The sequence below is a fragment of the Dipodomys spectabilis genome, unplaced genomic scaffold (genome assembly GCF_019054845.1).
Source record: "Dipodomys spectabilis isolate Male_0828 unplaced genomic scaffold, ASM1905484v1 ptg000158l, whole genome shotgun sequence".
In the NCBI taxonomy this organism is placed as follows: Eukaryota; Metazoa; Chordata; class Mammalia; order Rodentia; family Heteromyidae; genus Dipodomys; species Dipodomys spectabilis.
In genome coordinates, this window is record NW_024870835.1 from 1,810,556 (window position 1) to 1,954,734 (window position 144,179).

Genomic DNA, 144,179 nt, shown 5'->3' on the forward strand with positions numbered 1-144,179 from the left:
ACCTAGCCTCATCACTGCATCCCCCTCTTTTATGATTCTCAAAGCAGATCACCCTCCCAGTAAACTAACCTGGGAGGGGGACCTCAAAATCTTGGGTAAAGCAGAGCATTTTTCTGCCTGTTCCAACAAACTGACTTAAGAAACCAATCAAGCCACAGGACCTCAAGCTGACCAGAGACTCCAACCAGACTCTGGTTACAGACAAAAGGGAGATACAGGACTCTTCCCACCCCTCCCAAAAAAAAAAAAAAAATCAAAGAACTTTTTTTTTCTTCTTCTTCTTTTCTTTTTTCTTTTCTTGTTTTGTTTTTTTTTTTGTCTTTTGTTACCTTATATATATAAAAAAATTTTTTTTGCTTTTCTAAAACTTTTATTAATCTTTAATTTTTGCCTCTTCTGAAAAAATAATTGTTTTCCATTAACTTTTTTTTTTTCTTTCTCCTCATAATTTTTATTTTAGGAATACGTGAATGTGTGTTTTCCTTTCTTTTCTTGTCTTCTTTCTCTTTTTCTTTTATTCTTAATTATGTTTTTGTTTTTTGTCTAGCTCTACTGAATTTCTGATCTTTTCTTCTCACTCTCCTATCCTTTCCATCTTTTCCTCTTTGTTCTTCTTTATATGACTTAACTCTTGTCCTGCACATCCTCAGATAAACCCGTAGTTAACCAGTAGACCCTATCCCCCATTGTGTACACACTTAATCCACAAACTTATTACTCAATTCAAAACCTCTGAGACTTAAATTCATTAATAGCAGTACTACCTCTTTATACCTATATAATATTTTAAGCATTTTTTTAAAGTTTTTCACATCTCCTCTATGTCCCTCCCTATCTCTCAACATATTCATATTCCTCTATAAATAGATGGTCCTTTAATCTATAAAATAACATTAATTTTTACGTTTCTTTTTTTTTTCTGGTCTCTTTTCATTCCCCTTTCCCTTTCTTCTTTTTCTCTCTCTCTCTACTTGCATCCTACCCAACCTATTTCCTGCATTGTGATTAGGACATAGTTAACTCTCCTTGTGCCTCCCCACACCAATCTATTCCTATTTTTTACCCACATCTCTCCCTAACCCTAATAATTTCTGGTTTTCCAAATTCTTCTCTGTGGTTCGAAGCCCTTTAACATATAGTTGTTTGATGTCGAATAGATGTATCTGTTGAACTAGATTGTATCTGTAGATGATTGACTGTACAAATGCAAACTTTGGTTGATGGTTGCCTTAAGATAGTGTTCTAGCACAAAACTGGTGCTATCTTCATCTCAAATGGGCAGAGTAAGCCGGAAAAACACAAGAAAAATGGCAAATTCGGGAATCTCAATTCCCAATCCTGATAATCAGGGGTTAGAACAGATAATGAATAATCCAGAGGAGAGTTCCCAAACAGCTCTACAAACACTGCTGGCAAACATGATAAATGAAAAGTTTGACAACGTACAAAGGACTCTGTATGAGCGTGATAGGGAGAGAGAGGAGGCATCCCAGAAGTTTATACAGGAATATCATAAGCGTGAGGAAGCTACTCAAAAACTGATACAGGATTTGCGTGAACAACTTGAGAATACTCAAAGAGAAAGGGAGGAATGGCGTGAGCAGGCTGAGAACACTCAAAGAGATCTGCAGGAATCCCACGAACGGGAGGAAGCTAATCAAAGAGTAATACAGGAATTGAGAGACCAGGTAGAGAACACACAAAGATCACTAAAGGCATTCATGGAATCCATTAACAAAGAGCTGAAGGAAGTCAGGGAGACCACAAAGGGAATGCTGAATGGAACCCAACAGAAGGAATGGGAGCCCAAAGAAACCATAACCAATCAACTAAGTGATTTGAGGACAAACACTGAACACCAAATTAAGGAAGTAAAGAAATTCATACAAGACCTAAAACAGAGCTTCAACAAAGAACTTGAAGCCATCAAAGCTGACCTATTAGAAGGAAAAGAGATAAAAAACAAAGTAGAGAGTCTTGACAGCAGGTTAGACCATGCAGAAGATCGAATCTCAGGGATTGAAGACAGCCTAGATATTATAGAGAAAGAACATACAACCATCCAAGACAAGTCCAAGAAATATGATAGATCTATCCAACACCTGGAAGACACCATCAGAAGGCCTAATCTAAGGATAATGGGTGTAGAGGAGCACCTAGAAACAGAAGTTAATGGTCTAGGAAATTTGTTTAACAGGATCCTAGCAGAGAACTTCCCAAACATGCAAAAAGATAGGCCTGTCCAGATACAAGAAGCCTTTAGAACCCCAAATAGACCAGACCAGAATAGGACATCCCACCGCCACATTATAATCCACACAGGATCAACTCAGAACAAGGAAAAGATCCTTAAAGCTGTCAGAGAGAAAAGGGTAATCACTTATAAAGGGAAACCAATTAGAATCACCTCAGATTTCTCAGCAGAGACAATCAAAGCAAGAAGAGCCTGGAATGATGTATGCCATGCCCTAAAAACAAACAACTGTCAACCAAGAATACTGTACCCAGCTAAACTCTCCTTCATAACTGAAGGCCAAATAAAAACCTTCCATAGCAAAGAAAAATTGAAACAATACATCTCCACCAAACCAGCCCTACAAAAGATTCTTAAAGATGTCCTACACATAGAAAACCAACAAGACCGCAATAAAGGCCAAGAAACTGCACCCAAACTGAGAATCCAAGAACCATAGGAAGAACCCAGTTTTCGCAGCCCTCAAGAAGGTAGATAACATGGCAGGAACTCCCAAATACCTCTCAGTCCTATCTCTTAATGTTAACGGACTGAACTCTCCAATTAAGCGACATAGACCATCTAGTTGGATTAAAAAACAAGACCCTTCTATCTGCTGCCTGCAGGAGTCACATCTTGCCCGTAAAAACAAACACATTTTCAATGTTAAAGGCTGGAACAAAATCTACCAAGCAAACGGACCGCATAAACAGGCGGGAGTTGCAATCCTAATATCAGATAAAATAGACGTCAAATTAAAATTCGTGAGAAGAGATAAAGAAGGTCGCTACATACTAATTAAAGGATCTCTCCTTCAGGAGGATATTACAATTCTAAATATCTATTCGCCAAACCATGGAGCACCCAAATTTATCAAAGAAACACTACTTTCCCTCAAATCCCATATAGATCCAAAGACATTAATTGTTGGGGATTTTAACACACCACTCTCCCCACTAGATAGATCAACTCGGCAAAAACTCAACAGAGAAACCGCAGATCTAAACAGCTGCATAGATCAACTAGACTTAACAGACATTTACCGAACATTTCACCCAGCAGCATCAGAATACACGTTTTTCTCAGCAGCACATGGAACGTTTTCTAAAATAGACCACATTTTAGGCCACAAAGCAAACTTGTCTTAATTCAGAAACATTGAAGTTATACCTTGCATTCTCTCTGACCACAAGGGAATAAAATTAGAACTCAACACCAAAAGCCACCAAAGAAAGTCCGGTATCACATGGAGGCTGAACAACACACTGCTGAATCATGAATGGGTCATGGAAGAGATTAGAAAGGAAATTCAAATGTTCATGCTATTCAACAAAAATGAACACACAAAATACCAGCTCCTCTGGGACACAGCAAAGGCAGTACTCAGAGGCAAGTTTATAGCTCTGAGCTCCTACATCAACAAATTGGAGAGATCTGAAACTAACAATTTAATGACACATCTAAACCTCCTTGAAAAAGAGCAGCAAGATAAACCCCAATCCAGTAGACGGAAAGAAATAATCAAAATTAAATCAGAATTAAATGAATTAGAATCCAAAAAAACTATAGAAAGAATCAACAAAACAAAGAGTTGGTTCTTCGAAAAACTTAACAAAATTGACAGACCCTTAGCAAATCTTATCAGAAAAAGAAGAGAACACACCCAAATTAATAAACTCAGAGATGAGAATGGAAACATCACCACGGAGACAACCAAGATTCAGAACATTATAACGGAATACTTCTCAAAACTTTATGCTAATAAGTTTGAGAACTTGACAGAAATGGACCTCTTCCTAGCAAATATTGACATGCCAAAACTAAACCAAGATGAGTTAAACTATCTTAACAGGCCCATATCAAGCATTGAAATAGAAACAGCAATAAGAGACCTCCCAGCTAAGAAAAGTCCAGGACCAGATGGTTTTACAGCGGAATTTTACAAGGCCTTCAAAGCAGAGCTCACACCAATTCTCCTCCAACTCTTCAATGAAATTGGAAGAGAAAGCTCACTACCGAACACATTCTATGAAGCCATCATAACCCTCATCCCAAAACCAGGCAGGGACTCATCAAAGAAAGAGAACTATAGACCCATTTCTTTGATGAACATTGATGCAAAACTTCTCAACAAAATTTTGGCCAATCGACTTCAACAATTCATCCAAAAAATCATACACCACGATCAAACAGTATTCATTTCAGGGATGCAAAGCTGGTTCAATATACGCAAATCAATTAATATTATTCATCACATCAACAGGAGCAAGAATAAGAACCACATGGTTATCTCAATAGACGCAGAAAAAGCATTCGACAAGATCCAACACCCCTTTATGATGAAGGTTTTGGAAAAATTAGGAATCCATGGACCATTCCTCAATACAATAAAGGCTGTATATGACAAACCTACAGCCAGCATTATACTCAATGGTGAAAAACTAAAGCCATTTCCTCTTAACTCAGGAACAAGACAAGGATGCCCACTCTCTCCACTTCTCTTCAATCTAGTATTAGAATGCCTAGCTACAGCAATAAGACAAGATGCAGACATAAAGGGGATCCAAATAGGGAAAGAAGAAATAAAACTCTCCCTCTTTGCAGATGACATGATCTTGTATTTAAAGAATCCCATAGACTCCACTCCCAAATTACTCAAGCTGATTCAAAACTTTGGCAAAGTAGTAGATTATAAAATTAACCCCCCAAAATCAATGGCTTTTCTGTATGCCAACAATGAGAAAAGTGTGGCTGAAATTAGGAAAGCAACTCCATTTGTAATAGCCCCACAAAAAATAAAATACCTAGGAATTAACTTAACTAAAGAAGTGAAGGACCTCTATGATGAAAACTTTAAAATCTTGAAAAAGGAAATCAACATAGAACTTAAAAAATGGCAAAACCTCCCATGCTCCTGGATTGGAAAGATTAACATCGTGAAAATGGCAATACTTCCCAAGGCTATCTACAAATTCAACGCAATACCTATCAAAATTCCACCCTCATTCTTCAAGGAAATAGAAGAGGCAATCCAAAAATTCATATGGAACAATAAAAGACCCCGAATAGCAAAAAACGCTCCTCAATGGAAAGAACACTGCTGGAGGAATATCAATACCAAATTTCAAACTCTACTATAAAGCCATAGTAATCAAAACAGCTTGGTATTGGCATAAGAACAGACCTCAGGACCAATGGAATAGAATTGAAAACCCAGAAATGAACCTACAGACCTATAGCCATCTAATCTTCGATAAGGGAGCTAAAACAATAGAATGGAAGACAGACAGTCTCTTCAGTAAATGGTGCTGGCAAAACTGATTAACTACATGTAGAAAACTAAAGCTAGATCCTTATATATCACCCTGCACCAGAATCAACTCCAAATGGATCAAAGACCTTGAACTCAAAGCAGACACTCTGAAAACATTACAGGATGGAATAGGAGAAACCCTGGGTCTCCTTGGCTCAGGCCGAAATTTTCTGAATAGAGACCCGGAAACACAACAAATCAAAGAAAGGTTGGACAAATGGGATTGTATAAGGTTGCAGAGCTTCTGCAGGGCAAATGACATAGCTAGCAAGATCAATAGAAAGCCCACGGATTGGGAGAAGATCTTTACTAGCCATACAACGGACAAGGGTCTCATATCTAAAATATACTTGGAACTCAAAAAATTAAACCACCCAACAACAAATCCTCAAAGAAGCAACTGCCCAATAAGTAAGTGGGCGAAAGACTTAAAGAGAAGCTTCTCTGAAGAAGAAAGAAGGATGGCCAATAGACACATGAAGAAATGCTCAACCTCCCTAGCCATAAAAGAAATGCAAATCAAAACAACATTGAGATATCACCTCACTCCAGTTAGAACAGCAAAAATCAAGAACTCTAACAACAACAGATGCTGGAGGGGATGTGGACAGAAAGGAACCTTACTTCATTGTTGGTGGGAATGTAAACTTGTTCAACCACTTTGGAAAGCAGTATGGAGGTTCCTCAAAAGACTTCACATAGAACTCCCCTATGACCCAGCAATCCCACTTTTGGGCATTTACCCTAATGTTTACAAAAAAGACCACACTAAAGCTACCAGCACAACTATGTTTATTGCAGCATTATTTACCATAGTTAAGATATGGAACCAACCCAGATGCCCCTCAGTAGATGAATGGATCAAGAAAATGTGGTATATATACACAATGGAATTCTATGCCTCCATCAGAAAGAATGACATTGCCCCATTTGTTAGGAAATGGAAAGGCTTGGAAAAAATTATATTAAGTGAAGTAAGCCAGGCCCAAAGAAACATAGGTCCCATGGTTTCCCTTATTTGCAATATCTAGTATAGGTATGAGTCAAGCGGAAAAAGTCAGAGAATGTGATGTTAGGAAAACGAACCCTCAAATATGTATTTTAATGTTTTTGTTTCTTTCAGGCATGTGTTTCTAACGCATTTATAAGATTATTTCTTGGTTGCTTTGTATGTCCCTCCCCCACAGTGTAACCCCTGCTTTCACTATATTTGATGTCAGTATAACATGTGGAGGAGATGGGGACAAACAAGTCGTTTAAGGATTCAGGTGGACCTGTTGCAACAATGAGAAGTACAAAATGTCATGTCAAAACCAGCTTTACAATGTCGGAGGGGGGGGGGAGGGGGGTATGATTGGGTGGGGGGGAGGGGGGAGGCTGGGAAGGGAGGTGAAGGGTAAACAAAGGAGGAGGCTGCAATGCTTGGTAAGAAATGTATGCATTATCCTGACCATGTAATTGTAACCCCTTTGTACAGTATGTTCTCAAATAAAATAAAATAAAATTTAAAAAGAAATAAAAAATAAAGGTGATAATTTAAGGTGCTATACGCACCTTAATATACTTCCGATATATATATACTTAATATACTTCCGATGAGTGAAATTTTGTACTCATATGTCTAGACTTTTATGACATACTAGACATTATGAATTTACATTATTGGTTGCTGGAAGATGGGTAATCCTTTAAATACTGTTGAGCATGTTTGGGGTTGACATACAAAATGAGACTGAAACCACGTGAGTCATAGATCCAAATCCCTGATTGAGTTAAGCTTATGCTTCCTCTAGACCCACAGTAATGAAGGAAAAATTCAAACTTTCTGAATGACAACTTATTGCAGCTACATCTCTCTGGGTTTTCATCCCAATAAATTCCACCAGACTTGTTTTTCCCAAATTCCACTTTGTTTCTTAAACTTAGCAAGTTCCTAGGATTTACTGTGAGCTCACACTAGGTTTTGACTCTCCAGAGGTTCCAAAAAAAATGTCTACCCAAATTTTATTTCAAATTTGATGAATATTACATTACGTATAAAGTTTAAGGAACTATAATGATAACATTGAATCTTCAGAATTAAGAATATAGTATTCTTCAACATTTTTGGGGGTGTTGAAACTTTAACAGTTTAGAAATACTGTGTATAAGTTTTTATACATATATATATGCCAAATTGGTTCAAAATATTCTTGATTTTACTATAATGGGATTATTAATTAATTTTTATTTCCTTCCATAATTAGTGCATGGAAATACAATATATTTTTATATCTGAAACTTGCATTTAACAACATGCAAATGCAATTTTTTAATTTTTTTATACTTTTTTTGTAAAAATACTGTACTGTTACAGTTACATGAGCAAGGTAATGAGTATATTTCCTATCAAGCATTGTATTTAAACTCATACTTTTCAACTTAAAATGGAAGCTATTTTCTTTCAAATTCACATTCACAGGGGAGAGAATGGCAAAAAAAAAAACAGGAGTGCTATCACTTCCATTGAAATTTTTAAATTAATGCCCCAGATTCTTTTGCCTTGGTTATTGTACAAATGCAATTTATTGGTTTTAGTTTTAGTAGGATCCTTAGGATTTTTTATGTAGACTATTTTATCATTTTCTTTTTTGGGGGGGGGGTCTGGTTGTGGGGCCTGAACTCCGGGCCTGGGTGTCCCTCAGCTCTTCAGCTCACGGCTAGCATTCTACCACTTGAGCCACAGCACTTATGTGGTGCTGAGGAATCGAACCCAGGACCTCATGCATGCAAGGCAAATGCTCTACCACTGAGCCACCTTCCCAGCCCATATTTTATCATATTTTTATGGTTAACTTCTGGCTTTTTGTTCCCTTGTCTTGTCTTATTAATTTGTACAGCACGTATAGTAAAATACAAAATAAAAGTGGAGAGATATCATTGTTCTTTTTCTACAATTATGGAAATGTATTAGCCCACTTGCAATTAAAAATTTTTTTTTTTTTTTTTTTTTTTCTTTTTTTTTTTTTTTTTTTTTTAATTTAATTTAATTTTATTTGTGAACATACTGTACAGAGGAGTTACAGTTACATGGGCAGGATAATGTGTACATTTCTTACCAAGCATTGCAGCCTCCTCCTTTGTTTATCCTTCACATCCCTTCCCAGCCTCCCCCCTCCCCCCCTAATCCCAATCCTTCTCCTTCCTCCCTCCCCCCAGCCCCCCCCCCCCCCCCCACCAACATTGTAAAGTTCGTTTTGGACATGACAACTTGTACTTCTCATTGTTGCAACAGGTCCACCTGTATCCTTAAACAACTGGTTTTTCCCCATCTCCTCCACAAGTTATACTGACATCAAATATAGTGAAAGCAAGGGTTATACTGAGGGGGAGGGACATACAAAGCAACAAAGAGATAATCTTATAAATGTGTTAGAAACACATGCATGAAAGAAAAAAACATTAAAATACACATCTAAGGGTTCATTTTCCTGACATCACATTATCTGACCTTTTCCGCTTGACTCATACATATACTAGATATTACAAATAAGGGAAACCATGGGACCTACGTTTCTTTGGGCCTGGCTTACTTCACTTAATATAATTTTTTCCAAGTTTTTCCATTTCCTAACAAATGGGGCAATGTCATTCTTTCTGATGGAGGCATAGAATTCCATTGTGTATATATACCACATTTTCTTGATCCATTCATCTACTGAGGGGCATCTGGGTTGGTTCCATATCTTAGCTATGGTAAATAATGCTGCAATAAACATAGTTGTGCTGGTAGCTTTAGTGTGGTCTTGTTTGTAAACATTAGGGTAAATGCCCAAAAGTGGGGCAATTAAAAATTTTTTGCCTAAAGAAGTCATTAGATTTTTCTTCCTCTATTATTCCATCTAGAAACAAAGGCAAAGCAAATGGAGCAGTGACTTTCAGAAATTGTATTGAACAGCACACAGCAGTGACCCTCAAAGAATGAAAGATGATCCTTAACAGCATCCTGGCCTACTTCTAGGAAGGACAGTGAAAATCACACGAGATCTTAGAAATTTATTGACTTTTGGAAACAAAGAATTTGAGGAAAATAAGTTTGATGGAACTTATTGGGAAGAAAACCAGACAGATGTAGCTCTAAAGAGGAAACATATCCAGCTTGAGTCAGAGGAGACCCTTGAGCTGCTAACAGAGCACCAAAGTATACCAATATTTCAGAGCTAGGAAAAGGAACAAAAAAGAACAGGCAAAGGATCTCTGGAATGATATCAGCACTATAAACAGATTGCATTCACAAAAGCAAAAGAGAAAAGATTTCCTAATACAAAAATTTTCAGAAGACAGCTTTAGATTTAAACCAAGTTATCCTTAGAATAAATACTCCTATCCTTAAAAGCAAAGTCTTTCAAGCAAATTCTAATTCATTAGCCACATTCCAAGTCAAGTAGTCACCTGCTCATTAATTCAGTTAGGCCACCATGAATATTTGGCTTCTACTTTCCTGAATTGGCATATGGAAAGATCATTCAGGCTTAATCCAGGGAAATCATGAGGACCACCTTCTTCTTAGGAATGAATCTCAGTCCTCCACTACCTTATGTAAAACTGCTAAACCTGTGGGTTCATATCACTCGTCTAGTTTTATACCACAGTTTAATACAAGCTATATAAATTGGAAACTAGAGAAGTCTCCATAATTCCAGCATGGCAAAAGCAGCAATCCACCATATAGCAGTATCAAATTATGTGATATATGTCTTACTGTCTTCTCACACCCAAGCTGAACTGTGGCCTAATCTTCAGTGATTTCTTTTGTAAGCAAAGAAGAGTTTTAAAATATTACTTCAGAAATTGGAAGCATGGCTCCATTGGTAGTGTGTTAGCCAGTGAATGAGAATAGCAGATACTGAGTTTGAGTCTCTGTCCCAGAGTTAAAAAGATAAAATAAAACATTACTTCAAAGAAGGCTTATAAGCAAACCCCTCATTTCCCATTTCTTTGCAACTATGATTTCTGATGTTAACTTGGGTTGGATAATTTTGATCTTCCCAATCGCTATTATTTAAATTAGCCTCTCAGACAGTGTAGATTTCAAGCTGCTTATGGAAAAGACTACAGTTAGAAATGCCTTTATTGACTTCTATTTTTTACTTTCATATATTTGTTACTTCAAAGAAAGTTGATTTCCTGAAGTACTGAAAGTATAGAGAAAGAAGAAGCTTGACTCATGTTTGAACAAGGCTGTGGATCTATGAATTCTCATGGCTTCAATTTTCTTCTGTATGTCAGCTTCATTGCCTAGTTGACCTTCCTTACGTTAGAAACATGATTTCTTATACTGGAAGCACTCTAAGCTTTGCATATATGTCCCACACCATACCAGAAATAGAAATGTCATTTGTGTGACAGAATTGTCATGAAGTAGGACAATGACTGATTAATCTAGATCACATTCTCCATGATCCTCCACAGATGCTCAAAGAACAAAAGGGGTTATGGGAAAAGGAAGAAAAAATGCATTGGAGGGGGCACTGTGGGGTGTGTTATAGTTGTACGTTGATTGTATTGTTTTAATATTACATCACAAGCAGTTTTCCAGTTCTTAAAATTCTTTGCTACAATTGCATTGACCCAATAAACTGTTCTTGAAACCTCAGAAAAGTAAAAATATATTCTAAAGAAGACCAAAGTAGTCCCAAAGGCAACTACATTTGAGTTTAAGGTTGTTTTATATTATTACTTTATTACTATTATTATTATTTCTTTATAAAATACAGCAAAGAAAAATATTATTAACCTACTTCCAATCTACAGAAAAATAATTACATCATACTATATTTAAATGATTAATTCAAGTTCCCAAAGAAACTCAATTAGTACAATGTGAATTACCATACCAAAATTTCTCTCATCAGACTTACATACCTTAAATCTTCAGCTGTGTTATAAAAAAGATAGATCAAGCCATAATTTTCCAGCTGTATATTTAAATTCCAAATAAGTAAACTTTTAGTATTTTTAAATATTTAAGATGGGACATTATTAAATAAGTCAAAGGATATAGAATGGATATTTATTTGCAAATGTTAATTTATAGTACATAGTGAAGATATAAGATCCTTTGTTATAGTGTTACCTATAAATTATTATGTTCTCCACAGACATGCATCACTCATTATTCTGAAATCTTATCTTACCAAATTAGTATCAAATCTTTCCTTCTTATGATGTTTCTTCACCCCTTTCTATTCTTTCTTTGTTTTTTCTTATCTTCTCATCTCTGACTATGTAACTAAAAGACAAAATTGTTAAAATGGAACATATTTGACATTAATAATTCTACTCTTTTTGTAAGGAAAATTCTTCTTCTCTTTCTTTTTTTTAAGTATTTTTATTGTGAAAATACTGTACAGAGGGGTTACAATTAGATGAGCAAGGCAGTGAGTACATTTCTTGTTAAGCATTGTTGCCTCCTCCTTTGTTTCCCCTTACCATCCCTTCCCATCTCCCCCCCCATCTCCCCCGCTACGCCAAAGTTGTAAAGTGTGATACAAAAATTATAATTACTATAATTATATACCAACTACACATGAGCTAACATTATGTCAAGAGCACTATACAACATACTATGATATTGTACTCTAGTTGCATGCATATCACTTTCATTGGTTTCATCACATTTTCTCTATACCTAACAGTCAAAGGGGAATAAAGCAATTAATTTGTAGAACATTCTTAGCAAAACACCTGGATAAATTCCTGATGAGGAGCTAGGAAGGTGGCTCAGTGGTAGAGCAGTTGCCTTGCATGCATGAGGCCCTGGGTTTGCTTCCTCAGTACCACATAAACAAAAAGAAAAAAAGCCGGAAGTGGTGCTGTGGCTCAACTGGTAGAGTGCTAGCTTTGAGCTGAAGAGCTGAGGGACAGCGCCCAGGCCCAGAGTTCAGACCCCAAAACTGGACCAAAATAAATAAATAAAAATAAAATTCCTGATGAACAGCCATGTTGCTTCCTAGTCCTAAGTGCTATGTGGCCAGTTTGGTTTATGGATGACACTTTTTCCTACAGAAAACTAGTTTTCCAAGCATTTCCTTTGGGAATAACGGCTGAAATTTCCAAACAGAGAGAAAAAAATTCAGAGTCCTATAATAGGAGCTATAAGAAATACAATAGGGAAACTAACTTGTAAAAGAAAAAGATTTCACAATTAGAAGAGCCTGTAAATTGATATTCTTAGCCTATAATCAGCACTTTAAAAGAGTGAAATTCTACTGGTCTTTTAAACTGCTTGATTCATCTTATTACTTTATTCAAATGATAAGAACAGCTGAAAATTGCAGGAGATGAGATGTTTTGCATGAGGCCAAAGACTTTGTAACCTTAAGTAAGATTAAAGAGCTTTTTTCCAGAGGGTCAACTCAGACAGATCCTGAAGTGTTTTCCTGGTCCTCTGACCTCAGACACAGCTCTGTAGCTCAGCCTCCCACTGGGTTACTGTTCCCACCCCTCACTGTGGGGAAGAATTAATTAGTGTCTGAAGCTTTTCCAAACTACTGTCCAAAGGACATACATAGCAGTGGCCTCCTCCAGCATAATCATCCCGTCGTCTTTTACCACCAGTGGCCCATTTACACGGCGGATGTTTTAACACATAGTCCTGCAGTAAATTTAGCACCGCAACATGGACAGTGTTAATATTCTCCAGGGTGAGCATATTTCATCTTTTCTTTTGCAGATTAGCAGCACTAGATTTACTCTTCTTGCTTTTCAGGATTGCCTTTTATTTTGGCATGTGACCTGAATAGAAATGTTTCCCTAAGCCTTTGAAACACAAACAGCATCAGAACAATTTGCAGACCAGGGCACCAAATGGGTGTCAGTCAGAATAGTAGATCACGGCTGTAAGGGGATGGAAGACTACCACCCACACACCATCCATCACGTTTTCCTGTCTGCAACACAGAGTGGGGAGTTTGTCACCTCTGCTGCTCGTGGGAGTGTGGAAGCTATCAATCTAGCCATTCCGGCTCCATCCACTCTGCCTTTCCCTCTCCACATTGCAGAGGCGCCGTCTTTCTGCAGATGATCCCTGCCCTTCCATCTGCTGTGACATCTGTGTGAGGAGCAGGAGACGAGCTTCACAGCTGTGGTTTCCCTGGCCCAAGCCTTCAGGACACACCCTGCAGATGCTCTAAGCGCAATATAATTGGGATCGTCTTTGAACTGCTGCTCGCATGTTCTTTTGGAGTTATGCAGAGAAGAAAATAAAATCCATCAGATGTCATTCCCGAAAAGTAAATGTTCTTCTCTCTACTCAAAGACTTACAAGGAATTATCAAGACAAACCAATTACTAAGATTTGTACTGAGGATGATTCAAATCACTCATGAACTGGTTTGGAATGATTGGGAACAAACGCCATGTGGTACTGAGGAAAATATATATAAATCAAGGCAACTTGATTTCCACATTTTTCACTTTATAATGTGTGGAAGTGTGTGTGTGTGTGTGTGTGTGTGTGTGTGTGTGTGTGTGTGTGTGAAAGAGAATGTGGGGTGTGTGTGTGTGTGTGTGTGTGTGTGTGTGTGTGTAAGAGAGAGAGGAGAGATTCAGAGAGAGAGAGAGCTACTAAACTTGTGTCCCTGGAATAGAACACACAGGCTAGAGAACAGAAATTTATTTCTCTTGCATCTGGAGGCTAGAAAGTCAAAGATCAAGGAGCTAGGATCTGGTGAGGACCCTATTGTTCTATCTTCTCATGGTGGAATTTAGAAGAATAAGAACCAACAAATCCAGGTCTGGCCTACAGACACTTTTTATTAAGACAATCTATTCATGGGACAAAGTGCTCATAACACAAACACTTTATAATACATTTGGGGATCAAGCTCCAAACACATGAAGTTTACAAGAGACAAAATATTCAGATCACAGCAATGGATTTATGGAAAAAAAAAACAGTGTAGTCTAAATTTGTGGGAACTATCGACAGTTATTTAGAACAGTGTTGGAAATGTATAGCTTGGGAGACAAATAGAACTCAATGCTTATTTTTATAAACAAAATTTTCTTGGGACACATTTTTTCATCTTCTGCCTATTTCTACTTTTAGCTACAAAAGGAGAATTGATTGTTTGGGGTAGAAACATGATGGCCATCAAATCCTATAATATTACCTGACCCTTTAAGAAGAAGCTTACTGACTTCAGATTTAGAAGAAAACAAAACATATTCATTATCTGAGCACTTAGACCTAAACACAGCCATAGTTTTTATGTAGTGATTTCCCTTTCAGCTCTTAAGGAAGGAAAAAATAACTACCTCAGAGATCTTATTTTCTTTTCTCTTTAAGAGGAAGAAACTCAGAGATGCTATTAAACATACCTGTGTTTCTCAATATAGGAAAGAACAATAAATCTTTCTTCAAGTAGATGATCTTCTGTTTACTGATTCTTGTATTCCTCAAAAGGTTACCATTGGTCAAGTCAAGGTTTTGTTTTGTTTTGTTTTTCTGCTTTGTTATTCTTTTTTATTGTGAAAATACCGTACAGAGGGGTTACAATTACATGGGCAAGATAATGAGTACATTTCTTATCAAGCATTGTTGCCTCCTCCTTTGTTTCCCCTTACCATCCCTTCCCGTCTCCCCCCACTCCCCACTCTTTCCTCCCCGCCCCTCGCCAAAGTTGTAAAGTTCATTTTCAACATAACCTCTGGATGTTAAGCGAAATGAACCCCAAGATAAGGATTCAAATGGTTTTTCATAAGGAGCCTGTACTACATACTATTTTCTGTTGGCTTGTGTTGCTGGTCTAACTCAAAGTACATAGAATTAGTGTATCATCCAGTGTTTCATTGCTCTTAAAAATAATTGAGACTGCACATATTAGGAGAAGATCTTCACTAGCTATAAAACAGATAAGAGCTTCATATCAAAAATATACTTAAAACTCAAAAAATTAAACCCTCCAAAACAAATCCTCAAGGAAACAACTACCCCATTAATAAGTGGGCCAAAGAATTAAAAAGAGACTCCTCTGAAGAGGAAATGAGAATGGCCAATAGACACATGATGAAATGTTCAACTTCTCTGACCACAAAAGAAATGCAAGTAAAACAACATTGAGAATCTACCTCACCCCAGTTAGAATGACCATTATCAATAAAACTAACAATAACAGATGCTGGCAGGGATGTGGCCAAAAGGGAATGCTGCTACTTTTTTGGTGGAAATGTAAACTTGTTCAACCACTCTTGAGAGCAATATGCAAGTTGATCAAAAGTATAAACATAGACCTCCTTTATAACCCAACAACCTCACTCCTGGGCATTTATCAAATGAACACAAACAAGGCCACACTAAAGCTACTAGCACAACTCTGTTCATTGTAGCATTGTTTACCATAGCTAAGATGTGGAATCAACCCAATTACCCCTCCAAAGATGAATGGATCAAGAAAATGTGGTGGGGCTGGGAAGGTGGCTCAGTGGTAAAGTGCTTGCCTTCCATTCATGAGGCCTTCGGTTCTATTCCTCAGCAACACATAAGCAGAAAAAGCCAGAAGTGGGCTAAGGCTCAAGTGGTAGAGCACTAGTTTACAGCTTAAGAGCTGAGGGACAGCGGCCAGGCCCAGAGTTCAGGCCCCATGACTGACAAAAATAAAAAAAATTAAAAACTTTAAAAAAAAAAGAAAATGTGGTGTAGCCATAAAAGAAATGCAAATTGAAACAACATTGAGATTCCACCTCACCCCAGATAGAATGGCTATAATCAAGAAATCTAATAATTACAGATGCTGGAAGGGATGTGGCCAAAGGGAACCCTACTGCATTGTTGGTAAGAGTATGGAGGTTTCTCAAAAGACTACACATACAGCTCCCCTATGACCCAGCAATCCCACTTTTAGGCATTTACCCAAATGATCACAAACAAGGCCATACTAAAGCTACCTGTAAGCTGGGCACTGGTGGCTCACACCTGTAATCCTAGCTACTCAGGAGGCTGAGATCTGAGGATCACGTTTCAAAGCCAGCCCAGGCAGAAAAGTCTGTGAGACTCTTATCTCCAATAAACCACTAGAGAACCTGAAGTGGTGCTGTGGCTCAAGCAGTAGAGCACTCACCTTGAGCTGAAGAGAGCAAGGACAGCGCCCAAGCCCGGAGTTCAAGCCCTACAACTGACCCCAAAAAAAAAAAAAGCTACCAGTACAACTATGTTTATCACAGCATTATTTACCATAGCTAAGATATGGAACCAGATGTCCCTCAGTAGATGAATGTATCAAGAAAATGTGGTGTGTAAGATCAAACAGGGATTAATTTCAGGGATGCAAAGCTGGTTCAATATATGTAAATCAGTTGATATAATTCATCACATTGACATGAGCAAGGATAAGAACCACATAGTTATCTCAATAGATGTAGAAAAAGCAATTGACAAGATCAAACATCCATTTATGATGAAGGCTCTGGAAAAATTAGGAGTCCACGGAACATTCCTCAATACAATAAAGGTTGTATATGACAAACCTGCAGCCATCATTATACTTAATGGCGAAAACCTAAAGCCATTTCCTCTTAACTCAGGAATGAGACAAGAATGTACACTCTCTCCACTTCTCTTTAATTTAGTATTAGAATGCCTAGCTACAGCAATAAGAAAAGAGGCAAATATAAAGGGGTTACAAATAGGGAAAGATGAAGTAAAACTCTCCCTCTGCAGATGACATGATCTTGTATTTAAAGAATCCCATGGACTCCATTCCCAAATTACTCAAACTGATTCAAAACTTTGGCAAAGTAGCAGGGTATAAAATTAACCCTCAAAAATCAATGGTTTCCTGTATGCCAACAATGAGAAGAGCAGGGCTGAAATCAGTAAGCATCTCCATTTGTAATAGCCCCACAAAAAATAAAATACCTAGGAATTAACTTAACCAAAGAAGAGAAGGGCCTCTATGATGAAAACTTTAAAAACCTGAAAAAGGAAATCAAAACAGAACTTAGAAAGTGGAAAAACTTCTCATGTTCCTGGATTAGAAGGATCAACATTGTGAAAATGTCAATACTTGTCAAGTCTATCTATAAATTCAATGAGGTACCTATCAATATTCCAAACTCATTCTTCAAGGAAATAGAAGAGCCAATCCAAAAATTCATATGGAACAATAAAAGACCCCAAATAGCAGAAACAATCCTTAACAGAAAGAACAGTGCTGGAGGAATATCAATAAAAAATTTCAAACTTGGGGCTGGGAAGGTGGCTCAGTTGTAGAGCACTTGCCTTGCATGCCTGCGTTTGATTCCCCAGCACCACATAAGCAAAAAGAAAAAAAAAAGCCAGAAGTGGCACTATGGCTCAAGTGGTAGAGCGCTAGCCTTGAGTTGAAGAGCTGAGGGACAGCGCCCAGGCCCAGAGTTCAGGCCCCACGACTGGACCCCCCCACCCAAAAAAAATTTCAAACGCTACTACAAAGCCATAGTAATCAAAGCAGCTTGGTACTAGCACAAGAACAGACCTTAGGACCAATGGAATAAAATTGAAAACCCAGAAATGAACTCACAGACCTATAGCCATCTAATCTTTAATAAGGGAGCTAAAAAATAGAATGGAAAAAAAGACAACCTCTCCAGTAAATGGTGATGGCAAAATTGGTTAATCACTTATAGAAAACTAAAGCTAGATCCTTATATATCACCCTGCACCAGAATCAACTCCAAATGGATCAAAGACCTTGGAGTCAAAGCAGACACCCTGAAAACATAACAGGAAGGAATAGGAGAAACTCTAGGTCTTCTTGGCACAGGCCAAAATTTTTTTAATAGAGACCCAGAAAACACAACAAATCGAAGAAAGGTTCAACAAATGGGATTGCATGAAACTGCAGAGCTTTTGCCTGGCAAAGGACATAGCTAGCAAGATCAATAGAAAGCCCACAGATTGGGAGATCTTCACTTGCCATACAACAGACAAGAGTCTCATATCTAAAATATACTTGGAACTCAAAAAATTAAATACCCCAACAACAAATCCCCAAGCAAACAACTGCCTGATAAATAAGTGGGCTAAAGATTTGAGAAACTTCTCTGAAGAGGAAATAAGAATGGCCAATAGACACATGAAGAAATGCTCAACCTCCCTAGCCATAAAAGTAATGCAAATCAAAACAACATTGAGATACCACCTCACCCCAGTAAGAATGGCTATAATCAAGAACTCTAATAACAACATATGCTGGAGGGGATGTGAACGGAAGGGAACCCTATTTCATTGTTGGTGGGAGTGTAAACTTGTTCAACCACTTTGGAAAGTAGTATGGAGATTCCTCAAAAGACTCCACATAGAGCTCCCCTATCACCCAGCAATCCCACTTTTGGGCATTTACCCAAATGTTTACAAACAAGACCACACTAAAGCTACCAGCACAACTATGTTTATTGCAGCATTATTTACCATAGCTAAGATATGGAACCAACCCAGATACCCCTCAGTAGATGAATGGATCAAGAAACTGTGGTATATATACATAATGGAATTCTATGCCTCCATCAGAAAGAATGACATTGCCCCATTTGTTAGGAAATGGAAAGACTTGGAAAATATTATATTAAGTGAAGTAAGCCAGGCCCAAAGAAACACAGGTCCCATGGTTTCCCTTATTTGCAATATCTAGTGTATGTCTGAGACAAGCAGAAAAGCTCAGATAAGATGATGTTAAGTGAAATGAACCCCAAGGTAGGGACACAAGTGGTTTTCTTCTTTCTTGCTATTGTTTCTAACATATTTATAAGGTACCATGTGATTTTTTTGTTGCTTTGTATGTCCCTCCCCCATGGCATAACCCCCATTTTCACTGTATTTGATGTTGGTATAAATTGGGGAGGGGAAAGGAAAAAATAAAAGGTTTAAATAGGGATACAGATTGACCCATTGCAACAATGAGATTTACAAGACGCTATGTCAAAAAAAACGAACTTTACAGTTTAGGTAGGGGGGGGTCAGGGTGGGAGGGGTGTAGTTGAGGAGGTGGGAGGGAAGGGATGGTAGGGGAAATACAAATGTGGCAACAATGCTAGATAAGAAATGTACTCATTACTTTGCTTATGTTACTGTAACCCTTTTGTACACTATTTTTGCAATAAAAAACTTAATTAAAAAAGGAAACTGTGGTGTGTATATATACATATATATCAATTCTATATATACATATATATTTATATATTAATTCTATGCCTCCATCAGAAAGAATGATACCACCCCAGTTGTTAAGAATTGAAAAGACTTGAAAAAAAATTATATTAAGTGAAGTAAGCCAGACTCAAAGAAAAATAGGTCCCATGGTTTCCCTTATCTGCAATAACTAGTATACATCTAGGACAAGCACAAGAGGTCAAAAGCTATGTACATATGACCATATAACCTGATGCTAAGCGAAATGAACCCCAAGATAGGGACACAAGTGGATTTTATCTTTCTTGTTGTTCTTTTTAATGTACTTATAATGTACTATGTGATTTTTTTTTTTGTTTCTTTTGTATGTTCTTCCCCCATGGTACAACTCCTGTTTTCACTGTATTTGATTCTGGTATCCTGCATCTTCTATATACATTTTTCTAATTTGGAGAGGGGAAGGGAAATAACAAAATTCTGAAACGGGTATACAGGATGACCTGTTGTAACATGAGGTGCAAGACTCTATGTTGAAAACGAACTTTACAACTTTGCAGGGGGGGAGGAGTTGAGGAGGCGAGTTGAGGAGGTAAGGAGGAAAAGGATGTGGGGGAAAAATAAAGGAGGGGTAACTAACAATGCTCAATAGGAAATGGACTCATTAACTTGCTCATGTAACTATAACCCCTCTGTACTGCATCTTTACAATAAAAATATATATTAAGAACAACAAAAAAGAAAATGTGGTATATATACACAATAGAATTCTATGCTTCCATCAGAAAGAATGGCATCGTCTCATTTGTATGGAATAGAAAAAATTGGAAAAAATCATGTGAAGTAAGCCAGACCCAAAGAAACATCTGCTCCATGTTTTCCCTTATCTGTAATAATTAGAATATATGTAACATAGTCCTAGAAGAGGGTCACAATAGCCCAATAGCTATGTACATACGACCATACAAAATGAAGGCAATCAAAATGATCTCAGCGTTGTGGAAACAAGGATTTTGTTTTTTGTTGTTGTTGATTTTTGCTGTTATTTTTTCTTTTTTTTTGGGGGGGAGGGGGGGGTCCGGTTATGAGGCCTGAACTCTGGGCCTGGGCGTTGTCCCTCAGCTTTTCAGCTCAAGGCTAGTGCTCTACCACTTGAGCCACAATGCCTCTTCCGGCTTTTTTCTTTTTGCTTATGTGGGGTGCTGGGGAGTCGAACCCAGGGCCCCATGCATGCAAGGCAAGCGCTCTACACTGAGCCACCTTCCCAGCTCCATTTTTCTATTTTTTAGTGTACTATTTGCAGTTGTTTCTTTTGTCTTTCTTTTTTTTTCTCCTCTGGTTTATTCCCGTGGTCACTGTTTCTGATTTTGGTATCCTTTGTCCAGTGTATAAGGTTATCTGGTTGGGGAGGAGAAGGGGAGTCACAGAAACAGTGGGACAAAGGGTGAACCAATGCAACAACGATACTCACTATACACTATGTTGGAAATGAACTTTACAACTTGGGAGAAGGGGATTCAGGAGGGAGGGAAAGCAGAAGAAATCAAGGGAGAGGGTAACATTGTTTGAAAAGAAATGTACTCACTACTTACTTATGTAACTATAACCCCTCTATACAGCAACTTGACAATCAAATTAAATTTTAAAAAAATAACAGGCTAGGCAACTTAAAACAGTTTTATTCTGCTCATAGTTCTAAAGGTTCAGAGTCAACTCAGCACTGATAAGGACTGCATGAAGGATGACATGACAATGGATGGTGTCACACCATCCATTGGAGAGGAGGCAACAACAAGGAAACAGGAAGCTGCAACACTTTTCAGGGGCCAGATTCAATCATGATTTGAATGGCCTTTTGATAAAAAATGAATGCAATTCTTTCCTGGGGAAATTCCCCCAATAATCTAAAGAACTCCCAGTAATCTGTGCCTATTAAAAGTCTCATCATGAGCCAGGCACTAGCCTGTAATCCTAGCTACTCAAGAGGTTGAGATCTGAGGATCACAGTTCAAAGCCAGACGGGGCAGAAAAGCCCTTGAGACTCTTATCTCCAATTAACCACTAGAAAAACGGAAGTGGAGCTATGGCTCAAGCAGTTGAACGCTTGCCTTGAGCTGAAGAGCTCAGAGATAGCGCCCAAGCCCAGAGTTCAAGCCCCACGACCTACAAAAAAAAAGGTCTCATCATGTCTTACTGGTATTACGTTGGCAAGCAAATATCCCAAACATGAATCTTGAGAGAGCAACTACATCCACATCAGACAATTGACTTGGGAAGAAGTCAGCAGTTCTACATAAAGCAGTTTCATTCTATGCAATACCCAAGACTTAAGAAATCCATGTGTGACACTATCAGTTGCTGCCTCTCGTATGGGGTGCTTCATATGTACATTCTTTGATTGGCCCCTCAATGATACAGACTCTGATAAACTTACTATTTACAGTACCAGAGGTAAATATGCAAAGATTTGTGGTATTTTTCTTTATCTTTTTCTATCACATAGGAATTTAACAGAATGGGGAAGAGAGGTGGAGGAAGAAAAGTCTTATTTTTCCCTTCCCATTTTCTGTGTCCCTACCTTTTCCTACATAATCTTAGATATTCTAAAGGGAGCTGTATCTCCTGATGGAAAATTCTAACAAGGAAATAGTCCTCTTGTCTTGGATATAACTCCAACCTTTAACAAAAGGTAAAAACATCTATTTCTCAGCAAGAAAGGAAAAAGAAAGGAGTAAAAAGCACTATTTCTCCACAATACTCTCCTGTCTCAACCTTTCCTCTTCAAAAATAAGAACACACACATCTTATGTTTTATTGAAAGACAGAGGGAAATTGCATGGGTTCCACTGAGCTATTGTCAATTTCTCTGTTGAGTACTATGGAATTTCTGTCTTCAAATTACAAACACTTAAATATTGTCACTCTCCAAGCACATTTTTCCCATGATCTGTTATTTGGAAAATGTTATTTAAAGTTGAATTTTTTAGTCTTCCCTGAATGACAAACATGGTGTTCCCAAAGTTGTGATTTATTAATGTGGAAATGAATCTCTTCATGCACCACAACAAAATAATGTCTGTGTTGCTATTACTATGACTCTTGTCTTAGTTAATCAGTCAAATATTTTAGCATAATAATCTGAGTAGCTGAAATAATGAGTATAACTAAACAAAGATCACACATCTAATATTGAAATACATATTTGTTCCTAACTATCTATGAAACTGGTAAAATGTTAAGTCTGACAAGGAATTATTGTTTCATTTGTTTCTGAGAAAATAATGCTTGTGGAATTGAGAAAGTGCTCAATAAGTAATGACAGATCAAGCTTACAATATTGTTGCAACCCTGAATATTAGGCATAGAATCAGGAGAAAATACATTCTTTTTCTATTGCTTTTATGATCTTGTAATTTTCTTTGTTTGTTAATAAGAATCTATCACAGCAAAGTGTAGCCTAACAGAATCTTATAAGCCATTAATTTGTTAAACTATTGTTTCATAAGAACTTTATGAGACTTTTTCATTAAAGCTCTGAATTGTAGAGAGGTAAATGGAAGGAAGGCTCAAAGAACATTTACAAAAGTACCTAAAATAATAAAATTTAAAAGGCAGCCTTCATTATTACAACATTTATCTTTAGAGGAACAAATAAAATATTAGGCAGGATTTCATGCATGGTAGGAGTGGGAAGAGAAATAAACTGCTTCTCAGACCAGCAGCCTTTGTGCTTCCCAATTCTCTTAAAAAATTGTCCACACAGCAAAATAGTAACATGGGACTATAATAAATCATGGTGCTATTTGAACATTGAGAAGTGGTCTTCTTGTAAATGTGGTCCAGGTCTTGCTCATAAACCAAGACAGTTTTCTTAAAATTATCTGGTTGCATGGAAAAGAAAGACAGCCATGTTATGTTTTACGCAGGGAGAGGAAGTGTTTTGGAAAAACTGCAGGAAAATATCATTGAACTTCATGAAAAACAAGTGAGAAAGAACTCTAAAGCCAGCCCAAACCAATGTAGCAACTCCCCTGGGGGTCCGGGGAGTTTTTTCCCTATTTTTCTCTAAGTGTCTATTATATTTTTCCTTTACAAACCAGCTTCATCTGATACAGTTTCGTGTGAGTCACCACTGGTTGTAGAGGCCACAGCTTGTTTAAGTGCCCTAGAAAGAATGAGCTCCAGTAACTGTGCCTCAAATCCTAATTCCTGGGAGAGAGAATCTAATTGGCTGCTTGTAAGCCAAAGGGTAACCTCCTGCTGAATTAGCTGTGGTCAGGAAATCTAAGTCATTTTGTACCAATGTTGTCCTTCCTAGGGCTATCATAAAAATTTGAGCTGGGCAGAAAACGTGACCTAGTTTCCAGAATAGAGCAGAACTATTAGAACACCACAGACTCCATGTTAACCAGTAGCCTTCCAAGCTCAGCGCCAAATATATAGATCCTTATTCAGCTTTATCTATGCACAAATTAAGATATAGATTCTTCTTTATTTAAAAAAAAACCATGTTGAGCACAATTTAAAGAACTTGTAGAGTTCAAAATAACTAATTTCTTAAAGAATATTCTAACTCTAAATTTTTAAAGAAGTATTAATTTTTTCCAGATTTTGTAATGATACTTAAGTATCCTACAAAAGAGTTTCAATTTGACATGACAATCTATGAATTTGATGCATCATGATCAATATTTGATGTCTTTGGCATGCAGTTAGAGGTCTATCTATCCAGATAACCATTTAGTTAACAGGCCCTAATTTTAGCTGCCAGATTATGTCCCCCAATATGCCAATTCACTCAACTAACTCCATGAAAAGTAAGTTAAAAAGAAAATGTAAAATAAACAGAAAAGAAAGAATATTACCATCTCTCATATTCTAATCCTGATACAAAGTGTCTTATACAGGTATAGATATCGGTCTTTCTCTTCTTTCCCCCTTTCTTTGCATTTTTTTGTGTTACTGAAATTTCAAACACTGTGTCAAAAACAACTGAGATAATAAGTTTAAAGGGAGGAAAGGTTTACTTTGAACCATGGCTTCCAAGTAAATCACAGCAGCCTGGTGTAAGATTCTTAGACCCAAAACGATGGCTGTGGTTTCAAGTTATGAGTGTACCAAGGATCCAAGAAAAGTTGGAGAGTGACCACACAAATAGGCAAACAAGGGTCTACAACAGTGGACTATCTTTTCAAAGAGTAATGAAAGTGGCTTGCCATTCAGAGCATCAATCAGGTAAGGAGAATGTCTAAACAGACTTAGGAAAACTAAGTATCTTGTGAAAAGATTCATTGTTTCTGGCCTGCTTTCACTATTGAAGCTTCCTATTATTGGTACTGCTGTTAGCTACATGAACCTTTTTAGCCTGTGGGCCAGAAACTGTACAAGTCACTGCACAAGTCCCAAGGTTTTGTCACCAAGGTTCACAAGTTTCTAAGCTCAGGAATGTCTAACAAGTGCATTAGAAAGTTGAGGAGTAAACAGCTCACAGCAATAGGCAGTGACAATTGAATAACTGAATCACAAAAGTACTCTACCAGTTGCACTCAGACCTTTTCAGATCACACCTGGCAGTTCACTTCCTGGTGAGAGGGAGGATGCTTTGAAAGGCTGGAAATCTTTTTTTTTTTTTTTATTTGTGAACACACTGTACAGAGGGATTACAATTACATGGGCAGGATAATGAGTACATTTCTTACCAAGCATTGCAGCCTCCTCCTTTGTTTACCCTTCACATCCCTTCCCAGGGTCCCCCCTCCCCCCCCCCAGTCCCAATCCTTCTCCCCCCCCCCCCCCCCACCCGACGTTGTAAAGCTCGTTTTGGACATGACAACTTGTACTTCTCATTGTTGCAACAGGTCCACCTGTATCCTTAAACGACTTGTTTTTCCCCAGCTCCTCCACAAGTTATATTGACATCAAATATAGTGAAAGCAGGGGTTATACTGTGGGGGAGGGACATACAAAGCAACAAAGAAATAATCTTATAAATGCGTTAGAAACACATGCATGAAAGAAAGAAATATTAAAATACATATCTAAGGGTTCATTTTCCTAACATCACATTATCTGACCTTTTCCACTTGACTCATACCTATACTAGATATTGCAAATAAGGGAAACCATGGGACCTATGTTTCTTTGGGCCTGGCTTACTTCGCTTAATATAATATTTTCCAAGTCTTTCCATTTCCTAACAAATGGGGCAATGTCATTCTTTCTGATGGAGGCATAGAACTCCATTGTGTATATATACCACATTTTCTTGATCCATTCATCTACTGAGGGGCATCTGGGTTGGTTCCATATCTTAGCTATGGTAAATAATGCTGCAATAAACATAGTTGTGCTGGTAGCTTTAGTGTGGTCTTGTTTGTAAACATTTGGGTAAATGCCCAAAAGTGGGATTGCTGGGTCATAGGGGAGCTCTATGTGGAGTCTTTTGAGGAACCTCCATACTGCTTTCTAAAGTGATTGAACAAGTTTACATTCCCACCAACAATGAAGTAAGGTTCCCTTCTGTCCACATCCCCTCCAGCATCTGTTGTTGTTAGAGTTCTTGATTTTTGCCATTCTAACTGGGGTGAGGTGGTATCTCAATGTTGTTTTGATTTGCATTTCTTTTATGGCTAGGGAGGTTGAGCATTTCTTCATGTGTCTATTGGCCATCCTTCTTTCTTCTTCAGAGAAGTTTCTCTTTATGTCTTTAGCCCACTTATTTATTGGGCAGTTGTTTCTTTGAGGATTTGTTGTTGCGGGATTTAATTTTTTGAGTTCCAAGTATATTTTAGATATGAGACCCTTGTCCGTTGTATGGCTAGTAAAGACCTTCTCCCAATCCGTGGGCTTTCTATTGATCTTGCTAGCTATGTCCTTTGCCATGCAGAAGCTCTGCAACTTTATGCAATCTCATTTGTCCAACCTTTCTTTGATTTGTTGTGTTTCCGGGTCTCTATTCAGAAAATTTCAGCCTGAGCCAAGGAGATCTAGGGTTTCTCTTATTCCATCCTGTAATGTTTTCAGTGTCTGCTTTGACTTTGAGGTCTTTGATCCATTTGGAGTTGATTCTGGTACAGGGTGATATATAAGGATCTAGCTTTAGTTTTCTACAGGTAGTTAACCAATTTTGCCAGCACCATTTACTGAAGAGGCTGTCTTTGTTCCATTCTATTGTTTTAGCTCCCTTATCGAAGATTAGATGGCTATAGGTCTGTAGGTTCATTTCTGGGTTTTCAATTCTATTCCATTGGTCCTGAGGTCTGTTCTTACGCCAATACCAAGCTGTTTTGATTACTATGGCTTTATAGTAGAGTTTGAAATTTGGTATTGATATTCCTCCAGCAGTGTTCTTTCCGTTGAGGAGCGTTTTTGCTATTCGGGGTCTTTTATTGTTCCATCTGAATTTTTGGATTGCCTCTTCTATTTCCTTGAAGAATGAGGTTGGAATTTTGATAGGTATCGCGTTGAATTTGTAGATAGCCTTGGGAAGTATTGGAAAGGCTGGAAATCTTGAAAGGGATAGATGCACTCCTCAAAGTTCCCATCACCTCAGCCTCCAATGCATGAGCTCCTCACTGCTCAGACTTTTCAGTGGGTTCATGTCATGCCTTCTCCCTTTATGTTACCAGCCCTCACAGCTGTCCTCCACCCAGACATGGCAGCATGGTGTCCTAAGACTAATAAGCAAAAGGTAAAAGAATAAATTTCAATGGAAACACCTGTCATAACATACTTGCTTCTACTGATGAAAATAAATGTCACTTGTAATGGAATAAATAAAAATTATTGTCTACAGGTTGGGCTGAGAAAATATAGCAAATGGTATTATTTGGGGGATTTTTAAAAAACAGTAATAAATGATATAAATCTACTTCATGAGGACTACAAATCCAATTGTGACATATTCTAAAAAACAAATGACTTGTAATCTTTAAAAGTACAAAGGGGAGGGTCAGTTGTTGGTGGCTCATGCCTGTAAATCCTAGCTACTCAGGAGGCTGAGATCTGAGGATTGTAGTTCAAAGACACTGTGGGCAGGAAAGTCTGTGAGACTCTTATCTCCAACTAACCTCCAGAAAAGTAGAAGTTGTGCTGTGGCTCAAAGTGGTAGAGTGCAAAGAGCTAAAATGCTCTAGGCCAGCACCAAGGCCTAGAGTTCAAGCCCCACAACCAGAAAACAAAAAAACAAACAAACAAAATACCTCTGTCTTGAAAATCAGAGTCTTATTTGTGATCAAAGCATTAACTATGAATTGATTTTAAAGTTAAGGCTTCAACTAGTCTAAGCTGATATCAGACCTTGCACACTTGAATTTTTCTAGATACTGAACCATATGATCTCAGCCCTGTAGACTCATCCTAATTATCTCTGGGATCCTGCCTGTAATTGTTCTTTTTTTTTTAGGTAAACAGAGGAAAATGAAAATAATGAAAGGAAAGTATCAAGACTCTCCAATTAGTAATCTTTTACTTTTGTTTTGCATGTATTGGTTCCTCTCTACCATTTAGTCCCTTTACTGTCTTCGAAAGTGGTTAATATTAATTTGTCTTCTTAATTAGCAATATCTAGAGTAGATTCTGACACAAGTTAACAAATGAGCAAATTGAGGCTAAGATACATAGACCAGGAAGATTGGGAGAGCTAGGTTTACCATTCTTAATTTGAAGAATAGGTCTGAGTCATCTAATTCTAATTTGAGGACAAGAAAAGAGAATCATTTATTGTCATATAAGAATTTATAGTAATCTCAATAATACAGCCTCAAGGCAATGTTTCTCCACATACTTGAGAAATGAAAAAAGTTTCAAACAATTTAGTATCTTTACTTTCAGTTGGCCAATTGAATAGAAGGGGTTTGCAAACCAAAGTGAGGCTTTTAAAAAATGTCTCTGTTTCTGATTAAATTCCATTCCATGCTACTGTTTCTTTTATGCACCAGAGCCCTCAAAATTTATTCTTTACCTTAACTCATACCTTCTTTTTCTTTTCAATTAATTTTCAGGCTCTGAAAATCTCTGCATAAGTTATATTATTTCATCTTAACAATATTACAAGATAAATATTAGTCTTATAAAGATCAGGGTCTCTTAATACCTTATTTCCAGAAATTGCCTGGAAAAAATTCTAGAGATTTTTTTAATAGAAAATCTGAATTGTTTTTATTTTCATGTACTTTCTAATCTCCATACATGTGTTACATACATGTGTTAATCTAAACTGAAGTTAAAAGTCTTCAATGTCACCAAAACATGCTGATGGCTTCATGAAGATCACTCATAGTCATACTGATGCTTCATATGAATTGAGCTTCATACAATCCATATAGCAAACATAAATCTCTGCATGTATGAATAACTATGAATGAAGCTTTGGAGGCTTAATGTTAAGGTCATTAATTATGTAGCATCCTAAGGGTCTTCCAGTCTTGCACTGTGGAAAAGGCTTATGTACTGGGGGGTAAACAGAGTACGCTTATTTTCCTATCCTTTATTAACCTTTAGAACCTGTTTCTGGCTTATTTCTAAAAGAGTGTTTTACAAAAGAAAGAAAAACTAACTGTATGTATCTATTGCCTGAACCCAAGTTGAGCATGTCATATTGTAGTCTTGGTCTAAGTTAAACAAAATGGTTTGGGGATTTAGATGATTCTTAGTGCTCTGACAATTGCACTTAATGGAGCTGAAGTGCTGCCACATTATTGGCAATCATCCTGGAACTAATAACAGTAGCTATTGGGCCTAGAAACTCCTAGGAATTAACAGCCAACCTCTTTTTTCTCAATTTACAGAATCTCATGATCATTAAAAGGTAGTTAAGATGATAATCTGGCACTGTAATTCATACAGTGGGTAGTGAAGGGTTATAAATGAAAGTGCTGAGGCTACAGTCCTGGCGTGGCCTGTGGTCTTGGATGTTCTTCCTCTTGGGTGACAGCTTGGGAAATGCTTGAAGTGACAGAAAATACATGATTTTAGATCTTAACTCATTTCTTAGGGTTGACCCCTTCCTAGTGGCTCTAAGGAAAGTCCTTTCCCACCACAATAACAATTTACAGTAATTCCATTTATGCACAAAGAAATACAGTCCTTTCTGGAACAAAGAAATACAGTTATCATAGTCAAAGAGATTAGGAGAAGCAGAAAGGAAGAAAACCCATGAATACACCACTCAAGGTAATTCAAGGTCAATGATATGCAAAAGGCAGAGCATAAGAAAAACAATGTGAAATATTATTCAAACCAATACGCATTTTCTGAATCCCTGCTGTGCTGCAAGCTTTATGCTATGTGTAGGAAAAAATATATAGAAGAATACAGAAGACATGATTCTTTTCCTCTCAGAGTGACATTTGTCTGAAAAGATAACACATAGCATGCGTAATAAAAATGCATGATACATGCTTATAAAATATAACAAAGTGAAAAGTGTAGAATTTCACGGAGTATATAACAAATAATTTTAAACAAATCAAAAAGTTCAGAATGGAGAAGCACAAGAAGACAGAAAAATTGAAAGAAAAATGAAACTGGTTTAATTAAAAATAAAGCAAAAGTAAAGGCTTTAAGAATCAAATGTTGGAAATCATCAAAATAAGTGGAGTACAAGAATCTGAAGAAGAGGCAGCTACATCAGAACACAATGAATTATAATTGTAGCATTAACGCTAATGACTACTATTTATTTTGCTCTGGTTTTATGCAGTGCTAAGGGGTATTATATTATTTACATGTCAATTTCATTAAATATTACAGATTATATTTATAGATATATAAACTAAAATTAAGATCATTTCTCCAGCATTACATATCTGGAAAATATGAAATCCAGAAATGTAATGTAAATCAAACACTCGTCAGAGTTTGGTGTTTTTTTAGCCAACATACTATATTGCAATGCCAAAAATAAATGAAAAATAGTACTTGAGATTAAATAGCTGGAGAACTTTCTTTGGGGGGGAGGGAAGAAAAGAAACATATACATTATTCTAGTTTGTTTATGAATTGTCCTTGCTTCTATTAATATGTTGTATTATACATATTGATTTACATATGTTGAACCAGCTGTAACCCCCCCATGTGATCAGAGTTTATGATTCTTTGATTAGTGATTGAATTGGATTGACCAGATTTTATTGAGAAGTTTTGTATTTATGTCCAAAAAAAGATAGGTCTGTAGTTTTTTGTTGTTGTTGTTGTTGTTTTTTAGATGGGTCCCTATCTGGCTTTGGGATGAGTATTATGCTAACTTTGTGGAATGATTTTGGTAGTGATCCCTCTCTTTCTATCTCATTGAAGAGTTTGACAAGTACTGATGTTAGTTCTCTTTTGGAGAGAATTTGGCTATAAATCTATCAAGTCAAGAGTCCAGAGGAAGATGGCAGAGGAGGAACTGGGGGCTAAACAAGCTCTTGCTTAGAAACAAGTTTTAATGTTCCAGTGAAAAGTCCAAGACTAGGGAGTCACACCAAATGTGCCATCATAGTACAGAGAGTTTTGTCAGAGAGGAAAAATTCAGGCAGTTTGGTTAAGGAGACAGATTCAAGCACTCACTGTTGTCCATGGAAGCAGCAGCAGCAGAACCAGCTGCTACTGACATGCCATAACAAGAGAAACCCCAGGACAAATGCACCAGAGGTGGTGTGTAAGCAGGTTCTACTCACTGCCAGCAAGAACTGACAAGGGTCAGAAAGCTTCATCCTGCTGGCCACAGACAGTTGCAGCCATGGACAGCCCACAAACCAAGAGAAAGGCATGAGTACCCCACAAGACATCCTTACTCCCTTTCACAGAGCAGTGGGAAGGTAGCCCCACCCCCACCACCTGAGCAGGACTTCATCATTGTTACTGACAAGGACGGGGCCAGAGCAGCTAGCAGTTAACTCAGCCTTGGAAGAAGACAATAGCCAATCAACAGGTCAAAGAAGACTGACCTGAGGGCTCAGCTACACCCTCAGGGAAAGTTGCCCTTCCCAAGAAAAGGAAGTTCTGCCCTGGGAAGCATGACTTTCTTCACTGGGTAAACAGAGCCAGAAGCTGCCTCACCCCACTGTACACAGGCAGCAGACCCAGCCTAAGGGTAAAAGAAAAACAATTAGAAACTCAGTAAACATAAATCCTGAGAATGGCTCTATGCTGGGCTGTGTAGATATCTCAGGAGGTATCTGAAGGAAAAGCTATTGATCGCTGACAGGTCTCAATCTTACCCACAATCTAGCCCAATCACAGCAACTCAAAGCTAGAGGAAACAGCCATCTCCCTCTTTTGTGATACTCAAAGCAGATCGCTCTCCCACTGAACTAGCCTGGAAGGAGGGTCATAAAGCCTCTGATGATGTAGAGCTTCTTTCTGCCTGCTGAAACAAACTGATTTAAGAAACCAATCAAACCACAGGAAAACCAAACATCATAAGCAAACCAGAGACTCCACTAAGAGACTGGTTACAGACACAGGGGGGACACAAGATCCGCCCCTCTCCCTCCAAAAAATCAAAGAACTCTTTGTTCTATCCAATTTTTTTTAAATTATTTTTTGTTTTTATCATTTTCATTTTAGTTTTTTTAAAAAAAATTCTCTTTTTACTCTTTTCCCTTTTGGTCTTTTTGTTTTTTTGCTTTACTTAAATGCTCTTCTGTCATCCCCAGATAAATACTCATCTTTAATTATTAGACATCATTCATTATGTATATGCTTAATTTAGATATTTATTACTCATTTCACAAACTCTCAGCCTTAACTACCTTAATTGTAGTATTATTCCTGCATACTTATATATTTTTAAGTGTTTAATTTTTTTTAAATTTTTTTTGGGTCCGGTCGTGGGGCTTGAACTCTGGGCCTGGGCGCTGTCCCTCAGCTCTTCAGCTCAAGGCTAGCACTCTACCACTTGAGCCACAGCACCACTTCCGGCTTTTTTCTTTTTGCTTATGTGGTGCTGAGGAATCGAACCCAGGGCTTCATGCATGCAAGGCAAGCGCTCTGCCACTGAGCCACCTTCCCAGCCTAAGTGTTTAATTTTCCTTTTTCTTTATCTCTCTTCTCCTTTCCTTCTATCCTTTACCTCTCTCTGAATTTAGGTCTTGGTTTTATTCCCTTTCCCTTACCACTTTCCTCTAATCTTATTTTCTCCTCACAATTCTCCCTAAACCTATTAATTTCTTATTTGATTTTCCTAGTCCATTGATCCCTAGTTGTTGCTGCTGAGCTAGATTGTATCTGTTGAACTAGATTGTACATATACTCATTTTGACTGTGTCAAACACTGTGCAACTACAGAGCTCTAGTTGATGGCTGCCTTAAAAGAGTGTTCTAGCACAGAATTGGTTTTGTTTTCATTCCCAAATGCGCAGAACAAGCTGGACAAACACAAGAAAAGTGGCAAGTCCAGGTATCTCAACTCCTGCTCATGATAATCCAGCAGCAGAACAGTAAGTGAATAATCCAGAGGATAATTCCCAAATGCTCTACAGACATTCCTGGTAAACCTGCTGAATGACAAAATGGAAAGCCTGCAAAGGATTGTGTGTGAGCATGATAGGAAATTCATGAGCATGATGAAGCTAACCAAAGATTGATACAGGAATTTCATTAGCATGAGGAGGCTAATCAAAGATTAATAGAGGAATTGCATGACTGGGATGAGAATAAACAAAGATTAATAGTGGCACTCATGGAATCTAAAAACAGATAGCTGGAAGAATCCATGGAGTCCACAAAAGAAATGCTGAATGAAGCCCAACAGAAGGAAAGGGAGTCCAATGAAGCTATAACCAAACAATTAAAGGATTTGAGAATGAACACTGAAAGCCAAATTAAGGTATAGAAGTCCATGCATGCTCTAAAATAAAGCTCAAACAAAGAATTTGAAGCCAAAAAATTTGACTAATTAGAAGGAAAGGAAATAAAAAACAAAATAGAAAGCTTTTACCATAGGTTAGACCATCCAGAGGATTGAATCTCTGGGATTGAAGACAATCTAGACATTACAGAGAAAGAGACAAGTATTCAAGACAGATCCAAGAAATGTGATAGATCTAGTCAACATTTAGAAGACATCATCAGAAGGCCTAATTTAGTTCACTAGTGTAGAGGACAACCTAGGGACAGAAGTAAAAGGTCTAGGACATTTATTTAACAGAATCCTAGCAGAGTGTTTCCCAAACATGCAAAAAGAAAGACCAATTCAGATACCAGAAACTTTTAGAAGCCCAAATAGACCAGACCAGAATGGAACATCACACTGTCACATTGTTCAATACTCCTTTAAGATGAAAACTCTTGAAAAACTAGGAATCTATGGAACATTCCTCAAAGCAGTAAAGGCTGTGTATGACAAACCTACAGCCAACATTATACTTAATGGCAAAAAGCTAAAGCCATTTCCTCTAAATTCAGGAATGAGACAAGGATGTCTACTTTCTCTGTACCTCTTAAATTTAGTATTAGAATGCCTAGCTAGAGCAATAAGAAAAGATGCAAACATAAAGTAGTTCCAAATAGGGAAAGGTTAAGTAAAACACTCCCTCTTTGCAGATGACATGATCTTGTATTTAAAGAACCTCTGGACTCTATTCCCAAATTATTCAAGCTGATCTGAAACTTTGGCAGAGTAGCAGGGTATAAAATTAACTCTCAAAAAACAATGGCTTTTCCATATGCCAATAATGAGAAAGAAGAGCACAGCTGAAATCAGGAATGTGACTCCTTTTGTAATAGCCCCACAAAAAATAAAATACCTATGAGTTAACTAAAGTTAAGGACCTCTATGATGAAAACTTTAAAAACCTGAAAAAGGAAATTAAAGCAAGACTAAGAAAGTGGTAAAACTTTCCATGCTCCTGGATTAGGAGGATCAACATCGTGAAAATGGCAATACTGACAAAGGCTGCCTACAAATTCATTGTGAGACGTATCAATATCTCAATCTCATTCTTCAGTGAAATAGAAGAAGCAACCCAAAAATTTGTATGGAACAATAAAAGACCCCGAATAGAAAAACAATCCTTAGTGGAAAGAAAAGTGGTGAAGGAATATCAATGACAAATTTCAAACTCTTCTACAAAGCTATAGTAATCAAAACAGCTTGGTACTGGTACAATACCAGACCTGAGGACCAATGGAATAGAACTGAAGACTGAGAAATGAACCCACAGACCTATAGCTACCTAATCTTTGATAAAGGAGATAAAAAATACAATGGAAGAAAGCCTTTTCAGTAAATGGGGCTGTCAAAATTGGATAAGCACCTGTAGAAAACTAAAGCTATATCCGTATTTATCACCTTGCACCAGAATCAACTCCACATGGATCAAAGACCTCAAAGTCAAAGCAGACATCCTGAAAACATTACAGGAAAGAATAGGAGAAACTCTAGGGTTCCTTAGCACAGGATGAAATTTTCTTAATAGAGACCCAGAAACACAACAAATCAAAGAAAGGTTGGACAAATGGGACTGCATGAAACTGCAGAGCTTCTGCATGGCAAAGGACATAACAAGCAAGATCAATAGAAAGCCCACAGATTGGTTGAAGATCTTCACTAATCACACAATGGACAAGGGTCTCATATCTAAAATATACTTGGAACTCAAAAAACTAAATCCCCCAACAACAAATTCTCAAAGAAACAACTGCTTGATAAATAAGTGGGTTAAAAGCTTACAGAGAAACCTCTCTGAAGAAGAAATAAGAATGCCCAATAGACACATGAAGAAATGCTCAACTCCTTTAGCCATAAAAGAAATAACATATTTATAAAGTGATTTTTTGTTGCTTTATATGTACCTCCCCCACTGTATAACCCCTGTTTTCACTGTATTTGATGTTGGTATAATTTGGGGAGGAGAAGGGAAAAAACAAATTGCTTAAATAGGGATACAGGTAGACCCCATTATAACAATGAAATGTACAAGATGCTATGTCAAAAAAAGAACTTTACAACTTTGGGGGGGGGGGGTGGTAAGGGAATGGTAAGGGGAAACAAAGGAGGAGGCAACAATGCTTGATAAGAAATGTACTCATTACCTTGCTCGTGTAATTGTAACCTCTCTTTATGATACTTTCACAATAAAAAATTATTAATGAATAAAATTATAAAAGAAATACAAATCAAAACAACATTGAGATTCCACCTCACCCCAGTTAAATGGCTATAATCAAGAAATCTAATAACAACAGATGTTGGAGGAGATGTAGCCAAAAGGGAACCCTACTGCACTGTTGGTAGGAGTGTAAACTTGTTTAACTGCTCTAGAAAGCCATATGGAGGTTCCTCAAAAGACTATATCTAGAGCTCCCCTTTGACCCAGCAGTCCTACTTTTGGACATTTACCCAAATGATCACAAACAAGGCCACACTAAAGCTACCAGCATAACTATGTTTATCACAGTATTATTCACCATAGCTAAGATATGGACCCAACCCAGATGTACCCCTCAGTAGATGAATGGATCAAGAAAATGTGATATCTATCTATCTATCTATCTATCTATCTATCTATCTATCTATCTATCTATCTATCTATCTATCTATCTATCTATCTATCTATCTATCTATCTATCTATCTATCTATCTATCTATTTATCTATCTATCTATCTATCTATCTATCTATCTCTCTCTTTATCTATCTATCTATCTATCTGTCTGTCTGTCTGTCTGTCTATCTATCCCACAGTGACCTATTTGTTAAAAAACTATGTACATATGACCTTATAAAATGATGCTAAGCGAAATGAACCCCAAGATAGGGACACAAGAGATTTTATCTTTGTTGCTGTTGTTTATAATGTACTTATGATGTACTATGTGATTTTTTTGTTTCTTTTGTGTGTTCTTCCCCCTTGGTATAACCCCTGTTGTCACTGTATTTGATTCTAGTGTCCTGCATCTTCTATATACATTTTTCTGATTTGGAGAGGGGAAGAGAAATAACAAAATGCTGAAATAAGAATACAGGTTGACCCGTTGTAACAATGAGATGTACAAGACACTATGTTGAAAACGAACTTTACAGCTTCGGGGGGGCGGGGAAAAGTTGGGAAGGTGGGGAGGGAAGGGATGGTAGGGATAAACAAAGGAGGGGGTAACAATGCTTGATAGGAAATATACTCATTACCTTACTCATGTAACTGTAACCCATCTGTACAGAATCTTTACTATAAAAAAAATATATTAAAAAAGAAAAAAGAAAAAAAGAAAATAAATCCATCAAGTCCCAAAAGTGCATGTGTTGGGGAGTTTGGGTCCTTAGCAGATAGTACCATTGATGGTAATGAGGTTTTTTTTTTTAATTGTGAAAAAACTGTACAGAGGGGTTACAATTACATGGGCAAGATAATGAGTACATTTCTTATCAAGCATTGCAGCCTCCTCCTTTGCTTACCCTTCACATCCCTTCCAAGCCTCTTCCCCCCCCCCCCCACCCTTACCTCCCCCACCCCCCCCACCAAAGTTGTAAAGTTCGTTTTCCACATGACAACTTGTACTTGGTAATGAGAATTTTTAAGAGGTGAAATTTAGTGGGAGATCGTCTGTTCTTTGGGGGTCATTTGGAAGCATGCTTTAAAAGGTTAGAACAATATCCTAGACTCCCTTTTTTTGCTTTCTGACCATGTAATATGCCTAGCCACAGACTCTAAAGCAACACAACCAACCGATCATGAAAAAAATCGCTAAAATTATTGGCTAAAGCAAACTTTTGCTTTCTATAAGGTAATTGTTTCAGATATTTGTTACAGTAATGCCAACATCTAACACAGACATCACATGTGTTCTCATTGTACTAGGAAAACAATTCATTTAATCAGTGGACATAATTTTCTTCAACCTGTGATTAAGAGACATTTTCTACTAGATCTTAATATAAAACAAAGAGCACAATCAAATGAATCCATTAGTAATGTCTTCCATAATTTTAATCATGTTATTTTCAAATAATGCCTTTCTTTTAAAATAGGTCTTACAAACCACTTTTGAAATGCCTGCCTAACTTAAAATCTACAATGCCATGCTATTATTGTCTATATATCTACTGATTCTTGTCAGATATTTGATCCGAGATTCACAAAAGAGAATTTGACCTGACAAAATGACTAGAAAGGTACAGTGGAATAAAGTATGGCAGAGCTTTAAATCCAAGTTGACCTGTTCCTTCAACTCTTTTACCCACAATCCCCACTTCCAGTGGCCTGGTTCTCCAAGTTTTTCTTGAATTTCATGAACTATTCCAGGAGCTTTATAAAATGCTTCCATTTTGTGAAAGCTATTGTAAGTCTAATCCATTGATATATTCATATTTTGACAGCATTATGGAAAAATGACAGAATTAGAAAATAGGGTCTTGTTAGAGGAAGTAGTTCACTAAAGGCCTGGTACTGATGTACCTTGTCTTGGCTCATCCTATTTCCCTGTTCCCTGATTACTATGAAGTGAACAATTTTTCTTTCTCTCCTTGGACAATGGACCACAGGACCAAAAATAATGGAGTCAACCATATGGATTGATACCTCTGAACCAGAGGGCAAATAAATTTTTCCTTCTTTTAATTTGTTTCTCTTGAGTATTCATTACAGTGATTAAAACTAACACAGAAAAACGATAAGTAGAATCTTTACTGTGGTTATTCCTGATCTTGTTTCAGAGGCTTGGCAACTGGTTCATGAGAAGCATTTGGAAAAATATTTGGAAATATGACTAGAAAAGTCCTCACCGTAGAGATTTATGGGTAATTTAGAAGGAAACACAAAGGCTAGAATTCTAATAAATATATAAAGGGTAAAGACTGTGCTAATTATGTTTCACTATACAATGAGGGCTCTATTGTATCTTTGACTAGAGGCCACACATGTTACATTATGGCAAAGAACTTGTCTGTATTTTGTCTATCCCTTAACATTTGGTATGAGGTTTAGTTGAAAGATAATAGGAAAATTAATCAGGAAAAGGACTTTTCCAGGCAGCCCGGCAGTCAGATATTGCCCTGGGTATTGTTAGTTCCTTTTAGCCATATTTATAGTAAGAATGCAGAACAAAAACTAATTGGAGAAAAAAATTCAAAAGTTTTCAGTTTGGTCAGAAAAATTGAAGCTAAGTAAAACATGGTATCTGAATAGATCAACACCATTTAAACGAAACCAGGTACTTGGCACCAGGGAAAAGAGGAAGATGTCTGAAGCTTCCCTTCAATGGCAAGACTCTTCATTGCTAGCTCCAGGATATAAAAGGACAAATTCACTTAAAAGTCTTTCCATTGAGAAGAAAGGACTACCAGGGCAACCTACTTTCAAAGGACAATCAAGGATATTGTTTACCCTAGCATTTTTCACAGTATTCGGTTTTCTAGATGCGCAGAGGCCAAATACGTCTAGTTAACACTCAAGTTGGGGTAGACTTTGATGGCATCCACATGACACTGTATTTTAGGCAAGCAGAATAAGAGGCTTCCTTTCAGATATGGCAGGATCAGAATCCCTGTAGGAAGGGGCAGAAGTTAGGACACTGAAAATGGAGGTGCAATGGAGACATCAGAAAATCATAGATGCCAAGAACATGGAATCCCTGTTGAGAAAAGCTGCTGACAGTGAACAGAGTCAGCACAGGAGAGATTATTTAGAGTGCAAACCACCATGGCTAAAATGGGGTCAAAGGAGTGGCTAAAGCCACTGGTGCTCATACTACATGCCCTAGATGCTGGAGATGGAGCCACTGAATTAAATATTTTCTCTGTTGGGTGTCAACCTTGTTTTTGTTGGATTCTTTCTTCCTCTTCTCCTATTAGAAATGTTTACTCTATGCTATTTTATCCTGAAAGATTATTGCTTGTTTTTTGAATTTTAAGAGGACCACAGCTAAGAGTTTGCTTTGAGGCTTGGAAACTTTTGAAGATGGACTAAATGCATTTTGAATTATAGGATGAATTTTTGGGGGGATGGGGCATGGGCAAAATGTTATGATTTGGTTATGAAGCATTCTCCCAAATGGTTCATGAGTTAATGGCTTGGTTGCCAGTTGATGGGGCTTAAGGAAAGTGACTGAATCATGATTGCTTTGAATTCCTCACTGATGAATTCATAATGTGAATTCCTAATGTGCCATTAGGAAGTCATAGGAATGGGAGATAGACTTTGATTGGAAGTGATATACTTTGCCCTCACTCTTTCTGTCTGTATCTTGGACAATAGGTGATGAGTTCTATCCTTCTGCCATGAGGTATCAGACCATAAATGATGAAGAAACCAGGATAGACTTAAACATCTGAAACAGGAGTCAAATAAACTCTTCTTTTTAAAATAGTTTCTCTCAAGTATCTTTCCTAGTGATGAAGTCTGTCTAACACATTTGAAAATTCTTCATTAGTCCAATTGTGCAGCTCCAGGTCCAAGAATCACATATAGGCATCATGTGCAGACTAATTGAATCAATATTCTTTGTGTTATAATTAAAATATAATGATTCAGAGGCATTAATGGCTAGTTCCATTTATCAACACAGAAAAAGTAAAAAGTTTTGGCAATACTACTTAAACAGGAGTCTACATAGTATGTAATGAACTAATCAAAGTTTAATAAATGTCTTCTACCTTTTCCTCATGATTTCTATTAAAGGAACCAAACAGTATTAATATTAGCTTTCTGCTAATGTCATACAAAAACACTAATGTTGAAGATTATATATTTATAAATATATTTTATGTATATATTTATGCATACACACATATAATTTATTGAATTCCAGTTCCAAACCAAGCTTAGTATTATATGCTCTGCATTTCATAAAAGCAAATTTGAGGTTAAATTTTTTTTGGACTTAATATTCCTCGGTACCTTAGACTCTGTACCCTTTGAGACATGAGAATCAAATAAGAATCAAAATGTGAATTGGAGAGCTATCAGAAAACCCTGGCCAGACTGGGCCCAAGGATACTATGGTTTTTCTATTTCTTCCCTCTGTCCATTTATCCTCTGGGCTCAAGTTTCTCCCTATTTTTCTCTTCATTTTTTCACTTTATGGGTACACACCAGACTTTCTTTTGACTTAGTCAACTTAGGACAATCTGCATACAAAGATCAAATCAAATGACTAATAGGAAGAAGAACTTGTTTTGAATACTCTCCCTTTACAAACAAAAGAGTGAAAAAAATTCTTACCAAATCTTGCATCTTGCACCTGTTTCCAATCATTGTATAAGATATGGAAAAAGGAAGCAGAAGTTACTCCCATTCTACTGATCCCTCAACACTAGAATCTTTTCCCTTCTGTGAAACTAGTCCGTGCTGGCCAACATGGTTGCCTCTACCTGAAGTGTCAAAATGCATCAGAAATTATGCATAAACACCTCGCACAAAATGTGTTTGTTTACAAAACCCATAACAGAATATTTTTAAGCTATGTCATTGTAAAGGACATTTCAAAGTAATAAGTAGGATACAAACATGGGGATGATGAGTTCAGACAGAAGGAGCAAGAGCAAAACAAGAACATATGTGCATTTAATTAAAATTGGGAGAGGCAGCACAGTAGGAGGATATGCTTTGCTGGCAGGCAGGAGAGTCAGGCATATCGTCTTCTACATGATGTGACCTGCCTGGAACAAAACACTGAAACCCATGGGGCTCAAGTCCCTTATATTGAAAATAATTTGAAATTTTCTAGAGGAGTTAAACAAAGTAATCATTTCTATCTTGCCTTCTCATTGACTGTCTTCTCTCTTTTAAAAGCCTGACATACGAGAAAGTACCCAAGCTAAATTATAGACATAAAAGCAGGCTTTTCTCCTTTTATCTCATTCACTCTATATAAACTAAGGCAAATCACTGCCAGTTCACAAATTCTGCCATTCTCTGCTTTTGCTAGAAGGTACAGACTTACATTGTATAAAAGCATTGAGACCTGGATGTTGATCCTGATAGAAAAATAACACAGTCTTATAGGTTCATTTTTATAAGTTCCTTAGAAACATTGAACTGCTTATGGAATCTTTGAAATTTGCCCACACCAATGACCACCCAGGCAAATTATGTCCTATGCAGCTGCTGCTTAAGGATGCTCAAAAACCCCAGTCTGGTGTGTCTTTACTGGGAAGAAATTATGGGGAGTGGCTAGAAGCCTTTCTATATTTGATTCTAGTGTGAGGAGTCTCTACTAATACAAAAGCCTTGCTACTGGTGGACTCCAACTGACACAGTTTGAGCTCTAAATATCTTCTTGGCCTTTTTTTTTTTCTTTTAGTGGCAATTGGATTAAAACTCAGAGCCTCATGTTTACTAGACATGTGTTCTACAATTTGAGCCATGTTCCAGGCTCTCTTCGTTTATCTCTTGCCTTTTTCCCATTAGACAAGCTACAAATCATGTCTATTTCTCTACGTTTACTAATACTGTAGCATTCACCTGCCTGGAAGGTTATAATAGACAAATACTCTGATGACCTATCCTTTCTACTATATTTGACTTCCCTGCTTCCTGTCTCCAGAGTGATATAAACCTGTCCCCACTGTTGACTTCTTCTAGTGTGTGCTATACTAAAGCTGTGATATATATCAAATCTAGGTCATTCCTTGAGCTTCTTTTCTCCCCTTCCCCTTGGACCTATTCCTGCTATGCCAACAAATTACAGAGCAAAGCAATCTATCACACAACAACTTTAGACTTTGAACTCTGTGTTCTCTACCTATTTAATTAGAAAGGTTTGCAAAGCACTGAAAACTACTTTTAACTGAAATTAATTTAAACTCATATATTACATTTATATAATAAATGATTCTAACAGTTCTTTAGTATTTTATAATTCTTTGCCTAAGCCTCATGCTTTCTACCTATTGCTATAAAATATGTGAAGTTAAGTTATGGGGTTTTTGTACACCTTGCCTTCTCTCCTTTTTCTAACCTTAATCTTCTCCCCAGTAGCTAGAATAATACTCTGGCTCTAAGAAGCACTCAAGGTTTATCCAATTAAATTGAAAGGATTTTTTTAGCCAGAGAAATTATGTAACAATGTTTTGGAGAGAAGTCAGGAGAACACTGGAATTGTATGGAACCAGAATTATTGAGACAAAGGTGATAACGACTAGACAAATTATTGATATCTTTAAGATAAAAAAATTCAATAAGATTTGCTGAGAGATTAGATTTGAGATATGAGAGAGAAGTTATGATTTTATTAGAATATGCTCCAAATAGTTTCTGTGGTCTACTCTGCTGAACACATGGCAAACTTTTCATTATGATCAGATGCTCTTTAAGTGAAAGTCCATCCTGGGCTAATCGTTTAATTATAGGTAGGTTTTGAGAGCTCCAGTTTCTCCCCACTTAGCATGAGATAATGTTTGAGATAGTAACTATTAATCTAATGAGAAAAGACCCTCTATGACTCATAATTAACATGTAATGAGTGTGTTTGTGTGTGTGTGTGTGTGTGTGTGTGTGTGTGTGTGTGAGGTGGGGGGAGAGAAAGGAAGAGATTAGAGAGAAAAGAGATTGACTCTGCTATTTAAGGCACTATGATTCTGGAGAATAAATCATATAGCAAAATAGCATAGCCCTATTCATTGATGCAAAATGTTCCTTAGAAATACAATGCTATTCTAATAAAACTTAAAATGAATGAGTGTTATATGAGTTAATACTAAATCAGTATACAATATAAATAGGACATCAGCATGTGGTAGCTACCCTGGGCAACATGTGACAGGGTAATATAAGAATGGAATTGAAAGAATCTTCCAGGTCACAAACAGATGTGAGAAGGAATAGAGAGGTCCAAATATTCAAGAATCTACACTAGAAAGAAAGGCTGTGAAAGAAAGCAGTAAATGAACATTTATAAAACATACTGAGTGACAAAGCCCATTAATTCCCAGCTTATGGGTGGCATCACACCAAGTGCATGGTCAACACAGCCACTTTTTAAAACCTTGGAATCAACTACCAGGTTGAAAGAATCAATGCACTATTATGGAAATCCTAGCAGTTTTACAAGTGGGATGAGAAATAGATTTCTTCCACCAAAGTCTTGTCAGCTCCAGATTCCTGATGAAGTTGAGAAGAGAATAAAAATGCTACAAGGAGGACCATGGGTTTCACTTTGGCACATCATTCTGATGAGAATCAAACAGACAAAAAGCTAAATTAATCTCTGAATGGCTCTTTCCATTATAAAGGATCAAAGACTTAAACAAAAAGAGGCTTGAACTGCTTACATTCCCTTAAATGGCTGAAGAGTTCCTAAACGTGTAGTAACAGGAAGCTGTAATGTCTGCCCAGTCTCCAGCAAGTGCATATTCTCCATTACACTTGCCAAAAGGGATAAATAAGAAAAAGGAGATCCCAAGAGTATGGAAACTGGAGTCATTATGAACTTGAATAATTGAACAGCATTCTTCATTTCTAAGTTAAGACATTTTATTTTAATTTCTGGGGGAGGAAAGCTTTATTTTCATTTGGACCCAGGCTTAGGAGGGCTCCAACATGATTGGTTAGGAAGCTTCGCAGTTACTAGAGGGAGAAGTTCAAGTGGAAGCCTTGATGCCAGGCAACCTAGAGATGCCCCCCAAAGGCTGCTAGGCTCTAGGGCCTTCTAGTCATGCTTAAGGCTGAGACCAGGCAATGGACCACAGCCTCCACTTCAATGGAATAATTCTAATGAATCATAGTCATTGGTACACAGCTAACCACCAAAATGGGGAGGAGGAGAGAGATTGGCTGATCCTGGAAGCAGAAGGGCAAGAAGATAAGGATCAGGGGTTGTGAATTGGAGAGGAGCACTCACTGCCCCAGATCTTAAATTTTTGGATGAATGGAATTTTATACTCAGCAGAGTTGTAACATTTCTGTGTGACTCCCAACCTTTCTCTTTCTCTGTGCTTTTTTCAACTGTGTCTTCAGAAGAGAAACATTTCCCTATAGATAATAGGAAGCTAGATCTAGAGGAGCCACATTTAGAGCCCACTGTGAATCGATTAGTGAGTGTAGACTTTGAACTGGGGGAACAACTGGAGATACCTTTAATGGAGAAGAATTAGTCAATTCCATGTGTAAGAATGAAAAGGAATCAAATATTTGGTGAAAGCTGTGTGTGTTAATCATTGGTTTCACATCTATACTTGTTTTTTTTTTTTTGTTGTTGTTGTTTTTTTCTCCCAGGTCATTTGTATATTTTTCTCCCACTTTCCTTATTAGTCTTAGAAAGGAGAGAATAATGATGAATTCTCACTAATGAGTCATGAGGAGAAGTAAGGTTATAATTTTAGAGCAATGATATAATCACTAGTGTTAGACCATCTCTTTTTCCTTTGGCCTGGAACCAGCAATTTTCAAGGAGGATGCATTCTATCAGCCTAGATCCCTGAGTGAATACCATGACAGAGACCCTCACTAACCCATAATAAAAACTAGAGGGAGTAAAACATGTAACCTGCATTATGTAAACCACTAATGCTGAGGTTGTTTAGCATAATACCTGTTCTGATTGAGATAGGGAGAAATCTTCCCATCAAACTATTCCTTGTGAACAAGCAGTTTGTACTCATATAATTATAGAAAAACTATGTTTACTTTTTAAACCATTTTTCAAGTGTATAATTCATTAAATCAAGGTTAATGGAAGACCCTAATTATTTAAAAAATTGCTGTGTTTTTAATGTTATTGAAATTTGTAATTCAAACATACTTTAAATTAAGCATTCTTTTCTTTCAAAAGTAAAATGAGTAAAGAAGTAAGGTGGCATAGCACCACTGATAAATGTTAATCAGACAGGTTTCTGTGTGCTTTATATTAGGAAATAAACTTTCTTTCAAGTAACTCAACAATGTTTCAGTATTCTAGTTGGAATAGTCATAGGTTTAGATTGACATGTAATCTATTTTTCTTTTATGATATTGTACATCAAGACCTTAAATGTAATAAGAAACTAGTGAAATCAGAGAAAGATCAACATAATCACAGGTTGCAGATATTCTTTGGACTTAAGATCATGAATTTATTTCAATAAATATCATTACTGGGAAGAAAATGAATGCAAATACAAAGACTGAAGTCCTTTAGGAAAGCTGAATTATTTGATTCCCTTAAGAACAACATTGCCAATGCTATTTCTTTTATGCTAGTAGAAAGTGACAGTTTCTTCTCATTCCCAAGGGCCTATAACAGATTCTGTGTTTGGATACTTAACTCCTAAAGCCCAAATCATCAAAGAGTCAGAAGTCAGAAACATGGGGTAAAACAATCCAGTTTACGGCATAAAGGTAGACAAATGAATTTTACAGAACCGGTTGTTTGTCCAGATCATAATGTTTATTCTCAAGTGAGCCAGTGAAGGTGATTTACATAAAGATTTAGATAAAAGCAAAGTTCTTTTACTTTTTTGGGTTACTTACACAGCCATTATCAAGTGGTCAGGATTCTTAAAAAAGATTAACTATTTCAGCAAAAAATCAATTTTAATATAGACTGAAGCCATCCCATGGCATTGGATTGTTCATTTAAAAAATTCTAAACACAGCAATTATTTTAAAAAAAATTTTCTAAATACTGGATGGATTTTATACCTGATGAATTCTTAGTCTTTTTCTCTAGGGGTCTAAAAAGCTATAATGTTCTATATAATATATAAAAATCTTCTGGGTCTCTGTCTATATTTATAATCTTAGCTTAGGTTCAAAGTTCACTTGGGTAGACAAATCTAAAAGACTAGTTCCAATTCAGCAACAAAAAACAGGAAGTAGATGTGTAAATCAAGTGATAGACTGCCAACTGTAAGCATAAAAGTTAAGCCACAAAGATGCCCTGAATTTAAGCCCCAATACCATCTCTCTGTCTCTGTCTCTCTCTCTAAAACACACACACATACATACACAGATGATGTTTAAATATGTCCTCTTTGTTCTCCAATTTTGGCCTCACACTTAACAATATGTTATTTAATTCAACCACTTAAAAGAGAACAATAATGAGTTATGACAGACCTTGAAAAAGCTCATAGATTTCTCACTGTTCCCTTTGGCCTTAATATTATATGTATATATAATATATAATATGTATGTAAGATATACATCTTATGATTTATATGTGTGTGTGTGTGTGTGTGTGTGTGTGTGAGTGAGTGTTTCACAAATGGTAGCCCTATGACTTTGAATGAGATAAGACTAATACCGTCATTTAGCTCTGTGCCTCGTAATGAAAAAAGGTGAAGTAAGGTCAATCATCATTCACTCTTAACAGGAATAATGAAAACAACACAGGAGAATTTGGGATGATAACTTGTATTAGTATATAATAGGTAAGCCTTTTTAGGTCTCAAACGGTAAGTTTTTTAAAAGCAAGAATAGTATAAGTTTATATGTGTTAGAATAACTACAATGTCTTGTAAAAAGTAAGCATGCTTGTTAACTGACTAAAATTCCTTAAATGTGAAGCTGAAAAGTAGTTTCCATGTGACCTGATTTTCTATAAGTGTTAGTGTTTTCCCTGTGAGTTTACCAGTTTCATAAAGGTCAGTTTCCTCTGCATGCAGATAGCATCTTGTCAATGTGAGGAAAAGACGTAACTGCTTACATCACTGCTCTGGTTTTATTTGTGTCTGTTACCATTAGACAGCATAAAATAACTTTCCATATTTAGAAACTAATGAGATACAACCCAAACTTTGGGTTTTCTAAATTTATTCTCAACTAGCAAAAAAAAAAAAAAAAAAAAAAAGAGTATTTTCCTATCTCGACAGGACTTAAAAATGCTCAAATCTTTGCAAACAACTCTTGAAAGGAACATTTTAATGAGTCAAATGTAAATACATGTGAATAAATTAAACTCACACAAATTAACTTTCCACATAAGCACTCATAATTAAGAAGAAGAAAGGGGAAATTTGGGTTTTGCTTAGCTTTAGCTATCCAACAGAAACAAATCATGTCCAAAATTATCCTGAATCTATTATGGGGAAATGTAGACCATTACTAATTTCCCTGGGTTTCCACCGGCAACATAACTCTCAGAGGTAAAGATGCATGTAACCTACAGAGAACCAACCTACAGAGATAACCCACCCATGCATAACCCATTCCTATGCACCCCTCCAATAAGATACCTTCCACAGAGTTCTTATATCTGCAATGATCCCCATTGCCCATTTACTCATGGTCATTCATTACAAATTATTAAGTTCCTACAAGTGCAGACATAGTCCCATAGCATTTAGACCTCTGTTGATTAAACATTAATCTATATTTTTGGTTTCATTTTCCAGTAGTGAAAAGATACTTCCATAAATTGACATCTTTTTATAAATCATCCACATAAATTCTTCATTGTTCTTTAAATCCTCCTAATACTGTAAAAAAGTGTAACTCTGCATCTTAACAAATACCTTCACAATGAATCTATTGTTAATATCTACTTTTTGTTGCAATTCATTTTAATACTTTTATTATCTTTAAGTAGTTGTGCAAAGGAGTTGTCATTCAACTATTCATTCATTAGCAGTTCATCTATTTATTCAAGCATCTTAATTGAGAATCTACTCTGCACCAGGCATTGGCAATACAACACACAATTAGAAGCACCTAGGTGCTTCTTGTATCTGAATTCCATATGGTAACTTATTGGGCCAATGATATGAGATAGGAAGAAAGGTGTTCAAAACTTTGTGGGTTCCTGTACTTTATGTTATGCTATGGATTAGGAGGAATGAGTGAGAATGTTGAAAAGGGTGACATTGATCAAGACACATTGTATTTATTAACTACTTTGTTGACTAGAAACTTAACAATATTACAACTACTTAAATATAATGTTACAACTACTTAAAGTTAATAAAATATTCAAAATAAATGTAAATAATTTTTAATATGATATAACTATACCATTTTGAAACTGCTTCTGCTCTGAGGCCTTCAGAAATTTTTGCATTACTTTCTGTGAAAAGGAAATTATAGCAAACATGTTTGTCCCCAATTTCTGCAACATACATTTGAACATCATTTTCCTTGAGATATTCAGTGATTCCCCCAAATTACCCTGTGTCCCCATCATCTGCCTTTTATAAATGAATTGCCAACTGCCACAAAATATTAGCCTTAAAGTGGATGAAAGGCTGCTTGACTCACACATTGGCTGGATTGCAACGATGAGAAGGTTAAGGCAATGTAAGGCCACTGATGAATTTCAGTTAGGTCTTAAAGTAAAAAAAAATCATCACAGTTTATAAGGCCTGACCTAGATGAAACCCCCAAGAGCCAGGTTCTTACTTGCGAATGCACATAAGTGTCTTCATATTTGATTAGTGTGATTTTTTTCCAAGACATAACCATAGCTCCCAGCAAAGTATCCAGCCACTGGAAACACAATCAATCATACTAGAAATCATAGCTTAATACAAACACCCCCAAGTGCATCATAGACAAACATGGGGGAAAGTCAGGAAAACAGTTAAAGCTTTGAGAGTAAGCATAATTCACATTCAGAATTTAAATTTTCTCTTCTCAGTCATTGTAAGGAGAGTACCCTGAGTGTAAATAGTAGAGATATGATAGCTAAATAAATTTCTTCTGGAGTTATCCTTTGACTTATCCGTTGATAAGATACTAACCAAAGAAAAAATATCCAAAAGATTTCTTCTCACCCTAGCATGTTTATAAAAGAGTATCTACAAGAACATTTTCTTAGAGGTTAACAAATTAATTGACTTGTCAGAAGTCACTGGCCACGGATATCCTGAATTGAGCTCAAAGTAAAGTCTCACTGGTCTGTAACTTCTTTGCAAAAGAAAAGTGACTGAGAGTTCAAAGCTTTGATGATTCTTCCATGAAAAGTCTAAGATACACAAAACACTACTAGTTGAAGAGGAGAAAAACGTAGAAAAAATATAAATTTCCTGCTATCAATAGACTTATACCTAATATGGTGCTGTCTTAATTCAACAACACATGTGAAGATGATGTACCCAGACCATGCATATTTTACTGATGGAGAAGCTAAAGTCACATAGATGAAATTTACACCACCATAAACTCTGGACTAAAATTCAGTTGTTTGACCTCTTAGCTCATTTCATTATGGTAAGTCATATATGCCTGAGCAAAGGAATGGTGTAGAGCATTTCCTGGTCCCAGATAAACCTGAGATATGAATATACCTGCTAAGAGATATTGTGTCATACTGTTGAACTCATATTTACGTGGTGGTTTACAGAAAGTCTGGGGATCATCCTAGTGAAATGATGTAGATATAGCCACAGCTGGAGTGTGCTATCACAGTAGGGTCTCGCAGATATGATATGTCTATAAGAAAATAAAAGGTCAAGAAGAACTGGAGAATGTCTTCTCCTCACAACCCTCAACCCATCTCTGTTTCTCTGTTGAAAATTACAGAGAAGTGTTTCATATACATTAATATCTTGTGAATAACTCAGAAGCTGTGAGAGAAGGTAACAGTTTATTACAGTACTTAAGATTGTGAGGCATTGGTGGCTAACACTTATATTCCTCACTCCTCAGAAGGTTGAGTCTAGGGGTTGCCACTCCAAGCCAGGCCAGGCAGGAAAGTCTGTGAGACCCTTATCTCCAATTAACCACCAAAAAAATCTAGAAGGGGAGCTATGGCTCAGATGGTAGAGCATCAGCCTTGAGAGAAACAGCTAAAAGATAACACCTATCATCTGAGTTCATGTTCTAGTATCTAGTACCAGGACATATGCAGGTGCCCGCGCACGCGCGTGCATGTGCGCACACACACACACACACACACACACACACACACACACACACACACACACACACACACACCAGCTGAAGTTTAAAAGTACCAAGCATACAATAATATTATCTCTTTTTATCAGGATAACTTATATCCCCCCAACAAATACCCAAGGATAGGGAAACACACTTGCTACTGGATCCTGAATGTCTTCCCAAGGCTGTTTTGAAGGCTCATTCCCCAAGGAGGAGACCAAGGAAAAGAGTGCGACATTTTTGAAAGGGTGGGACCTTAAGAGAAGTGTTTAGTTCACTGGGCTGTTTACTTGAAGGGGATTGTGAGAATATAGCTCCTTCTCTTTCTATCCTTTTTTAATCTCTGGTAATGAGCTGACTACTTTTGTTCTAGCACAGATTTCTACCATGATGAGCTGCCTATTACAGGCCCAAAATCAAAGGGACCAATGGAACATGGACTGAAACCTCCAAAACTGTGAAACCTTTCTCTTTACAAGTCTATTAAGACAGGTCTTTGTTATAATGATGGAAATCTAGCTACATAACACCCACCTATAGAAAACCAAGGCCAAGGAAATAATAAGAAACAGAGATTTCCAAAGAAATGTATACCAATACTCAAAGGCAACCTAGATGCAAACAAGTACTTTCTTACAGGAAGAAAGTTTAACCTGTATCTTTGCACTCAAAGTCAAAGGCAGGATTGTAGAACTAAAGTTCTACATAATTGTATTTTTTGAATAAATTACCTTTGAAATCTACTCAGTCTCACAGACAGGTTTGGTTCAAGCCATATTGTAACTTCTAGTTACAAGTTAATTTAATGATTATGCTTTACCTCAACCTCAAACTACTTTATTTAATCAAATTTCCCCCTTAAAATCTACTTGTGTTCCCCAAATGATAATCTGTAATTTACTTAAGACAAAATGCCAAGTAATCCCTGAAAAATTGCTTTCTTTAATCCAATGATCAGTAGAGTGAATATTTACAAAGAATTAGGAAAGCTAGCCTATGTTACCAAGTCCCTGTGGTCCAGAGCTCATTGTTTCTTTATGATTAGCCAGAAGAAAGTACTTCAATCCTCCTCTACCTGCAAAGAAGAAATGCAGAAGGTTAAAAAAAATAACTGGGCTGGAATAAATCTGGAAATGAACGTCTAGGAGAAATTTAAAAGGGAAAATTCCGAGAATTTCCCATTATAGCCCATCACATTTGGTCATTTTATTATAGAGATTAAGTCAAATTTTCCTCAGTGGAAGTAAATGGTGAGCATATTATATTAATGTTTTCAAATTCAACTTTCAAACTATAATTTTTCTGACACCTACATTTGCTAAATTGGAGGAGGCCAAAAATTCTTTCAATCTTCCATACCAGCTCTCTCTTTATTTGATAAAACTATTTGCCACGAATAATCTTAGAGGCTTATATACATTTGGTATGTATATTAGTATTCAATCAGTCTAACAAATTACTACAAATTTAAAGTTTAAAGATTGTTAGAGTTAGGCACTGGTGGCTTTTGCATGTAATAATAGCTACTTAGGAGCTGAAGATTTTAGTATTTTACAAAGCCATCCCAGGCACACAAATTTGGGGAACTCATATCTCCAATTTACCATAAAAAAATTGAAAGTAGAGCTGTGATTCAAATGGTAGGGTTCTAGCCTTGAGCATAAAAGTAAGGAATAGTGCCAAGGCCTAGAGTTCAAGTCCAAACACCAACACACACAAAAGAAAGAGAAGAAGAAAGGAAGGAAGGAAGGAAGGAAAGAAGGAAGGAAGGAAGAAGGAAGGAAGGAAAGAGGGGAGGGAGAGAGAGAGGGAGGGAGGGAGGGAGAAGAAAAGAAAGAGGGGGATAGGGAAGAAAGGTCAGAAATATAATACACATCATTAGCATAAGATGTAAGTGTTTCATTGGAATTGTTTCCAGAAGTTCTAGAAACATTTCTCTGCCCCCTGGTTTCTACAGGGTATACACATTCCTTGCTATATGACCTTTTCTCCACTGCAAAGTCAGCAGAAGTGGTCTGAATTTTTTCCACAGATCACTTTATTCTCCCAATTCTTCTGTGGTCACACTTAACTACCTCTAATTTGGATGGCTTATTCCATTACTTTTGGCTTGCCCATATAATCCAGGATGATTTCTCCACTTCAAAATCCTAAATTATCTGCATATCCTTAATTATTTCTACAAGATAGTTTTTGAAATTGTAGGGGATTAAGATATGGACATCTTTGTGGGACTATTATTTTTATCATAATATTACATTGAAAACTAAGACATTCATCTAGATAGAGGTACTGTCTTTAATAATGTGAAAAACAAAATGACTGTATCCTACAAATGGCTGTTCTTTCAACAAAGATGTCTATAGCCTATATAAGATATGTAAGCCTGGGCCCTACATATTCTTTAAAGCTAACTAGATTCTTGTTTTAAGTTGCTTCAGAACTCTGGTGAAAGCTATCCATTTAGGAAGACGTGACAGAATAAATTTTCATAGCTCATGTTGATCAATAGTGCTTTTAGAAATAAAATTATATGAGGTATTCCTCAGATTTATTGGGAACATGGAGTATTAGTAGAAGCATTTGATATAGAAGCAGACATTCATCAAATTGACTCAAAGCTCTATTGCATACTAACTCTATGCAAATGACTTAACCTCCTTCAGTTATAGTTTCCTCATCTGTGTAAAAAATTATCTTAGATGGCTATTTAAAAATACATGAAAAGAAAGTATTTCATAGTGAAATATATAGTACTGGAAAATGTACTTTCAAAATATTTTTACACATTTACTTCCCAGTAGATATATAATCTGTCAAACTAAACTATGTTATGTTTGACATTTGGAGTAACTGGGTTTTCTTAAGATATGTTATTGATTTTAAATCTAGAATGTGTTACTCCTTAAATACCAATTTCCACTTACATACACATTTACAATCATAAAATAAATGACAGTAAATATGATATTTATTTACAATGTTTCATGTGCATTCCTTTCCACATCTGCCAAGAGCTAGTCTTCCATGTCAGATCTTTTGTAACTTTTACCTAGAAGGTTGAAATCACCTGTTTTGTGTCCATATCCAATCTGCTTTATAAACTAAGCTAAAATAGTGTTGTTGTCTAATTTTCCTTGTATTTAAAGAGTTGATGTGCTTCAGCTCTTTACCAATAAGCATATTTTTTGAGATTTTCCTTCCTTTTTTTTTTAAATTGTGAAAATACCATACAGAGGAGTTACAATTACATGGGCAAGGTAATGAGTACATTTCTTATCAAGCATTGTTGTCTCCTCCTTTGTTTCCCCTTCCCATTCCAAGACTCCAAATAGAGCTCCACTATGACCCGGCAATCCCACTTTGGGGCATTTATCCAGAGGATCACAAACAAGACCATACTAAAGCTCCCAGCACAACTGTGTTTATTGCAGCATTATTCACCATAGCTAAGATATGGAACCAACCCAGATGCCCCTCAGTAGATGAATGGATCAAGAAAATGTGGTATATATACACAATGGAATTCTATGCCTCCATCAGAAAGAATGACACCATCCCATTTGTTAGGAAATGGAAAGACTTGGAAAAAATTATATTAAGTGAAGTAAGCCAGGCCCAAAGAAACATTGGTCCCATGGTTTCCTTTATTTGCAATAGCTAGTATATGTCTGAGACAAACCGAAATGGTCAGATAAGTTGATGTTAGGCGAAATGAACCCCAAGATAAGGATTCAAATGTTTTTTTTTCTTTTTTGCGATTGTTTCTAACATATTTATAAGATTATTTCTTTGTTCTAATAAGCATATTTTATAGGTATAAAATAACCTCAATATGAACACTAAAATTTCTGAAATAAAAAATGAATAGCATACCTTTTTCTAAGAGAGATATTTAATAAAATTATTTCAGATATTTGGTAAATTTTACAAACTCATAGAATATAGGTGATGTAATAAACCTTGAAAGTTATCTAATCAAAAAATCATTGTACAAAATGTGAAAAGTGAGGCCAAGTAAAACTAAGTCATGTGCTTGCTTGAAGTTAAACAGCAGAAGAATTCTTGGCAGAGTTGGAATTTAAACAGAGGTAACCCAAGTCTTAGTAAAAATTCTTTAACTTTATATCTTATTGCAAGTCACTTTGGGACTTACAAAACCATAGCAACTATCTCCAAATATTTACTTTAAAGCACCTTCACTAAGTAGTTAACTTGAAAAAAGAAAAGCCAGTTGGATGCATATGTATGAATGAGTATGTGTATTCCATGATCGATAGTATTTTCATGTAAACAAAATGTCTGAGCCGTACTAAAATACCTGTATCTGTCTCCAATTGATTAATGGTTCATCATAGATTGATTAGGAAGTATTATTCCTAATCTACTTCCATACAGAACAAAAATAATGAGATCTATGAAAATTGAAATGTTTCCTTGGATGAAGAAGACCAAAGCAATGTCAAACTAATATTCTAGCACAAATGATTAGAAAGAAATTAATTCTGGTAGAAAGCCACTGTTTCTAAAGGAAGTCAAGAATTTGGCTATCCAGGATAACGTATTTTAACTCTCTTCTGATTATTATTCCATTTTATCTTTTCAACTCATTTTAATTTAAGTTTCTATCCTGGTTATCACAAATACATAAATATACTATATGCATTTAGGGAAAGTATAATCAGACCCTATAAATAATGGACACAAACGTGAATAGGATGAGGGTAAAATATTCCATACTAATTGCTTGATGATTTTGCAATGAACATTTGACAAATATGATAAGCCATCCAGAGGTAATGTAGGACAGTTGGTATAATTTTACAATTTACTTTTTCCCTGACAATGTTGACAAATCTCAAAAATACTAAGCAAAATGAAAGAAGTAAGTTTCTGGAACATATGTACACATAATAATCTAAGATTCCAATTATATGGGGTAAAGAACAGGCAATACTTTAGGGATGATGAATAGGGTCATAGATTCAAATTGTTCAGGGTGAAGAAAGTTGAAATACAATAAATATGATGGAATTGTTTTTTTCATATTTTATATTCAATGATGGCTATGTGAATCCATACATGTGCTAAAATACTTATAACTTATACCTGAATGTAAATTGCAAAATCTCCTCAATATAAGTTCAGAAATTTCCTGAACATAAATTTTAACTAGCAACAACAAAATATAAAATAAAATAAAATGATATAAAAGCAGCTCGTGTCAATTTTTGAGTACACACAAAGCTACATCAAATATAGACTATTATGAAGAGTTTAGAATTTGTTCCAAATGAAAACAAGAGCTGTAGCAAAAGTGGAGAAAGACAGAATGGAATAATCTGGTCAACCTTTTTAGAAGCACCTCACTCTAATTTCATATGAGGAAAATTGGTGACACAACAGGACAAAACAGTAAGACAATTAGAAGAACATTTAAAAAGACTACCACTATAAATTGAGTGTGAGATAAGATTTTAAGATATTGGAATTAATAACAGCAAAAAGGCTAGAAATGTCACTCTTTCTGATGGAAGCATAGAATGCCATTGTGTATATATACCACGTTTTCTTGATCCATTCATCTGCTGAGGGGCATATGGATTTGTTGCAGGTCTTAGCTATGGTAAATAATGCTGCAGTGAACAGAGTTGTGCTGGTATCTTTAGTGTGGTCTTGTCTGTGGTCATTTGGTAAACGTCCAGGAGTGGAATTGCTGGATCATAGGGAAGTTCAATGTTTAATCTTTTGAGGAACCTCCATACTGCTTTCCAGAGTGGCTGAACAAGTTTATATTCCCATCAACAGTGTAGTAGTGTTCCCTTTGGCCACATCCCCATCAGGATCTGTTATTATTTTCTTGATAGTGGCCATTCTAACTGAGGTGAGTTGGAATCCCAATATTGTTTTGATTAATATTTCTTTTATGGCCCAAGACGTTGAACATTTCTTCATGTGTCTATTGGCCATTCTTGTTTCTTCTTCAGAGAAGTTCTTTTTGTTAAATCTCTAACCCCATTCATAAGGAATGGAAAGACTTGGGAAAAAAAATCATATTAATGAAGTAAGTCAGACCCAAAGAAACATAGGTCCATGGTTTTCTGCATTTGTAATGATTAGTATACACCTAGGTTAATCCTAGCAGAGGATCACAATAGTTCAATAGCTATGCACATATGACCATACAAAATGATGGTAATCAAAATGAACTCCAAGATATAGAAACACGTGTGTGTGTGTGTGTGTGTGTGTGTGTGTGTATGTACTGCTTGTAGTTATTTCTTTTTTCTTTCATTTTCTTCTCCTTCCCCCCTCCCCCGCTTTGGTCTATACCCTATAGTCACTGTTTTTTGTTTGTGTACCCTTTGTCTTGTATATAAGTTTATCTGATTTGGGGAATAGAAAGGCAAATCACAGAAATGTAGGACAAAGGGTGAACCAATGTAACAGCGATACTCACTAGAAACTATGATGGAAATGAACTTTACAACTTGTGGGGAGAGAGGATGGGGAGGAGGAAAGCAGGAGAAAATGACAGGAGGGGTAAACACTGTTTGAAAAGAAATGTACTTATTACCTTACCTATGTAACTGTAACCCCTCTGTGCATCACCTTTACAAAAAAAGCCATAAATTCAGTACATTTTGAAGACAGAAATTGAATATTTTAAAACAACACATTGATTTAAACAAAACTACTGATTCCTATTCAGATCTATTCATTCAAGATGAAAACCATTCCAGAGAAACTCTCTTATTCTCTTTAATGAAACACTTGTCTTTATAACCCAGGTGCAGAAGTTCCATTATCTTTGACACTTGGCAGGTCTAGATTCTGCCAGGTCCTATAGCAACATTTCCACCTCCTATCAACTCCGCTAACATTGCCCTCCATTATCCATGCTAGATCTTAATGTAATCATTCTAAGATTTTCAAATTGATATCTCTGCTCAAGAATTGTCCCTGCTTTCATACATGTTATAACGCTAACAGACAAATACTAATTAACCAGTGCTTCAGTCTGATTTAAAAGATGATTTAAGAGATAATGACAACTTCTAACACAAAGCTTACTTAGCATTATTCAAACCACACTAAATGTATTAACTCATTTAATATTTAAAACACAAACTAGAATAGGATGACTTGCCAAAACTACCCAGTTAAAAAGTGGCAGAGAGGAAATTTAAGTTCATTAAGTCTAAGCAGAGTCAATGCTCTGAAACCAAGTTAAAAAAAGCTCAAACCAACAAACCCAGGTCAACTTTTCAAATCTCATTTCTCATTTGTTTCTTACATGGACCAGATTCTCCAGGCAATCTAGGTTTTTCCATGCCTTCTCACCCATGCCTTCTCGCCTTGTCCCAAAACTCAAAAGCCATTATAACTCTTTCTCTTCCATTCTGTGTGAAATTCTTCCCATCATTTTTGAGCAAAATTGGGATCTGACCTGATAGAGGCATCGAAAGATTCTCTATAACTAAAGTGTTGACAATAGGTTAAGAGGCAAAGATAGAAGTAGACCAGTTGGATAGCTAAAGAATAGTCTAAGTAAATTGTATACATAGCTCAGACCACATATATACAGATAGATACATAGATACACATATATTATATATTAATTATAAATTATATATTATATATATTATATTAAATATATTCTATATTAAATATTGAATATACTATTTAAATATATTACATGTTATACATAATATATGCCATATCACACATATATTTATATATAATATGAATATATATTATATAATATGAATAAAAATATTAAAGTATATTTTTCCTTTAAACTTATACATAAATATATACGTATGGGAAACTCTGGGATGTTAGCAAGTGGAAGAGAGAGGGGCAGAGGAAGGCAGATGAAGTAGCTGGTGAAGGCAATAGGTCAATTTCTCCTCAGCCCGGACAATTAAAGCTCTGAGTGAAAATGCTGCCATTTAGCTGAAATTATGTAGAGGATAAGTTAATAAATAAATTCACACCCCCTCCAAAACAGCAGGAAAGTAAAACATCTTTAAGAGAATTTGAAACTCACCCAGAAATTTCCATTCTCTGAGCCAAAATATATCAAGAGACCGTGGAAATATTTTTTATTTCTTTTTTTAAACATATGTGTACAGTAACTCTTCAAAACCAGAGACTGGCATCTGCCTCTAAGTCTTCAATGAGACTGACTGTCCCCATCTTCACATATGCAACCACCAACCCAGAGGAAAGATGTGAAAATGGTTCAGTTCCATACAGCACGTTCTAGAACTATGGTATACTGCTGTTGTGCCCATCAAATATAGACATCTTTCTGTAGTATTGAAAAGTAAAGATTTTACATCTAGTCCTCTTAGCAGCCTTACCAATCAATTATAGGACAATAAAAACAGAATAAACATTACACAGAGATTTAAAAAAAACTTTTTAAAGATTTTAATCTTTTGTACTTGAATAAACACTCATTCACCTTTAGGTCCTTGTTTTCCTCATGGTTTCTCTAATTAGTCTTCATAGCTCTTCACTAACCTTGAACTCTTTTTGTCTTTGTTGAGCTCTCAGTTATATACAAAAGCAATTGCAATCACTATTGAAAGCAGTCATGACCTCACATATAAAAAGACTGCAATATATGAGAGATTAAGAGAAAACAAAATAGGAAACACAAAGATGCTGAACATATTTGATCTCTGTTTCTTACTCCTTCCATGTTTGCAGGACTCCATGAATGATCTCAAAGGCCATAAAGACTAAAGTCTGAAGAGCATTCTCTATGTGTATCTAGCACACTGTGCTCAGAGGCTGAGAAATAGCAAAAGTCAGGGCCAACCAGCTTGACCATACAATGTGAATCCAACAAATTTGGTGCATTTTTATTTAGTCTCATTCACATTGAAATGCAATTACCTTTTAAACCATATTGTTTGACTAAAACTAAAATTTTCTCTCTACTATAGAAGCCTTTTTATTTATTTCAGTAATTTCATATTAAAGCATTAATAAAAAGTCATGCACAAACATATCTCAAACAAATGCAATTTACTATCTTTACTTTGGTAATATCCAATTCCTTGACCATTCCATGTACAGAGATTTTTTTTTGAAAATCAGTGCTTAATCCTTCTGCAGAGTCCACAGTATGATATTCTTTCTAAAAACTGAATGAAAACTTTTAGCCAGAAATTTAAAAAATGAATTTTATTAATTTTGTTTCTTTACATTTATTTTCAGAAAATAACATGATAAATTATCATTATCTTTCCACAAAGAATGCTAATGTATGAACAGTGACTCAAAACCTCATGGTAGAAATTTAGACACATTCAAAGATATTGATTAAGCTCAATCATTCATTGATATCCTTATCATTCACTTTTTATCAAGAGAACCTGGAAATAATTTTGAAGAAGTCAAGCAAAAAAATGTTATTTTTTGTTTCGGTGACTTGGCTGCATTAATTTTTAATGTATTAACTCAAATGGAAGAAATTAATTTCTGTCCTAAGTAATAGACCAGGACTGAACTATAAAGAAGAAAACAATAACTTGCCCTGCTTTAGACAATTGCCTGCCCAAATCTCATTTCTTAGTTCTTAATAAGAACCTCAAATTTTATTATATGAGGTAAAAATACCTAATTAAAAATATCTACCTTCATTTTACAGTTAGAATTTGGTATCAAAATTTAAATTCCCTGGTCAATGAAATGAAAACAGTAGTTGCTAGATCATTCTGTATTTGTTAAGTTATTGCCATCTGCCTAACAGCTAAAAATCATAGCATTTCTCGAAATTTTGTAAGCATTAGAAACCACCTGTCAAATTCAATGAGGCTTTATAAAGCTAGGATGAATCCTCTGGTATCTCTTTATTGTACTGATAATATTTTAAAATTCATATTGTGGCTTCTGAAAGGGAGATTCTGCTGGCAAGATCTGGTGATTGTGTCAATAGAACAGTCTAAAGTAATAATGTGTGCTTTCTTCTGAGATGTCAGTACTATTTGTGAGACTTAAGTTTTCATTTATCCTAAACTTTATTGGTTGCTCCTTAAAAGAAAATCATCTATGATTTCCAAAGTTAGAGAGATCTCATTTTCATTATCTACCAACTAAATTGATGTCACAGGGCTTAGCCCTACGCTTATTATTATTTTTCAGGTTCTCAAAGAAAGTCAATAGGAAATTTAGGACAATGGTACAGTAAAGGTCATAGTGGATCTGAATCAGAAGGCCAGAATTCACTGTGCCAAGAGGTATGGTGTATGAAATCATGAGCTGAGGATTTTAAATTTCTCCTGATATATAATAGGTGAAATGAATATATCCTGTTATCAGTCATGATACATAAGCTTATGCTGAATAATAAACAACCCTTCCAAAACTCACCAGATTAAACTAGAACTTTTAATGTCTTTTCCCTATTCCATGTCTACAATAGCTAGAGTTCTTTTTAACTTAAGGATGCAGTCTGCCAAAGCTCTAACCGAAACATCTCTGTTAGAGAAAATTTCTCAAGGAATTTCTCATAAGTGACTTTTGCTCACATTTCACTGTGGAGAGATAAACATGGTATGACCTAATCAGAGCATGAGAAGAGGAAGAAACCCAATCCTGTTGTAGACCCTGAAACCAGAGGGCTAAGAATATTCAGGAAGCAGCACCAGTTACAGTCAATTAGTGCTTTTTAAAAAAATATTGATAGTTGTAAATGGAAATATTGACAATAAATATTTATCTTTTGCAGAGCAATGACTGATTTATATTTCATTTATCTATTTCTTTGTCATCCTTAGATTTTTTCACAGAATTACAGAGGTTTCATATCACATGGCAGTTTGTGAGTACAACTCAACTTGAACTACATCACCACTTTCACCATTATATTTTCTCCAATAAGTATTTTAATTAGCTTGGATTCTTCATAGGGACCAAAAAAATTCAAATTGAGAGTTGCTAAAATAATATCGAAATTACCCTCTTAGTTTCCAAGTCTGAAACTCATCACAAAATTTGTTAGAGCATTTCAAATTGTAATGCACCAAGAATTTATCCTGCTTATTTCTCATTGCACAATTTTTCACCACTAGGTTATCCCTAGACTGAAAAACTCCAATCAGCATTTGACTTTCAGGAGCAGGAAAAAAAAGCGGGAAACCAATTCTTTCTCAGAAAATACTCACAATAAATTAAGCTTACTGCTTATGCTAACATCTTACAGAGTCTTTTTATCTTCAAGGGAGGCTGGGAAATAAAGATTTAGCCCAGTTAAAACTGTATAGTCATATATCATAGATTCTATTGCTGTTGGGAATTGTTTTAATTGGTATACGTTGTAACTTCTGTTCATTTTCATCAATTTTCTTTCTCTAATCATCTCCATACTGTAATGTGAAAGTGTCGTTTTCAAATGCTTATTTTTAATGAGTAGGAAAATACTACAAACTCATTGTCTTTGCACACATCCCCTTGTGTGCTTTGCCTTGTCTTGTGATACAAATGTGTGTGTGTGTGTGTGTGTGCGTGTGTGTGTGTGTGCATGTATTCTTTACAGTTACAACACAACTCTTTTTCTTTTCTTGTTTTGTCAATTTTGGGGCTTAAATTCAGGGCCTACGCTCTTTTGCTCAAGGCTAGTACTCTACCACTTTGAGCCACAGCTCCCCTTCCAGCTTTTTCTGTGATTAATTGGAGATAAAAATCTCACAGGGACTTTTCTGCCCAGTTGGGCTTCACACCATGATCCTTAGCTCTCAGCCTCCTAAGTAGGTAGGATTACAGGTGTGAGCCACTGGCATCCGGTCAAAACACTTTAAATAAAAGCATTGTTCTGCTTTGTACCTCCCTTCTTTCTGATGGAAAAAAAATAAAAATCTTTAATAAGTTGGTGTGATTCAGATGAAATCAATTTCTTCCATGGAAATTTTAAGATAATTTACAGTTTACTCTCTTGATATACTACTTGGCTGAAGGAAACAGATAAACCACCACGGAAGGTGATTGTGTTTGATGCAGGATCTGTCCACTGCTGTTCCACTTCACATATTAACATTTGGAAATTGTTTTCTATCTCTCTAGTGTTCAGCGCAGTGGGATGGATCATCAGCCTTGCTCTTGATGTGGGCAGTGCCAGGCAATTAATCACTCAACCCTAACACTTTGTGTTCTCTTGCTTACATCTGCAGCTGCCCTGAAGCCAGACACTTATTTTTATTTAATTAATTTATTCCTATATCGTCTCCAAGAATAGACTGTAGTTTACCTCTGTTAATCTTTTAGTTACCTTTATAACTTCATTCTAATTTTATTGATGTGAAAGCAAAGCACAGTTCATTACTAAAAGCTTCACTTCAATATTTGGAACCAATATGGCTCCAAAGCATATTGTATCATATTGGTCTTTTACTTGAATTTGTCCATGAACATGAATACAGACTGACTGAGAATTCCTAGTCAAAAAAAACTGAAATCCAAAATGTTCAGAGTCCAGACAATCATGAATTTAAAACATTTTGGTCTCAAGCATTTCAGATGAGGGATATTCAATCATATCTTCCATAAGCCACTGAGTTCTGAATTCAAATGTTTACTCTTAAAATCTCCCTAAAACTTCATAGTTATGTGTTCAGCAGGCACAGATTCCTGTTTGTCACCTCAAAACTTGCACCACACAAAGCAAATGCATAATCACTATCTACCAACTTCTCCTATTCACGTCTGCTCCTCCAGTTGTCTTTCCCTGCTCTAATAATTATTCTCAGGAAGGGACACTCTATTGAGTATAGGAGAGTAAATCAATATTATTTTTAGGAGAAAAATATTCATTCAAGGACAAGGAGGAAGAAAAAACCCTTTACTTGGGATTTGTAGGCATCAAGATGGATTTGTTAAAATTCTTTTTATTCCCCCTGTCTGTCATGGAGCTTGAACTCTGGGCTTGGGCACTGTCCCTGAACTCTTCAGCTCAAGGCAAGCACTCTACCACTTGAGCCACAGCGCCACTTCCGGTTTTCAAGTGGTTTATTAGAGGTAAGAGTCTCACAGACTTTCCTGCCCGGGCTGGCTTTGAACCGCGATCCTCAGATCTCAGACTCCTGAATAGCTAGGATTATAGGCCATCAGCTCCTGGTTCACTTGTTTAAATTCTAAAAAGTAAACAAGGCTGGGAGATTATGAAGTAAGCATTCTTATGCGTGAGCTTGTAACAATAATTATTACACAAGACTATTCCAGAGTCAAGTTTACTCTGATTCAATCTAAGCCTGATGCAACAGATATGCATGCTGGAGCACCCAGATCTTAAGATGTTCTTTGACAGAAGAAATTTTACACACCAAAGAAAATGTGAAACTGGTGAACAAGCTGATGGAACCATTTAATATGAGGATAAACCTCCAGGTGATTTATGTAATTGGATAGCTTCTGGCTACATTACTTCTTAGACTGTGCTATAAAGATTATTTTTGCTTTCAGGTTTGAGTATCAGGCTCTTTTCAGATTAGTATTATATTGTTTTCAGTGTTTAAAGATGAAGATTGTCCCCTCCTCGTGTACTTTTTGAACAACCACAAAGATAACCTTCTAGTAATAGTTTATCATCTGGCTAAAGAGCCTGAGATAACTCCAGGTATGAGACAGAGTCCCATCCTCAGCTCTGTGTCTCAATGCAACAGGCATCAGTCAAGTCAGGCAGTCACCATCCTCAAACCCTTCAAGGCTAAGATATGAACATAATGAAGATAAATGAAACTTCCTTTTTAAATTTACTTTTAAAAGGTAGGCTTAGAAGATCCACCTATGCTGTTTCTTTTCTATATTTCTTTTTTCTTTTCTTTTATTTGTTTTTGCCAGTCTTGGGGCTTGAACTTAGCATCTGGGCACTGTCCTTGAGTTTCTTTTGCTCAAGGCTAGCACTCTAACACTTGAGCCATAGCACCACTTCCAGCTTTATGTGGTACTAAGGAATCAAACTACTTATGTGGTACTGAGGAATCAAACCTAGGGCTTCATGCATGCCAGACAAGCACCTTTCTACTAACCCACATTCCCAGCATCCTTTTTTGTATTTCTTTGTTAAAACTACTTAGACTAGCTCTAATTTTTAAAGCCCAAACTGAGGTTGGCTATTCCACAATTAACATTTACTCACTGGATACATATTTTGTAAAGACTTACCAGGCTACTAGAAAATCAAACAAATATACTTGTTCTTAAAAGAAAATTTCAAGTCAAGTGAAAGACAAAAAATATGTATAGAACCAAATCAAAAAAATATGTAAGAAATACCACATTGGTAGTACAGAACACTCAATAAAATAAAGCTGAATAGCAAGGCACCAGTGGTTCATGCCTGTTACCCTAGCTACACAGGATGCTGAGATCTGAGGATCACAGTTTGAAGCCAGACCCTGCAGAAAAGCCTATAAGGCTCTTACCTCCAGTTAACTACCAAAAAGCTGGATGTGGAGTTGTGACTCAAATGATAGAGTGCTAGCCTTGAGCAAAAAAATCTTAGAGATAGTGTCTAGCCTCTGAGTTCAAGACCCAGGACTAGTAAAAGAAAAAAAAAAAAGATGCATAATGATATATACTAAAGTAAGCTTTTAATAGCTTCAGTTTATGTGACTGTAACCTAAATTTGAAGGCTAGAACTTAACTTCTCTTCCTTTTCGCACAATGTGACATCATAAATCAAATCGGTGCTTGAAAATGGAATTCCCAAAGAGCAAATAAAGAGCCTTAGAACCATCATCCTTAGAAGCTGCTGGTGTTCAGATATTCTATGACTTTTCTTTTTAAACCAATTGTGAAATCTCCATTGTAGTGAATTTCTTTGGTTCTGCTCTTCTTTCTCTGTAACAAAAGGATAGTTATTTTGAGTCAATCCCTTGATGCCAAGTGAAAAGAGAACAACCTTGCATAGGAGAATTAGACACATTTAGAAGCTAAATATGGCACTCCTGTTAAGCAGTCTTAGAAATTTTCAAGGCAGAAATTCACAAGGAAATTGCAATTGGGAAAAGAATAACATGCATCTGAAAGCCAGAGAATAGAAGACTGGGTTAGTTAGAAGTACAAGGTTTGAACCAGCTAATTTGAGGCAAAGTGTATTCTATGCTTTGAGTTATTCAACATAAGTCATCATATTATATAAATGAAAGTATTAGCTCAGACTGAATTTTTCCAATATATAATTAACAATGGAAGAAGAGTTTATAATACTGTAACAATTCCACTAAAGTTTGGATGATATGATTCTTTCAAGAAAAGCACTCAAAATATGCTAACGTAGATAAAAACTGGGAGTTAACACAAGTTGTTTGTCCTACCTATTTTCATGCTGAGAGTACAGACTAAGTCAATTGTGATTATCCTCAAAATCTCATGAGTTCTGATAAACACAGAGATCAATCAGGAATATTAATTAGCTTGCACAGGAAGAGATATTAAAACATTTTCCTCATAAAATGTTTTTAAGTAATAGTATAGACTTCAAAGTTCCATGAAGTAAAGCCATGCAAACTGTGTCAGAATCTACTTATTACTACTTGTTTAATCTCACTTTATGCAAATTCTTGAAGCTTAATTCCAAGCCATCTTTTATTCCCTTTCTCCTTCTACTTCTCTCTCTTTTTTCCCCTCACCTCTTTTCTCATGAAAAATCTTATGATTAAATTACAATCTAGAGTCTGCTAGTATTATCTCTAGTCAAGGGTTTGCTTACAAAAAAACTTACTGATATTTATTCAATTTTTTTATCCCAAAGTGAGTTCATGAGCTTGACTCCCCAGCCTCTTCCTCCTCTGGTGAACATCACTCATTAATCCCTCAATACAACTTTAGCAGTTATCATTGACTCCTACAAAACTCTTCTGTCCTCTGTCCCCATTTAACTTATCACTGCTTCCACACATTCTACTGCCTAAATGTTAGATAAGTCCAGGATTGTAATCATAAAAGCAAATGCTTACAAGTAGCATTTACTCTGAACTCACTCACTCCTATTACCATGAATAAATACTATTGTTTTTAATATATCTATTTACAAAAATGACTGGAAGGCAGAAAAATCTTAAGAACTTGCCCAAAGTAGTCCAACTGATCTTGTAGAGGCAGGACTTGAGCCACAGAAACTGACTCTCAATTGCATGCTCTGGCTACTGTGGCCCTACTCACAGCTGACAAAAGAGCAAGGAATTTCCAAAGAGCTGATAAATGACCTCAAAATGTCCTTGGAATCTTCAGATGTTCAAAAGCCGTGAAGCTTTCAATTTAGTGAATTTCTTACTAGATTATTCTACAGCATACTAATGCTCACTCTTCTTTATTTCTGCATCCTTGTTTTAAATTGTATTTCTATTATCTTTAAGCATATGTACAAAGTGCTGGTTACTGTTCAATAAGTTGCTGTATAAGTACTGTGCATCTTGATCAATGACACCATGTTCATCTTCTCCCCATCACACCCAAACCAACCCCTGCTCTCAATTTTCCTAGTTTCACAAGATTTGCACTGAATATTTTGATTACCTTCTCCCCTCAACTTTCACTCTTTACTCTTCTACCTCCCTCCCTTTGACCTCCCCATACATATATTCTGTTGAATGATTATTTTTGACCACCTCAGTTTTATTCTTTATCATAAACAGAATAATAATTTTTAAATCTATTCAGAATATACTATGATGATAAAAATTCTTTATTATATCTCTATTACTTTTGGTTGTTGCTGCTATTTGGCAGGTTCCTGGGCTTGAACTCAAAACCTGGGCACTGCCCCTAAGCTTTTGTGCTCAAGGCTAGAGCTCTTACCACTTGAGTTACAGCTCCACTTCCAGTTTGGGCGTAGTTAATTGGAGATAAAAGTCTTACAGATTTTCCTTCCCAGGCTAGCTTCAAACTGCAATACTCAGACTGTAATTGACAAAATCTCAGTGTATATAAGACACTATTCTAGAATTTGAAGTTCCAAAATCTATAAATAAAATGAGCCTTCTGAAGGAGGACACAGAAACAGAGGAAAAACATACAACAGTGGGACCCATCAGCTGTACTGGCCATTGATCAAAACAAACTAAGCAACTCAATGGCAGTGGTAGGAGGGAGAGAATGAGCAGGAAAGAGAGAACAGCTGATACTAAGCAAAAGGAAAGAAATGTACATATCACCTGATGTAGAAGAAATAACTGTATTTCCAAATCTCATAGAGCTCATAAACTTTATAGACCACAATAAAGACCCAGGAAGGTTAGAATGTGTTTGTGACTTTAACTAAGTATCACTATCCCATAATACTGTAAAATTTGTGAAATTTATGTAATGATTTACTCACAATAAAAAAATTGCAAAAAATGACCCTTCTGAGATTTCAAATGGAAACATCTGTTTTAATGACACCTGTTTTAATGGAATGGCATATTTAAACTTCACTCATTTGATAATTAATATAAACAATGACCATCAAGCCATCAGTAGTCTTCTATTTCATAAGATCCCATAGTTCCATTGGCAAAATGAAATGTATCAATTAAAAATAAAACTAAAAATGCAATGTAAAATGTGCGAAGTGACAAATTAGTCATGTGAGCTATAGCAATTTGAATGTTTTATTTTTTTCCAGCAAGGCCTGGCTAGTGTTTTTGTTTTTGTTGTTGTCGTTTCATTTGAGGGGGGAAGGATTCTCTACTAATGGTCCAAATTAGTTGGATTTATCAAATGCAGCTCCAAACAGTGGCTGAGTAAGTTAAAGAAATATATTTAGTTTTATTTAGCCTGGTAAATTCTATCTCTTATGATTGTTAGTATCCTGGGAATGGTATTTCTTGGAATATGTTGTGGAAAATGATGCAAGAGAAAAGTCAACAATTCACTATATTTATTTGTTGATTTTTCAGAAATATAACTAGAGAATCTTCCCCAACAACCATACTCTTTCTATCTATAGTTTTATTAGTCCAGTAACATGATTCTCTCATTTAAAAGGTGACCTTGGTACTTCATGTCGCTCTACCCCATCTTTTTGTTTCAAAGCACTTTGACATCAACCATACCTGTTCTTATGAAATTTTAGATCTCATTATGCCTTATGTCATCTGTTTTGCCCTTCTTCATGTACCTTTACAACATATCTAATTAGAAAAATTTACCTTTTTGTCAGTGCTATAGACTATACTCATAAAATAAAGCATTGAAATGCAGAGTCATTATATTAGTCTATTTCTCTAATAACAGCGTTATGAAGTATACAGTTTCAGGTTTGAGACATTAGGTTAATTTGGTGACACTGAATAAAGTGGAAAACTAAAAAACGAAATGAAAAGGGAAAGAAATATCATATCTAGAATGTGATTAAGGTCATTAAAAATCAGACCCATGTCTACAGACACTCAGGAAGCTGAGATCTGGAGGATTGAAATTTGAAGCCAGTCCAGGCAAAAAATTTGGTGAGACTATATGTCCAAAATAACCAGCAGAAATATTGGACTGGAGGTGTGGTTTCAGTGGTAGAGCATTAGCTGTAGATAAGCTGAATGAGATCATAAAGCCCTCAGTTCAAGCCGGAAGGAAGGAAGGAAGGAAGGAAGGAAGGAAGGAAGGAAGGAAGGAAGGAAGGAAGGAGAGAGAAAGAAAGAAAGTGAGAGAGAGAGAAAGAAAGAAGGAAGGAAAGAAAGAGGTCTTTAAGAAGGAGATTGCCAATATCCAATATTTACAAGTAGCTCAAGAAACTAGCCCCCCCCCCAAAGCTAATAAACCAATCACTAAATTGGGAAGGGTGCTAAGGAGAGACTTCTCAGAAGAAAAATGGCAATGATACCAGTGCCCTGCATCTTGTACATACATTTTTCTGATTTGGGGAGAGGAAGGGAAATGCTGAAATAAAGATACAGGTTGCCCCATTGCAACAATGAGATGTACAAGACACTATGTTGAAAATGAACTTTACAACCTGGGTGAGGAGGAGGAGTTGGGGAGGTGGGGAGGGAAGGGATGGTAGGGGAGGAGGAGGTAACAATGCTCAATAAGAAATATACCCATTACCTTACTCATGTAACTGTAACCCCTCTGTACAGTGTTTTTACAATAAAAAAAAAGCATTCTAAAAATGGCAAACACGAGGAAATGTTCAACATCCCTGGCCATAAAGGAAATATAAATCAAAACAACTCTGAGAGTCCATCTAACCCTAGTTAGATTGGCCAACATGGTAAATGCAAACAACAACACACATTAGTGGGGATGTGGAGGAAAAGGAACCATACTGCACTGTTGGTGGGAATGTAAACTAGTACAACCACTCCGGACAGCAGTCTTGAGGTTCTTTAAAAACCAAATCATAGACATTCCCTACAACCCAACCATCCACTCCTGGGCCTCTATTCTGAACATCATGAGCCAGGATATGATAAAGACATCTACATATCCATGTTTGTTGCCTCACTATTCACAATAGCCAAGATACAGAAACAGCTCAGATTCCCACAATATATGAGTGGATCCAAAAATGTGGTACCTATACACAATGAAAATTTACACAGTCATTAGAAGGAATACAATAATGCCCTTCTCAGGGAAATGAGTGGGACTAGAACAAATCGTGTTAAGTGAGGCAAGCCAAGTTCAGAGAGACAATCAGCACATGTTCTCTGTGATATGCGGAAATTAGATCTAAAATACTCTGGGATATGGTAAATTATAAAGGATTCTAGATAATCACACACAGTGAGATCAAAAGAGGATACTCTTAACAGAGAAATACCAAGGGGCAATGTCAAAGTACCTCTTTGTATTAATATAAAATAATATAAATATTGAAATGAACTACAAAAGATGAAAACAAGACATCTCTCTCTTTTTTCTTTCTGTTTTATAGCTTTTAGTTTTTGATGATTCTGTTTCCTTTACCTTATGTATGGTGTGTTCAGTGTACATCTTCGGAAGGGTTGGGAGATGGCACAGAACTCAAGGGAAAAACGAATGAAAAGTGCAGCAGTGGAGCTCACTGGACACTGATGAAGGAGAGCTATACAACTCCTGGGTGGAGGCAGGAGAGACTGGGAGAGAGTAAGGGAACAAATGACACTATACGAAAGGAGATGTGCTCATTGCCTGACTTGTGTAATTGTAATCCCTCTGTGCTTCACTTCGATAATAACAGTAAAGCAAATTAATAAGAAAAAACAAAAAAGAAGAATGCCTACCACCAAAACATGCAAAGGAGCTAAGGAGATGTTTCACAGAAGAGGTTAGAATAGCAAAGAAACACATGAGGAAATGTTCACCATACCTGGCCATAAAAGAAATACAAATCAAAACAACTCTGAGATTCCATCTCACCCCAGATAAATTGGCCAACTTTGTGACTTCAAACAACAATGAATGTTGGTGGGTATGTGGGGGGAAACATTGCCCTATTGCACTGTTGGTGGGAATGTAAACTAGTACAACCACTCTGGACAGTACTCTGAAGGTTCCTCAAAATATTAAACATAGATTTTCCCCTCCAAACCAGCCAGGCCACTCCTGGGCTTGTACCCAGAACATCTCAAGCCAGAATAGCATAAAGACCACTGACACACACGTGTTCATTGCTGCACAATGCACAATATCTAAGTTATGGAAATAGCCCAAATACCCTACATAGATGGGTGCTTTAAAAAAAGTAGTATTTGAACACAATGGAATTTTAACATGGCCTTTAGAAAGAATAATATCATGTCATTTTCAGGAAAATTGATGGACCTAGAACAAATCATGTTAAGTGAGGTAAGCCAGACTCAGAGAGACATGGTTTCTCTCATGTGTAGAAGGAAGCTAGAGCTAAAATACACCAAACACATTAAATCACACAGGACCCTACACATTCACATACAGTGAGGCCACAGAAGGATACTCATAAGGGAGGAGCTCAAAGGCACAATGCATCTCCGTCTCTGAGCATAAAATAATATTTACTGAAATAACGCCAGGAATGGAAAAAAAGAATTTTTTTGCTTTTTGTCTAGTTTACTTGTCTCTCTTGGGGGTGGGGTAAGTGGGGAATAGAAATGGACAAAAGGTGAGCAAATGCAGCAGAAAACCATTATAAACAACTTGAAATGTTGACTCCAGTTTCTGTTTCATGAGTTTCAAATATAACTCCTCCAAATTACACTTGCCTCAGTCCCTAGCTCAGCATGAAATCTCTCTCACTCATCTCCTTCTTCAGGTATTTCATACACTTTCAATCTAATTTTTCATTAACAAATGTTTCAGGTTGCATTAAAACAATAGGGTATTCATTAGTCTGACTCCACTAGATTATGTCCTATTGAATTCTTCTCTATAGTTTCCAAAGAGTGTGGCAAAGTAGAAAGTATAGAAATTGCAATAGAAAAGAATCACATTTAAATTTTAGCCCAGTGAATTTAACAGATGCATGCATAACTTTCAATCCTAAACTAACACAATTGAGTTTACACTAACTTTCATGATTGTAGACAGAATTTAAAAGATAGCTTGTACAAAGTTCCTAATATATAGTAGGTATCCTGTAAATGGTGGCTACCATTTGCTCTTTTCTATTTTTTCCTTTTCTTTTAATCTGGTACAAGGGTTTGAATTCAAGGCCTCATGCTTGTTTGATCTGCAAGGGCTCTACCACCTGAGGCACACCTCCAGCCATGCTTTTTAATAATCACTTTGGAGATGGACTCTCATACTCTTCTGCCTAGATTGGCCTCAAATCAAATCCACTGAGCTGCAATTTCCTGGGTCTCATCATTCAAATTAGCGTGAACCACCTGCTTCATTTGCTTTTTCATAATAGATTTAGTAAAATTGTTAGGAAGGAAGGAAGGAAGGAAGGTAAGGTAATGGTCCTACTCATGTCATGTCATCTGATGACACTGGGTTAGGGGAGGAGATAAAGTATGAAACAGAAAGATGGACCTACAAAGACTTACCCTGAATCACAAATCTAAGATAATATCGCATAAGTAAGGAAGAGAGGAATAGAAATTAGAAGACAATCTTCAATACTTCTTGGCTGTGAAAGAAACCAAGAACAGTAACAGAGAAGCCCAGCTATGCAGACTGGTAGATTCTATGTCTGGATACATGAATTATGCCCAAGGTGGTGGGGTGTAGTAAAGCTATAAATATGTCTATTGAGATGGGAGAGAAAAACAGAATTTGTCAGAGCGTATAACCTGGAAGAAATCAGTAGCTATAATTGCAGTGTGAATTTAGTGTAATAAAATATGGAAGAAATATGATAAATACTCAGACTGAGAAGACAGAATCACATCAACCAGAATCAGGTACTGTGAAGAGTCCAGGAATTCCTGGGAAATACAGTATAGCAGACAGTTACATTTTTGTTTTTCCATTTTGGAAAACAAAACCTTTAAAGTATTTTTCAAAGCCTTTTAATCCTCAGGGGAGGATAATGTAGGCATTTTGGCATTGAAGAAATTTTAGCTCCATCATGATGGCAAACTAGAATCTAAAAGTTTCTGTAATTGACTCAGGCTTCTTCCAAATTTAGTGTCTTATCAGGTCAATAGATAGTCCAATATAGTTGTACAGATACTAAGGAGAACCAAGAAGATAAAATACAGGATCTAGGAAGGAAGTGAGGGAGGAAGGGAAAGAGGGATGGGGAAGATGAAGGAAGAAAGGTGGAGAGGGAGAAAGGAAGGAAGGGCCCTATAGCTATTCCATAAAGGGAAGCAGGGGATTGGACGTATCTTACGGCAAGTTTCTTGCTGTTTTTCCCAACTAGAGATAAGTAATGGTGGCAAATAATAATGGTGGCAAATAATGAAAGCAGAAAGAATAGTTGAATGGAAATGATGGAAAAAGCCAAAAGCACAAGTGCTGATGGGAAGGTTTCAGGGATTCAGTGAAGAAACACTGAATTGTAAGTTTTATAAATTTTAAATGGCAATTGGCAGGCAAACATTTCAATATATTTGAAGTATACTATAATTTGAGGTCATGGAACAAAATTAACTAGCTTCCCCAAACGGAAACGGAATGTGTCATTTCTTAGTGACTGGAAGAGAGGAGTGAAAACATCAAAGCATGATTTACCCAAATGGAATTGTAGGGAAAGCTGCCACCTGCCCATTTTAATGTGAGCTGTAGCTTAGTTACTCTGTGGTGACCTCTGCACTGCTGCTCCTTCTCACAGAATATCTAGTGAGTCCTCCACAAGTCTGACAATGATTTTTCCTAACTCTTCTAAAGGAAATAACAGCCATCTTCCTGAGTGTTGTTTTAATTATATTCGGCTTAAAAGTATTTTGTGTGAGGGTGAGGGGAAGTGGATCTGGTGATGATGATCTTTATATTTAGACTCAGATTCAATTGGACAAGACAACCATTTTCATCAGCTGATCTCTGGTGTGTGAGTCACATTTGTGTCTCATATTCTGGAAGTACCATACAAACACAGGATTGTTATGTTTCATTCCTCCTGCTTTTCTGCCTGGTTTCATCCCTTTTCTTGAAACCTGCTATGTGTGGTCAGGAAGTAGAACGAACACCTGGTTTATGCACCAGTTATTTGGGGAGATGATGGGAGGGGACTCGAATGGCAGCAGGAAAAGTCACTTTTTCAAATTGTTTCTGACACATCTAGTGAGTCATATTCTCTTCCAGATTAAGTCACAACCAATGAGATGCATTGTTTCCCCAAGTCCTATTTAACCCGGCATCCTATTGAGATAAGGGTCACAGCTTCTCTTGCAATATTGAAGTAGTTTACATAAAGAAATTTGATATAACTAGAAAGGGAAATAATTGCTTCTATCACACGAAGAGGTAAAAGATTATGCTTCCTGAGTTAATCTACTAAGGATAGTATTTCTTTAGCTTAAAAAACACATATAATTTGTAAGTACCTGCTAGCTTTGGAGGTTTGTTTTTTTTTCCTTTTTGTGATTTTTTTTTTCATTTTAAAGCTGATGAAAAATAAGTTTCTAGGGGTTCATTTTCTGACTGTCAAGAGGACTGTAGAAAGAGAAGTCCAGTAATGCCCCTCTGTGGCAAAAGCAAGGCATCACAGAGTTGCTTAGATTGTATGAGGAGCCACCACAATGCCAAACCCACCTGGACCCTCCATTTATAAATTTACTGTTCTAAAACTGAGCAGCCAAAATAGAAATAATCTGCATTAAGCCTGGTAACATAAATCATTAATAGGACTGTAATATGTTGAAATAAATCTAACCATTGCAGAAAGTTTTTACGTATTGCAGAAATGCTATAGGCAGCAGAAATTTTTGAAGCATCCATTTTTAATATAAAGAATGGCTAAATCATTACTTCCACACATGTTCTTGAGCATGAAAGATAAATAAATAAATAAGGCATAAATAACACAGTGATAAGCAGTGCCTTTATATTTCTTTCTTATTCAATTTTCAGCATCTTAAATGCTAAATAAGAAACCAAAATGGAAAGAGTAGGGAAGGACAGTATTACTTTGGAAATATTCATGGTAGTGTCTCATTTCATTATGGAATATATGGAGGCAGCCCCAGAAGTCATTTCTAAGGATGGGGAATATTAGTGGATTGATCCCTTCTACATGGTATCCCTGGAGGAAAGAAGGGAAGGGAGAAAGAAGATAATAATACAAAGAAGGTGGAAAGGGAAATGCACTTGTTGAAATGAAGGTCCCAATTTCTTTGGCTTTTGCATGTCTCAAAATATAAAACGAGCCCTTCAGAAAATGAGCATTTTCTGTTCATCAGTTTTAGAGCATTTTCTGTTCATCATTAGTGTTCATCAGTTTCAAAGAACAAAAGTGCAGCCATTCAATGGAGTCACCATTCAGCCAATGGTTGGGGGTATTTTATTACCACGAAGAATAAACCACAAGAGATGTTGGAAAACAGTTGGCCACCATCACAGAAAGTATGCACACAATCTTCCTGGTACGACTGTGGGGCCTTCTGTGGCCTGCCTCTACTCACTTCTGCAGGTTCACAGCTCCTCCTCTATGGACAAGGGATTTGGCTTTAGGAAGACCACTAGGACTCCTTCATTGCTATCCTTACCATCACGCAATGGATACCCACTAGATTCTCTTACCTAGTCTCATTTCTGCAATCTCCCCTTCCAGTCTCTCAGCCTTCAAAATACAGTGCTTTTATGTGTTGATATTTCCTCCACACAAAACATTCTACACTTCTGTATGACTTGCCTTCTCATTTGTCTTGATGATTGATAGTCCTTCATTGGAATCTTGGGTCACGTGACCCACCTTCCAAGGAACCATCCCTTACTCCCCATAATAAAGAACAACCCACCCTTTCTCTCTGCTATTAATATCTGATTTTCAGTTTTTATTATATTCAGCATCTTATAGATGATCTTCTACTTAGTAACCCAGAAGAGGGACACAACAAAAGAAGAGGTTCAGCTTGGTCCATAATCCTCAGATCATTAGTGATTGTGCTCTTAGTTTTGATGTGGCCTCTGGATAGTTTGTTCATCTGTGCCATTGTTATACATTTAATGTACAGTAAAAAGTGAAATACAAAATATAAATTTTTGGATATAATGGAAGAGTACAGCTCAATCCATCCCACTGTTACAGTTTGCACAATAACTATAGATGTTGACATACAATTCATTTTGAACAAATGAGCTTTACGTAAGCAATATATGCGTTGGAACACATTGCTTTGTGAGCAAAAATAAGGGTTTATTTTGAAAGGCCTTAAGTGTTTTACTCTTTTTTTACTATACTTCAAACTCCATATCTCAAGATTCACATCTTATTTTTCCTTTTATCCTAGCACCCAATGCAATACCTCATGTACAGAAGTACTTCTAACTACCTTAAAATGCCTTTATGAAATCACAATAAGATCCACAAAAATAAAGTGCATAGCTTTACTCTTTCATCCCACAGCCTTACAACTAGACGATTTTTCAGAAAAGAATTTTCTCTCCTTGAGGTAGTTGTACCATAAGAATAGAAATATGATTCAATACTCAGCTTTAAAACATACTAGCAAGATTAACTTGGTAATAAAACTTGCTAATGTTAATTCATATATATATATATATATATATATATATATATATATATATATATATATAGACAAATGAGTGCTGCTTCTCTAAGTTGAGAGAAAGAAGCCACACCACTCTGTGACTTAGTCTCTACTGGTTCAGTGGTTCATGGAAGATTTGTCACTCATTTGCATGGTAGGGGTAGCAACAGAGGCATGCGGAATTTGAAGGCATTGCAGGATGCAAGTCAAATTTCCTGATACGAAGTTGGCATTGTTACTAATATTACTGATAGTTGCATGAAAATCTACTTGCTGGAATAATGCTGCTCCCACATATCAACAAAGCAGGCAATGGCTGCTTTATCAAGCCCATGAAAAGTATGGAGCCATGTTCAGAAAATATTTGCCTCAAATCTACACCCACAGAACTCCCAACAACTCTGAGATGTCATGCACTAAAAGGTATCAGAAAGGTCTCAGACATGTGGCACATGACCTGTAGAAGCAACATTAGCCAGAAACTTTCAAGATCCTACACTCTACTAGCTCTACTGTGTCTAAACAAGTTTTCTAGGAGATAGATGGATACTCAAGTCTAAGGATTCCTTTTCTGCTGTGTATAATTAGTAATATATCTACCAATTGCTATACCTGTTTAACAATCACTGTTCACCATTGTCAAGAGGCTGCATTCCATTGGGCTAATCACTAACACTATGATATTAACCAAGTTATTCATGTGATTTGAAGATTCAGAAAGTTTTTTTTTAAATAATCAAAATATCTCTTGCCTAGAAATTAATAAAAACAAAATAAAACACATCTTTTCAATATGTTCTACAGTAAATAAAGTCATTAAAATGAAAGTGTTGTGCCAGGCAATATTACTGTGGTTTATTTAAGTTTTTGTGTAATAGTGCTAGACATCAAAATTAGCTTTGTGCTTGCTAACCTATTGCTTTACCACTTAGCTATATCCCATTCCTATGACTTAATTACCCAGACGTTTTAATAATAGATTTTTGGGATGTTATTATTATATACCTTCTAAAGCACTTTGTCTAGAGTCTGGGAAAATTATTTCAGTCATTTTAAAATGTGGACTCAAATTAAATTTATAAAAAAGTAAAAAGATGGGGTTTATGATAATCTCTTCAACTGTAAACTCTGAGTATGTTTTAAGATAATATAAGAAAAAGATTATGAAGCTGATTCCCAGGAGAGAGCTGACTGAGGAGCCATTTCAGTTTTGAAATATCATCGTACATGCTTCTATCTGAATCAATCTCAGACTGGAAGAGATAACACGTATTATCCCAACAAGCCAGGTTTAAAAGTGTTGTATTCCCTCTGCAACACCTCTGTCCAGAGTAGCACAGGCTAGTCCAGTACCACCACTGAGAACAAATTATCTTATAGAAACAAGTTTGGAAAGTTATACTTGTTAAGAAGTTCTTCCTTATACTGAGATGTTCTCTATCTAAAAATTCAGCCCATTTATCTGACTTCCCCCTCTTGGATTACATCAAAGTTTTTCAAAGGACTGTTTAATCAGTTTTAGAGTATGCCTTTGAAATACTTTATTCATGTCTCTAAGACAGATAGAATCTATTCTCTAAAGAGATCCAAATCCTCTTCATTAGCGCAGTTTGAAGCTCTTTACCTCTAGTCTCTTTTAAAGATGTTTTAGTTTGTCTAATTACCAACCTCTCAATGTAATCTCACCACTAAATCAGCACAGTCCTTAAAAATGGGATCTCTGTCCATGTTCATTTATGCATTCCTATTTATCCAATGGATGCATTCCTTTAGCCATTCACATTAGCTCTGGGGACATCTAAATCACACGGCTGATTTCTAAAGATATGACTGTCATCTATACCTCTGAGCATTTTCACACATTCTGCTCAGAAGCTTAATTTTTCATTTGCTGTAAACACAGTTGTCTATCTGTTTTCTGACCCGAGTAGAGGACTTTATATTTGTCCCTGTTAAATTTCATTATGTTATTTCAGTTTAAATCATTCCAGCTTGTCAAGATCTTTAAGCATCCTTAATACTATCATCCAACATGTTCTGTATCCCTCCCAGCCTGTCATCCACAAATCTGATAAGACTTTCCTCTATAGTTTTATCCAAGCCATTAATAGTAAAATAAGTAAGCAGGACAAGATCATGGACAGGTCACAAGGTTGTCAGTAATAATTTCTCTCAGAAGGAAGAATATCTACAAATCAGTTCATTTGGTTACTGTTCTGTCAATTACTAGTTCATTTTATTACAAAGACACTCAATTCATACCTGTCTTTCTTACTCACAGGAATACAAGATATATTTTGTTTAGTGAATTATTGAAGTACAAATACTCTATGTCAAATGCTGTATCTCCATTTCAAAACACCATTAAAAAAGAGCTGAAGCTAGCTCCATTTTCTTTGCTTAGCTATCACATTGATTGTAGCTATGACTTTTTATCACTAGCTAGCATTTAAGACTTAAGAATATTTTTTAGTAACTCATTCCCAGAACAATTGACTTGCTCAAAGACTGACCTCTTCCTGTGAGAATGTACATTATTATGTGAAAGTTATTAGATTCACAGAAAAATCTTTCTTATAGAATGAAAATTAACTCAACCCTGCAAAAATCATCAAACAGAAAACTCGGACCCATTTTTATAAGAACCCATCATCTTGAATAAGAATCTCTATATTCATATGAAACCCACTCCTGAGAGAAATGGCCAATTCACAGGAGAATCTGTGTATTCTTGTGAGGGAATGGACTCACTCACAAACTTCATCCACTGCCACAAGAAATATTCTCATGGGAGGAGAAAACCTCACTTTTGTGAGAATCAACCACTCCAGAGAAAATCCACACATTCATACGGGAATAAAGTGCTTGCTCAGGATCAATGTTCTTGTATGAATATCAAGAGTAGAAAAGTCCCTGGTGGGAACACCTGAGAAATCTACACACTCCAGAGAGACGAGCATTAATACATCTTAATCTTAATGACTTAATCACCTCGTGTGTGTGTGTGTGTGTGTGTGTGTGTGTGTGTGTGTGTGTGTGTGTGTGTGTGTGTGTGATGGTTTTGGAGCTTGAATTCAGAGCACTTGTTCGTGAGCTCTTTTTTACTCAATGCAAGCACTCACCACATTGAGCCACATCACCACTTCTGGTTTTCTGGAGGTTACTTAGAGATAAGTCTCATGACATTTCCTACCCGGACTGGCTCTGAACTGCAATCCTTAGATCCTCCTGAGTAGTTAGGATTATAGGCCTGAGCCATTGGAGCCCACCTCAATCACATTTTAAATGCCTATCCCCTACTCTGCAATAGTAGTAATCAAATTTCAACAGGAGTTTCACAGAGGGATAATCCATATTTAAGCTTTGCATTCTCTGACTCCTATACCATTCAAAATTCTCATGACAAGTCACCCAGACTTCAAAATTGTCATTCCTGCCTCTATCCTTACCAAATATAGTCTGTTCTCTCACTAGCAGTCATAATTTTCTTAGGAAAAAAAAAGTAAATTCCCTATAGAAGTTGATTAGAAATCCAAACCCCTGCTTCTCCAGTAATGCTTTTGATCAACCACTAAGCTCCAAACACAATACCATCCTTGTGCTTCTGAAAACCCTCCACGTTCATTTCCACCTCAAGCTATTTCTGCAGCCTAGAACAGTGTGTCAATTCCTGGTAGCCTGTTCCCTGGAGCTTTATCATACAACTCATCCTACCATGCAACCCCATCTCCCCTCAGTAGTCACTTCCTCAAAGAAATCTGCCTTCTGAAAATGAGGCCTATTAGTCACCAGACAACCAAACCTTTTCTTTTCTTCACAGTACTTATATAACCTAAAATTATCCTAGGTATTTATCCCACTGCCATGTAAGCACCATGAGCACAGAGCTTATAAAGTGCTCTCTTCTGAATACCAGAATCCTGGAACACAACCTAGCTCACAGCAGTGCACCGATCTTTGAAGGCATAATTGATTTTTTTAACCCACTAAAGCACAATCACCTTCTGAACATCCTTCTCCTTATAGGCACATACTAGCTTGACTCTTAAAAATATCATCATGAATTTTTATCATAGAATGCATTCTCCATGCTGCTTAAACAGAAAAGAGACAAGTAATCTCACAGAATAAAAACAAAACAAACAAACAAACAAACAAAGACATGTATGGAGTACAGGTACTTTTCAAGCCCCACAACTCTATTTCATCTTATTTTTCAATTCATGATTGAGTAGATTGAAACTTCAGTCAGGAGAGAAGAAATGTACCATAGTAGACTGATAAACTGAATTTAAATACAGGATAGCAAAAGCAAAATATAGATACCCCCTAATCCAAAAATGCCAAATCTGAAGTGCTCCAAAGTTTGAAACTTTTTCATAAGTAGAAAGGTCCACACTTCACTTCCTGTGATGGGCTACAGTGAAAATATGCAGAATTTTTGTGTATTATTACCTGTAGGCTATGTATATAATAAGGTGGTATATGAAACTTCTAGTTCTTTCATAGTTAAAGCTAGGTCCCATCTATAAGATATCTTATTTCATACATGCAGATCTCCCCAAGTCTGGACATAACTATCCCAACACTGAAGCAAGCATTTCTGATACAAGATACTCGATTTGTATAGCTAAATATTAAGAAATTATCTCTTGGCATTTTAATATGAGATCTTTTCTTCTTTTAGGAACAGTAAATGGACTGGAAAGAGACATGAGAGAGCTGAGAGACTTCAGAAGCTATAGAACATTTTAAATACAAATTAGGAAGTGGAAAATTAGTATCCATTGCCCATGGGTATGGCCATGTAATAATCATACAATTATTGGATAAAGGAATAAATAAGGCTTGGATTGCAAAAAAATATAATGTACAAGTTTGAAGAATTGTCCTAACTTCTAAGACAAGATTATAAATTTCTTCTAAGTTGACTTGAATTTTTTAAGCCCTGAAAAGGTAAACCAATCAGAAAAGACAGATCAAAGTATCAGAAAGGACATGAGATATAAGTCATTAAACTGAAGAACATGTAAATCAAACATATATCATTTATAGTCTTCAATTTAAAAATCAGCTTCTGGAATCTTGTCATGGTGGCACATGCCTGTAATCCTAGCTGCTTAGCACATTAAGACAAGAGGGTCATTCATAGTTCAAGGCCTCATAGCAACATATAGAGACTCTGAAAAAATAAAGATAAATTTTAAAAAGCATAGCAAACATGAGCTAGCATTGAGTTTTCCATCCTTTTTAAGATATTTTAATATGATATTAAATACTCTAACCATCAGAGCTGTGATAAATTTCAAAAGTTACTAGTATAAATGTGATTATTTGATTACATTCAGAAATACTATTTGAATGTTTAAGAGAATAAAATTTATTTAAGCCACTTATCAGGGATTTTTTTCATCTACAATGGTCACTTGAGTGATTAGCTCTGACTTGCTTGTTTTTTTTTTCAGAAAAAAAATATTTACTGAGTTTGTGCTATTCAACATAAACTAAAACTGTTACACATGTTTTATGAAGTATTTGAAAAAGTATCATGCAAAAAATGATGTCATTAATCACTCTAAAGCTAATAGACTTAGAGACACTGGCAAAACAGTCTACAGCTCACCAGTGACGACATCACATATCTTCTTTCATATTAGGAACTGGTTTTTCTGCCTTAGAATTGAATGAGCTGGGAAATGGCCCCCAAATACATTGAGTATTGAAAAGCTAAGTCTCAGGTGTATAGTAAGTTAGGATGTCAGATTAGTTGCTATGACAAAAGGGATCAACTATGCATGGTTTAGGGGGAATATGGCCACTTCATTCTGTCAGAGGCACAGCTATATTCAGCCTCAGCACCCCCCTTCCATCTCATAGTAAAAGATGGTTCTGTGGTCCTATTATCAAGTCAGCATCCTTCTCCAAAACAGAAGAAAATATCTTTTCCTTTTATGGCCACAACACAAAAATTTTTACATATATTGCTTCAGTTTCTATCTCATTAGCAATCATTTAATCACACCGCCTCATTTAACAGCAAGGGAAACTGAAAAATGAGAAGAATGATCGGATGCACAAACTTGACGGCTTTATTATTGCTGTTTTCATTATTCATAGTGTAAAAAATAGTCAAGAAATGTGCTCCAATTTCATGTTATGTATAATAAAAAAGTCAACAATGACTCCTTTTGAGCAAATTATTTCACAATAAAGAAACAGAGAAAAAATAATTAATTTCTCAACTATATTTCTAGTTACACATACAAATCTTACCACATACATTAACTAAGAAAAATCTCCATTCTTTTCTCAATCTCATCTTATTCCTGGGATTCTGGCTCAATTTTCATATCTTGACACCACAAATCCAGGCATAAATACTTATCAAGGATAAGCAAGTACCAAGATACAGGCTATGTAAAAAACATACAAACAAAAAGCAGTACGGGATTTTCTAAGTTTCTTTTCTTCAAAGCCCAGCTCATGTCAATATTCCTTTTATCAAAATTTTTGGAATATTCCCAGAGACAGAGACCACCAGCTTCCCTAAAAAATTTTCACACTGTTCAGACATTATTTCACATAAACTACTCTAGATAGAGAAACATCTATTTAGCTCCATACTCAATACTGCAGGTTTAGGAGTAAGTAGAGCCCTCCCTCTTAGAGTTCAAGTTTTGTTGTAAAACTTTTCCTAGATTCAAAAATTATATTAAGTGAAGTAAGCCAGGCCCAAAGAAACATAGGTCGCATGGTTTCCCTTATTTGCAATATCTAGTATATGTCTGAGTCAAGCAGAAAAGGTCAGATAAGGTGATGTTAGGGAAATGAACTCTAAGATATGTATTAATATTTTTGTTTCTAACACATTTATAAGATTATTTCTTTGTTGCTTTATATGTCCCTCCCCCACAGTATAACCCCTGTTTTCACTGTATTTGACGTTGGTATAATTTGTGGAGGGGAAGGGGAAAAACAAATCATTTAAATAGGGATACAGGTGGACCCATTGCAACAATGAGATGTGCAAGTCGTTATGTCGAAACGAACTTTACAACTTTGATGGGGGAAAGGATTGGTGGGGTGGGGGGGGGGAGGATGGGAAGGGATGGGAAGGGGAAACAAAGGAGGAGGCTACAATGCTTGATAACAAATGTACTCATCAGCTTGCCCATGTAATTGTACCCCTCTGTACAGTATTTTCACAATTAAAAAAATTTTTTTTAAAGTCTTAAAATAAAGTGGTCTTATAAAAGCAAAAAAAAACTTTTCCTAGATTCATTAATCACCTAGCTGTGACCCATGTTATTCAGACATCGGAGAAATAGAAGCTTATGTTAGAATGCTCCTACAATGTGTTTGTCCAGCTATTTATAAAGAAATCTTTGAGGCCATCATGTAATAAGATCACTTGAAACACATCCCAGTGGGTTGGTGGCACTATACAGAAATCCCTTTTCTAATCTAATTGTAGCATTGAAATTGATTTCATGGAATCGAATACTATGTCAATATCTAGTGTAGTTTTGCTTTATTTTACATTTGTATTATCTGGTTTAGGGAAAAGGAGAGATGGAAAAGTATATCACCATATGTCCTTTATTCTAAGGCATATTTCCATAGACAGGAACATTTTTGAGGTAGAGAAAACTTTGCATTGTGGTACAGATTGACTATGGCAGTATTTGCTTTCTGGAAATGTATTCTCAAATTAGTGGCATGTCTTATAATCAATGATGGCTTAGAAACTAAGAAATTCAACATGGAGACTTGATTAATTCTATTAAAGATGAAACTAAAAAATTATACTTCTAACCTTGCCTTTTCTATAAAGTAGGAACCAGCCACCTAGCCCAGCCTCGTCAGTCCTTTAGACTTTCTCCACTCCATCCATATATTGAAGGTTTGCAGTATGTTCGAAGACCACACATTCCCCATTATTTGGAGACAAATATATTATAAATAATATTATAAATATATATAATATGGAAACAACCAAGCTGGGCACTGGTGGCTCATGCCAGTAATCCTAGCTACTCAGAAAGCTGAGATCTGAGGATCTGTTTGAAGTCAGCCCAGTCAAGAAAGTCTATGAGATTCTTACCTCCAGAATCATATATGGTACTGTGGCTCAAGTTGTAGAGTGCTAGCCTTAAGCAAAAAGAGCTCAGGGACAGCTCCCAGGCCCAGAGTCCAAGACCTAGGACCAGAAAAATTAAAAAGAAAAAATATGTTCGGTGCTTCATCAGTGCTGAATTCTGTAAGAGTTTCTAAATGCTCACTGTTAATTTCTATATTGGTCTTTCACACACAAATGTGACTGGAGCCACACCTGCATGTTAAGTGGCACTAAGACTATCATGACTGAGATTACTGTGTGATACTACCTGAAAAATGATCCTGCACGTAATTTATCACTTTTGGTTGATTTTGATTAGTAATTAGGCAATATTTTCCAATCATACAGTAACAAAGTAACAACAGAAAAAAAAAGTCATAGGGAAGAGTCATGTAAAAATATAGGTGCCATGCATATTGGATAATTTAGTACAAGACATGCTTTTCAGGCTAAACAAATCTTGCCTCTCCCTTTCACTCATTAAAAAAGAACAAAGTATGAGAATGTATCAATTGTTATTATTAATTTACTTTGCGGTTATTTTAGAGGTGATGTGCAGAGGGATTACAATCATGAGTCAGACAATGAGCACATTTCCTTTCATGTAGTGTCTTCTGTTCCCTCATTTTCTACCAGTACCTCCCTGCCATCTGCACACATGAGTTTCATAATTCACTTTCATCAATGTCCAATGTGCTTTACTGCTGAACTTTTTCACCTTTTACCCCTTGAGTTCTGTGCCCTCCTCCAGTCCTTCCAAAGATGTACACCTGAATATACCATACATAAGGGAAAGAAGACAGAATCACCAAAAACTAAAATAATAAAAAACAAGTCTCTTGTTTCCATATCTTGGAGATCATTTTAGTATATTTATATAATTTTATGTAAATATGAAGAGACACTTAGGCATTGTGTCTTTATGTCTCTTGCCTAAGAGAATCCTCGTTTTTACACTGTGTACAAGTATCCAAAATCCTGCATGATTTATCATATCCCAGTGTAATTTAGATCTAATGTCTGCATATGCCATTTGTCTCTTTGAGCTTGGCTTACTTAATTTAACATGATTTATTCTAGTTCCATCCATTTCCCTGAAAAAAGATTGTTTAATTCTTTCTAATGACTATGTAAAACTCCATTGTGTATATATACCACACTTTTGGATCCACTCATCTATTGTTATAGTTTTTATTTACAAAGCCATCATCACTAGCAATGTGACCCTTTAGACAGAAATACCAGCCAACATTCCTTGAAGGGTGTATCTACAGGGAAGATTGATATGTGGTCATTCATCCTAGAATATGTTTCCTCAGCAAGTCTGTTTTAGAAAGATAACTGCTTGATAGTTTCATAGCTATGTCAATTTATGGAGCACAACTTTTTTTATCATATAGTAACATACAGGGGTCTATGCAAATGTGGGTATCAGTTGCATTTCTTAATGACATACTGATACACTTTCTTCTGGTTTACAGTCATGGATGCCTGGCTCATAGAGATCACTTTCTTAAGTTAACTACACCTACTGCTGACAGCCATATCTGTGTTGGAAGCATGCTTCACTGGTCAGAATTGATGGAGCTGGAAGTATAAAGTGATGGTATCGCATAGTATACTGAAGGCCTTCAGTTAGCACAGGGAAACTTTCCAGAATGCTCTTGAGTTGACAGGAATGTATCACTCACTTATTTTATTATTATTATTATCAATTTACTTTGCTGTTATTTTAGAGGTGATGTACGGAGGGATTACAATCATATGAGTCAGACAATGAGCACATTTCCTTTCATGTAGTGTCTTCTGTTCCCTCATTTTCTTCCAGTCCCTCCCTGCCATCTCTACCCATGAGTTTCATAATTCACTTTCACCAAGCCATTGATTGCTATGTGCCCTCTAGAAAGATACCCCCCAGCAATTGCACTGGCTCTTGCGCTTTCCCAGTCTTCATTACTCATTTTTCTAAGTTCTATGAGCAGCATGATGAGAATTCTTTCTTTGAAGTCTCCTCTTAGTCTGATTTTCAACCTCTGTCTGTAGAACTATTGTAACACAGTAGTTCTATGGCAATAATACACTGAAAATATTCTTCTGTGCCTATCTTGCTTATAGATGGGAGTTCTTACAGTAGTTTTTTCATGGTTCAGATATGATGGGAAAACATAAAGCAAATGATCATGTAAGACTCTTGTGAATTAAGACTTTTTTCCTGTTACTAGTAGCTGTAATTTCATTTTTTTATATTTTTATTATGCTTTTACTGTAAAAATAGTGTACAGAGGGGTTACAGTTACATGAGTAAGATAATGAGTACATTTCCTATCAAGCATTGTTAAGACTTTTTTACACTGCTTTTTGCCAAATGTCATTGTCAAATGTTTCCATGTCATATTTGCTTTTATTTTAAGGCCCATTAAAACCTTGAAAATTTTATCTTCCAGAGCATTTTTGGAAACTTTGTTCCTCACATGCTTAGACACTAGTGATTAGTTTGGACTAGTGGGTTTAATACCTTTGCTCCAAATAACAGAATTATTTTAGGAGAAAAGGTAAAACTCTCCACTATAAGCAAGCAGTGCCCCTTGGAGAAAGAACTGATGGCTCACATGGGCAATCCTGGACCATCTTGTTAGAACAGAAAATAAAGAGGTGCTCAGAAACTGGTGGAAGCAGCTTGAAATGCACAAATCTGGTATAATCTGAGCATCGAATGAAGCATTCCAGGAAAAACAAACAAGTAACTATGAGCAACAGAAAGGTTCTTACAATAGAATGCCAACGGCCTCTCTCTCACCCCCTCCAAAATTGTAAAGTTCATTTTCAACATGGTGTCTTGTACATCTCATCGTTACAATGGATCAGCTTTTATCCTTGTTTCAGCATTTTGTTATTTCCCTTCCCCTCCCCCAATTAGAAAAATGTATATACAAGATGCAGGGCACCAGAATCAAATGCAATGAAAACAGGGGTTATGCAATGGGGGAAAATATACAAAAGAAACAAAAAATATCTCATAATACATTATAAGTACATTAATACCAACAGCAACAAAGATAAAACCTCTTGTGACCCTATCTTGGGATTCATTTCACTTAGCATCATCTTATATGCATATAGTTTTTACCCTTTCTGCTAGTCTGGTAAGATTATCCTAGATGTATACTAGTTACTGCAAAAAAGGGAAACCATGGGACCTATGGTTGTTTGGGTCTGTCTTACTTCACTTAATATGATATTTTTCAAGTCTTTCCATTTCCTAACAAATGGGTCAGTGTCATTCTTTCTGATGGAGGCATAGAATTCCAATGTATTTATATACCATATTTTCTTGACCCATTCATGTACTGAGAGACATCTGGGTTGGTCCCATATCTTAGCTATGGTGAATAATGCTGCAACAAACATAGTTCTTCTGTATAGCTGTAGTATAGCCTTGTTTGTGATCATTGGGTAAATGTCCAAAAGTGGGATTGCTGGGAAGCTCTGAGGAACTTCCATACTGCTTTCCAAAGTAGTTGAATAAGTTTACACTCCCACCAACAATGCAGTATGGTTCCCTATTTGCTACATCCCCTCCAGCATCTGTTGCTATTAGATTTCTTGAGTATAGCTATTCTAACTGGGGTGAGGTAGAATCTCAATGTTGTTTTGATTTTCATTTCTTTTATGGCTAGAGAGGTTGAGCATTTCTTCATATGTCTATTGGCCATTCTTATTTCTTATTCAGAGAAGTCTCTCTTTAAGTCTTTAGCCCACTTATTAACTGGGCAATTGTTTCTTTGAGGATTTGTTTTTGGGGAAATTAATTTTTTGAATTCTAAGTATATTTTAGACATGAGGCCCTTGTCCAAAACAAAACAAAAAAAATCTCAGGGTCAGCGCCCAGGCCTGAGTTCAGAACCCACAGCTGAAAAACAAAATACTTGTGAACTATTTTCCTTTGAAACAGCTGTTATAATGAATAATGGCACTGAGCACCATTCCTGTCCCTGTAGAAATATTCATTGGTTTGAATAAAGATGAAGGAACATAAGCATATTCACATTTCATCCTTTTCTTCCCTACAGAGAAGCAAAATTCTGTCACTTTCTACCAAGAAAGCCATACTATCTATGCCATTTCTTCTAATGGACTTTCTCTACTGGAATATAATAACAAGTTCTACAGTGTGATTTTGTTATAGTCAATCCCCAGAATTTCTAGGGACACATTCTTTCAATTCTTTGGTATAAAAACAGAGATTTTTTTAAAATCAATCTATGGCTAGGAAAACAAAGCAAAACATTTCTGTTCAAGAATTTCTAAAACGATTTACACAAACTACTATGCAACCTCTAACTAGCCCACTGAAACTGAAAATGACATCACAATGGTGCCAGAACACACTCAGCTATGAAGCAGTGGTAGTTGACATCTATTGAGCACCTGTACCAGGCAAAGCCATAAAAATAAGTACAGAACTAAGAAATGACATAGCCAGAATTTGAACCTAAGCTGTTGTTAATCATTGAGCTGGGCAGGAACTTCAGGGGCAAACTCCTCTGTTAACACACCTTCAACATATGTTTCCTTTTTTATCAGCTAATACTTTATGACAAAAGCTGACTTTTCTCCAAAACATTTCAGTTCATCTTCATGGCAGAGGCTGAGTGTGCCCTAAGTGTTCCTGTCTGTCATTTCAACCTTCTGAACCTGTGATCTATGACTTCAAACGGAGAATGATCAGAAATGTGCATTCCACTACAGTACTTTCCTATATGAATATGTATAGACTTCTGAAAAAAAAATCTCCAGGCTTCCTCTCTATAAGTAAGGCATTTCTTTACAAGAAACACCCATTCTCTTCACACTCCAGTCACTCCAGTCCTATTTCTTGGTAATCCTTGTCTTGGCTTTACACTCCTCATGATGCAAAAACATTGATTGTTTACAAATTTTGGCCTAAAGGGCTATATTTTTAACCCATACACCAGTGTTATATGCTGAATTGTGTCTTTTCTGCCAAAATTCAATTGCTGAAGGTTCAAACACCAGTACTCCAGAATACAACTATATAAAGAAGCAATTAAGCTGGTCATGATGAGAGCCCTGATACAAGCAGATGAGTCTGAAGCCAGCCTGACTATACAGCCAGAAGAGGAGAGGCAGTAAGCAAAGTGACAAAGTAGAGCAGATGAGGGAAAGAAGACAAGAGGTCAATTGTTCTGTCCCAGCCCTTGTTTAGTAAGGAAAGAGGTACCTTAGAAAGTAGCTCAGCCAGAGTGCAAAGTAGAGAAGGCCCCAAGTTGACAGCATCAGTGATTTAGAAAAAGTAAACAATGTAACTGAACAGCACCCCTCAAGGCTCAACTTGAGTGCAGGGTCCTGGCAAGCAAAGAGGGAAACATCCTGAGCTCTGGGTCTTGGAGAAATGTATCCACTCACCAAGTAGCAGCAGCTTGAGCTCCCAACCTTGTTGAGCTCTCTCCCTGATGAGATTGCTGCTCCTATCCTCACTGATGTGAAGCCACTCAGCCTCCTCTGCTCAAAGCAACAGGAACCTGCCCTACTATTTCCTACTTCCTAGAGCACACTCTTCCTGGGATGAGAGGTGGGGTTGGTGCAGGAGGAGATCCATGAGGCTAATCCACATCAGGAGTAAGAGTTTAGGTAAAAACACCTGGAGTCTGGGTTTCTGGACAAGCCTGAATACCAGCACCTCTGGTGTTTAATCCATTTTCCAAAGTAATCACTTCTCCATGATAGAGCAGGGTTCTGACAGGTCAATTCATTTTGTCCATTCCCAGCTCCAGTGGAGACAACGGTATCATGCAAGTGGACATTGCAGAATGAAAGCATAGCATCTCAACCTGCAAGAATATACTATGATGCTGACACATTGATAAAGTGGCCTGAATAGGGGTTTCCTAGAATGGATCATCAACCTTGTGAGGCAGAGAGGTCTGTACATGAACAACAATAAAAAGAATTAAAAGATGGAAATCTTTTTTTTTTTTTTATTCGTGGGGCTTGAACTCTGGGCCTGGACACTGTCCCTCTGCTCTTCAGCTCAAGGCTAGCACTCTACCACTGGAGCCACAGCACCACTTCCGGTTTTCTGAGTGGTTTATTGAAAATAAGAGTCTCATGGACCTTCCTGTCCCAACTGGCTTTGAACCACGATCCTCAGATCTCAGCCTCCTGACTAGCTAGGATTATAGGCATGAGCCACCAAGAGATGGAAATCGTTTACTGATTTTTTTTTTATTTGGTCCATCATGGGGCCCGAACTCTGGGTCTGGGCACTGTCCTGAGTTCTTCAGCAAGCACTCTACAACTTGAGCCACAGCACCACTTCTAGTTTTCTGGTGGTTAATTTGAGATAAGAGTCTCACGGACTTTCCTGCCCAGGCTGGCTTTGAACCGCTATCCTCAGATCTCAGCCTCCTGAGTAACTAAGATTACAAGCGTGAGCCACCAGCGCCCAGCTATGTGGCTAGATTTCTTTCTAAAAGGACTAAAACAACCTCAAATTCACAAGCTAGTAAAATGGACAAGGCAGTTTAAAACCCAAAGGAATCCTGGTCCTACCTCTCAAGAAGCTTCCAATATTATCAAAGAGATGTCTATGTAAATAAATAAATGATCACATCCATAAAGTCATAGTGACACCTCTACTAATTTAACCAAAAGTTTCTCAATATGCTTCAATGAAGCAGAGAAAATAAAAGGCAAAACACGTAGCAACCAGGAAAACCTGTTCCCATCTCAAGAGCAGCAGGTGACACTTGCCATCTTTATAAACAAAAATTAGGCAGCTGTACTCACGTATGTTTATAACATCTGGTTTTGTAGCTGCTTGCCAAAAAAAAGACACCTATTTTTGAGATTCAACTCTATAAATCTCCAAAGCTCTGGCTAAATGATGTGGTCTTGAGAATGCTAAAGAGCCATACAAACATTCCTGTGCCAATGGCAGTTCTTCAGGCCTTGGCTAACTTTTTTCATCATAGCAAAGGGAAAGAAACAGAACCTGCACTTGGCACCACAACATCCTTGCCTGCCTCACCCTGCCAATAAGCCTGACTTGAAGCATTTACAGAGGTTGTCAGCAGCTTCAAAACACCTCTACAGTTTGGCAGATGGCAACAGCTGAAGCAGCAGAGGCCATATTAGACTTTGGGAAACATAGCAGGTACAATTGGTTCCACAAGGAAATTACATCCAACTAGGCATCCATGGTCTCCTTTCTCTGAGTTATTTCTTCCTTTACCTTTTATGTCTATCTACACTTAACATGGTAGCAGTGTCTTGTCAGTAAACTGGAGAACAGGCCACCCATGTGCCAGTATGATTGCAGAGAAATTGAAGAATGCATCTGGGTGCCCAGGGGAGAATACTAAGAGTATTTTCTTTGAGTGCTTTATGGTACTTCTTTCTCTGAATGCATAACTCATCTTCCTTTGAATCCAGAGTTTGACTTGGGAGGAATCCCATAGGAGTTGAGATCAGAGGTATTTTAATAAGTCGTGACAAAAAGTTTGGAAAGGGAAAGTAGACTGAGAAAAAAATGTCTAAGTATCTCTTCGTTCTTTGTTAATTATTTTTTCCCTAGCAACTGAACCCAACTGTATAGATATCAAACACTTCGTTTTGTCTTCCAACTTGTAGTTGATTTCAAAGCATGGATTATGCATTCCATTCACTAAATATCTCTTTGTGGAAATAATTCTTCCCTCAGATTACAGTGTTTATGATATTTTATCATAAAGATCTTCCCTAGGAAGATGTGGAAAAAGTGAGATTTGAGGATGTAAATCTCACTCCATAAAGGAATGTAACTACACTTAGATTCTCAAACCATAACATTGCATGCTATAAAATTTTCTCTACTGATAATGTATAGTTTAAAAAATTAAAATTAGAGTAAGTGCTTAACATTAACCCATCCAAGGACAAAGTAAGAAATGTCAATTGAGGCACATCTAGAGCCCTGCCATCCTGAAGGGCTCTACACAATGCACCTGTATCACCTGTCTGTCTATAAAGAGCTTATTTCAGTTACTAGAATCCACTTAATCAAAGGTAGTCAACAGAATACAATTTGTTTAATATCAACCTTCAGTGTATATAATTAAGGTGTTAATGCTAAACTGTTGGTGTTTATCACATTAGCTCAAAAGGAAATAAAACTGGCCATGATGATGGTAGATTGTATTAACCATTGACACAAAGACCATCATGAGCAAACAACCTGTTGAAAATGTTCTATTGTCTGAAACATTCATTTATTGAGCTACAGAGGTCTTCTTATGCTCCTTCCTAGTGTAATAAAGCTAAGTAATGTAAACTAGTTAGGATAGCTTTTTAAAAGCACACATTTCAGATTGTTAAAAGAAAATTTTGACAATCTTTTAATAGACCTTTTAATATCATCTTTCTCTACACCTGAGCCAGCTAATAGTAATTTCCCTAATCATCAGTGACTTCATGTTTCTACTACATATGTATAGCCTCATCATCAAGAAAATTACCTGATAATGAGCCAGTGAAGACAAAATGGCCAGGAACAGCACTTTAACCAAAGGCTAACTGACTCTGGCAAACCCATTGAGTCTGGAAATGTCCCAATGTGGGAAGAACTCTCACTGTAAAAGGAAAGAAGCTCGGAGGGTAACAGCTATAACTGGGTTATATTAACGCATGCAATTAACACATGCATATTTCTAACACCCAAAGAGCCCACAGCTTCCACCCTCAGTGAATTCTCAGACTTGAGAAAACCTGAATCTTCAGCAGTGTTGAACTCTTGACTCTGTCCCGGCTCACTTTCTTAGATTTAATTTTTCAAGCCAATTTTCCAAGCTGGTCCTCATCTGAAACGCTCACTTTTAGCTACTAGGGGAAGCTAACCTGAATCTCTCCTTCCTGCCCTCAAGAATAATGTTATGTTAACAGTCTCCATTGTGTCTTTTGTACTGACTCCCCTTTAATTTCTAAACTGCACCCAGCCCCAAAACCTTTCAATCATTTCCATTCTTCCACCTTCAGAATACCCCGCATATTTTACATTGGTTTTGGTGAGTCATAGGGTCATTGAGAACCTCCAGCTCCACTTAGCAGAATTTCATCCATACTTCTCTGTAGCCTTGGCCAATTTCCTTCAGAGAAGCAACAGTCACATGATCTGAAAAAAACTCAAGTGGCCATGCAACACCAAGACTTTCATTTTGTTTTCTTAGGGGATGGTACCACCATCTTCATAACAATGTTTTAACTTGAAAATACTTTGAACATTTCTTTTGGTTGATCGTGGGGCTTGAAATCTGGGCTTGGGCGCTATCCCTCAGCTTTCGGCTCAAGGCTAGCACTCTACCACTTAAGCCACAGCACCACTTCCAGTTTTCTAGTGGTTTCTTGGAGATAAGAGTCTCACAGACTTTCCTGCCTAGGCTGGCTTTGGACCTCGATCCTCAGATCTCAGCCTTCTGAGTAGCTAGGATTACAGGCATGATCCACTGGTGCCTGGCTTTGAACATTTTCTTATATGGTCAAAGCTTCCCCAACTGTGATGTTTTCAGGTTTTGTTTTTTCTGCTTAATGTCAGGAATAAATTAAACTCTTTTCTCCATCCTACACTCAAGATTTCACTAGTCAGTACAACTCAATCAATGCTTTGAAATTAAGCAATAAACTAATTCTTGCATTTTACTCTATCCCTAGTTCCTTGCCTGGGTATCTAATTTATTCAATGTGGAGAAAGCCAAAACCCAATCAGAGTTAACTAAATGTAGACTTGTGAATTTAATACTACTATATTACATAGTGATGTATCATTAATATCACTATATTATGTAGTGACTGGAAGTTAGTCATTAACAAGGGAAGATTTAATTCGAATAATTAGTAAAATTTCTTGAGGAGCCAAAAGAGAGACTCCAAATCATGGAGTTTGAAGTCAGCACCTAGTGAAGACTGAGCATCTGAGTATTACAATTCAACAGAATGAACATCCAGCTTCATTCCTGTTCTTGTTTCTGTTCTTGTTCCTTTTTCTCTGTCTGCTGAGATAAAAGTACCCTAACCATTTCTGACCGGGAGCTCTCCATGGAAGTTCCTCTGAGAGATAGAAGCCTCCAGTGGATGGTGGAAACCCTGTGCTCTTTGCCTGCTTCTCCCTTAAAAACATGGCAGCTGAACACTTAACAACTGGATGGAACTGATGGGCTAATTGCCGGAAAGTTTACCCCAGGCAGTGAAAACTGCACCCATTAGTGCTCTTCAGAACTGCAATGGAACGATGACCAGATCTGCTGAACAAAGGCTATGAATAATAGTCAAACTGTAGATGACATGTCAAAGAGAGGACCAAATATCCCTTAGCTGTATTAGCACAACTTTGCCTTAGGGAAAGAAATCATGTACAAATTTCTTACCTACTCCCTTCTGTGGATAAAGAACACATTTACTACATCTCTGCTAGAAGGAGCTAACGATTTTTTGAATACCCCTCTAAAATATCAAGAAGGTTCTGCAAGTTTGGGAGCAGAATTATCTTAGACAGGTGAAAATGAACAGATTCTAGAACCTTAATTAATCTGATAAAATTTACTCTTTACCTCAGACATGTGAGTAATATCCACACCCACCTCTTCCACATCGATACAGCTTATCTGATTATCCCAAAGAACAATGTGCAATTTGCTATTACACTCATTTATTCATTTCTCAAACTAGACTTCCTCCAAAAGCTGAATATGAACTCTCTTCCAGTTTGAATTCTGCGTAAAATGGGTGCTCAAACCCCAATGCAGCTATGTGCAAGGACTTGCTGCTTCCCAAGTCAGACCTAAACCCTCTGTTTCCCCTTTGACATCATCAATCAGTTGGAGCAGATGGAGCTAAGGAACATCGGATGAACCAGTTTCTGTCTTGAGAGAGATAGAGCCACCTTAAAGACCTTGGCTTTTGTGATAATCAGGAACTCCCAATCCAATGCCATGGGGTCTGTTCTGAGACTCAGCCCTTACTTAGGAAGGGCTTCAGTTTACACAGTCAAACCTTGGAACCTTCGAGTTTCTTTGAAATCCCATCTCTGTGGTCATCCTGCAGAAGCTTACTTGGCCAGATTGCCAGGCTGAGCAAACAAAGCCCTAATTTTACCGCGACCCTCTAGAGAGCCAGGATTCCAGACTGCTCCCCACGGGTGGGGATTCCCCAGTTTTATGCTTTATAGTAGGAGCCTTAAGGCAACCAGGAGATTCCTTTTCAGTATTGCCTCTGTCTTCAGTGTGAAAACCAGGTACTGTAACCTGAAGTTGAATTAGTGTTGCTGTTAAAAGCCTGGCCAGTTATTGGATGTGTTAAAAGCATTCTTTCAGGTGACAGAAATGGAAATTAAGAGAGGTGCCTCATAAGGAAGCATAAAGTCTGCCATGGTAATGTAAGGAACAGTATTAGAGGGGGAAATGTTGACTTGGAGAGTGATAGGCCTTTTGGACATATCTATATGGAGTCAGAAACAAGATTCCAAATGTCCAGACTTGATCATTAATGAGGGAGTTGCCCCTGTGTTCATAGTTAGAAGTAGGTGGTCACAAGGAAGGAGAAAAATACCATTTGGTGCCATAATTGAAATGATAATAACAATAAAGTGAATGGCAGAGGACTGAAGGAACCTATTTCCTGATGGTCAGGTCACTACTGACTCTGACTAAAACACTTTAACTGGAAAACTCATAGTCAGACTTCAATACCTATTTTGACTCACTTTCTCTGAAATTCTTCAACTGACTGATGAGAGCTTAGTTAGCAGCATATAACTGTATAACTGTTTTGTTTCTACTTCAATCACAGTGTTCATCATGATGTGTTATAATCTCTTGATTTATCTCTCAAACTAGCTTACTTATCTCTGATTGCCTAATGGATGACAGAGTGACAAACACAGAGGTTGTGATTCATCTTTTCAATGTATATGTGAGGAATCACTGGATATTTTATCACATAATTTACTTTATAGAACAAGTTTAGTTTTGCAACAAAATTGGTCAGAAAACATACAGTTCCCATATTCCCCTTACCTTCATACATATTAAACCTCCTCCATTAAATAACTCAGCCCATAATGGTATATTTTGTATAATTAGTGAACCTATAATAACAATTCCATGTCATCCAACATAGTTTATAAAAGGGTCACTCTAAGCATTGTATACTCTGTGGAGCACATGGGCAGCAAAGATGGCACTGGGAGGGGGTTGAGTGGGCAGACCCCAATTGATCTTCTGATCAGTGCCTAACCAGCCCGTGAAGGCTCAGGTGAATGATAGGGTGTGACCTTGACAGTGATTGGTTCCTCTTCCTCCCTTACCATACCACCCACCCTTGTTGTCCTTAAAAGGGGCTGCTCTCTGTTAATAAACGAGTTTTTCTACCTGCTGGATTTGGCTCCCCGCTGTGTCTGATTGTCTCCTGGGCTGAGGGAGGCTAGGGAACGGGCGAGCGCCGCACTTACCTTTCCTCGGACCCCGTCCGTCTTTCGTGGGACGGACGAAGACCCAACATCTGGCGCCCAACGTGGGGCACGAAAGGAAAAGATACCGGCCGAGGCTAAGCGGTCTCTCGGGGTAAGTGAAACCCTAAATATGGGTAATGCTATATCACAGAAGAAGGAGGAGGAGGCAACATTAGGCCTAGAAGGAGTACAGGAGGACTTGGGAAGTAAAAAGGAAAAGGAAAAGGTCAAATTCAACCGGGAACGCACTATCTGTGCATGCAGGGGCAGAGGCAGCTACTCAGGTGCCCCGGACGGTCCTAGGCCCCCTCCCTATTCCCCTGATTGGACGGGAGGTACGGCGCCCTACGAGACCTGCGAGAGGGACTTGCAAAGCCCAGACCCCTACCACATGGAGGGACCAAGGGCTGAGGAAGTAACCTACTCGGAGACCTCCTCTGGAAAGGAAGGGCCACCCAAGAGCTCTGGAAAGGAAGGGCCACCCAAGAGCCCAGACTCTCGGCCACAGGATTCGCTTCCCCAAGCGTATCCGGTCAATGTGGCATCAGGGGCTAACAGGCCCTTGGGATGGTATCCATGGGAAGCTAAGGATCTTAAAGAGCTCCGCAAGGCGGTGGCGGCGGAGGATGGCCCAAACTCTCCCTGGGCCCAGACCACTAGTTCTCAGTTTATTAAATGGTGTGCTTTCTTTAAGGAGGAATGCAGAGTGCAAGCGGAGAGTAACCGGCAGGCTCAACCAGCAAAACCTATTACTTATGCCATGCTAGCAGGGAAGGGGGAAGGGTACTCCACCGGCATCCAACAGGCCGCAATACCTGGCCCGTACCGTGACCAGGTGAGGCAGGCAGGACTTGCCGCTTGGTACAAACTAGATGATGGGCCTACTGAGTCCCCCATGGCAGAAGTGAGACAAAAACTGGGTGAGCCTCGACCTGATTTCATAGACCGAGTCCAACAGAGTGTTCACCTCAAGCTGCCGACAGGGAACCTCCGAGATCAGTTTGTAAAGCTGCTGGTCTGGGAAGGGAATGCAGACCACCGCATGGCCTGCGCAGGATTGAGAGAGAATTCCCTGAGCAGATGGGTGGTGGCCTCACAGGATGTGGGAACGCAACAGCATCAGTCCCAATCACTAGCTTTAGCTTTACAGGCTCAGACATCTACAATGACTGAGGCCATTACTCAGGCGCTGGCAGCCCAGGGCCAAGGAACCCCAAGGCCATCGGGGAGAGGGACTTGTTTTAAATGGGGGCAGGAAGGGCACTTTAAGAGGGATTGTTTACAACAATCCCCTGCCAACTGGCCCGTGGGCAAACCGCCCCCTATACCCTACCCCAGGGGCAGGGAGGGATACAAATTTGATTTAGATGGGAAGTCTTTAAACTTGGGGAGGGGCATCCTCTAGCCCCTTTAACGCAAGGAGGAACCCCCCCTGCTGTGAGGCCCAGGCAGCCTCGTGGCAGGGTGACCCAGGCCCATTGGACCGTCCCCCTGGTGGACGGACTCCGCCCTAAGCCCAATCTGGGTGGAGCAGTGGCCGTTGACCAAACCTAAACTTGAAGCCCTCCACCTTCTGGTGGAGGAACAGATAAGCCTCGGGCATATCCGCCCTTGTATAAGTCCTTGGAACACACCCGTAGCCTCTGGGACTTGGCAGATGCTCCAAGATCTACGGAAGGTAAATGAAAGCTAGTAGGAACGCCCCTAAGAGGCATGCCCTGGACTCCTGCTATACCTTCAGAATATACTATGGTTGTGATTGATATTAAAGATTGTTTTTTTTTTCTATCCCTCTGCATCCAGATGACTGCGAGAAGTTTGCTTTCTCTATACCTTCTCTTAATTTCTCCCAGCCTGATCGGAGGTTTGAATGGACGGTACTGCCACAGGGTATGGCCAATAGCCCTGCCTTCTCCCAACAATACTTGGCCACACTTTTAGGGCCTGTGCTGGGTTCAGATACCTCCCTTGCCTATGCCTACATGGATGATATAATTCTGGGGCACCGAGACCCAAGCTGCCTGGAGGGCCTCCTGGCCCAGGTTCTCGACATACTAAAAAAGGGGGGTTTTACCATAGCCCTTAATAAAATTCAAAAGGTAGCTCCTTTTAAGGTGCTCTGGACCCACCTTACCTTGACTCAGGCCAGCCCCCTTAAGCCTTTGCTGGATATTCCAGCCTCTCTAACCTTAACCCAACTTCAGAGTCTTTTAGGGGAAATCAATTGGCTGTTGCCATGAGTTTCTGTCCCTACAATTACAATATAAGGAAATGCTGGCCATTATGGCCCTTCAGGACATCAAAAACCCCTTTAATTTGTATTCTGGTAGCCTATAAAACAAAAAAGGGGGAGTTAGCCCCCATATACAGTTACAGATAGCTTTGTTTTTAAATTTTTCAAAAGGGGCAACTGAATCCAGATTTCAGAAGCACTGGGGACAACTAAACCCTAAGCCCCAAGTGAAAGTCAGGTGGAAGCACCCCTGACACAACAATGGAGAGGACCTGACCCCCTAGTTACCATGGGCAGGGGATTTGGATGCATTTTCCCCATAGGGGAGTCCGCTCCCATTTGGATCCCTGCCAGGAACCTTAAGTTTTTACCCATTTCCTCTATACAGGAGGATGCCCAAGAATAAGCTAACCAACAAGAAAAAAAAAAAAAAAAAAGGGCCCTGACCGAGGCTTGTGTTTTAAAGACAAAAGCCAGAAAGACAATTATTAACCATCCCCAAGGGCAACTAGCCCTTGAGAAGCTCTTGTGTTCTCTAACAATTGCAGATGGTGACACTCCAGCTGTTGGCTGTCCTGACTCTCCGAATCCTGTGAACGGCCCTACGGAACCTGCATCAACCTCAACGGGTGACCTGGGCAGTGATCAATGCTGGCAATGCAGAAATCATCAGGAGCACCACAAGAGAAGCTGTCCCTTCGAGCTGGTGGCCTGACCTTCATTTTGATCACCACCCTATGGACTGTTTAATATTTTTGTAGGAGTTAATTATTTTAATGTTACCTGCTTTAATTGTTCTTTTACTAATTGCTTGTATAGCAGCATTGAATCCATACTTAATTGTTAAACAACCACCTTTTGTTATGCTTCCAGCTTAGATTTTGTCCAACCCCACCTCTGGACTCTGAAGTGGCAAAGACTGCTATCCCATCCTTCACTAAGGTTAAAGGACTAGTAGTGACATTTCCTGGCCTGGGAATGCTTTTGCTGATGGTTTTTCTATGCCTTCCTTGCATTATACGTGCACTGCAAAACTCTTATGAGCCTAGCCAGCCAGTTATCAAGCTCCAAATGAATGAATTCCCCCCCCCCCAGAGGAATCGCAGCCAGAGACGGGTAAGAGGGGGTGTCAGTCTGACCAACCTAAGACAGGGCCTTCAGCTTCGCTCTGAAGAAGTTCCCGATGACGGGTAAGGCAGACAAGGCGATCCACCCAACCTAAGACAGGCGGGTTCGCTTCTTTAAGCAAAGACAGGGGGAGATGATGTTGGGAGCAATTGGGAGCTGACAGTAAAGCTCAAAGGTCATCTTGACTCCTGTGCTAGCTTAAAGGCACGTACAAGGAACTGGCTTACTTAAAAGACACCAGGTGCCCAGGAATTACTTGAACTGCTTGCTTCGGACATTTCTAACTGTGGTGGGACTGATGTTTATTACTGTGCTAGGTGGGTCTTCCATTAAAACAAAAATAAAAGGGGGAATCTGTGGAGCACATGGGCAGCAAAGATGGCACTGGGAGGGGGTTGAGTGGGCAGACCCCAATTGATCTTCTGATCAGTGCCTAACCAGCCCGTGAAGGCTCAGGTGAATGATAGGGTGTGACCTTGACAGTGATTGGTTCCTCTTCCTCCCTTACCATACCACCCACCCTTGTTGTCCTTAAAAGGGGCTGCTCTCTGTTAATAAACGAGTTTTTCTACCTGCTGGATTTGGCTCCCCGCTGTGTCTGATTGTCTCCTGGGCTGAGGGAGGCTAGGGAACGGGCGAGCGCCGCACTTACCTTTCCTCGGACCCCGTCCGTCTTTCGTGGGACGGACGAAGACCCAACAATACTCAGTATACAATGTATGAACATTTAACAATGTGCATCCACCATGAGAGTATCATGCAGAATAGTTTCCCTGCCCTGTAAAATCTACTCTACTCTGTCTATATTCCTTCTTGTCTCCTATCCCTGTGTCAGTTTTACGATCTCCAAAATTTTCCCTTCCACAACCTCATTCAAAATGAGACTTTCTCAGATTGTCTTCCTTCATAGCAATATGCATTTAAGGCTCTTCAATGTCTTCTTGTGGCTTGATAGCTCATTTCTTTTTAGCATTGAATAATTCCTTATCTGGCTGTACTGGTTTATTTATCTACTAAAGGAAATCTTGATTGCTTCCAAAATTTGGCAATTATGAAGAAAGCTTCTGTAAACATCCATGTGCAAGTTTTTGAATGGGCATACGTTTTCAATAACTTTGGGTAAATACCACAGAGCATTGAAGGATTGTATGGCACATATTATAATTTTGTAACAAACAATGTTTTTCAAGTAGCTTATTACTGATATCCCCACCAAGCATGAGTAAGTCTCTGTTGCTCCATATCCTAGCCAGCTTTTAGTGCTGTCTCAGTTTGGGATTTGGGCCCTTCTAATAGATACATTGTAGTATCTAACTGTTGCTTTAATTTGCAATTCCTTAGTGACAGATAATGGGATCTATCTTTTCTTCTGCTCATTTGCCATTTGGATAGCTTCTTTGGTGACCCTTTTGCTCCTATAATTTTCCAATTGCAATGTTTTGTTGTTGTGCATTTGTTTCTTCCTCTCCCTCTCCCTCTCTCTTCTTCCTTCTCTCCCTCCTTCCCTCTCTCCCTTGTCCTCTCCCTCTATCTCTCTCTCAGTGAATGTGTCAGTCCTGAGGCTTGAACTCAGGACATGGGCAATGTTCCTGAGCTTTTTTGCTCAAGGCTAGCACCCTACTACTTGAGCCACAGCTCACTTCCATAGTTTATTGGAGATATGGTAGTGTATTGAAGATAAGAGTCTCACAGACTTTCCTGCTTGGTCTTTTTTTGAACCATAATTCTCAGATCTCAGCCTCCTGAGTAGCTGGGATTACCAGCATGAGCCACTGGCACTTGGCTACTATTTGTTTTTTATTGTTGAATTTTAAGAATTCTTTCTATATTTTCAATTACAGTCTTTTATTTATTTAGGACTTCTATTCCATACTTTCTGAAAGAGTGTTATAACTGAAGGCTTGGAAGCAAAGTTATTATTTTTGTGTACTTGGAAGTACTGAGCTTTGAACTCATGGCCTTGCTCATAGTTCTACTTGAACCATGCCACCAAGTCTTGTTTGTTTGGTTTTAGTTATTTTTCAGATAGGATCTCATGTTTTGCCCAGAACCAGTCTCAGACCATAATCTTTCTAACTATGATTCATGAGTGGCTAGAAACACAAACATAGACCAACACTCTTATCTTATTGGTTAAGACAGGGGATCTCAACATTTTTTTGTAGTGGCCTTGAACTCTAAGCCTCCCAATCTCTACCTACTAAATAGCTGGAAAGACAACAGTGAGCCATTGTGCCTGGGCTGAGACTCTGTCATTCTAATATTTCATGCTAAGATCTACCATCAAATTTAGAAATTAACTAAGTACATTTCCAGAGTCCAACCCTAGACCATCTGATTTGGTTGTTGTTTATAAAGTCCTCTGAAGTCTCTGGCTTTTTAAGTCATAATAGGTGTTTCTAATGCCAGTGTTGTTTAAAAAACATCTTTCAATACAGCCTTGAGTGCCAAAAAATTATGTTCCAGCCTAGAAAAATACTAAGATTCAGAAGAGTGAGTACTACTTTATAGCTCTCTTATTTAGTCAAGTTTATTTGACCTCTATTTTTATTGTTCATAGGTATTGTAGAGAGCTGGTCTACATGTTCCTCCAACACGTTTCAGGATGGTTTGTGTTTATTTCTTTGTGGTGTGATTAAACTATTAAAGATCAACATGTAAAATCCTCATCAAATTGTTATTTGAAACTGCTATTTTTTAAAGTCACGTTCCAAATACAGGCATGTAATTATAAATGAAAAATGCAATCCCCATAAAGAATAAAATCTATATCAGAAAGCAAATGGATGTGGGAAAGATCTAATAAAAATAACCATGGAGACAATCCAACCTAAAAATACACAAAACTGCCATTTTCATCTCTATTAATTTTCAGAATTCATATTAATTTTTAGTATTTATATATGCTATCTCACTCCCATACAAAGTATTGATCCCAGAAGTACATGAGTTGAAAAAGGAGTCCTAACCTTCACCAGGTTGCAGGCGACACCGGACCACCAAGCTTACTGGGCTCCCTTCTCTACTCAGGCCCTATATTTTTATTGATTTAGTTGGAGATGTTATTTCTCCCCATCATGGCTTCTTCTATATTAAATATCAGACATGGCATATGGATATAGTTTGTTTTTTTATTTAATTTTATTTTTTTGTGAACATACTGTACAAAGGGGTTACAATTACATGGGCAGGATAATGCATACATTTCTTATCAAGCATTGCAGCCTCCTCCTTTGTTTACCCTTCACATCTCTTCCCAGCCTCCCCCCCACCCCCCCATCCAATCCTCCCCCCCACCCCGCACCAACATTGTAAAGCTCGTTTTTGACATGACAACTTGTACTTCTCATTGTGGCAACAGGTCCACCTATATCCTTAAACGACTGGTTTTTTCCCCATCTCCTCCACAAGTTATACTGACATCAAATACAGTGAAAGCAGGGGTTATACTGTGGGGGAGGGACATACAAAGCAACAAAGAGATAATCTTATAAATGCGTTAGAAACAAATGCAAGAAAGAAAAAAACATTAAAATACGTATCTAAGGGTTCATTTTCCTAACATCACATTATCTGACCTTTTCCGCTTGACTCATACATATACTAGATATTGCAAATAAGGGAAGCCATGGGACCTATGTTTCTTTGGGCCTGGCTTACTTCACTTAATATAATTTTTTCCATGTTTTTCCATTTCCTAACAAATGGGGCAATGTCATTCTTTCTGATGGAGGCATAGAATTCCATTGTGTATATATACCACATTTTCTTGATCCATTCATCTACTGAGGGGCATCTGGGTTGGTTCCATATCTTAGCTAGGGTAAATAATGCTGCAATAAACATAGTTGTGCTGGTAGCTTTAGTGTGGTCTTGTTTGTAAACATTTGGGTAAATGCCCAAAAGTGGGATTGCTGGGTCATAGGGGAGCTCTATGTGAAGTCTTTTGAGGAACCTCCATACTGCTTTCCAAAGTGGTTGAACATAGCTAGCAAGATCAATAGAAAGCCCACGGATTGGGAGAAGATCTTCACTAGCCATACAACAGACAAGGGTCTCATATTTAAAATATACTTGGAACTCAAAAAATTAAGTCCTCCAACAACAAATCCTCAAAGAAACAACTGCCCAATAAATAAGTGGGAGAAAGACTTAAAGAGAAACTTCTCTGAAGAAGAAAGAAGGATGGCCAATAGACACATGAAGAAATGCTCAACATCCCTAGCCATAAAAGAAATGCAAATCAAAACAACATTGAGATACCACCTCACTCCAGTTAGAATGGCAAAAAATCAAGAACTCTAACAACAACAGATGCTAGAGGGGATGTGGACAGAAGGGAACCTTACTTCATTGTTGGTGGATATAGTTTTTAAATATGAATCTTCAGTTTTAATTTTCACTTTTCTTTAAATTTTTATACAGTAGCCAGGCTCTGGTAGCTTATGCCTAAAATCCCAGCTATTCAGAAGGCCGAGATCTGAGGATTATAGTTCAAATCAGGCCTACATAGTCCTTGAGACTCTGATCTCCTATAAAACACCAAAAACCTGTAACTGTGGCTCAAGTGGCAGAGTGCTAGTCTTGAGCAAAACAAAACTCTCAGGGACAGCACCAATGCCCAGAGTTCAGGCCTCAGGCCCAGCACAAATTTTTAAAGAAGTTGTGGTGAGAGACTACTTTCTCTAACTCTAGAATGAAAATCTCTAAGCTCCATGACTTTAAAGTTAAAGTTTAAGATTTTGTCATCATAATCAGCCCAAAGCCCAGTCTGGATTCAAAACTTGTAGCATTAATGATTAATAGGCCAAACAATTTAGAATTGAAATGTTCCCCTTCTTGCATCCAGGACTTATAGCAGGCATTAGGAAAGACAGTAGGCTTCTGCTTCTCCAATCTTCTTTCTGCAGTGTGTTAACCTTGACACTGGACCTCTGTATAATTATCACACAGAGGGAAGGAAACCAGAAGAGGGTAAGAAAAGGCTAAGCAAAACTGGCACGCTGCTAAATGAGCTTTGTGACAACCAGGCCTGTATGATGTGGAAAGCTGTTTACAGAAATACTGCTTGATCTTCACAAGAGCTTCCTGAAAAAGTATTCCTCATCAACATCAGTTATATCTCTATGGGTCAAGCAAAGGTCAGAGTACTGCACAAGGTTTGTATCTCATATCTATACTTCCTGTGCCTTTCTTTAGCACATTTCTTTCTACATATTTATCGGAAGTATTCTCTACAGTAGTAAGTAACTTTTCTTCTATGGGATTTATAAGATTTTCCACAAATGAAAATAGTCTCTGACAGAGTGACTTTTCAATCATCCCATAACCACGAATATAAAAATATCCCACCATAGACCTAACAACCACAATGGTAACTTCCAAGTTTCAAACTCTGCTGCTTAACCAATCAAGTGCATTGGACAGGTCACCCACTGAAACTCTGTCTCCTCATTCACAAAAAAGGAAGGATCATAATCACATCTATCATACAAACTCATTCTAAGGATTAAATGAGTTAAAACACACACACCATACATCTTAAGTAGAGCAGATGCCACAATTTCATACATTGGTGCAAGCCACTCTAAGGGATTTAGGCAGGCCATGCACAGATAGGATCTTATCACATGTACTTGATTTTTTTTGTTGTTTTTGGGATTTTTTAGAAATTGATTTTTTAATTTTTAAATTTTTTAAACTTTATTTTATTGTAAAGATGCTGTACAAAGGGTTTACAGTTACATGAGTAAGGCAATGCGCACATTACTTGTCGATCATTGTTACCTTTTTCCTTGTCGTTCTACTATCCCTTCCCTCCCCCACCTCCCACTCCTCTCCATCCCACCCCATCCCCCACCCCGACCAAAGTTATAAAGTTTATTTCCAATATACTATCCTGTGGGTATCATTGTTGCAATGGGTTATTCTGTGTCCTTCTTTCAGAGTTTTATTATTCCCTTCCCCTCCCCTGAGTAGACAAATGTATATACAAGATGCAGGGAAATGGAAAGATTGGAAAAAATTGTATTAAGTGAAGTAAGCCAGGCCCCCAAAAAATAGGTCCCATGGTTTCCTTTATTTGCAATAACTACTATATGTCTGAGACAAGCAGAAAAGGTCAGATAAGCTGATGTGAGGTGAAATGAACCCCAAGATAAGTATTCAAATGTTTTTTTCTTTCATGCGATTGTTTCTAACATATTTATAAGATTATTTCTTTGTTGCTTTGTATGTCCCTCCCCCACGGTATAACCCCTGCTTTCACTGTATTTGATGTTGGTATAATTTGTAGAGAGGAAGGGAAAAAACAAATTGTTTAAATAGGGATACAGGTGGACCCATTGCAATAATGAGCTGTACAAGTCGTTATGTCGAAAAACGAACTTTACAACTTTGAGGGGGGGATGAGAAGGGATGGGAAGGGGAAACAAAGGAGGAGGCAACAATGCTTGATAAGAAATGTACTCATTATCTTGCCCATGTAATTGTAACTCCTCTGTACGGTATTTTCACAATAAAAAAAAGAAAGCCATGAAAAAGCAAAACAAACAAACAAAAAAAGATGCAGGGTACCAAAATCAAGTACAGTGACAACAGGGGATACACCATCAGGGGAATAACATGCAAAGGAAACAAAAAATATCACATAGTACATTTAAAACAATAACAACAAAGACAAACCTCTTGTGTCCCTATCTTGGGTTTCATTTCACTTAGCATCATCTTATATGATCATATATACATAGCTTTTGAGCTTTTCAGCTCATCTCGTAAGGTTATCCTATATGTATACTAATTATTGCAAATAAGGGAAACCATGGGACCTGAATTGAAAGACTTGGAAAATTATCACTTAGAATTGCATTTTAAAGAAATAGTTCTGGCTCGGTGCCAGTGGTTCATTCCTGTAATTCTAGCTTCTCAGGAGGCTGAGATCTGAGGAACACGGTTCAAAGCCAGCCCAGGCAAAAAACTCCATGAGACTCTTATCTCCAATAAACCACTAGAAAACTGGAAGTAGTGCTGTGGCTCAAGAGGTAGAGCACTCACCTTTAGCTGAAAAGCTGAGGGATAGCTCCCAAGCCCAGAGTTCAAGCCCCACTACAGACAAAAAAAGAAAAAAGAAATAGTTCGAAAACAATTTCATTAAATAAATAAAGGGCTCTATACCAAAATGAAATTTCCATGTCATATTAGAAAATATATAAAATATGTTCAAAATAGTTGTTTGTTAGATGTGATGTCTTTTTATATAAATGTTGGAATGACTTGTTCAAAAATACCTTTCTTTCTGGCCCCAGGTGCCTCACCTGCCCTGTAATACTAGCTATTCAAGAGGATAAGTTCAGAGGATTGTAGTTCAAAGCCAACCTGGGTAGAAAAGCCTGTGAAACTTTTATCTCCAATTAAACACCAAAAATCCATAAATGGAGCTGTTGAGTAGCCTTGAACAAAAAATCTCAAAGACAGTGACCAGGCCCTGAGTTCAAACTCCAGTACTGGTACATAAAAAAAAAAAAACACAAACATCTTCTCTGTAATAGTAGTCCATGTAAAATTAGCACTGAAAATTGACAATTAGAAATCCCCTGGTCCAATCTCTTAACTACTCAGTAATAGGCATGTATGTAACTGACAAGAACACGATGCAATATTTATAATTTGTGGATATTTACCTAAACCATGTCAAAATGCATCCTGAAATTGTTCTCATTAAAAAATGTGTTGCCCTATTATGGTAATTTTTGTTGAAAGTTCTTTTCTAATCGCCTCTACACATTTTACAAATCAGTTACTAAATGGACCACAGATCTAAAATCATCAGTGTCTAAATCATCCAACTATATTAAAACATCTGTGTGCATTTTTGCATTAAATTATAGTTTTATAGGTTAAGTCTTATTTCAAAAGTCACTGGCTTTTCAATTCCCTTACAAGTAATGACTTCTTGCTAAAGTGGAAGCAAACAACTCCCCATTATAATCAACAAATACAGACATTGACTATTAGTCACAATGGAGATAAATAACTCCTATCCCTATGGCCACAATGGATGAAGATTCCTATAACAGACCTAGTCCAGTTTCTCAGTATAAGAAAGATCTAGAACAGTATTGCAGTATAAGAAATTCAGTGGCAAATGTCTGAAGGCATTAATTCCTATAATGCTTCACTGGACAGGAAACAAAGTCCAATATCCCTAACCAAATAGTCACTGTGTAACACACACCAGATACTAAATTCAATTTTCTGCTTGGGTAAAATGGAATAATACTTCACCTCCTATTCCTATTTGTGGCTGTCTGCTGATGTCACTGAAAAAGAAATGCTGAAACTTCAAAATACAGACACTACTGAAATTTTCAGCAATTCCCATTTCTATCTTCAGCTACTTAGACATCCATTAAAAATAATCATTGCTAATACTAACCTTTAAATTGCAAACATTGAAAGGCATCCATACTAGGCCAATCAAGCCATTTTCTGAACTCCAAATTAACTTTAAAAATGCTTAAGACATTGCCTATGAATTATAAAAACTTTAAAAAACGAAGTTGAAAAATCCAAAGCCAACTAACTTGCACAAGAGAAATATATTCAACGAAATGATCCATATTAATAAAACTCAGAAGACAGCATAGACCAATTCTGAAGTCTTGGAACTTACATAAATATTCCATGAGTCTATGTACATGCTGATTATATTTGACTTTAATTTTGGAGTTTACAAAGTAATGCTAGCTGCTTCTTGTAAGTTTGGATACTTTTTCAAAATTAATATAGCCCTTTTAGCCTTGGTGAGAAAAAGGAGTACAGGAGTCATAGTTAACTTCGTCTTCAGACATACTCATCTTGTTACAAGGTTTGCACGTAAGCCAAGATGCAGCTGTACAGCTAATTTCGGGCCTGCCAGCCTTGACGACACTCCTTTTCATGAGCCGCTGGTGATTAGCCATATGGAGAAGTGTGATTGAACTCCAGATGGAGTTGACTTCTTCATATAGCTGCACACTATTGGATTTGAGGACAGATATCTTTAGTGCTACTGACTCTTCAATCACCTACTTTTTTTTTTTTGCGGGGGGGTCATGGGGTTTGAACTCTGGGCCTGGGCGCTGTCCCTCAGCTCTTCAGCTCAAGGCTAGCGCTGTACAACTTGAGCTACAGTGCCACTGCCGGTTTTCTGGTGGTTTATTGGAGATAAGAGTTTCACGGACTTTCCTACCCGGGCTGGCTTTGAACAGTGATCCTCAGATCTCAGCATCCTGAGTAGCTAAGATTACAGGCGTGAGCCACCTGCGCCCAGCTCACCTATTTCTTTAAAATTAGATTGAACTGCCTGGAGCTCACATCTCACGCCTGTAATTCTAAACTACTCAGGAGGCTTAGACCTGAGGATTAGGGTTCAAAGCCAGCTCAACAAGAAAAACCTTAAGACTCATAACTCCAATAACCACGTAAAAAGCAGAAGTGGAGCTGTGGCTCAGGTGGTAGTACTAGCCCTGAGCAAATACATTCAGGGACATCACCTAGGTCCTGAGTTCAAGCCCCATAACCAACAAGAACAATAAAAAAATTAGATGAAACTGGAATTTTCTAGTGTCTTAAAAGTAGATTAAGACTATTACTGAGTTTTTTTTTCTGTCTGCTAGGATAAAGTACCTGGAAGAGGACACCAAATTGAGTAGCTTTCTCTAGTATTTACCTTGGCTAGAGAACATTCTTTTACATGCTCAGAGAATATTTCTAATGATAGCATAAATGCTCCACTGCTTTCTGAGTACCAGGAGAAGATACATTTATGACCAGAGACATTTAAAAAGACATCAGTAATATGATTAAAGAAAATATGATTTTTGACAAAATAATTAAATGGTTCTTTCCTCTGGGAGAGTTTGGATATACTAATATTTTCCTATATGATCATCCTGTTTCTTCAAATATTATATGAATTTCAAAGGCAAGATCAAATCAAGATATAAGAGTAATAGTTCAAAAAAGGAGTAATAGTTCATTTTTTTTCATTTTTATTGTTATTGTAATGGTGCTGTATAGAGGGGTTACAGTCAGATAAAGGGTACAATTCTTTTTGAACAATGTCACCCCTCTCTCACTCCCAGTTTTTCCCTCCCATCCCCACCCACGAGTTGTATAGTTATTTTAATTAAATTTATTAATATACATTGGCTCCAACTCACAGAATTATAAACTTATAAAACATTTATATTTATCTGTGTTCATCATCTATGATATAAATAGTCGTCCAAGTTTTTGGAATAAATGTAAATTTCAAATTTATGCCAGAACATCATCTCTTTAATCACATGTGAATACCCTAATGATAATGTTTCCTTCACTGTCATTGCTATGATATAACACTGATGTCACATAATTCACACTTATAATTTGAAGTTAATCTTTAAAACAAATGAAGTGTTGGGCTGGAAGTGTGATTCAGTGGAAGAGCTACACTCACCTCAGTGATACACCTCACCCCTTTGGGGAAAATGAATGAGGTAAAGTTTCTTTTATCTTTTACTTTAAAAAGTTTATTTTAAAATGCTATTAAAATAAATCTTCCATAGGCCAAAACCCAAAGACTAAAGCGAAATGCACTTTATTTAAATGAGTAATGCATGATATTTTATCACCTCTATCTCAGTCGTTAATTGTCTTTACGTTATATTGTGCAGATTTAAATCTTTCTTCTCATCAAAAGGATAGTGATCACTAGCTGTTAAATCAAATTATGTAAGAAGACAGATAATAAAGTCAGATGCCAATTACACTTGTAATCCTAGCTCCTCAGGAGGCTGAGATTTGAGAAGTATAGTTCAAAGCTTAGGCAGGAAAGTTTGTGATATGTTTATCTCCAATTAGCCCCCAGAAAACTCAAGAGTTAGAGTGCTAGTCTTGAGCAAAATCTCCTCAGAGACAGAAACCAGGCCCTGAGTTCAAGCCACAGGACCAGCACCAAAAAATAAAAATAAATTAAAAAGTAGATAATAGACTTTTGCACAATTTGATAAACATACTTGGCACAAGTATGTTTTGTTGCTGGATATGCAACCCATAATTCACAGAAACAAGGAGAAAAAAATCAAGCTAAGTATATCAGCAATTATTTTAATAATTCATAAACTCTACTACCTATTACATAGAAAAAAATCATATTTTCCCACATGTTGAAATGTCTTAATGAAATCCATCTTTCATCTATTCAATTCTTACAAAGCATAGGTAAATAAATCAGTTTTAAAGAACTATGCATACTGACTGAAAGAAATATTTAGAACACACAATAAAACAAAATAATGTCATTAAATCGTGATCCACAATAATTCAAGACAATAAATAGCACAATTAATAATCTAAAGTCTCTCAACCATTAGATTAATAGAAGTACACCAATATTATTGACAGACAAGCTAGACTCAAAACTGCATTCTAATTGCAAGTCAAAAATAACCTGGAGACAAGTCAGAACAGCTCTACTACAAGTCTCACGCCATCACCTCACATCATGTTCTCTTCCCTTTTGTGTTTTTCACATTTTAATTTCTCATTCTAAAATACCTACTTCTAATACCAACGTCCTAGATATTTCAAAACTACCTTCTCCATAAGATACACCATCCCATTCAAACCAATGGTGATTGCTTCTCCTCCATTTCTCTTAAAGCACCCTTTGAAGTATTTGAATATGTTAAAATGGTAATTACCCTTAAATATTTTTGCTAACTTTCCTTTTACCAAATACCAAAAGTAGGAATGTTAAAATTCACTGTCAATTGGGATCACTCTATACCCAAGACAGAAAGAAATTCATTATCTTTGTAGCAAGAAATAAAATCATAATAAAACAAGAACAGTCTAATTTACACTTGACTTTGGTTTAAAAAACACTATATAGAAATAGAAAACAGTTTGGCTCAGTAGTTAAGAGGACTTTCTTTGGAGTCAAGTTGTTTTCAAATCCTAGCTCTACTCTGTTTCCATGACCATCATTAATAAGGAAAGTAAATTACCTTACTAATCTGCAATATTCATATATGTAAAATAAAGACAAAAATCTTTTATAGATTTAAGGTTCAATGAGAGGATTAGTGAATAATATAGAGTGCTAGTCTTGAGCAAAAACTGCTCAGAGACAGCACCCAGGCCCTGAGTTCAAGGTACAGGACCAGCACCGAAAAATAAAAATAAAAATAAGTTGAAAGACTAGGACTCTATATCACTAAGTAAGGCTCTCAGTCACTCATGTAGCATTACAATCCATGTATTTTAAATGTGATATATAATAATGTCATTAGTTGGATTAACAGATAGCGTACAGTTAACTTGCCTATATTATGCCTGGTCCACAGTTGAGTGGCACCAGCTAATATAATATGAAACAAAGTAACTTCAAAGATATTGTGTATCTTTATTTATTTTGGGGTAGGGGGTCTGGTCATGGGGCCTGAACTCTGGGCCTGGGCACTGTCCCTCAGCTCTTCAGTTCAAGGCTAGCACTCTGCCACTTGAGCCACAGCGCCACTTCCGGCTTTTTTCTTTTTGCTTAAGTGGTGCTGAGGAATCGAACCCAGGGCCTCACACATGCAAGGCAAGTGCACTACCACTGAGCCACCTTCCCAGCCCCACTGTGTATCTTTAAAGATGACTGTATATCTTTCCATATCTCAGTATAAAGAAAGCTATACTGTAACATTCCCTACACAGACTTGTCCAAATTTTAAACAAATAGAAAGCAAATTGCTGTAGATTTATGTCACTAAATTTTATGGTAGTTTGTTTCTTAGCAAAAGAAACTAACTTAATGAACTGCTGCCATAGTAAAGTTTTAAATATGTCATCAATTTTGGAACCAGTTGAAGAATCTGAGCTGAATGATGGCAGTTGAAGTTAAGACAATCTCATAGCAGCATTCAGATTAACAAAAGGTGTTTTATGCATTTTAAGTACATGTTTTCTAGATCCCCTCCATCAAATTATAAGGCTTCTAAAAATCCTAATAGTATATCCCATGGCGTCTCACAAGAAGCCCAAGGCAGACAGATCTATCTTTTAAAAAGTGGATATTAGTGGCTTTTTACTATGGTGAACCATAGTGAGAAAACCTTTTATATTAGTTAGTTTTGCATTCCTGCAGCAAAATACCTGAGATAATCTAAACAAGTAAAAGTCCATTTGGTTCAGAGTTTGGGTTGTTTCAGTCAATGATTAGTTGGCCTTACTGATTTTGAACCTGTGGTGAGGCAGCATATCACGTCAGGAATCATATAGCTAAGCCAAAAGTCAATCACCTAGTGGCTGACATGTGGAAGAGAAAGAGGCCATGGTTTCAAGATTTGTGAGAAAGACCTCAAAGGCCTAAAACCTTCCATTAGGCCCTGCCTCTAATAACTTTTCCATGTCTTCCAAGAGGGATAAGCTAAGAAATCATCCTTTAACACAGGAGCCTTGAGTGGCATTACAGATTCAAACTATAGCACTCAAGAAGTTAATCTGGTTGAAAATGTATGTAGGTGGTTCAAAAGAGGCCATTGAGTCCTAAGCTTTATATACAGGAAGCAGGCTGAGAAGAGTATTTGAAAGCTCAGCTTTCTAGAAGAAAATAGTAATAATAAATAATAATTCAAATGGCAGAATGAGGCACCCACAGGACATATCAAAAAATCACACAGAGTAACTTCTTACTCTAAAAGTCAGGAATGAGTCCTAAGCAGAGAACAGTGAATGTGTATCTTGCTTGATTCAGCATCTTCTGGACCTGTGTGGGCCACCCAGCTTTCATATTTGGGACAGTAGTACCTATAGAGGTTATCGTCAGTTAGAACGAATGACATATTTGGATCTTTAGTTCAAAAAACTTTAGATCAAAAGGAAGATATTCAAGAAATGTCTCTCAGGAAGTCCATCTGAAGATCTTCACCTCTGCAACCAGCTTTGCTTTAAGCAACAATATCCTGATCCTTGAAAGTGAACCTTATGGCAGAATGAAATGAGATATTATAATTTTCTTGAGGGAGTGCTGGGTGCAATTCATAAATGTGAGAAATTACATTTCAGCCACAGGGCAGTATACAGTATACATACTCTTCTTGAAGATCTTTACTCCTTATCAAAAGAAGTCTGTAAATGCTTTCTTTCATTCCAAATAGGGTAATCAATGCAGTGTGGTAGATAGCAGTACATGATTTATGACTGGTAGTCTCGAAAATGTCACCATCTTCAACCTATTGCTCTTATTGTACCTAGTTTTGTCATCTTGAGACTATGCTATGAATAAATTCATGGAGCACTAAGAGAATTATACTCAGCTTGGCTATATGTTTGTTTTGAACATATCCTAAAATGCTTCTTATTTTGATTGATGTAGCCTTTAATGCTAGTATTTAAAAAGTACTGTGTCTAAAAAAAAAAAGTACTGTGTCCAACCATTGTTTTCTACCAACTCATCTGGAAGTAGATGATTACTCATTATCAGTTTGTATCTACACATTCTATTAAGTTAACATGTTCATTTATCATCTGATGCCTAATTTTTATAGTAAAACAAGAAAACAGAAAGAATGAAGAGAACCTACAAGTTGTAATTAAAGGATATTTATTGATGATAGCAATCATTTTATACTATTATCTATGAGCTGAACATTTTACAATTTTTTTAAATCTGATATACATAAACTAAATGAGAAAAAATTTTGCAAATCATATGTCTGATAAGTAACTAATGCATAAGATATATGGAGACCTCCAACAAGGCAACAACAAAAACTACATTATGGATTACACAAAAGACTTTGTATTGTTTGACAGAGAAGCTACAACAGAGTACTACAGGCTGGATGGGTTAACATCCCAAATATATTTCCTCATGATTCCAGAAGCTAGAAATCTCAAATCAAGGTGTTGACCAAGATAATTTCTTCTAGGCTCCTCTCATTGGCTTGTAAATAACTATATTCCCTTAATTAAATAGTCTTTAATATGTGTATACCATGGTTTCAAATTATTACTGCTTATAGTGATATCAGCGATGCTGGATTGGGGCCCACCCTGAAGATCTTATTTTAAAAAATTACTTCTTTAAAAACCTGATTTCAAAATATGGTTATATCCTAAATTACTTGGGTTTAGTTGTTAAACATATAAAGTGTAGGGACTATTCATCAATTCAGCCTACAACAGACTTGAATAAATATTTATCCAAAGAAGATATATAAATGGCCAGTATGCAAAAAGAAAGATTCTCAGAACCACTTGTAATTATGGAAGGGTAAGTCAAAATTGCAATGCTATAACAATGAATTGCCTTTGAGATGCTACTACATTTAAAAAATAGAAAATAACAAGAGTTTGTGAAGATGTAGAAAAATTGGAACCTTCACAAACTATGAACAGGATTGTTAAATCATGCAACCACTATGGAATACCGTATTCTTATTCTTCCAACATTAAAAATAGAATTACCATATAATCCAGCAATTCTACTTTTAAATAGATACCTAAAAGAGTTAAAATCACAGCCAGGAAGTAGCTTCTACACTCATATTCAGAGCAACATGATTCATAATGAGCATGGAGTAGAAGCAACCTAAGTGCCCATCACACATAAATGGATAGACAAAATGAGGTAAGAAATTTACACACACACACAAGAAAACCACACAAATGAAACTTGAGTATAGTATGCTAACCAAAATAAGCTAGTCACATGAAGAAAAATTCTATAGGTTCTCACTATTAGGTACCCAGAGTAGCTAAGTTAACAAACAGAAAATAGAATTGGGGTGGTCAGAATGTAGAAAAGGAAAAAACGAGGACTTTTTGTTTGATGGGTATAAGTTACCATTCAAGATTTCTTTAAAAGTTCTTGTTATGGTTGAAGATTATGGTCATCCAGTAAAATAAATGAACTTAATGTCCAAATTGTGTAGTTTCAAATAGAAAAACAACGGTAATGTTCATATATTTAGTCTGGGCTCACACCTGTAATTCTAGCTACTCAGTGGGCTATGATCTAAGGATTGCTGTTCAAAGCCAGCCCAAGCAAGAAAGTCCAAGAGACTCTTATCTCCAATTAACCACCAGAAAACCAGAAATGGTGTTGTGGTTCAAGTGATAGAGCTCTTACCTTGAGCTAAAGATGAGGGACAGTGTCCAGGTCCAGAATTCAAGCCCCATGATGGACAAAAAAAAGTTAATATATTTATTTATGTTACCATAGTTGAAATAAATTTAATCTACACATTTATACGAGAAACTTAGTAACTAAATATATTCCTGTTTTTCTTTTGCAGTTGAAGTAACAGAGGCTCCAATAGGCCAAGCTGATACAATTAGCAAGTCCCTAAACCAGTTTTCAATCCTGCTCTGTAGCACACTTTAAGACTTGCTTGTACAAAGAGACAACAATGAACCACAACAACATGTCTTCAGCATTGCTCAACTATTTGTTAGAAAAAGTACAGAACATTATTTTAAGAGATTGTGACACACGTAGGAATTGATTGGAAAGTTCCATTTGTCAGTACTGCATTCATCTCGACTATCAATGACCTACTTTGTGGGTCAGTAACAAGGCAGTTCACTTGGACCAGATAGTTTACCATGTGGTAAAACCACAAGTATATGTTTCTATAGATGAATAATCAGAAGAAAAATGCATCCCATAGCTGTTCATGATCCTTTGGAGACTATAACTTTGGGTTGTTGGTTATTTTTTTATTACTTTCCATATGTGAAGAATAATTATTGAGCTTCTCAGGAATAAGAGCTGCAACAGATTCAATGTTTCACCTCAGTTTGTAGAAGAAATTAGTATTAATGCTTATGTAAGATTTCTGGAACACCAGGCTTTGTGCTTCATTTTCACATTAATAAGCTAGACTTCTCCAAAGCCCCAAGGTTACACTCTCAAGAGATTATTTCTTCAGGCAATTTCTTCTTGACTTCAGAGTTTATAAAATAAAACTCTATCTAAGATACAGCGAAAATACAAATTAACAAAACACAAGAGTCTAGCCTCAGATTGGTTACGCAGAGGATTTATGCCCATAAACTGCCAAGCACAAGGTTTGAAACAGACCCTATAGGCTTCCAGTTGCCATAGTAACTGCACAGTTTTATTGGATGTAAAAGTAAGCCCAGCTCAGGTATATCATCTGCATTGCCTCTGTTAGCCTCTGAGTGGCAGAAATAAGTTATACATACAATAATCATAACCATAACTTAAACCCTTCACTTCTTAGTCTGTAAACACCTTTGCCTTAGAATTCAAAGCTGCTTGACTAATTATTCTTTTTTGGGGTAGTGGGGTCAATCATGGGGGTTGAACTCTGGGCCTGGTTGAACTCTGTTAATTCTGGTTTTCTGGTGGTTTATTGGAGATAAGTGTCTCACGGACTTTCCTGGCTAGGCTGGCTTTGAACCGCAATCCTCAGATCTCAGCCTCCTGAGTAACTAGGATAACAGGTGTGAGTTACGGGTACCTGGCTGGCTAATCATTCTTAAAGAGAAACATTCATTAATAGTTTTGTTTTTAAATAGTTCAGAGAACTCTACCATAAATAGGAACGTAAGATTGGAAATCTTTAAACCTAGCTAGGTAATTGAGACCTCCTGGTAATTGAGAAACCCCTGAAATAATGATGGTCTCATTCTAAAGCTAGTTGGAAAGCAAAGTTTTAGCAAGACACCTCTCTACTTGTCATATGTGTGTTCCCAACTCTTGAATCTGTAAAGCCTTAGAGTAACTTTATCAAGCTTGACTTAAGTAATTAACTAATTAATGTGTGCTTGTAGTATCTTGCTTAGTCTCTGTGTTCCTGCTATGTGAAACATTTTGTTTATTCATTTGAAGTAGGAAAATTAAATGCACTTGAAAAAGGAACAAGGTGTGGGGTGTTGGTGACTCAGGCCTATAGTCCTAGCTATTCAGGAGGCTTAGATCTGAGGATCTCAGTTCAAACCATCCTGGGCAGAAAAGTCCATGCGGCCCTTATCCCCAATAAACTACTCAGAAAAAGCCAAAAGTGGTGCTATGGATAAAGTGGTAAAGTGTTAGCCTTGAGCACAAAGCCACTCAGGCCCTGAGTTCAAGCACCAGGACTGGGGGAAAAAATTAAAAAAGAAAAAGCAACGAGATAACCAGATAATAGTAGATGGTCAATAAACAGTAGTAGTATCTATTTCTGTTTTAATCCAAACAAAAATAAAAGAGAGCTAATTGGAATAGTTATCCCACAAACAAGTACCAATAAAATATAGACAGATGATAGATAGATAGATAGATAGATAGATAATTTGTTATGAAATATCTTTAACTTTCTACATTTCATTTGGCATGAAAGAAACGCAGATATTTTGTCTATCAAAAGTGTTTTCCATTACAACCTTAAAAGACTTTTTTTTTTTTTAATTTTATTTTATTTTATTTGAGAACATCCTGTACAGAGGGGTTACAATTACATGGGCAGGATAATGCATACATTTCTTACCAAGCATTGCAGCCTCCTCCTTTGTTTACCCTTCACCTCCCTTCCCAGCCTCCCCCCTCCCCCCCACCCAATCATACCCCCCCTCCACCCCCCCACCGACATTGTAAAGCTGGTTTTGACATGACATTTTGTACTTCTCATTGTTGCAACAGGTCCATAAAAGACTTTTTTTTATTAATACACACAGGGAGTTCTACAACTCTCTCACTTTTACTCTTTATCATTGATACAACATTTGGTTATAATGTGCTGCCTACGGTATTCCTTCAACTATTCTCTTCAGTCTTCCAGGTTAATCTCTAAGACTTCTCAGTCAAGGTGGAAATTTAGTTCTTTAGCCCATGGAATGCCCGTGATCAATCTTAATACTATTAGTAACATTCATGCTTCTCAACTCTGTAGTATTTATATAAAGAGCAATTTTAGCTTTTACCTTAATGTTAATGTAAACTTCCTGTCCATATACAATTTACTGCCTAATGCATTCTCATTAACTCTGTTTTACATTAAAACCTGAGTGTGGAGTGATGTGAGAGTAAAGAGCATGACTGTGTCTAGGATAAACCCTTCTCCAGTCCATATTTGCCTCAGCTAAGAAAGTAAGGATTTTCTGTATCACAGTTGTGTTTTGACAAGGAGAGGCAATTATCCAGTTCTCCAAAGACCCCAGCCTATGTCAGAACTAGTGAAACACCTAAGTGGTATTTCATTGCTTATGCAATGTACATTACTTTCTGATTAAACAAAAATTCAGATCTATTTTCTTTAGAATAAATATTTAATTTTAAAGTTATGCTTGTCTTTATACCAGTGATAGTCTGATTAGCTAAGATGATGAAGGCAAATATTTTTTGCCTATGGCATTAGTTTAATTAATCAGAAGCCTAGTAATGATTAATTAGAACAATCAACTTTCAAAAGACAGATTAGCAATGAAGTCAATAGCCTCGATGTAAATGTATCTATTTTTTCTTTCTTTTCTTTTCTTTACTTTTCTTCCTTCTATTTTTTTCCTTTCTAAAATTCTCAAAGAATTAACACCAAAAACTTCTATATGTTCTTCTTGAAATTAATTTTAAGATTTGAGCCTGGTGCCAGTGGCTCATACCTGTAATCCTAGCTACTAGGAGATTGGGATCTGAGGATCGTAGTTCAAAGTCAGCCCAGGCAAGAAAGTCCAATAGACTTTTATCTCCAAATAACCACCAGAAAATCGGAAGTGGCACTATGGCTCAAATGGTAGAGTGCTAGCCTTCAGCTGAAGAGCTGAGGGACAGCATCCAGGCCAAAAGTTCAAGCCCCATGACAGACAAAAAACAAGAAAAAAAAGAAAAGATTTGAGTCCAACTAAAGGCAATTTGAAGCATAAACACTTGAATACATCAGAGACCTTTAAGTTCAATCTAATACTGAAACACTTCGGCAATGGGGTTTCCTTTATATAGAGATTAAGACTTCATATAATACTTGACTTTATGAATTAGTCCTTCAGAAAAAATGGTTTAATTTTGATTTGTTCTTTATTCATAGAATGTTAAATAGAGTAAGTTTTGCATAACTGTTGATTGAATAGTTCACTTGAATTATCTATGCATGTTTTCTTTTCCACAAAGAAAAGGAAAATGCAAGTATTTTTATTTCTGGGTATTTTTTATTTTAAGGTCAACTAAGACAAAAGTCACATAAAGCAATTAAAGCTACTAAAGTTATGGGTAGGTAACAGTTTATAGATGAGGCTTTTGTCAAAACTGAAAAGGTGAGTTAAGGTCCACATTTAAAGCTCTGGAGAAAGCTAGCTTGGGAACCAAAATCTTAACCAAAGATCTAGTTCTTACCCAAGATTAGAAAGTATAAATATAAGGTGTATATATACATTGATTTTATAGTAATTCATCAAAATTTACAAGCTTATAATCTTGTTGTATTTCAAGATGTATTTCTTTAAACCCTATTTTTCCAGTAAAATTCCCAAGAAATGATAACATCCTACCTTTCTCTAGGAAGAGAAGCATCTTGTCAGAAAAAATATGTAAGCTGAAAAACTACTGAGCCAAAAAACCAAATGAGAGCATGAGGCCTTGTATTCAAGCCCCATTACCAGCACCAGACAGGCACATATGCAAACACAACACACATGCACACACAGAAATATTTAATGTTAAAAGTAATGTAAGCCAGGCACTGGTGACTCAAGCCCGTAATCCTAGCTATTCAGGAGGCTGAGATCTGAGGATTGCGGTTCAAAGCCAGCCCGGCCAAGAAAGTCAGTGAGACTCTTTTTATCTCCACTAAACCACTAGAAAACCAGAAGTGGCGCTGTGGCTCAAGCAGTAGAGCACTCACCTTGAGCTGAAGAGCAGAAGGACAATGCCCAAGCCCAGAATTCAAGCCTCATGACCAACAACAACAAAAAAAAGTAATGTAAAACTTTAACATAATTCCCAGTATGTAGTAGATTTTATATTTTATTTCTCTTCCCACCATATTATGGGCTAAAATTAAGCATATGTATATAACAGATACTTTTTTATTTATTTTTTATTTGAAAATGCTAAAAACAAAGGTATTGCAATTATGTAAGCCAGGCAATGAGTGCATTTCCTTTTGGACAACGTCACCCCTTTCCTCACTCTCTCCCAATTTTTCCCTCCCATCCCACCCACAAGTTAGATTCCAACATAGTGCCCAGTGAGTAACTTTGCTGCATTTATTTAACCTTTATCTTTCCATTTCTGAGCTTCACCTTCCACTCCCAAAGACATATATACAAGCAAACAAGGCAAAAAGAAAAGAAAAACAAAACAGAAAGAAGAAAAAAAATTCTTGTTTCCATTTCCTGCAGTTCATTTCTATAAATATTATTTTGTATGATCAGATGCACATAAGCCTTGTGCCTGTCTGTTCCTCTCCTAAGAGTGAACTCCTTTGGTCTCAATCTGTGTGAATGCTTAGATACCTATGTAATTTATATGTCCCAGTGTATTTTAGATCTAGCTTCTGCATATGAGAGAAAACATGCAGCATTTGTCTCTGCCTTGTGCCTGTCTGTTCCTCTCCTAAGAGTGAACTCCTTTGGTCTCAATCTGTGTGAATGCTTAGATACCTATGTAATTTATATGTCCCAGTGTATTTTAGATCTAGCTTCTGCATATGAGAGAAAACATGCAGCATTTGTCTCTCTGAGCTTGGCTTACCTCATTTAATATGATTTGTTCTGTGTCCATCCATTTCCCTATAAATGGCATAATATAATATTATTATTTCTTTCTTTTTTGGGGAGGTCCGGTCATAGGGCCTGAGCTCTGGGCCTGGGTGCTGTCCTTCAGCTCTTCAGCTCTAGGCTACCACTTGAGCCACAGCGCCACTTCCGGCTTTTTTCTTTTTTGCTTATGTGGTGCTGAGGAATCGAACCCAGGGCCTCATACATGCAAGGCAAGCGCTCTACCACTGAGCCACCTTCCCAGACCCTAACACTATTATTTCTAATGACTAAAATACCGTTTGTATATATGTATATACATATATATGTGTATATACAGATATATATCCCTTATTATTTTGAGGTATGTTTCTTCTGTTCCAAGCTTTTCCTGATGTTTTAACATGAATAAATGTTAGATTTTGCTGAAGGCTTTTTCTGAATCCATTGATATGATCATATGATTCTTGTCCTTGGCTTTGTTGATGTGATGCATTGTGTTTATTGATGTACTTATGTTAAACCATCCTTGCATCTCTGGGATGAAACCTAGTGGATCATAATGTATTTTTTTTACTACTTGTTGAATTCGTAGCTCATATTTTATTGAAGAGCTTTGCATCTGTGTTTATCAGAGAGCTGAGTCTATAGTTCTCTTTGTTCATTGGATACCTACCTGGTTTTGAGATGAGAGCAATGGCTGGCTTCATAAAATGAGTTTGGGATTAACCCTTCTTTTTCTATTTCATAGAAATTTTTGAGGAGTACCAGTGTTAGTTCAACTTTAAAAATCTTAAAGACTTCAGCTGTGAATCCATCAGGACCTAGGCTTTTCCTTCTTGGAAGGCTGCACATTACTTCCTCAGTCCCATTTTGTGTTATGGGCCTGTTTGGGTGGTTTATATCTTCTTGATTCCCCTTAGGCAGTTGGTGTGTCTCTAGGAACTTATCCATTTCTACTAGATGTTCCATCTCGAATATGCGTTTGGAAAGCAGACCTTCATAATGCTTTGGATTTCTTGGACGTTTGTTGAAATGTTAATTTTGGATTCTCTAATTTTGTTGGTCTGAGTGTGTTCCCTTCTTTTCTTCATCAATTTAGCCAGTGGTCTGTCAATTTTATTGATATTTTCAAAGGACCAACTTTTTGTTTCATAGATTTTATAAATAGTTCTTTTTTTTACTCTCTAATTGATTTTTGCCCTACTCTTTACTATCTCTGTCTAGTATTTTGGGTTTTGTTTGTTCCTATTTTTCTAGCAGCTTTAGTTGCTAGGTCATTTACTTATATTGTTTCTGTTTTCTTTATGCGCACACTTAATGCTATGAACTTTCCTCTCAACCCTACTTTTGCAGTATCCCATAGGTTTATGGTATGATGTGTTTTAATTTTCATTGAATTGTAAAAAAAAAATCTGATCTCCTTTATTTCTTTAGTGGTCTACATGTTGCTCAGTAGTGTGTTGTTCAGTGTCCATGTGTTTCAGTTTTTCTAAAGTATATTTATTAATGAGAACTAATTTAATTCCATTGTAATTCGATAGGATACAAGGAGTTACCTTAATCCTTTTGTACTTCCTCAATCTTATTGCATGTCCTAAGATAGGGTCAGTTTTGGAGAATGTTCCATGGGCTTTAAAGACAACTCCATTTTGCACATTTTTGAAAAATTTTAGTAAAATCTCTCTTCTAACCTATTACATCAAAATAATAGCATTGTTATGGAAACATTGTACTGGAGATTATAAAAAGAAGATGAATAGAAGATATCTCTTACTGGTTTAGGGTTGAGTACAAGTATATACACACTGATTATTATAATGGACAATTCTAAGACAACCAGATAAATACCTGCAACTTGTATATTGTGATCATCTGTCTGCCACTGTTGGGACCCGCCCTTCAAATTCCTTCTCATTCTCAGTATCAGAACTCTACCATGCAGTTTTCTCTGGTTCTCCTTATACAAGTATTTATCAACATCCTTCGTCAGCTCACACTTCTTAGAACATAGTGTGCAGAAATACTAGCGTGTTTAGAGGAAGCTGAACCCACCAGGATGGCAACCAAAGCCACAGAAATATCTTGCTCTATTACACATTCCAACAAGTGTGTAGACATGACTTTGTATCTCATGGCAACAAAAGTCACTGTTTTCCCCCAAGCAAGCATAGATGTAGCTCTTAATCAGCATCTTTTAAATTCTAAGCCCAGCTTATGTATTTATAGATGCACATGGCCTCACATTACTTTGGGCTAAAGTGGATAAGTCTTGTTGAGGGACTTCTAAGCTTTTGCTATATGCAGAACCAATAAGAATCTTCTAATGCTGATGTCAAATGCAGTCCTATCCGTACAAAACACTTGGCTTAGCATTTTGATAATAACATTTTCAAGGAAGTGGACAAGATGAGATTCTCTTTTATATGGTAAATGGATAATAAATAAGAAGCTTTCTCTTATTGGCTTAGTAGCTAAGAAAACTAGATGGAGTTTGTAACATAAAAAAAATGAGAGACAGAAAACATGATAAATTCTCATGCTGAGAAATGAACACTCTATATAGCTCTTTTTGGATTTGTGCTGTAATGCCAGTTAAAGGACTGTTCATTCATATGACTATTTCCCAAGTGGTATTTTCTGGCCATGCAATGTTAACACAGAAAGACAACCTTGTACTACATTTTACCTAAATTCCTGCTTATTCCAATAAGAAAATTAAAGGGGCATTTTATTCACAACTTACAGAATAAAATAGCTAAAATACAGAATAAAATAGCTAAAGCCCTCTATGGGGAGAATGGGCCCTATGTGGAGATGCTGGTAGAAATGGGACTAGAGAAGGAAACAGTAGCTATCTCTTGACCACAGCAAACCTCTATATTCATTCACCAGCCAGCTGTTCTGCATTCCTACTTGGTCTTTCATTGTATCTTTCTGACTCATGGCTTGGCTTTTTTATCATGTTGCTAAAATTAAGAAAAGAAAAATTGCCATCTGCTGATTTTTAAATCTTTCTCCCACTAATAATATGCCCATAAAGAAAAGCTGAACAATCGCTTAAGCGTTGCAGTAAGAATGGGTTTTTTTAGCTTAGCAATTAGTCCCATGCCACTAGCCTCTTCTCTCAAAAGAATGATCTGTACCTCTGAGCAATGTGATGAAGCAGGTACCCCTGTAAGTATCATAATACAGAATAAAACAAGTCCAAAATTGCTGAGACTTGTCCAAGTCAAGCTTGTGTTAGTCCAATTCCTGTTACTGTCACAAAATGCCTGAGATAATCAACTTTAAAAGAGGAAAGATTTATTTGAGTTAATACTTTGAAAGTTCCATGATCACCGAGTCTGCTGTTTTGTGCCTGTGGTGGCACAGACAGCATAGCAAACGTGCATGGCAATGGAGGTCCATTCACTTCATGGTAACCAGGAAGCAGAGAAAGACAGCTAGACAGACAGACACACAGACAGAGTGCGCAAGAAACTGATGTCTTACTATCCCTTCAGTGACTTACCCCCAGAACCCATCTTCCTCCCACTTCTTAAAAGCTCTACTGCCTTCTAATCACTTCCTGGGTAGAAGAACAAGCCATTAGCATACATGTTTTAGGAGACATTTCAAATTCAAATTATAGCAGATCTCAAAAAAAGGCAAGTTTCTTCTGATCTTTTCTGAAAGAAAATATCATATTGCTACCATCTCACTATCCTTTACTCTGAAAAGAATGGCACTTCAGAAGCAAGAATCATCACTGTGGCTATTTCATTCATAATTTCTAAAAGTCAAAATCCACATGTCTTATGTATTGTCCTAACTTTTCCATTTTCAAACACAAAATCTAGTACACAGTAAAGTTGCAATAGGTATTTGTTCAACATGGGAACAGTTGCCCTTCATAAATTACATGGAAAAAGCAAAGCCATCTCCTTGCAATATCACTGAGAACCAAATCCTCCAAGTAAAACAAATTATTCCATTACAATAAAAATGTGGAATTATAGAACATGAAAGGCTTTAGAAAATCATCTGATTGAACTATTTTTGTAGCCAATGGAAATCTGAATCCCAAAGAGGTAACAGCTCACCCAAAGTCACATACTTAGCCAGAGGGCTGGGACTAGTATGAGTGAGAATTTGACTTTGTTTATGGGTTTGTACCCTGCATCACTGGAGAAAGGATCCAGGGAAATTGACAAATAATGTTACAAAAAGGTATTAGTGCCCTGAAGCAAAGTTCAATGGAAACTTTTCTTGTAGCTTGAAACACTGCTCCTACAGTATTCATTTACACAAGAAAATAGGATGCATTCTCCATCACTGATGAAAACAAGTATTCTGTTTCAGAACTTACTACCCCATGTTTCAAGAGAGATGTCTTTTAAAGTATTTTATTTCTTCTACTCCCCCAATCCAAAAATCCAGCCCTTCAGAAATAGAAGAATTTGGGTTGCTTAGTGATACAGATAAGCATTTATGTTTGACTCCATTTTCTCCATCAATTCAGAAAGCCCTAGACTCTCTTTCACATCAATAGGAAAGTAGCAAAATATTCCCCTACTTGCTTACTAAAATATACCACCTTGGGCACTCAAAACAATGTGTATTTTGCATCTTGGAATACAAGTTGCTTATAAGTATGACTGAGAATAAGAATTGTTAATGTTATTTGAAGTTTATACTATTGTGTAACAAAAAGAAGGGAAAAAAATGTCCAGACTGAAGTCATCTGCAATTCACAGCACAGCAAGTAGTTATCACAACCCATATGGAACAAAGATCACCCAAGGCTGAGATTTCCATGCGTGTGACAAGGTGACACACAGGAGTTAAGTGCTGTAGACTTGGGTAGTAGCTCATTTCGTAGGGACACACAGCTCCCAAAATGAAAATGATGCACATAAGCCACCATGCTGACAGGGGTGAAAACTGGGGAACCAAACAAATGTTGCTGATTTTAAGTTGTTCTCCTACGATAACAACCAGCACCAAATGAGTTGCTATGGTGGAAAGCAAGCTGTGCTCAGAGACTAATTGCTGCACTTGTTAGAGTGTGCAAGAAGGTGTTTATTTGTTTTACATGTGTTTGGTGCCAAGACATCCCGGGGATCTGGAGCTGAAGCGGAAACAGAATGACAGTGTTTAGAAAACTAAACACAAAACAAAAGGGAAGAAGAGCAGGTTGGGGGGTAGATTTTATTTTTTTAGTTTTTTATGTGTGTGTGAAAATGACTTGCGCATTAAACATATGAAAAGCTGGAGGCTCTTATCCTGGATGATTAATTCTTCAGTCTCCTTCAGATCGAGCCGTGGGAGCCCACGCTGGAATGGAGTGTATGAAGCCTGGCATTCTTTGATGCTTGTACTTTTATTTAGATGGTGAATTATTCAAAGCAAGGAAGATCAGCCTAAGAGCTTCCAATAGAAATGAAAGGGAATGAACTCAGGAAAAGGAAGGATGTGAAGCACAAAATGTGGGTGTTCAAATGGTTCCACCTGAATGGCAAAGTGCACAATATGCATACTATGGGGAATTTGGTACCCTGTGCCTTTCCAGCTTCAGAAATAATGACCAGACTTGACTAACATCTTTAAAGATTTAATGATGTAATGCTTCCACTGCACAGTCCTTTTTCTTCACTTATACCTCCCAGGCTTCCAGAATCTTCCTTTGACAGAAATGTGTTCCTCCAAATAAATCTGATAAATGATTAAGAAGTAAGCTAATTCTTCCAAGAATAGTACATGTATATGTTAAAAAGAACTATTACTCATGATTTTGATATATAGAGATATTTAAGCATTAATAAACTTCACAAAGACAAAATAGATGTTTACATCTTCTTTATGGTTAACATACTTTGTAAATTATTTGTTATTTAAAAGTGAGTAATAATATGAGTAATATTCACCTAAACCTTTTACATAATACATATCACAGGTAAAAAACTCAATCAAATTTGTTCCCTTTATTATCTCTATGATGCCAACAAAACTCCATTTATTCTCTCTCTCTCTCTCTCTTTCTCTCTCTCTCTCTCTCTCTCTCTCTCTCTCTCTCTCTCTCTCTCTCTCTCTCTCTCTCTCTCTCCCCTACTCCTTGACAGGTATTTGAAAGATTCTCAAAGAGGGAGGAAATGATAACCTTCACTTTCACACAAGGGCAATGAAGAAATTTTATACCCATCAAAGATTTTTAACCTTCTTTTGAATGTCATTTACTTTCTATTTTTCACTGCTTCCTGTCTCATAGAGTGTGAATGGTTCATTAATGTAGTGAAAACATATGTCAGGTTGAGAATCATGCAAATCATCAATCCTGCACCAAAAGCAAATTTTATATCCATGAAAATCTTGCAGCATCTCCAAGATTAGTTTATATTAACTTTGAAACTCTACTAAATTGGTCTTTGAAAGGGTATCAGGAAAATGAGATAATCTGTACCCTCTTAAAACTAATAGATGAACAAAGAATCATGTCACGGTTTTTATATAACTGTCTTTGCACATAGTAGAGTAGATTGTATACAGCCATATTGCCAAGAAAAGTCAACTTACTTGTGAACAGAATGGACTATTGGCTTTGGTTTCATAGAAAGCTCATTAAGTCATCCACACATAGTATCAACCCAATTATTTTAACTAAACAGGAGTTCTTCTGTCTCACCAAAATTCCTAAAGCAGACAAGGATGAATAAAAAAACAAATGCAGGGCTGGGAAGATGGCTCAGTGGTAGAGTGCTTGCCTTGCATGCACTGGGTTTGATTCCTTAGCACCACATAAGCAGAAAAAGCTGGAAATGGAGCTGTGGCTCAAGTGGTAGAGCACCAGCCTTGAGCTGAAGAGCTTAAGGGACAGCACCCAGGCCCAGAGTTCAGGCCCCATAACTGGAAAAAATGCAACATATTATGTAGGAATGTGAACATGTACATATTTTGTGAGGGCATCCCTATGTATTATGCTTACTTTCATAGTTATAATCCTAATCCAGTACTATAGCATTCCTTTTAGCCTTCTATATTTTTAATTATATCTTTATTTCATCTTTATCTTTTCCACAAGCAATGAGCTCCAAAACCGGGATGTCACTCAAAGAAATATTTGCACTGTATCTATTCCCATCTCTAGAGCCATAGCTCAGAGATTTTCTAGCAAAGTATAAAACATAGATCTCCTCTCCTCCCCAGGGAACTGCCTTCATTTAGAACCGACTGTGGAGAAGTTTAAGCCTGGGGGCACTGTCAACAATAGTAGAAGTTACGGGAAAGGAAATGCCTCAGTCTGATGAAGATACAGCCTCAGCTATAAGATGGCTAACACAGAGAAGAGATCTAGATAATACAAAGACTGGAAGAAGTACATGTTTTGGGAGATGAAAATATGGATCTCAGAAACTAGGCCATCAACAGAAGAAGCCACAGTTTGATTTGATTGGTTCTTAAAGATGCAGGCTCCTAGAGTATTACTAGAAACAAAAAAAATAATAATTAGGAAAAGTGGATCTGGATAGCTAAGTATGTTCGGCAAAAAATGAAGGAGAATTTCATTGGTGTCAATGTCATTGCAAGGTGACTGTGTATATCATCAAAGCTCTGCCTCCTGAAGAACATGAAGCAGGAAAGAATCCTAAAAGAATCCAGCTAGTAAGTGACAAATGACAGTAACAAGTCCTAGGAAAGGAAAAATATGTCATATTACTAAAATTGTGCTCTATGCTGCTTGGTTTCCCTCCAAATGATATGAAACACAAAAAGAAACAGGAAAACATGACTCGTAGTCTAGAAAATCAGTATGAAACAGGAAAAAAGAAACAGAGAATGAGCACATGTGAGATTTAACAAAAATAATATTGAAATCACCCATTCTAAATATGTGCAGAGAACTAAAAAGAAACCATAATGAAATAAAAGTATGGTGAAAATGCTACGTTAAATATAGAATATAAAAATACAACATATAGGGCTGGGAAGGTGGCTCAATGGTAGAGTTCTTTCCTAGCATGCAGGAGGCACCACATAAGCAAAATATCTGGAAGTGGTGCTGTGGCTCAAGTAGTAGAGCACTAGACTTGAGCTGAAGAGCTGAGGGACGGTGCCCAGGCTCAGAGTTCAGGCCCCACAACTGACCAAAAAAATATAATATATAATAGTTTTTAAATAGCAATTATGTAATTAAAAAGCACAGTAATTAGAGATTCAGATCCCAAATCAACACAGCTCAAAAAGAAAGTTAACAAGATCTCATGTCAATAAATAAACTGAATATATTGGTTGAGGCTTGTAATCCCAGTTATTCAGGAGACATGGGTAGCAGGGAATAAGTCTCAGATCTGCCCAGGAAAAAAAGATAACCCTATCTAAAAATTTACCTGAAGCAAAATAAGCTGGAAATGTTCTTCAAGTGCTAGAGTGCATGTATACAAATATGAGGACTTGAGTTCATACCCCAGTAATGCCAAAAAAATAGTTGAAAAGTAAAGTAGTTATCTTTTAATTCCCTACAAGGGCTCAACAATAGACTTGAAATAAAGCACTATAATCTCAGCTACTCAGAAAGCAGAGATAACAAGGCTTGTAATTCCAAGAGATCCCAGATAAAAAGTTAGTTAGAACTGCATCTCAACAAATAACTGGTTTGATGGCACAAGCCTGCAATCCTAACTACTCAAGCGGCATTGGTAAAAGGGTCTGATCTGAAGTCAGCTTAGACAAAAACATTAGTCTCTGTTTGAAAAATAAAGCACAAAGAAAAGGGCTGGAGGCATGGCTGAAATGCTAAGCAGACCATTTGTATAGCAAGCACAAAGCTCTTAGTTCAAACCTCAGTACTGACAAAAAAGAAAAAAAGCTTAAATAGCAAACTGGAAGAGAGATTCATAGAAACTATCTAACCTTGAGCAGAGATGAAAAGCAGAGCAGAAACTAAGATTTAGGACTATGTGCAACAAAGCAACATGTATCCAATCAAAACACCAGAAGGAGAGAAGAAAAGGTAAATACTCATAGAAATAATTGCTGAAAATCCCTACATTTATTTTTTTTAAGACAACCTGCATATCCAGAAAGACAAATCTATTCTAGGTAGGAAAGCAAATGGGAAAAAGTCATAAACAAATCTACCAGAGTAAAAATGATGAAAGTAAGGCCAGGAGACAATTTTGAAAGCAACAATACAAAATCAATGCATAGCTTACAATCGGAGCCTGGTAATAGTATCATCTCAAATCTCAGCAGAAGCAACCAACCCAAAGGCAGTGACATAACATATTTAAATGTGCAAAGAATAAAACATATCAACTGATCATCATATATCTACCCTTCCCAAGGGAAAGTGAGGATGTTTCCCATAAGAAATGCCAGATAAGTTGTTGCTAGCACATCTGTCTTACCATAAATGTTAAAGGTATGCAGGCTGAAAGCTAGTGACCTCAGAAAACAATTTAACATTCACACAAACCATAGAGAATTGATAGACAAACTATATAATTAAAAGACTTTGTGCCATACATTGGTGGATTATGCCTATAATCCTAACCATTCAACTGGCTGTGATCTGAGGATCACAGTTCAAAGTCATCCAAGGCAGGAAAGTGGAAAGTCCATGGAATTCTTATCTCTAATGAACTACCAAAAAGTTGGAAACAGAACTGTGGTTCAAGTGGTAGAATGCTAGCCTTGAGGATAGCACCCAGGCCCTGAGTTCAAGCCCTAGGACACAGACAGACAGACAAACAGACACACACACACACACACACATACACACACACACACACACACACACACACACACACACACACACACACACGACACTGTAACTGCCACTTTTATCTTTTCCTCTCCTAAGATATTTAAAAATCAATACCTAGCATGAACTTATTTTTAAACAGATGTTAATCCCATTCAAGAGGACAGAACAGTGATCTCCATAAGCTGTGCTAGAATAAGTAACCACAAATCTAGAAAGATGGCACTGAATCTCTAACAATGCCATATGCAGAAAGTAGCACTTTGGGGGCACAGAAGCTATTAAGATAAATTTACTCAAGACTGATAACAGATTAATAATATTGAACACAGTTCCTAAATGTTTATATCCACAGTAAAAATGAGTATGATCTTTCATACTTAATTTTTAAGCAACAAGAATACTGATGTAATAGATTTAATGCCTGCCTCAGCATCTTAATGAGTGGAAATATATGGCATTGTTTTAAAGGCTTCAGGTTCATAGTTATCAGGCGTTACCATTTGGTTTATAGCGTCGGAAGAACTGAAATATCGTTGCATCTAAATGTAGTTCCTAGGAAGCAGAAAAAGAAATCTATTTTTAGTAAATCTAATTCTAAGAAAATGAAGAGATCTTTATCCCTAGAGTGCTTTTTCTTTATTTCCTTATACTTTTTTATTTTTTGGATAAAATACACTTTGAATGTCATAATGGAAACTTTTTCAGGCATGCTAGCAAAGTCATTGCTCACATAATGGGTTCTGGAGTTACACTTCCAATTTGTAAATCATATTTCCATTTCTCTGCTAGCAGAATACTCAAGCAGGCTTTCTTATCAGAAGAAAATGGATATGTACATTACATTAACTACTTTGCTGAGTTTTTGATAGTTATTTAAGGTGCACTACAGGAAAATATTTATGTGTGTCCTTACATAATTGTGATTTAAAGTAGCATTTTATTATAACCAATTTCAATTAATAAACACAACTATTAAACATCTGTTCTGCCTTAAAATACTTACTATATTAAGATCATAGGAGACCTAGTACTGGAGTACTATTGTATTTAGTCATGATCATTTTACTGGTCATTCAACAAACATAATTTGAACACTGGTTATAACTGAAGTACCATGCAAAGTACTATTGTACAATGTTACAATATTTTTGCCAGTATAGAGACTTGAACTCAGGAACTTACTTCTCTCATAGGACATTTTTACTCACAGCTGGTGCTCTATCTCTTGAGTAACAGCTTTTTGCTGCTTATTTAGACAGATCCCATGGATTTGTCTACTTGAGATTTGTCTGTTTGGGTTGGGTCTGACCTTGATTCTCAAATCCAAGTTTCCTAAGTGTTTAGAGTTATATGCATAGGCCACTGATGCCTAGCTAAGGTGCTAGAATTTTAAGTTTGTGAATGTTATGACTTCCCATTTAAAATAACATTTTATATAAGTAAATTGCAAAAATAGGTAACAATATCAAATAGAAAGAAAATGTTAATAGAACAAATGAATTGTATATTCCAAAAAGTAATCCCAAAGTACTAATAAAGCTCCTAAATTACTGTTGAGACCACAAATTCCCTTAACCTGCTGAGAACAATTCAGCCTCTTTCAAATTTTTAAATTATCTAGGTTTAATTTTACAGAATTGATACTATAGATATAAGTGTACACAAAGCAGTTATATATTCAAAAGTATCTTTTGCAATGTTGTTTGTTATAGCACAATATCAAACATAATAAAACATATGCAGTGGTTCATACATTAATATATACATCCATATCAGAATGCTATAGTTGTCCTTAGAACAGAATATCGGCAATATTTTTAAAAGAAAATAAGAAGATATCACATTACGAACACAGTGTGTTTTATTTTTCCATGAAGACGAAGTCTAAGCATACCAAAGAAGTTAATAAAATAGCCCAAGAAAAGTAAAACTGTTTTTTATTGCATATCTTTTAATATTTTCAAGAACAGCACATTTTAATGTATGAAAAAATAAATTGGTTTGTATTTCATTGAGCTAAAATGGTTGTCATTGGCAAAGAGTCTTTATATTCCAAGTGCACACATTCATGGGTCTCTGTGTGTATGTGTAGTGTGTGTGTGTGTGTGTGTGTGTGTGTGTGTGTGTGTGTGTGTGTGTGTGTGTGTGTGGCTATCTTAGAACCATGGGACTTTCTAAGAAAATAGAAGGTCACAATTTCTCCTTTTGGTCTCTAGATTTTGGAAAGCAATGTCTCCATTGAAAAGCATCAGCAATGATGAATTCTATCAGTACTGATTGTCCTTTGAAATAGGAACCCTCTGCCAGGAAATTTAATCTTACTTGGTTCAGTATCTGTAGACAAGTCAGAAAAGCCTTTCCAAACAAGTCCATGATATAGTTTTATGCTTCTGACATCAAGCCACCACATTTGCTTGTCGTGTATACAGTGTGAAAAACGCTTTATCCAGTTCTGACATTTCTCGAAGTTTTCAACAGTAGTTCCTCTGGAGGAACAAATGAAAGCTTGTTCAACTAGAACTCGAGGCAAAGACTACAGTAGTAAGCCTCAGGCAATTCCTGCTCTTGAAATGTTAAAGGTGAGGTTAAAATTTATAACATATGGTTATCTAACATTAACGCTTCCATGGATATATTCTCAAGAATTTCCACTTTGATGCACCTGAATCAAAGTTTGTTTCATGATTTATATTCCTAAATGTGTCCCTTTGTAGCAAGCATGGACAGTCAGTCTACAGGAATATTTATACAGACACCATCTACAGGCTGTGAATTAGTTGGACTTTTACTTCTGAGCTCTGGAGATGTGCCAGACTGAAGAAAAAAATTCCAATGACTCTAATTTTGAATCAATGACTCTAATTTTGACTCAATTGGTCATCGTTTTAGACCTATATCCTTTAAACCATGTTTTCCCATCAAAAGTACCTGATGAGGCTATGGAAAGTTTAGGAGGTGCAGCCTAGTTGAAGAAGATCTTCCTTCCACGCCCTTGAACATGGGTCAGTGAGACCCAGGCACATTTCTCTCCCTCCCCGCCCTCTGCTCGCTCCCTACCCTCTCTCTTTGCTTCCCAGCTGTTTTGGTGTGTAGAGTTTCCTCTAAAATGCCCTACTGCCACGATGTCTTGCCTCCCCATAGGCCCAAAGCCAACAGGATCAAGTGAGCTTGGACTGAAACCTCTGAAATCAGGAGCCCAAAGTAAACCTTCCCTTTATAAATTGGTTAGACCAGGGTTTTTTATTTAAATCACAGATTCAAAGCTAACATACTCGATTTGCTCACACATGGCAGCTTCTAAATAAATAGGCTTGTCAAATGGTTACAGTTACACACACCCTAAGTGACAATTAAGTGTAACATATTTTTTAATTAAAAACAAACAAGTGGGAGAATATATACAGTCCCTCAATATCACAGAGGTACTGCTTTTAGGCTATTGTAGCTATGTTACATACAGAATGAGAAAGCTCGAGGAAAGAAAGTTATGGCCACAACTCCATAGAAGAATGGGGTAAAGACCTGCAAGACACTTCTAGGTTACCAAAACACAGTCGTGGCTTCCTAGTGGAGAAAATGCCTAAAAAAAGGGACCTTGGTAGAACTGGTGCATATGACAGAGACCTCAGCCTCTGGTATCTCCCTGTCCTTAAATAATTCAGACTTGCCGTACCAGATTTTTGCTTCCAAAAGATATCTGTATGGGGCCATTCTCTCCACATAAAACATTTAGAGCATATGAGCTCCACTGAATATGGCAAAGTAATGTGTGAGTAGTATTTTGTGAAGTGTGAACATCAACTTCAAGTCTTGACCTTTCTGTGAGACCCCAGTCTACCTCTTCCCTTCAGATAATAATACTTTCTCTTGCTCCTATCTCTTCAAGCCCTACTTTCAAAAGGATGGGAAATAAAAATTTACACCTGTTCTGTTCAGGCCTCAATGTCAACAAGCATCAGATAAATACTCCTTAAGGATTATGATGAATGAAGTGCTTATTTATTTAAAAAAACTTCAAAAGATTTCAGTGTTCTTATTGTTCAGTTAATAGGATCACTAAGATTGAAAAGTTTGGGGGTGGGAAATAATGTAGTAAACATCAACTGAATCACATGGAATCATACGTGTTTGGCTATAAAGGGAATGATGATGTATACTATCCCTGGATTTCAAGTATATTGAGAAAGAATAGCTTTATGCAAATCAGTGGTTTCATCAGCTCAGAGAACTGATCCACTAAAAATATAGTCTTTGCCTCATGTAATTTTGTAAGGAATAAGGGGGGAGATGGGAATCTCACCTGTTTAATGGCTTGGTTTTACTTCTTTTTAGCTAAAGCAACTCCTGGTAACTACAAAAATGTGTTTTATTTCTGGACAGTAATTTGGTTTGTGATTAGAGCTTGCCAGTGTAATACAACAGCAGTGAGCTGGCTCCGCTTTATCACATTCATTGCTTTATATAGCAAGAAAACAATTTTCTCTGCAGGCAAGCAGTTGTATCTGTGTGCTTTCTTCATCAGGCATTTAATTTTGGACCTGTTTTAAGACATAATCTAAATGCAATTTTACAATGTAGTGGCCAACTATTTTAAGTATATATATATATAAAACACAAAATAATTCATATATCCTTATTTATAAGAACATGTGCAAAAACAGATGTTTTTCTCCAGCCCTTCACTTATCTTTTATATATAATACTATATATACATATACATGCTTACCAAATAAATTATAAAATACATTCATATATTCTATAGTTAAAATATACATGCAAACACAATACACATGTACACATTTGTACATAAATATGTATCTGTATATCTACATATAAGAAAGAGAGAACATGAAAGAATGGTAGCTAGCTTTGTAGTTAGATTTGTCTAGAGTTTTATTTTATTACACAGTAGTTAGAATAACTTGGAGAATTACTCAATCCTTCTTGGTGTTTACTTATTTTAAAAATTGGGGTAGGTATTGCCCTTAAGATTTTCAGGAGGATTAAGGAAATAGAATAAACTGCCTATTGTATTGTAGTTAGCACAGGTAAGAATAGCATCTTCCTAGAAACCAATCAATAAGAAAATTTAATACATCATTAAAATGCATTGGAGACACGGATCAAGATAGAACAAGGTCTTTATGATTCTTGGTGGAACCAGATATTGATGGTATTGAAGTTCCCACAGTAGTACACAGTGCCCTCAAGTGGAATTAAAAAACACATACACACTTCTTAGGGTTAGTACATTCTAAGCAATGTGTAAATGGTATGGTACAACTCTAAGGATGAAAAGAGACATCTTACATTGCCTAAGGCTAAGGCTACCATTATGATAGAAACTATTCATTGTCCAATCAATAGTCATTTCCTTACAGTCTTACCTGAGATGATAACATACTCAATTAACTTACATAATTCCTAGACTTCTTCACAGATATACTAGCATGTGATACTCTCCTGACCACTGAGACATGAGCAGGATTCTACTGAAGTTGGCTCATTTTCCTTTCCTGAAATATGTACCACCCAATCATATGCCACAGCCAGCATGACTTTCCAGGAAAGCCTGCATTTCTGCCCACCTGCACCCAGTGACATCAGTTTGAGAGTTTTTAAACACTCATGATTAAGATTTCACAATATGTAGAAAAGCAAACACTACAATTAAACTCTCCCCAGAGATGTTGTTAATCATTTGCCTGTGCAAAACTGGCATCATAACTTTCTCCTTGATATATCTTTCTCCTTGCTGCCAAAAATACAAATGTGCTTACTAATTACAGATATGTAATAACCATAAAGAAACAAAAGAATCACAGGTAATAAGGTCCTAATATTCTGAACAAATTACACCTTTACCTACTGTAACATAAGATATCATCTAAGGCATAGGAGTTTCAACTTGAGAGTGAGGCAGGCCAAGTTCCCAGTTCAACTCTGAGTTCTTGTACTTACACATTAACTTAGACATGTTCTTTGATTGCTTCATGCCTCGATGCCTCCTCTAGGAAAATTATATTCTTATTCATATGAATATTCATATACATATTAACTAAAACATAGGCACTCATAAAGTCACAGCTTAGTGAACATCAATTAAAATTCATACTTCTTACAGCTGACCCTGTTTATTGTTTCTGTCTATAGTTATCTATAAAGTTTATTATAAAATAGCATTATGATTAATCACATTTTCCCATATTATAGATACTGTTTTTCATTTGTTAGTGTGAAAAGTTATGTTGGTAAGTTTAATTCTTACAAGCTGTTTTTCCTGGAATATTGTTAAATTCTATTACTTTTAGACACCTAGATAACTTTGATTTGTTCATTTCAAGTGACCAATAGTTTCTACATAAAGAAATTTTTCTTTTTTGGCACTTATCTTCTTTGTCATTAAGATATAACAAAGATACTATGTTTAATAAGTGCTTTCTTGCTCTATGTTCTAAAGGAGTTTATATGAGCCAGATATTATCTGGTCCTTGGATATTGGATTGAATCTTCCTAGAAACTCTATGGATCTGATGTCCTCATGGATGTAAAGGCCTGAAATTTCTAAAATATGCAATGTATTTTCTCAATGTATGTTGCTCAATTCCACCAAATTTACTAGAAATGTTCATAGGTAATATAAGTTTTCAAAAATTAAGCATTTATACTATTCTCACTATTTCTTCTCTGCTGAATTTTATGTTCTCTTTCTTATATCAGCTATATTTAATTAATTAATGCCTTCTCTAGCTCTTTGGTATGACTTTGTGAGGACACAGTGAAACCTCACTGTGAACAGAAGGATAACTTATATAGTAATTTTTCTTGGAGCATTTTCTGACTGCAGAGTCCTACAAAAATGAACATTTTGCTGGGAGCTGGTGGCTCACGCCTGTAGTCCTAGGTACTCAGGAGGCTGAGACCTGAGGATTACGGATCAAAGCCAGACTGGGGAAGGAAAGTCCATGAGACTCATCTCCAATTAACCATCAGAAAACCAAAACTGGCACTTGGCTCAAGTGGTAGAGCACTCACCTTGAGCTGAAGAGCTCAGGGACAGTGCCCAGGACCAGAGTTCAGGCCCCACGACCAACCAAAAAAAAAAATTATATATTTCCTATGTTAGTAAACAGGAACACCAGTCAACCCAGTGTTTTAGATAAGAATTTGGATGTATCTTTTGTGCTTTTCTTTCTCTTATAACTCTCAATCCATAAGCAAATCTTATCTACATTTTTTAAAAGTATGTTAATCTGACAACCATCTTTCACCTCCAGTTCCTTTTACTCATTTTATCAAGTCATCATCTATTATGTGACTGAAGAAATAACTTCCAAACTTTTCAACTTCCTTCATACTTTTCAGTGTATTTTTTCCCTAGCTCAACACAAATTATCCTTTTACAGTGTATTATAAATGTTTTCCTAAGCCAAAAGTCTCAAGAACTTTATGCATTGTTCTTAGTAAACTTTTTGTATGATCTGAGTTAAATCAATGTCAACTTTCTGGTTTTTGGTACTAACATTACCCAAGATGTTACCTTTAGAAGTAATTAATTAAAGGGTGCAGGAATTTCTCTGTATTACCTATTATAATTTAATGTCATTTTGGCATTATATAATAATAAATTTTGGGAGAATGAAATTAATAATAGGACCAGTATTCAGACTTTTACTAGGTTTTTGCACTAATATCTAATATATGTTATATTTTGAACATATACACACTATATACATAATTAACATTATATATTATATATGATATATAGTTAATATTAGATATAATTAACACTATATATTATATATTTAAAATATATAATATATAGCACATAATTAATGCATAATATATATGTTAATATTTGTTAATTTGTTAATATGTTAATTTTTTATCACATATAAATAAATACATATTCGCTCAGAACATATATACATGTACATATGTATATATTCAGAGTGAGAAAACTACATCATAGGACTTAAAATTGAACAAATACAAAGTTTACATTAAGGATGTCTTTGATTATATTTTGCTCACTTAGTTAAGCTTTGGAGCTATATTACCCAGAATTTCCTTCCCTATCAGGATCCAAGTGAGAGCTGGCCAAACATGAAATATCTATAATTTTTACAGAATGGAAACAGAACTGTTTACTCTCAGAATTCATTGAGATAAACCACATTCACAGATTTAGAGGTCTCTAATGCCTCTTAACTTGTCTTCTCTTTATTTTATAACAAGCTATTCTTTAGTGCTGATCTTGCTAGCTGAGAGCAACTCCACTCTCCTCAGTTGATGTTTCGATGAGGACTGATAGTAGGTGCATAGAGTAAACTACTTTCTACAAATGCTTCCCTACATGCCACCTTCCGTCGAACTACACTGCTGAAATCCTCTGCAAAGGCTTTGAAGACTGAAATGCTGGAGTGGACTTGCGCTGCATTAACTATTCTTGTACTTCTTAATGTCTCCTAGGAGATTACGAAAGATGGCACTCTTGGTGATGAACACACTAGCATCCTTGATGGCCTTTGTAGTATATACTGGGATATCCATGGAACTTGCTTTTAAAAAAATAAGTTTCCAGAATTCAAAAAAGGATAAAGGGGCTGGGAAGATGGCTCAGTGGTAGAGCGCTTGCCTTGCAATGCATGAGGCCCTGGGTTTGATTCCCCAGCACCACATAAGCAAAAAGAAAATAAAAGCCAGAAGTGGCGCTGTGGCTCAAGTGGTAGAGCGCTAGTCTTGAGCTGAAGAGCTGAGGGACAGCGCCCAGGCCCAGAGTTCAGGCCCCACGACCGGACCCAAAAAAGGATAAGACTCAGGAGAAGTAAAATCTATCCAGTTAGTACTTCTTCTAAGGCATTCACAGGATAGACATGGCTAATACTTGGGCAGAAACAGTAGTCATGATGATTTGACTATAAAGATCTTTGTCATCAACCAACTAATCACTGTTTATAGAATTAAGACTACTGGGAACCTTGCTTGAGTCATGCTTGGTTTGCATAAGTGGAAAACTATTCATTTAAAAAAAAACAAGTTTACTTTCAATTACACCAAAAAACACACAAATCATGGACACAAAACAGATTTCTAGGCTTAAATTTTTTATAGACCCCATACCACCTAAGGAAATGAAAGAATGATTCCCTTAAATGGATAATTTCAAGAATTTATACTTCACAGTGAGAACACAGGAGATATTCCTAGCAGAGGATCACAAGGGCCCAATAACTATGATGCTTATTGAAATGAACTACAAGAAATGGAGCAAGAGGTTTTTTATTGTACTTTTTTGGTTCTTTTTTTCTTCTTTCCTTTTTTCTTTGGTTTATCTGAATTAAGGAGGGGAAGGGGAAGCACAGAAACAGTGGGACAAAGGTTGAACTAATTAAGCAGTGAAACCCACTAGACACTATATTGGAAATGAACTATAAAACATGGTGGGGAAGTTGAGAGGAGAAAAACTGGAAGAGAATGAAGGAGGGGTTAACACTGTTTAAAAGGAAACACTCATTACCTGGATTATGTAACCGTAACCCCTCTGAACATAGGAAACACTCATTACCTGGATTATGTAACCGTAACCCCTCTGAACATTACCTTTACAATAAAATTCTAAAAAAAAAAAAAAATAAAGACCAAAGAAGCTAGGGGAAAATATTTACCCTGTAAATATTCCTTCTAATTTTTCTAAAAGGTTCTAAACAAATTCGCAAAGTATAGGAAAAGAAAAAAAATGTATGCTTAGTGTTTTCTGGAAAATAGTTGTGGTTTGAATATGAAATGTTCCCATTTGGAGGGATGTTTTTGGATTTAATGCCAGCTGTCATCAAGAAATAACCCCAAGATAAGGCTCAAATAGTTTTTGTTTCTTGCTATTGTTTCTAACATATTTATAAGATTATTTCTTTGTTGCTTTGTATGTTCCCCCACACACACAGTATAACCCCTGTTTTCACTGTATTTGATGTTGGTATAATTTGGGGAGGGAAAAGGAAAAAACAAATTGTTTAAACAAGGATACAGGTGGACCCATTCCAACAATGAGATGTACAAGACTCTATGTCAAAAAATGAACTTTACAGCTTTGGGGGGGGGGATAGTAAGGGGAAACAAAGGAGGAGGCAACAATGCTTGATAAGAAATGTACTCATTACCTTGCCCATGTAATTGTAACCCCTCTGTACATTATTTTCACAATTAAAAAACAATATAAAAAAGAAATGAATTTCTGAATTTTTATTGCAGTAGATATCTGACTTGAGCACTTCAACTCATTTACCAAATAATCAAATAAACTCTCATTTCTGAGTCAAATCAAGAATGAAAGGGGATTTTACCACAGAGCCCAGCAATCATTCCACCTGTCTTTCCATTTAGGCATGTAAAACTTTAAAAAAATCTAGAGCTTTCTTCTGTATACCGTGTTTATAATAATAATTTTGAAAAAGGAGAAAAAGAAGAAATGATCTGGAGCTTTAAATATCTATGGTAATTAAAGATCCTAAAAGAAAACATTGGCAGGCACTTACAGATGAATCACATTGTACCCTATTTGGACTTTGAAGAAGATTTTCAGCTGAAAATTCTTCTACTTTTAAAAAAGAGCTTCTTCCACCTCACAGAGTCTACTTATGGTCATAATTCTTAGTATAAACCAGGAAACTATGAGGCATTAAGTATGAACAGATATTGTCTATCTCACCAGTATTTATGGAGCAGTACTCATTTTAAGGGGAGAAATTGATCTGTTTTTCATGATGTATTTGGAAGTCACAAGTAAGTTACATTAAAAGGTGGCACACATTCCTTTGGTTTCTGTACTGGCCACATTGTATCTTCTCTTTTATGGGAAGTTGTCTATGAGAGAGAATTAGGAAGAACAATGAGAACTTTTTTAACAGATGGTTATACACACTATACTGGAACTACCCAAAGCAAACAGGTAAGGCACTGTAGATATGGCCTTGAAAGACAGTCATGAGGGAAGAAGTGAAAGGTGATCAGTTGATGGTATTTTGTCTAGAAAGAGAGATGGATAAAATATATATGTCTAGAATGAGTCATGAGCAACGTAGGGCAGTTTGGCTGGATCGACAGCAGCATGGGGCGGAGGGAATTTTATGACTGGAAAAATCAGTAACAAGAAAAGGTGTGTGGAAAATCCCCTCCAAATGTGCACCAAAATGAACATATTTGGGTCCAGTAACGTACTTGCTGAAGAGCAACTTATGAAGAGGAACATCTCACTAATCCTATGAATAAGGTGGCCTAGTTCTTTTAATCCTCATAATTGCAGTTTGCTCATGGAGAAAATGATCATGGAGACAGAAAATGGAGATTATACATGAGTTCAGCAGCATAGATTTCCATTCACCAAGTCCAATTTGGCTAGACCCAATTTGGCGAAGAGCAAAGACCAAGTTAGAGCCCTTGAAATGGCACCATTGCCTGAGGAAATCAACCAGCCACCTGGTGGCAGCTTGATTGTGCTGGATTGTTTACATCATTGAAGGAGTAGCTCTTTGTTTTTACTGGTTCAAAAAATAAAACCCACTATTGTCTGCTGTGGTTTTTCCCTTTGCTATCCTTAATGTTTCTCTTAAAACCACCATCCATGGGCTTACCAGCTTCATAGTATTCTATAGGGCATTACTCTGAAAGATAATGCATTCTACAACAAATAAAACAGGATACTGAGTTCACACTTGGGTAACTTACTGGTGTGCTCATGTTCTCATCCTGAAGCAGCTGGTCTTGTGGAAGCCATTGGAAGTCTCATTTATGGCAGAAGTTGATGAAAGCCTTTTATAAAGTTAGAATGATATCTTCCTGGGTATAAGATGTGCTCCTCGTTATAAATATGTAGAGCTCCATAGTCAAGACTGATTCGTTTGGGAAACAGATGATAGATATGGAAGTCTTTGGTATCAATCCTAATGATTCACTTCAGTAATACATATGTTTCCTTTCTATACATTTTTTTGTTTTTTTACTTTTTCAGTTGGTAAGTCTTACTTCTCAAAAGAAAAATAGTTTCATAAGGCCATAGGACATTTTACTGGAATCTGAGACTATCACAAGCTACATGAGAACAACAAACATGCCACAAAAACAACAAAAATGATTAAGAGGGCAGCATTGCCCACATGTAGGACATCTTCTAGAACATTCCATCTGTACTAGAACTTTCACTCAAATCTAACCTTCAATATTTTGTAGTAAAAGTTTATGGGAAAGTACAAAAACCTAATAAAAACAGGACTATTTATGACACAGACTCTTC